This window comes from Jatropha curcas, chromosome 6 (genome assembly GCF_041381405.1).
Source record: "Jatropha curcas cultivar XTBG-Jc1 chromosome 6, XTBG_Jcur_1.0, whole genome shotgun sequence".
Classification (NCBI taxonomy): Eukaryota; Viridiplantae; Streptophyta; class Magnoliopsida; order Malpighiales; family Euphorbiaceae; genus Jatropha; species Jatropha curcas.
This window is the reverse complement of record NC_143156.1, coordinates 23,958,304-24,102,482: the sequence shown is the minus strand read 5'-3', so window position 1 is coordinate 24,102,482 and position 144,179 is coordinate 23,958,304. Positions and strand designations below refer to the sequence as shown.

The 144,179-nt window shown below is 30.8% G+C and overlaps 8 protein-coding genes, 2 non-coding genes and 2 pseudogenes across 13 annotated transcripts; 7 read left to right on the top strand and 5 right to left on the bottom strand.

Moving 5' to 3' along the window:
* The first annotated feature begins 1,040 nt into the window (after positions 1 to 1,040).
* LOC105635687 (uncharacterized) lies at positions 1,041 to 2,367 on the top strand. Its single transcript, XM_012218768.4, has 2 exons — positions 1,041 to 1,903; positions 2,019 to 2,367. The coding sequence occupies exons 1-2, from the start codon at positions 1,071 to 1,073 to the stop codon at positions 2,269 to 2,271; spliced, it is 1,086 nt and encodes a 361-aa protein (XP_012074158.1). The 5' UTR covers positions 1,041 to 1,070; the 3' UTR covers positions 2,272 to 2,367.
* Positions 2,368 to 26,443: 24,076 nt separating this feature from the next.
* On the bottom strand, positions 26,444 to 31,824 carry LOC105635258 (sporulation RMD1-like protein, putative (DUF155)). 2 transcript variants are annotated; one of them, XM_012218306.4, is made up of 8 exons: positions 31,393 to 31,824; positions 31,181 to 31,289; positions 30,046 to 30,205; positions 28,476 to 28,624; positions 28,236 to 28,387; positions 27,534 to 27,648; positions 27,315 to 27,433; positions 26,444 to 26,656 (listed from the first exon to the last, which is right to left on the bottom strand). In XM_012218306.4, the coding sequence occupies exons 1-8, from the start codon at positions 31,770 to 31,772 to the stop codon at positions 26,650 to 26,652; spliced, it is 1,191 nt and encodes a 396-aa protein (XP_012073696.1). In that variant the 5' UTR covers positions 31,773 to 31,824; the 3' UTR covers positions 26,444 to 26,649. The 2 variants fall into 2 exon arrangements, with proteins under 2 accessions (XP_012073696.1, XP_012073688.1); XM_012218298.4 differs by lacking the exon at positions 26,444 to 26,656 and having other exon boundaries at positions 27,144 to 27,433.
* A 10,981-nt stretch (positions 31,825 to 42,805) lies between these two features.
* On the bottom strand, positions 42,806 to 45,889 carry LOC105635241 (floral homeotic protein APETALA 2). 2 transcript variants are annotated; one of them, XM_012218280.4, is made up of 10 exons: positions 45,054 to 45,889; positions 44,894 to 44,919; positions 44,772 to 44,802; positions 44,594 to 44,681; positions 44,341 to 44,486; positions 44,175 to 44,219; positions 43,969 to 44,072; positions 43,743 to 43,861; positions 43,536 to 43,634; positions 42,806 to 43,326 (listed from the first exon to the last, which is right to left on the bottom strand). In XM_012218280.4, exons 1-10 carry the CDS (start codon positions 45,548 to 45,550, stop codon positions 43,228 to 43,230), a joined length of 1,254 nt encoding a protein of 417 aa, XP_012073670.1. In that variant the 5' UTR covers positions 45,551 to 45,889; the 3' UTR covers positions 42,806 to 43,227. The 2 variants fall into 2 exon arrangements, with proteins under 2 accessions (XP_012073670.1, XP_012073677.1); XM_012218287.4 differs by lacking the exon at positions 44,175 to 44,219.
* Positions 45,890 to 62,468: 16,579 nt separating this feature from the next.
* LOC105635232 (regulator of nonsense transcripts UPF2) lies at positions 62,469 to 75,368 on the bottom strand. Of its 2 annotated transcripts, XM_089722812.1 has the most exons (18): positions 75,226 to 75,368; positions 74,883 to 74,988; positions 74,482 to 74,569; positions 72,627 to 72,829; positions 71,525 to 71,869; positions 71,180 to 71,284; positions 70,871 to 70,998; positions 69,427 to 69,603; positions 69,230 to 69,311; positions 68,326 to 68,616; positions 68,008 to 68,205; positions 67,770 to 67,871; positions 67,063 to 67,314; positions 66,753 to 66,971; positions 65,846 to 66,016; positions 65,229 to 65,414; positions 63,850 to 64,320; positions 62,469 to 63,476 (listed from the first exon to the last, which is right to left on the bottom strand). In XM_089722812.1, exons 2-18 carry the CDS (start codon positions 74,943 to 74,945, stop codon positions 62,970 to 62,972), a joined length of 3,588 nt encoding a protein of 1,195 aa, XP_089578938.1. In that variant the 5' UTR covers positions 74,946 to 74,988; positions 75,226 to 75,368; the 3' UTR covers positions 62,469 to 62,969. The 2 variants fall into 2 exon arrangements, with proteins under 2 accessions (XP_089578938.1, XP_089578939.1); XM_089722813.1 differs by lacking the exon at positions 75,226 to 75,368 and having other exon boundaries at positions 74,883 to 75,174.
* An 8,962-nt stretch (positions 75,369 to 84,330) lies between these two features.
* LOC149495756 (uncharacterized) lies at positions 84,331 to 85,327 on the bottom strand (annotated as a pseudogene).
* Positions 85,328 to 85,356: 29 nt separating this feature from the next.
* On the bottom strand, positions 85,357 to 86,172 carry LOC149495755 (uncharacterized; annotated as a pseudogene).
* Positions 86,173 to 111,139: 24,967 nt separating this feature from the next.
* Positions 111,140 to 119,095, top strand: LOC105635679 (mitochondrial hydrolase YKR070W). Its single transcript, XM_020679900.3, has 12 exons — positions 111,140 to 111,304; positions 111,409 to 111,515; positions 112,088 to 112,123; positions 112,337 to 112,410; positions 112,513 to 112,553; positions 113,219 to 113,290; positions 113,396 to 113,600; positions 115,046 to 115,141; positions 115,584 to 115,651; positions 118,242 to 118,449; positions 118,603 to 118,686; positions 118,893 to 119,095. Exons 1-12 carry the CDS (start codon positions 111,171 to 111,173, stop codon positions 118,950 to 118,952), a joined length of 1,185 nt encoding a protein of 394 aa, XP_020535559.1. The 5' UTR covers positions 111,140 to 111,170; the 3' UTR covers positions 118,953 to 119,095.
* Positions 116,400 to 116,474, top strand: LOC119370690 (small nucleolar RNA R160). The gene has a single exon (XR_005178255.1). It is a non-coding gene; the product is annotated as a small nucleolar RNA R160 (small nucleolar RNA).
* Positions 116,552 to 116,638, top strand: LOC119370691 (small nucleolar RNA R160). The gene has a single exon (XR_005178256.1). It is a non-coding gene; the product is annotated as a small nucleolar RNA R160 (small nucleolar RNA).
* A 1,859-nt stretch (positions 119,096 to 120,954) lies between the features above and the next one.
* Positions 120,955 to 124,731, top strand: LOC105635222 (peptidase M1 family protein). The gene is made up of 4 exons (XM_012218257.4): positions 120,955 to 122,119; positions 122,620 to 122,853; positions 122,940 to 123,266; positions 124,284 to 124,731. Exons 1-4 carry the CDS (start codon positions 121,121 to 121,123, stop codon positions 124,578 to 124,580), a joined length of 1,857 nt encoding a protein of 618 aa, XP_012073647.1. The 5' UTR covers positions 120,955 to 121,120; the 3' UTR covers positions 124,581 to 124,731.
* Positions 124,732 to 125,279: 548 nt separating this feature from the next.
* On the top strand, positions 125,280 to 130,683 carry LOC105635212 (protein TONNEAU 1a). The gene is made up of 8 exons (XM_012218247.4): positions 125,280 to 125,527; positions 126,083 to 126,215; positions 126,692 to 126,780; positions 126,878 to 127,000; positions 129,092 to 129,219; positions 129,337 to 129,359; positions 129,430 to 129,580; positions 130,392 to 130,683. The coding sequence occupies exons 1-8, from the start codon at positions 125,441 to 125,443 to the stop codon at positions 130,441 to 130,443; spliced, it is 786 nt and encodes a 261-aa protein (XP_012073637.1). The 5' UTR covers positions 125,280 to 125,440; the 3' UTR covers positions 130,444 to 130,683.
* A 2,817-nt stretch (positions 130,684 to 133,500) lies between these two features.
* On the top strand, positions 133,501 to 136,572 carry LOC105635205 (P-loop containing nucleoside triphosphate hydrolases superfamily protein). The gene is made up of 4 exons (XM_012218235.4): positions 133,501 to 133,963; positions 134,139 to 134,279; positions 134,843 to 135,115; positions 136,158 to 136,572. The coding sequence occupies exons 1-4, from the start codon at positions 133,655 to 133,657 to the stop codon at positions 136,299 to 136,301; spliced, it is 867 nt and encodes a 288-aa protein (XP_012073625.2). The 5' UTR covers positions 133,501 to 133,654; the 3' UTR covers positions 136,302 to 136,572.
* The last annotated feature ends 7,607 nt before the right edge of the window (positions 136,573 to 144,179 follow it).

Sequence of the window (144,179 nt, the reverse complement as noted above, 5' to 3'; positions counted from 1 at the left end):
CTAAATTTCAAAGACAATCAATAATTTTTCCTAACAATGGAGATGTAATAATAATTTCAACCAAAACTCCGTGACTAAATAATTAATTACTCTATTATTTTTAAAAAAAAATCCATGGTTTTATTTTTTATAATAATTTTGCTTCGAAAATAATTAATTAGTTATTTAATTCTTTTTGAGAAAATAATAATTTTTAATTCAGTGATAAGACAATATAATTTCACGTTACTTTTTCAGGATTTGTGATTGTGGATTTAACTTTGGAGAGATTGTTTACTAAATTCACGTGTATCTTTTTACTTGAGTTCCTCCTTAAAAGTACTGTTGAGTAAATTTATTATAGTTAAACAATTAAATAAATAAATAAATATTTACCTCATAATAAATAAAGACATAGACTTGTGTAGACCTGATTCACATAAATATAATTTTTAAAGATATTTACCTCATAATATGAATCCAAATCAAATTAAAGAAAATATGATTTTTTTTTTTATTGAAATGCGAGTATTTTTGACTATATATTAAGAAGAAAATGATAATTTTTTTTAAAAAATTCTTATTTCCATTGGTTGTCCTTAGGTGAGGCCATAGACCGGTCTATGCAAATATATTTCATAAAATAAATATGGAAACTAGCTATTTTTTTGGTGTATTTTAAATATTTAAAGGAAATATAGATGATGAACGTTCAGTTTTTTCACTTCTTCTGTTGTAAATTTTATAGATATTAAAAAAAAAAAATTTCTACAATTAGAAATTGAAAAAAGAAAGTAGCAACCTAACACCAAGATGCATACATGGAACCAATTATTCACCTCCAACCGCAACCAGCAAAGAACATTTAACTCTAAAACCCTAATAAAGAAAGTAAAACACAGACATTCCTTCTCTGCAAAACGCACAGAATAAAAAATGGCACCTCTTCGAAAATACACAACTTTTCCTTACCAAAAGTCACCTTTCAAATTGCATCATTCCGCCTATAAAGAAAGAAAAAAAACCATTACTTTTCTCAACAAATCCCTCTTTATTTTCAGGAAAACCAATTTAACGTTAATACACCTATCATGGCATCATCTTTTTCTCTTTCAGCTTCTCCTTCATCTTCTTCCTCTAATCCTATTCTGAGCCCTATAGTATCTCAAGAAGATTTCAAAACCTTTCACAATATAGACCGTATTATTTACACCAGGCTTGTTTATTATCTTGATTTCGACCCTATAAAGTCCATGCAAATCATGGCTTTATTTATGTGGCTAGAAAGGGCTAGCCATGCTAGATATTTTGTGTACCAAATTTTGTATCTTCCAGATACCGTAATCAATTCCTTGGCTAATGAAGCTATTCTTTGCTTAAATTGCCTTGGAAACGATCAGTTTATGCTTTCTTCAAATAAATCTATATGTGATAACATTCCTCTATTCCATTCCTTTACTAAAACTAAACTTACTCTTACTTTTTTCCATGAAAATAGACTTGTCATCCTTCCTGCTGTTTCGAAAATTGTTAACCAAGTTTGCGAAAGGGCTTTCCAGGATATTTTTGTACAAGCAGAGAAGTTGAAGTCAGTAGTTGTTAGTACTTTTAGTGACGGAAAAAAGAAAGTTTTTGATTCTTATGGTGGAAATTTGATTTACGGCCCTTATAATCATCAATTGGGTAATTTAGGTTTTAGTAACAATTATCGTTCGCAGGGGAATTATGATAATATTGAGATTCAGAATCAAAAACAGATTTTGAACGATGAAATTGCAGATTTACTGAGCCATATACATATTTCTAGTACTAATGATGAAGAGAAGGATAATAGTAGTGTACCAGCTGATGAGAGGACTATTTTCTTGACATTTTCTAAAGGGTATCCGATTTCTGAAGCTGAACTGGGAGATTTCTTCATGAGGCAATAATAATAATAATATCCTTCTACACCTTTTTAATTATTTATTTCTCTAATATATATACTTTTGTTTAATTTGTTTATGCTAACATTATTTGTGTGGTTATGATGATGACAGAAAATATGGAGATTGTATCGAAGCAATTCATATGCAAGAAGTACTGGGAGAGGATCAGCCACTATATGCACGACTTGTCGTTTATTCACCTACGATCATTCACGTTGTTCTCGAGGGCAAGAACAAAGCAAAGTTCTCCATTAATGGAAAACATGTTTGGGCTCGAAAATATGTTCGAAAAAACCCTAGATCGTCATTGTCGCCACCGCAGCCAGCTTCTCCTACATCCCCACCACAAAGCATGAACTGTTAAACAATAATTAATTGAAGTTGTGTGTGTTTGTTTTTTATTATTTTGCCCCTTTTTATTAATGAAATAAATCTATTGTATGGGAACGAAATGCTTTTATGTGGGTATATTGGATGTTCAAATAAAATTTTCAACTTTTTGTGAGCTATAATATGGAGCCTCATGATCATCTATTCAATATATATGTACTAATTTGGAAATATCATTATGTGTAACAAAAGTTTCATCAATACTAGCTAACTTTTACCCTCCAAAATTACTTAAAAGTCCCACCAAATAAGAAAGACACTTAAAACTCATGGTGAGCGATCAAAATGATTGAAATTTAAAGCTAGTGTTGAGTTATTAATTATTAACTAAGTTGCATAAGTACGAACACCGCATACTGACACGACACATGAACACGAGATATGGTATCTTTTAATATAGTGGGACAAGACACCAACATGCTTATCTTTGTTACAACATTATCTTTGTTATTTATACTAATTTATAATAGTGTTTAGAAGTTGAGAGAGTGGACCATGAAACATTATCCCTCTAATTTAACGAACAATTAGTAAGGTAACTGACAACTAACATCGACTAGAATAACTATAAAGCTCTCGAATAAGGCTAAAAACCGAGAAACCAGTAATGGACCAATTAAGAATGAATGAAGAACAAATTTCAAATTAAATAGGGATAGAGATAATTCTCAAAGAATTATTGTCATAAGGGAAAGCCACTTCAAATGCAAGAGGTTTGTGCATGTTCAAAAGAATTGTAGATTTAGGTTGATTTGTTTGAAAAAAAAAAGGTTGAAATGTGGATTGTTAGTGAGAAATGCTCTATGAAAAAAAAAGAGTATTGGAGAGGAGTGAGCTCCATGGAGAGGAGTACGCTCCATGAAGAAATCAGAATATTGGAGAGAAGTGCTCAATCAAAGATAGTTAAAGAGTTTAAATTTGAAAATGATGTTAACCTTATTTCTAATCAAATTCAAATTTCAAATACTAATATTGTAGCCTTATGAAAAGGATCTTATATTAGCTAAATGGATGAGAAAAACAAAGTAGAAGCTCTATGTTATTCCCTTTCCATCAAGCGTCAACTTAACTTAGGATAGAAGGATGGGTAGCATATTTTCAGATGGATAAAAATAGATAGCAAGCTCAAATGGCTTGATAAACTTCCTACCTTGCAACCTCTCTAATCTAGTTTCGCAAAACTCGAATAAATAATAAATAAGGAGTTAGAGCTAGTTTCACAAAACTCGAATAAATATAATAAGGACTTAGCATAAGGATGGATAAGAAGTATACTTCTCTTTTAAGTTTGATTTTATGAGTTTTCTTTAAATCACTCTTTTATCAGATAATAGTTTTATAACGTTTATTAGTCTTCATCTGTTCAACAACACCTAACTAATTGGAACCTTGAAAGTTCTTATGAAATACTAATAGTAGTCAGAGAGGGGGAAATGAACGTAACTTTTAAATCCTAATAAATGATAAGTTTCTCTCCGCGAGTTATATCATTCACTCAGATGATTAGATCGGGTAAGGAGAGAACGTAAACATGAGGAAAATCATATTTCTTTATAATGGCTTTAAGATTTGACTTTGAAAATGTTAGAGAATTAAAAATTTTCTTAATTAAGTTTCATTTATGTTTCAAGACTAAATGCATGCAATAGATTAGTTTTAGTTTTATGGTTCTAAAAGATAAATGTATATCAATGAGTGTAGGGATGGGAAGTTCAACACTCTTCTCCTTTAAGTGAAGTCAGATACTCGCCGGAGGTACTTTACCTCTAAGCTGGTCAATTCAGTGTGAGCAGATTTAGCCCAAGCTTAATAAGCTAGGAATACTTCATGGTTAGAACCAACAATAAAAAGTTTTACCACTTAGTGAGTCAACTCGATGCAAGCAGAATTCAGTCTGAACCTATAGGACTCAGGATACTTGTGATTAGTAGAAAAACAAAAGATAAATGCATACATTGGATTTATGATAGATTCATTTACTTTTTATGATAAGAGTTATAATATTTTGGCATAAATAGCCTTCACTTAATGCATAATAAAGAAGACAAAATGTTAATTTCAAAGCTTATCCTGAACTTCTCATTTCTATTTTTTCTTTTTTTTTTTTTTTGTTTTTTAATTTTCTTAGGTTTTTTATGTGACATCCTACCGAGTCGAGTCTTAGCATAGAGTTGAGTAGTCGAGTTGAGTCGAGTTGAACCAAACCCGGTTGGGGTAGAATGGGTTTATAAGTGGAGTTACTTGAGTGAGAGAAAAAGATCAAAGCATATGGGTGAGGATTTATTTGCATTAAAAGATCAAGCTTGGGTATTAAGTTGTAGCCTGTTTACAATTGAGATACCATTTAGAACTTTTACACACAAAGTCATGGATATTTAGAGCCTACCCGTGCATACCCATTTCACTTTCCCATTTTTCATCTTTATCTTCATCTTCTTCATTTTCTTCCTTTCCTCTTCCACCTTCCTTTCAATTTTAATAGTAGTTAAGCCTTAACTTCAATTTTTCTTCTATCCAAGTAAGTAAATCTTCTCGAAGTTCATAATTGAATCATTTGGTGCTATTATTTTAGAATTCATAAGAATTCTTATTTATAGGTGAAGTGAGTTCAAAGATTGTAGAAAAAAAAAAGTTAAAGAGGAGCTCAAGCTTTTGGAGTAAAGGTTTGATATCTCTTGTTATTTTCCATTTTTTTTGTATGAGATTTGTGTGGTGTGTTGCTAATGAGACAATATTGCTTCATGTTGAGTGGGAGGACTGGTAATGGTGAGAAACAGGGGAGAACAGGGGAGGTATTGAATAAATGAAGTAAATATTGAGTTTATGTTGAAACAGGTTTTGCTGGAAATTTACCAGTAACTTCATCTTGATTTTGACCTCATTTAATGATGGAATTAGGAAGTGTCATAGAAGAGTTATTTGTTCCTATATGTGTTAGCTTTACATGGGTTTTTGAATCATCCAAATCGGAGTTGTATATTGAGAGATATGACCAAAAGAGTACAGACTGTGCAGGCTGGAAAACGCGAAGCGCGCGCGAATCGCATGACGAGCTCGCGTTGCCTTCTCGCACTCGCGACTTTCAAATGCGCGCTCGCGACTTTCACCTAAAACTCTCTGACTCTTATTTGGCACATCTCGCGCTCGCGACTTTCAAGTGCGCGCTCGCTACTTGTGCTCGCAAACTCTCTGACTCTCATTTGGCACATCTCGCGCTCGCGACTTTCAAGTGCGCGCTCGCGTACTTGGCCCTTGGCCTATAAGCGCTCGCGACCTTCATCGCGCGCTCGTGAATTTGTCCTGGGAACTCACTGTCTCTCATTTGGCACTTCTCGCGCTCGCGACTTTTAAGTACGCGCTCGCGACTTGTGCCCGATAACTCACTGTCTCTCATCTGGTGCTTTACGCGCTCGCGACCTTGCAAGGCGCGCTCGCGACTTTTGTTTTCATGCACTTTTGGACTTCTTTTTCAATGCAATTGTATTCCTTTGCTTCACTTATATGCCTCCAATCATTTTAACACCAAAATACAACATTAGAACATGTATCAAAACAACATGCAAGCATGCAAATGATGTGAAATCAAATATACATTATGAATTATGAAGTTATGAACTATTAATATGATGTTGTGTTATATTATTGACATACCAACTTTATGCTCCATTGAGGTTAGGTAGAAACCATGTAGATAAGGCTATGTCGCGACATAGGATAGCAGATCTGCACCTCATACAGTTTGATACTCCGGCTACAGGCCGTTGAGTGGATATGATTATATATGGGCCATAGCAGCCAAGCATACAGTATTCATCCAGTTTCATACAGTTTTTCTTATCACTTCGGTTTCACTATAACCTTATGGAGCCATACAGATATCTTGACATAACATTTCATGAATTATACAGTATTATAAACAGTACAAAAGATAATCAAGGTATCATGAAAGTATCATGCTATATGTGCTTAATTGTTTCTTTATCTGTTGAGATATCCACTGAGCTTTATTTGCTCAGCGAGTTACCTGTTTAACTCGCAGGTTTTGAGATTGGACCGTAGAGAGTCAGCTTACAACTGCTGCAGTTCATCTGTAGAAGACTCAGTCTTCAGGGTAGCTACTCATTTGGATGTGTATTTTTGTCTACCCTTTTTATGGCATGTACAGGGCACACAGTTGGGCCCATTTCATTTTGTAAACTAGTATCATGTCTTGTAAATATTAAATACATTAGTTATGTCAACAACATCAGCATGATATTATATTCAATATACATTATGATTTAAGCATGTCAGGCCATACAGTCAACCAGTTTGTAGCATCTCGGTCCGGTTCATTCGGGTTTACGGGTGGACCGGGAAGGGATGTTACAAATTTTGGTATCAGAGCCCTAGGTTTAGTTTCCTCGGGCTTGCATGCATAAGTCAGTATAGTGTACATGCCATGTCTACCCTGATGAACTAAGCAGTTGTTGTTCTTTTAGGAGGATGTCACAAGAAGGTGAGAGCGAGTCACACGCCACCAGAGCAATGGAGGGTGAGGCTCCAGTAGCACCAGGTCAAGAGGCATTGTTAAAGCAACTTGCAGATACTTTTAGACAGATTGCAGGGGTGATACCTCAAGCACCAATAGTAGTAGAAAGAGAAAGAAAGCCCCCACTAGAGAAGCTTCGGAAATATGGGGCGAAAGAATTCAGTGCTAACAAGGATGATAATCCAGAAAGAGCTGAGTATTGGTTAGATGGGACATCGAGAGTTCTGGAACAATTACAGTGTACACCAGAGGACAAGTTGGTTTGTGCCACATCATTGCTCATAGATGAGGCATATACCTGGTGGACTACTGTTCAACAGCAGGTATCAGCAGAGCAGCGTACATGGCCATTTTTCTTGGATGAATTCAAGAAAAAGTTCATCACAGAGGCTTACCTAGATGCGAGAAGGAAAGAATTCTTATACCTGAGACAGAACAGAATGTCAGTTTCAGAATACGAAAGAGAATTCACCAGACTCAGCAGGTATGGTAAAGGGATAGTGGCTACAGAGGCCGAAAGGTGTAAAAAGTTTCAAGAAGGCCTGAACGATGAGATTCAAATGGGAGTGGTAGCTTCCAGATTCAGAGAGTTCTCAGCTTTGGTAGAGGCAGCTCAGGAGATAGAGCGAATTCAGGCCAGTCAGCGTACCAGACGCCAGCGGTCTCAGCAGAGGAGAGACCAGACTCAGAGTGCACCCAGTGCATATCAGTCAGAAAGCAAGAGGTTCAGAGGTGCTAGTAGTTCAGCTAGTTCTAGACCTCCCTTTAGCCAAGGCACAGCTAGGGGTGCTAACATGCCAGCGGTATCAGTTGTGGCTAGTTCTGCTGGAAGTAGTCGAGGTTCAGGCAGAGGAACTGGTAGAGGCACCAGTAGAGGTGCAGAGTCAGCCGGTTATACTTTTCCACCTTGTGAGCATTGTGGTAGACGGCATGGTGGAGATTGTTGGTTGATGACTGGTAAATGTTGGATATGCGGAGCATCAGACCATCAGAAGAAGGATTGTCCGAAGAGGGCAAAAGTTCCTACACAGTTTATAGCAGGCAGAGGTAGAGGTGAGAGCTCTGGAGGGCAGAGACAGCAGTCAGAGACTGTGGACAGACCTGATACAAGAGGTCCAGCCAGGGTCTATGCTATGCGAACCAGGGAAGATGAGGAAGCTCCAGATGTAATAGTTGGTGAGTTTTCCTTATGTGATCATACAGTTTATGTTTTAATTGATCCTGGCTCATCTCATTCATACATTAGTGTACCTAAACCTTGGGTTAAAGGGTTAGAAGTTGCATATGTGAGTCAGGGTATGGTAGTTACTAATCCATTAGGAGATGTAGTAAAAACTCATACAGTGGTCGAAGGATGTCCAATTGTTATTCATGGAAAAGAGTTTCCAGGAGATCTAATGGAGTTGCCATTTAGAGAATTTGATGTTATTCTGGGTATGGATTGGCTATCCAGACATCAGGCTATAGTTGATGGTGCAAAGAAAAGGGTGACATTATATACAATAGCAGGGGAAGAGATTACAGTAGTCGGGAAGCGGCGAGAGTTTCTAGGTAATGTGATATCAGCCATGGCAGCAAAGAGATTAATTCAGAAGGGTTGTGAAGCATACTTGGTATGTGCATTACAAGCAGAGAAAGAACAGTCCAAAGTGCAAGATATACCAACAGTGTGTGATTATCCAGATGTATTTCCAGAAGAGTTACCAGGGTTACCACCAAGGAGGGAAGTGGAGTTTACCATAGATGTCTATCCTGGAGCAGCACCAGTATCAATTGCACCTTACAGAATGGCACCAGCAGAGCTAAAAGAGTTAAAGATTCAGCTACAGGAGTTATTGGATAAAGGCTTTATCAGACCCAGTGTATCACCTTGGGGAGCACCGGTATTATTTGTAAAGAAGAAAGATGGATCATTCAGATTGTGCATTGACTACAGACAACTGAACAAACTGACAATCAAGAATAAGTATCCATTGCCTCGAATCGATGATTTGTTTGATCAGCTAAAAGGTGCAGGTATGTTCTCTAAGATCGACCTTAGGTCGGGATACCATCAATTGCGGATAAAGGAAGAAGATATCGCTAAGACTGCATTCAGGACCCGATATGGTCACTATGAATTTTTAGTCATGCCATTCGGTCTCACAAATGCACCAGCGGTTTTCATGGATCTCATGAACCGCGTGTTTCATTCATATCTGGATCAGTTTGTGGTGGTGTTTATAGATGACATTTTGGTCTACTCCAAAGATAAGGTCGAACATGATAAACATTTGCGGATTGTACTTCAGACACTGAAGGATAAACAGCTGTATGCCATGTAACGTCCCATGAAAATCTATTGAATCGAGTCGTTGCTTAGAGTCGATTCGGGCTGATCCAAAATTCGGTTCGAGCCATTGGAGTCTAGAGTGGGCTAGAATGGGATGTAACTGAAAGAAAGAAAAGAAGTGGACCTATTTGAAGGAAACAAAAAGATCAAAGTATAAGGATTAGGACTTGCTTGCACTAAAGTATAAAGTTGAGGTATTGAGTTGTACCATTTTGACACTTGAGGTACCATTTGGTAATTTTCACACAAAATCATGATATTTTTGGAGATGTACCCGAGACTTCCATTCACTTTACCATTTTTCATCTTTATCTTCTTCATCTCCTTCATCTACTTCCTTTCTCCATCAATTTTCATGGGATTCAAGCATTATATTCAACATCTAGTCTAACCAAGTAAGTAAACCTTCTTGAATTTCACACTTGACTCATTTGGTGATATTTTTGTTAGATGATTCATAAGAATTCTTATTCATAGATGAAGTAAGCTCAAAGGGAAAAGGAGGCTAAGACGAAGATTTCAAGCTTGTTAAGTGAAGGTGTGCTATCTCTTTTAGTTTAATTCATTTCCTTACATGATAATTTGTGTGATGTGTTGAAAATGAGATGATATGTTGCTTAATAATGAGTAAGAAGACTGAAAATGGTGAAAAAGCATGAGATGAAATGAATAAATGAAGTAGATATTGAGTTTTTGTTGAAACAAGTTTTACTGGAAAAGTTACCAGTAACTTCACCTTGATTTTTACCCCATTTAACGATGGAATTAGGAAGTTTCATAGAAGAGTTATTTGTTCCTCTATGTGTTAGCTTTACATGGGTTTTTGAATCACCCAAATCGGAGTTGTAAATTGAGAGATATGACCAAAATAGTACAGACTGCGCAGGCTGGAAAACACGATGCGCGCTCGCGAATTTCATTTGCGCGCTTGCGAATTGTGTCTGGAAACTCTCTGACTCTCATTTGCACTTCTCGCGCTCGCGACTTTGCATGACGCGCTCACGAATTGTGTTCTGATGCTCTTTTGGACTTCATTTTCAATGCAATTGTATTCCTTTGCTCAACTTGTATGCCTCCAATCATTTTAAAACAAAAAGACAACATTAGAACATGCATCAAAACAACATGCAAGCATGCAAATGATGTGAAATGAGGTAAACACAACTTGTAATTGTATTCTATGCAATTGTGAAATGATGTGAAATGGTGTGTGAAGTTATGAATTCTATGCAATTGTATTCCTTTTCTCAACTTGTATGTCTTCAACCATTTTAAAGCAAAAAGACAACATGAACACATGTATAAACACAAAATGCAAGCATGCAAATGGTGTGAAACTAACATGACACAAGTTGCCCGCTTGGCGAGGCTATCAGCATACAGGTAAGCAGTAAATTTTATGAAATGATGAAGCAGTTAATTTTATGACACAAGCAAGTGAAAATAACATGACACAAGCATGCAAATTATGACACAGTTACTATGCATTTGTTTTATCTATTGACATACCAACATTATGCTCCATTGAGGTTAGGTAGAAACCATGTAGATAAGGCTATGTCGCGACATAGAATAGCAGATCTGCGCCCCATACAGTTTGGTACTCCGGCTACAGGCCGTTGAGTGGATATGATTATATAGGCCATAGCAGCCAAGCATACAGTTTCATCCAGTTTCATACAGTTTTTCTTATCACTTCGGTTTCACTATAACCTTATGGAGCCATACAGATATCTTGACATAACATTGCATGAATCATACAGTATACTAAACAACAAGAAAGATCATCAAGGTAAAATGAAAGTATCATGATATGTGTGCTTACATGCCATATGTGAGTACATGTTTATTTCTACATATGTATTTGCTTATATGTTTCTTTCTTCGTTGCGATATTCACTGAATTTTAATAAAAGTTGCAGAATTCATACAGCATAAAGAACATCAGGTAAGATCATGAAAGTATAATGCTATATATGCTTACAAGTTTCTTTATTTCATTCTTAAGGAGCCATACAGGTATGAGATGTTATTAATCATAACTTATATGATGTGACCAAAAGTGCATAAGTCATACAGCATAATGAACAGCAAGTAAGACAATGAAAATACACTGTTATGTATTCTTACATGTTAATTGATTTCATTCATATAGCATAACGAACAGCAGGTAAGATCATGATAGTATCATGATATATGTGATTAAAGGAGTTATGAGATCATTAGAATTCAATTATTTATGTTATGACTTAGAAGTTTATTCTTCACTATAAAGATACATTTATATTGAAATTTAATGATTCTAAGAGTATCAATGATTTTATGAAATGTATATTTTAAGTAAGTTGTCATCACACTTTGTTAAGAATGTGAATTATGAGCACCACTGAGTTTTATACTCAGCGCGTCGATTTCTATCACGCGTAGGTTGAAGATCGTGGTTGCTACTTGAAGACTTGAGGAGTACTATCAAAGCAAAAGTGCTTAATTTGGTCATAGTAGATTGAGAGTTGTATAATGGCATGTATTAAGATTTATGGCATGTATAATTATTACATTTGTTAGAGCTTATGTGATTGGAAATATAATGGAAGCATGTAATTATTGTGGTGTAAGTATTTGGAGGAAATGATTGAATATGAAATATGTTACTATAGTTGGTATGATTAGGTCATGAAGACTTGATATAGATCATGAATGCACTTAATTGCTGGATATTAAATGCTATTGAGGATTTATACAGTTATGACTATATATATATAAAGTGTTGTTGTGTTATGATGATTAGTTGGAGATATTGGAAGTTTGGAGTTTAATTGGGAGTGTTTTATATTCATAGTTAGCATACAGGATGATATCAGCATGACAGGATATAAGTTCAACCAGATTGTAGCGTCTCGGCTCGGTTCATTCGGGTTAACGGGTGGACCGGGAAGGGATGTTACATGCCAAGCTCAGTAAGTGTGAGTTTTGGCTGGAAGAAGTTTCTTTCTTAGGACATGTGGTGTCATCGGAGGGTATCAGAGTGGATCCTCATAAGATTGAAGTTATTGTTGATTGGAGACCACCCAGAAACGTCACAGAAGTTCGAAGTTTTCTGGGTTTAGCCGGCTATTACAGAAGGTTCGTAAAGGGATTCTCCATCATTGCATCATCTTTAACAAGATTATTGAAGAAAGCAGTTGTATTCCAATGGGATGATAGATGTCAGCAGAGTTTTGACACTTTGAAGAAAAAGTTGACTGAAGCACCAGTGTTGACTTAGCCAGTGTCAGGTAAAGACTTTGAGATTTACAGTGATGCCTCTCATACTGGGTTAGGATGTGTACTCATGCAAGACAGGAAAGTGGTAGCTTATGTCTCCAGACAGTTGAAGCCACATGAATTGAATTATCCAACCCATGATTTAGAATTGGCAGCCATTGTTCTAGCATTCAAAGTATGGCGGCATTATCTGTACGGTGAAAAGTGTTACGTTTACACAGATCATCAGAGTTTAAAGTATTTACCGACACAGAAAGATTTGAATTCAAGACAACGGAAGTGGATGCAGCTTTTGGCTAATTATGATTATGTCATTAATTACCATCCGGGCAAAGCTAATGTGGTAGCTGATGCCCTTAGCCGGAAATCATTGTTTGCTTTGAGAGCAATGAGAATTAGCATGGAGTTGCAACAGCAGGGAGTTATTCTAGCACAGATGCAAGTACAGCCATCTTGGGTTCAGGAAGTTGCAGAGGCACAGAAGAAAGATGCACAAACAGCACTATGGGTAAAACAAGTACAGGAAGATCATGGTGGGAAATTCAGATTGGATAACAGTGGAGTCTTATTCTATGAAGACAGAGTTGTTGTACCACAGATAGGGGAACTTAGACAAAAGATTCTGCATGAAGCTCATAACAGTCCATATACAATGCATCCAGGTAGTACCAAGATGTATCAAGATTTGAAGAAAGGTTATTGGTGGCCGGGCATGAAGAAAGATATCAGAAATGTTGTAACAAGATGTTTAACATGTCAACAAGTAAAAGCAGAACATCAACTGCCAGCTGGGTTACTTCATCCAATAACAGTGCCAACATGGAAGTGGATCAGATCACGATGGATTTTGTTACTGGATTACCTCAGACGCAGCGGAAGCATGATGCAGTATGGGTGATCGTGGACAGATTAACTAAGTTCGCACACTTTCTACCAGTTCGGATGGACTATTCTCTGGACAAGTTAGCAGACATTTATGTTAGCGAAATAGTTCGACTACATGGAGTTCCATCATCCATTATCTCTGATCGTGATCCAAGGTTTACATCGAAGTTTTGGGGTAAACTGCAAGAAGCATTAGGGACGAGATTGCATTTCAGCACTGCATTTCATCCTCAAATAGATGGCCAATCAGAGAGAGTCATTCAAATTCTAGAAGACATGATGAGATCATGTGTTATAGAATTTGAAGGCAGTTGGGACAGATATGTACCTCTCATGGAGTTTGCCTACAACAACAGCTACCAATCAAGCATTAAGATGGCACCATATGAAGCATTGTATGGTAGACCATGTAGGACACCTGTGTGTTGGACAGAACTGAGTGAGAAGAAGATTTTGGGTCCAGATTTGGTTAGAGAAACGGAAGAGAAAGTGGAAATCATCAGAAAACGGCTGAAAGAAGCAAGTGATCGACAGAAGTCTTATGCTGATTTAAAGAGAAAGGATATTGAGTACTCGGTGGGTGATAAGGTATTTCTGAAAGTTTCACCATGGAAAAAGATCCTAAGGTTTAGACGAAAGGGTAAGCTTAGCCCTAGGTTCATTGGTCCATACGAGATTGTTGAACGCGTAGGACCATTAGCCTATCGCCTAGCGTTACCTTCAACCTTAGATCGAATTCATAATGTCTTTCACGTATCCATGTTAAGGAGATACAGATCAGACCCATCACACGTGTTATCAGCAGAAGAGATTGAAATTCAGCCGGATCTCACTTATGAAGAAGAACCAGTACAGATCTTAGCCAGAGAAACTAAAGAATTACGGAACAAGAAGATAGCATTGGTAAAAGTTCTTTGGAGGAATCATAAGACAGAAGAAGCAACTTGGGAATCTGAAGACACCATGCGACAACAGTATCCACATTTGTTCACAACAGGTAAACTTCGGGACGAAGTTTTTATTTAGGAGGGGAGAATTGTGACATCCTACCGAGTCGAGTCTTAGCATAGAGTTGAGTAGTCGAGTTGAGTCGAGTTGAACCAAACCCGGTTGAGGTAGAATGGGTTTATAAGTGGAGTTACTTGAGTGAGAGAAAAAGATCAAAGCATATGGGTGAGGATTTATTTGCATTAAAAGATCAAGCTTGGGTATTAAGTTGTAGCATGTTTACAATTGAGGTACCATTTAGAACTTTTACACACAAAGTCATGGATATTTAGAGCCTACCCGTGCATACCCATTTCACTTTCCCATTTTTCATCTTTATCTTCATCTTCTTCATTTTCTTCCTTTCCTCTTCCACCTTCCTTTCAATTTTAATAGTAGTTAAGCCTTAACTTCAATTTTTCTTCTATCCAAGTAAGTAAATCTTCTCGAAGTTCATAATTGAATCATTTGGTGCTATTATTTTAGAATTCATAAGAATTCTTATTTATAGGTGAAGTGAGTTCAAAGATTGTAGAAAAAAAAAGTTAAAGAGGAGCTCAAGCTTTTGGAGTAAAGGTTTGATATCTCTTGTTATTTTCCATTTTCTTTGTATGAGATTTGTGTGGTGTGTTGCTAATGAGACAATATTGCTTCATGTTGAGTGGGAGGACTGGTAATGGTGAGAAACAGGGGAGAACAGGGGAGGTATTGAATAAATGAAGTAAATATTGAGTTTATGTTGAAACAGGTTTTGCTGGAAATTTTACCAGTAACTTCATCTTGATTTTGACCTCATTTAATGATGGAATTAGGAAGTATCATAGAAGAGTTATTTGTTCCTCTATGTGTTAGCTTTACATGGGTTTTTGAATCATCCAAATCGGAGTTGTATATTGAGAGATATGACCAAAAGAGTACAGACTGTGCAGGCTGGAAAACGCGAAGCGCGCGCGAATCGCATGACGAGCTCGCGTTGCCTTCTCGCGCTCGCGACTTTCAAATGCGCGCTCCCGACTTTCACCTGAAACTCTCTGACTCTTATTTGGCACATCTCGCACTCGCGACTTTCAAGTGCGCGCTCGCGACTTGTGCTCGCAAACTCTCTGACTCTCATTTGGCACATCTCGCGCTCGCGACTTTCAAGTGCGCGCTCGCGTACTTGGCCCTTGGCCTGTAAGCGCTGGCGACCTTCATCGCGCACTCGTGAATTTGGCCTGGGAACTCACTGTCTCTCATTTGGCACTTCTCGCGCTCACGACTTTCAAGTACGCGCTCGCGACTTGTGCCTAATAACTCACTGTCTCTCATCTGGTGCTTTACGCGCTCGCGACCTTGCAAGGCGCTCGCGACTTTTGTTTTCATGCACTTTTGGACTTCTTTTTCAATGCAATTGTATTCCTTTGCTTCACTTATATGCCTCCAATCATTTTAACACCAAAATACAACATTAGAACATGTATCAAAACAACATGCAAGCATGCAAATGATGTGAAATCAAATATACATTATGAATTATGAAGTTATGAACTATTAATATGATGTTGTGTTATATTATTGACATACCAACTTTATGCTCCATTGAGGTTAGGTAGAAACCATGTAGATAAGGCTATGTCGCGACATAGGATAGCAGATCTGCACCTCATACAGTTTGATACTCCGGCTACAGGCCGTTGAGTGGATATGATTATATATGGGCCATAGCAGCCAAGCATACAGTATTCATCCAGTTTCATACAGTTTTTCTTATCACTTCGGTTTCACTATAACCTTATGGAGCCATACAGATATCTTAACATAACATTTCATGAATTATACAGTATTATAAACAGTACAAAAGATAATCAAGGTATCATGAAAGTATCATGCTATATGTGCTTAATTGTTTCTTTATCTGTTGAGATATCCACTGAGCTTTATTTGCTCAGCGAGTTACCTGTTTAACTCGCAGGTTTTGAGATTGGACCGTAGAGAGTCAGCTTACAACTGCTGCAGTTCATCTGTAGAAGACTCAGTCTTCAGGGTAGCTACTCATTTGGATGTGTATTTTTGTCTACCCTTTTTATGGCATGTACAGGGCACACAGTTGGGCCCATTTCATTTTGTAAACTAGTATCATGTCTTGTAAATATTAAATACATTAGTTATGTCAACAACATCAGCATGATATTATATTCAATATACATTATGATTTAAGCATGTCAGGCCATACAGTCAACCAGTTTGTAGCGTCTCGGTCCGGTTTATTCGGGTTTACGGGTGGACCGGGAAGGGATGTTACATTTTATCTATTTTTTTGGGTTGATTCTTCTTTCTAAAAGTAAGAATATTCAACAAGAAGATTTAGAAAGTTGGTTTCGAGGGTTCATTGATTAGTACACCTCTGGTGCTGGTAAGGTCGGGACCGTGGTCGTCCGTCTCCAGTTTGCCGGCCGATAAGATCTCTGAGATTGACCAGACAGCTGGGTTGGTTTGGCTATTCCTTTCTATTGAAAAGGAGTCAGCTGTCTGCGCGAGTCACCGTCTTCTAGGCTCCGCTGGACGACACAACATTTCCGCTTCAATATTTCCCTTCCTAAACTCAATAGATGGAACCTCAATAATAATCTCACCTTCAGAGTCCTCATCTATTACCTTAGAGGATTAACTTGCGTAGCCTTAGTCTATGGGCTCACTCATGGAGCAGACCAATGAAAATAACTTTTTATTCAAACGAGGGTATTCTAATCGTTTACTTGGAAAAAATGATAAATCGAGAATAATTTTTTAAAAAATTTTATATCTATTGGTTTGGTCCATGGGTGGGTGCATAGACCGGGTCTAGACAAGTATAATCATTACCTTATATGTGTGTCCATCCCTTACCAATGCATAAAAAACTTTGTATATGTGTGTATGAAAATGCTTCTTGGATCAAATCAATCCATATTTATTACGTATCTATAGGTTTCCCAAAAAAAAAAAAAAAAAAAAAAAAAAAAAAAAAAAACTAAGCTTAATACCACTCATTATTTTGAAGGCATATTTTTCCCCAATTGATTTTATTTATTTTTCTCCCTCGAATTGCCTTTATTGATTTTCATTTTTTAGCAAATTATAATTTCATTTTTCATCTCTTTCTTCTTACATAGATGGCATGTGTTGGGTTGGCCTCATTATTTTCTTGAATGGATGACATATATTTTGTTAGTCTCCTTTTACACTTATCATATATAAGTGATACGTATTTAGCTCTTTTTACACTTTCCTTATGTGGAAGACACGTATTTGGTTACCCTCTCACATTTGCTTTATATGGCTGAAACATATTTAGCCCCATTATATGTTTTCCTTACAGAGATAACATATCTAGTTGGTATCACATTTTCTTTATGTGGATGTGTTAACAACCAAAAAAGAGCCAAAGCGTAATTTGGTAGAATTTTAGACCTTAGGTGTAACAGCCCAGCCCATGGTAGATATTGTCCGCTTTGGGTGCCAAACCTGGCCTGAACCCTCACGGTTTTGTTTTTGGGCCAGGGAAAACCTCCGCTCTGCCAGCCCAAAACGCATCTACCATGTTCAAGGTTGCCACCCTTTATGTATAGGACTTCCACCTTGTGCGTAGCCGATGTGGGATTCGCCTAAGGTGTTGTGCCCCAAACCTGGGATGTCACATACACCCCCCCTTAAGGACTCAGCGTCCTCGCTGAGGTTTACCCCACCACCGGCCAGAGGGACAAGGCTTGGCTCTGATACCAAATTGTAACAGCCCAGCCCATGGTAGATATTGTCCACTTTGGGTGCCAAACCTGGCCTGAACCCTCACGGTTTTGTTTTTGGGCCAGGGAAAACCTCCGCTCTGCCAGCCCAAAACGCGTCTACCATGTTCAAGGTTGCCACCCTTTATGTATAGGACTTCCACCTTGTGCGTAGCCGATGTGGGATTCGCCTAAGGTGTTGTGCCCCAAACCTGGAATGTCACATTAGGTCCATATATTAGATATTTTATAATATTTTAGAAAATTTCCATTATTTTTCTTGGCTTGTAAGCCAAGTTTGTTTTATGTTGTAGGTAATTTAAGTTTTGCCTATAAATGTACTTTTTGTATTCTTTGTAAGCCACAATCAAATCCATTCAAACCGAATCGCTTTTTGCGTTCAAGTCACCTTTAACCTCCTTTTCTTTTCCTAATCTCATAATTTCTTTAATTTCTCTTCTGTCCCTTTCACTTAATTCTTTTTCCCTCCTAAACTCTCAGATTGACAATCTAACAACCTATATGTCTAACCTATTTGGATTGACGGTCTAGCAACGTATATGTCTACTTGGTTCATTAAACCCTAATCCTACTATTTAAGAAGTTGTTTATAAGGATTCAGGCCATCATTTAAAAGTGATCATTTTTTTCCTAAAAAATTTGGAATGCCCAATAGGACTCGTATTTCAGTAAAGATCATTGTAGCAAGATTAGTGTCAACATACCAATTGAATTATGAGGTGCTATTTAAGTTAGCTTTTCAACCACTAATGGAAAAGCATTTAGTAGCTCAACTGGACCTGCAAAATGATCTTATTAAAGTACGAGAAAATATTGGCTGAATAGAGATTATAATGGAGAAGTGAGCAACTCATAGTGGCCCGAGTGGAATTGACTGAAATTTTATCACTCCCACCTATTTTGTGAGTAGCCGACCTAATTGGTCAATCAACTTAAGAGGCAAGATAACCTCCTTTTGGATGAAGATGATAGCAGCCATTTTAGGCAACCAATGCCTAAGCGGTCGATCAATAGCCAACTCAGAACGATATCCTCTCAACTCAAGAGGATAATAGCCGTTTTAGGTTAGTCTATGCCTACAAGGTGGAAAAGTAGCCAACACATGAAGATATCCCCTCCATTTAAGAGGATAGTAGTCGTTTTAGGTCAGTTAGTGTTTATGCGATTGATAAGGGGGCCAACTATGAAGATATCCTCTTAAGTAAAGATGATAACAGTCGTTTTAGATCAATTAGTATCTACGAGGTCGAAAAGTGGTCAGCCCATAAAAATATCCTCTTAACTCAAAAAGGATAGCTGCCATTCTAAGCTAACCAATGCCTACATAGGAGATCAAGAGCCAATTCATGAAGGTGATGGTTCTTTCTAACTCAAAAGGAGATTGGCCATTCTTGGCCAATTAGCTCGTCAATCCATAAAGATGGTAACATTCCTCCAACACAAAAGGACACTAACATTTGGATTAACAATCTATCGATCCAAATTTATACTTGAGGGTAAGATCATGGGAGCCCTCCAAAGTCAAAGACTAGCCTTTGGAGTAGTGAACAATCGATTCAAATTTATACATAGGGTTAAGATCATGGAAGACCTCCAAAGTCAAAAGAATGATCATGAGAAACTGATAGTTCTAGGAAGTGATCCAATATTAAAATCTGGGCAAATTGAATATGGAAGCCAAATTTGAGCGGGGGAATGAGATATTTTCCTTAACTTTTTTCCTTCAATTGTTTTGTTCTTTCATACCAAAAAGAGCCTCAAGATAAATTATTCTCAATAAATTTTAGGGTATTTGGACAATTAAATCACAATATCATGGTTCAAATATTAAATAACGTCCAAATAAAGTTCCAACAATAAAGTCTTAAGTGGCAGAAATCAATTTATTTAATTCCTTATTGCTTATTGACAGAGGATCATCTTTGTATTCTCATTTGCCTTCCTTTGATTTACAATTACATATTGAGAGAGAAACTTATTTGGTTTCTTAATTTTGAAAAGTTGCTGAATGCATATATGAAATTTATTAGTTCTTGAAGAGATTCATAATGATTTTGATGGGTGAAGGTTTGAAGAGTAGGAAGAGTTCTTGTTTTTACAATGGAATTGCGTGATTATCTCAATTATCCACAATGTAATCAACTTGCTTATATATATAATTGTTCTAATTTATACAATTTTTCTTTTCCTTGGGGTTAATTAAGCTTTTCCATATTAATGATATGAGAAATAATATAATAAATGCTAATATGAGTAACTAATATAAGTAATGGTAAGCCAGCCAATTAAATGTGATCCGATTAGTCTTTTCACGTTTTGTAAAAAATGTGGTAATTAGAGGTTTCGAGTTCAAGTTCTCTCCAACATAAAAGTCATTACCAATTTGTGCATGTATTTCTAAAGAGAGGACTATCAACTATGGGCTCACATATAATTTTTCCTATCCATTGGATATCTCAGAAAAAAAAAAAAAAAAAAAAAAAAAAAAAAAAAAAAAAAAACCCTTTCACTAAGGAATCACTTGCTCAAAATGATAAAATGCATATCAATTCACTAAATACATCTAACCCCAAAAAGGTTAGTTTATTGTTTATGTTAATTTTTTTTAGTGGATTAGGATTGAAAATTTCAACTTCAGATTTCTCAATTTCGATTTCGATATTACTGAATTACAACTTACCATTATGCTAGACAGAGTATACTTTTGGTATTGAAAATTTAAAGCCATTGATGTACACAACAAATAGCAATTTTCAATAATCATTTTACCTATGTTTTTTCAATATTTCAATTTTACTGGTAATATCATTCATTTTATGTTTTTCGTAACCTATTGAACTAATAATTTTATGAATCTGATATATAATTGATATATGTATATCTTAATGGAGAAAGAAAGAAATTTAAATAATAATAATCTATTTATTAACCCTAATAAATATTAGGATTACTTATTTTTGAATTATTTTAATAAGAATGTCCTTGTAAGTAGCTTCTAACTCAATAAGATTTACTATTTTCTTCTTTAAAAAAAAAAAAAAAAAAAAACTAACCGTCAACTATTATCTATAATTTATCTATAATCTATCTATAATATATAATCTATACTATATATAAATGTGGGAATAAAGGAGGAATAATAGAACTTTTGATACCTAAAATAACCTCAAGTTATGATCAATTAGAAAATTATATTTTATTAATTTATTAGATATAATTTATTAAATTATTTTTTTAAATAAATACATATAGATATTTAAGCATTTCAAAATTTTAAGTTTTATCTTTTCAAATTTATTTTTCAATAAATATATGTTATAATGAGACATTTGAAAATTTTTACATTTATTTTTAAATATTTAATTCTATCTTTATTAATTTAAAATATTTATTTAGGAGAGAGATAAAAAAAAGAAAAAAGTACATTTTTATAATATTCTATTTTTCTTTATTTTTGTGTTATTTGATTGTATATATTTTTAAAAAATAAATTTTTAAGTGGAATAAACATAATTAAGCCTTTCAAAGTTTTTAAATTTTTACTTTTTAATTGTAAAAACGTATATAATATTCTATTATTATATCTATGTATCTATATATATTAAAATGTATTTATTAAGTGATATTATAGAATTGTACATATACAATTATAATTAATTTTGGATAAATGACATTGTAAATTAAAATGAAGTGCATGTATATACACAGTGCTGTTTTATTAATTAATCATTATATTCACATTAATTTCATGTGAAATTTTATTTTAACATTATAAAAATTTAAATAATATAAGACAAAAACTATAATTGATATTTAATATTAAAAAACAAAAATGAGTGTAAATAATAAGTAAAAGTGAGCAATGACGTAAAAAATTAAACGAACACAAATAACAAGTATAGTCAATGTACAACGCACGTCATTATAAGAGTAGTATATATAAAAGTAAGAGTGGATGAGGGAATATTGGAATTGCCAAAAATGTTCCTACTGAGTTTATGAATTGACTAAAATATCATTAATAATTTTAATTTTATTAGTTGAAAATAAAAGAAAATTAATTATGATTGGTCATATTAATTTCTTGTTTAAAATCTAAAATCTATTGGATAAGATAAGAAATTATAATATATACTACATAAGGTATATATTAATGGATTTTAATTTTATTAGATAAAAAAATAAAGATAATTTCATTTTGATTGATTATATTATTTTCCTATTTAAATCTAAATTCTATTTGATAATTAAGAAAGTATATTATATATAGAAATAAGTTATATATTAAATATTATAATATATAATATTTTCAAGAATTTTAATTTTATTAGTAAAAAAATAAAGGTGATTTAATTTTTATTAGTTATATTATATTATATAATGTATTAAATATGGTTAGAATATAATATGTTTAATTATTATTTTTAATAAATATTTAATTTAATTGATTATAATTATTTCATACATGTAACTTATTTCGCAAAGAATATATGTAATTTATTATTATTTATAGGAATATATTATAAGATTTATATTTAATAGAAAATAGAAAATAAAAGTCACTAGAAATATATATAAGTTTCAATATATATATATATATTTATAATATAATATATTATATTAGCAAACCAATACGTTGAAAGAATTTTTTTTCTCAAAAAAGGAAATCATAAAATTAATTATATTTTGAAAAATTTTAGTAAATAGTAAAAAAAATCAAATGATAAACAATATTCTAAAATAATAATTATTATATTAATTAGGCAGATTACTATATTAAAAACCAGACCGGACTGGTCGTTCTACCGGTTTAATTGGGAACCGGATAGTGGTCTAGTCCGGATTATGTAAAAAAACAGAGAGCTTTAAAACCAGCATAAACTAATAAAAATTGGATGAAAATTGGTGAATCGGACTGGTTAAAAATTAGTTCGATTCAAATTCTAAATTTTTCTCAAATTGTGGGCCTTTTTAAACTTTGGACCTCTTTAAAATTAGACCTATTGATTTTTTTAGTTTTTGGATCTCTTTATTTCTAAATATAAAGTCCCAACTTTAAAGCCGAATCTAAAAAATTATGTTATATTTTGTTGATTTTTTTGGTATTAAATTTAGTCACATTTTTTAAAAAAAATTATTTACCAATTTTTTAATTCTTTTTATAAAAGACAAATTTGAGTATTGTATTTGATATTAAAGTTTTTTTTTATCGTATACGTTCAGTTTTATTTAATAAATATATTTAAAAAGATAATATATAAAAATCCGGTTGAATCGTATTGTATTATCCAGTTTCAGTAACCTTTGCCTTCATCGATTCACTAACCGGTCCAGTTCTCAAAATACTGCTATTTAGTCTCTCGATTTTGGTCAGTATATTACTCGGTCCTTGCTATTTTTAAAATACATTATTATATTTCTAACTTGTATTCATGTCCAATTCTTAGGTTATTCCGTCAATTTTTTTAACTTTTTGTTATTAATTTGTATTGAAAAGATAAAAATACCCCTTATTTAAACTGAAAGTATCAAACCCAAGTAATTTAGAAAAAACGAGGATCAAGTAATGTATTTGATCAAAATCAAGGGATTAAATAATAATTCTCTCTATTAATTATTATAATAAATAATATTGATTTTTTTAAAAATTATGGATTTATGAATATTTTTGTGCAAATCGAGTAGAAAATAACATGAATAAAAAAGAAAATCAAACAGTAGAAAATATTTTATTTAATCATCAATTGTTTTTATAATTTTATTTATATTTTATTAATTATTATGTTCAATTATTTTTTTACTGGAAATTAAAATAATGATAAGTTTTATTTAATAAATATATTTAAAAAGATAATATATAAAAATCCGATTGAATCGTATTGTATCCTCTAGTTTCAGTAACTCTAATCTTCACCGATTCACTAACCAGTTCGGTTCTCAGAACATTGCTATTTAGTCTCTCGATTTTGGTCAGTATACTACTCGGTCCTTGCTTTTTTTAAAATAATTGATTATATTTCTAACTTGTATTCATGCCCAATTCTTAGGTTATTCCGTCAATTTTTCTAACTTTTTGTTATTAATTTGTATTGAAAAGACAAAAATACCCCTTATTTAAACTAAAAGTATCAAACCTATGTAATTTAAAAAAAGCCAGGATCAAGTAATGTATTTGATCAAAATCGAGGGATTAAATAATAATTCTCTCTATTAATTATTATATTATAATAGATAATATTGATTTTTTAAAAAAATTATGGATTTATGAACATTTTTGTAATCTTGTAGAAAACAACATGAATAAAAGAGAAAATCAAACAATAGAAAATACTTTATTTAATTATCAATTGTTTTTCTAATTTTATTTATATTTTATTAATTATTATGTTCAATTATTTTTTACTGGAAATTAAAATAATGATAAGTCTTGATGCTGGTACATTAAAAAAAAAATTGTAACTAAATAACATGCATTTACGATGAGACGAGGAACAACTTGCCTAGACCGCTGTCCATGACTCGACTTATAGATCAAACCAATAAAATTAAGGATTCTTATTAAAAATGAAGGTATTTCTGATGATACACTTGGAAAATAAAAAATAAAGTCGGAATACTTTTTTAAAAGTATTTAATTTCATTTATTTGGATTATAAGTGAGGTTATGGATTCCGTCTAGATAAATTTTTTTCTGACAAGGAGTAACAAGGTCCAACGGGCAGTTCTTAAAATTCATCAAAATATGCCAAATCAAATATTACTGGGCTTCTCAGGCCCTAACAGCCACCTGTTTCATCATATACTGGGCTCATCAGGCTTAGATTATCATATTATAGCATATAAATAATGTTTTGAGGCCCTGAAGCCTACATTATCATCAGTTTGTTTTGTTCCGTATTGGAGGAGGCTCATCCCTCCTCTATCACACAACAATTCTAACTAAATAGCAAAAATAAGGAAAATAGATATTGAAGAAGAACCAAACAAATAGATTAGGTTATTAGATTAGGTTAAATTGTTGATTTATATATAAATTTAGGAAAAGCTCAAATAAATAAAAATTTAATCAGATCGAGTTCGAGTGAATTATGTACCTTCCAAATTCGAGTTCAAAACGGATTATATATTCTCCACTATCAATCTAAATTCACGGTAGGTATAATATTTAATATCCATCCCACCCCATTTATTATACAAATCGCGTAAAATTTGTTTCAATAGAATTGAAGCGTAGTAGGTACCATCGGGCCTAGCTAAAGTGTCAACGCTAATGATCATTTTTTTTCTTTTTCTAATTCTTTTATTCGTTCTTTTGTTTGGCATACCATATACAAGTTTTTTTTGTAAATGAATTCTATATTATCCCATGAAATTTATTTTTTACCAAACAGAGTCTAACATAGATTACAGTCAAAGCGCCAAAGTTTGTTGGGTGGTAATAAAGAATCAGAGAACTAAAGTGGAGCTGCTAAAAATAATTAACCCAAATATCTTTCCATTTACGATTCTATATTTAACATTTTTTTGTTTATTCCATAATTATTTATTTAAAATGAGAAAATTGACATTTTCTATTTGGTATTTAATAAATTCAACTAGATATATTCAATGTTTTCAAAACCGGATATATTATATCCAACTAGTCATATATCCGCATGTTGCACAAAAAAATATCATGAATTCATTATTATATTATTAATCTTCATGTAATTATTTATATGTATTAATTAAATTCTAGTGCGATTAGAAATCTATAATTCATTTAACATTAGAGTCTTTGGATGAGTAAATGTTTAGAATACTATTTTTGTGTCAATCTAAATATCAAAGAGAATATGTATGTCGGTGATTGGAAAAAAAAAAAAAAAACCCTGAAATTTAAATAGTATTAAGATTATTATTCAATAACATTATGAATTGCATCATTAGAGGAAGTAGCTCAAAAGTTTTATTAGTTAAAAAGAATTTAATTGTGTTAATAATTTTATTATTTATTGAAAAAAACTGAAAAACATACCATTAACATTATTAAAAATATTAATTTTATTTCTATTAATGTTCAAACTAAGAATAAAGAAAAAATAGAAAAAAATAGTGCATCAGCACTGTAAAGTTCTAATTTTGTGCCTCATCAACTTTTAAGTTTGTCTTTTTATACGTTCATAGATAGATAGATATTTTCAAAACCAGATTGGACCAACTGATTGAACTAAATTACAAGCCAGTAGTTGGTCCGGTTTGCTTTACCAACTGATTGGAGCTTTTATGTATTGGTCGGCCTTGGAAGGGCATATATGGACTTTTGGGTTTTAGGATCAGAATCTTGTATGAAATTTTTTTCATTTTTAAATTTTTTTTATAAAAAATGATAATAAAATTAAATAAATAAAATTAAAAATATAATAAATAAAATCACAAAATGAAAATTATTTAAAAAAAAGCATAAAAATTATTTAAAATAAAGAAATAAAAAATTTGATTGAATCAAGTTCACCGGTTCAACCGCAAGTCAGTCATCAAGCCGGTCGGTCTCCCATTTGGTTTTAAAACATTGACTAATTCTATGGATCCCTTCACAAATTGCAGATATTCTCATAACCTGCATCAAAGATAAACTAACGGCTCAATATATAAATTTATTCATATACTTCTACCAAAAATACTTTTATGATACTCTCAACTTTTATTTTGACCCATTAAATATTTTAATTTATAAAATTTAACTTTTTAAATACTTTATTTGAATCATTGAACACCTCAACTTATAAAATTTTATTGATTAAATACTTATTGAAGTTAAAAAAGGCAAAAATTATTGTTTCAAAAATTATATTAACAATATACCAATCAATATTTTGCATATAAAAGTTAAAAATCTTAGAAATATTTTTTTTAATGTAAAAATGTGTAAGATTATGACAAAAAATGAAGTTCAAGATATCACAACGTCAATCTTAAAGTTCATAGTGACAGGTTTTTTTTTTCAAAGTTCAGAGTTTAAATGATGTATTTGGCCATAAACTAATTTTCAAATATCAAGTGGATCTTGCTTCAGAAATGCATATTCACCATTGAAAAGAAACAGGGAAACAAAAATTTGACAAAGCTCTATATTATAACTTGGCACATGTATACACAAATTCAGCTATTTGAAGAAGATATACAAATTTATCAGGTGCCAGCTACAATCATAATCCCTTCGTGTATATTGCTGGAAAAATTGAAATTAAAAAAATTTGAAGAATTTAAATCCTGACCTCTGAGTAATGTCAAATATAGAGATAATGATTTCAACACTTATCAAGACAATAATGAGCCATTCCAAGAAGTCAGATTTCCTATTTTGCAGAATTTCCTGAAGAAAACGAATATTGTGCTGCAAAGAAAACATGAGGTGTCACTAAAACATGATACTTTCTCCGTCACTGCTGATGGTAACAATGAAATAAAAAGACTTGCAATCACTGCAGAATTACCTCTACAAACTTCAACTTAAAATCGAGACTTGCAAATCTTTGAGTTAATTCAAATTCATCTCTTAGATATTCCCATATTTGGGCATATTTTGCATCTTTCCAGGCAATATCTGACCTGTTAAAACCAACAAAACTTTCAGAATTTGATTATACCCACAGCAAATGACATGACAAATGCGATATTGCAATGGTAAAATATAGAATTCACGGTCAAATCTAGCTTTAACTGTTTGTAGTTTTCCCTAGGTGCTCAAAGAGGTCACACTCTATTTAGGTGATTACACAGATCAACCAGATACTTGTCTAAGGCCAAAAGGAGGAAAGAGAAACCATTACTACAGCACTTCATCACAGAAAGACTAATGGCTGAAGCTTTCCCATGTTGTTTTTTCTTTATCCTATTTTACGCCTCACTGAATTTTAGCCGGAATGGGCCCCAGCCCCTCAGTTTCCCAGTTGATTTCAAAGCATTTGGAATCTACCTTATGATGCATTTGGTTTCCAGGAATAAGTAATTGTAGGAAATATAAAATAATAAAAAAAAAAAAAGCTAAATCATTATCAATTTAACCGAGCTTTAATTCCAAAACAGATGAAATTTGCTTCTAATTCATTTCCGCTTGTAGAGCAATCTTCTTTATAGACTGGCAAAAATAGAATTTACAAGTAGCTATCATTTCAGTATTACACCAAAAAATTTACCTCTCAAACAGTCCAAGCTTAAGGATCACATCAGCAAGGTTAGAATTAGCTTTCCCTACTATTTGAAATAGTTTTTTGCTATCCATAGAAAATGTTCCAGTTTTTTCCATTCCACGATTTATATCGGTAAATTCTGCAACCATCCCATCAACCTAACAGGATAAATGAAAACAAGGTGGCAAAGATAGTTAAGCAAGAATGCTGCACCAATTTAGAAACTTAGGAGATGACATTACATACCTGACGCCCATAGTAATCAAGAGCAATACTTTGACCAAGGACACTACCAATTGTACGGATTCCATCAATATTCAAGAACTGCAGCATTATGTAATCTAGGCCACCTTGCATCCATGTGTTCAATGTTGGCTTCTCCCGCACCTCATATTCTTGCAATTGCATAACAGGAAATCAAGCTCACATGTTAATAGAAAAGCGGCATCATGGTTAATTTTCAGTTATTCAGGGAAAGTAAAAAATGAATGATAATCAAGCATAAAGCAACAACAATAGCAATAGAATCATAAAAATAATAATTGCATTAATCAAAAGCAGAAAGAACAAAAGCTCTCCATTATAGTAAGTAGATAGGAAAAATGATCATGAATCTCTATAAAACCAAAATTTCAATGAAACAGTATTGCAGAATATGCAACTGAATCACATAGCAACCAGCCAGCAGGCAACTCAAGTTAATTATTAAATGCTAGCATCAAACAAAAAGAACAACCATATAGGAGACTACAGAACGCATGAACACCTTGATGGATATAGCACAGTCATAACTAGCACCATTATAATTTTTTGAAGGTGGTAAGGGCGAAAATTAATGAGGAAATAAAGTGATAGGCATTGAAGAACTCAGTGGCCTATAGGAAGAAAGTAAGTGCCTAAAAATTCTTCGAAATAAGATCACCATCTAAATAGCCCATAAGCACACAATTGACAGGTTGAACCAATTGAATATTAAAATATATCCAAAAAGGGCCATTTGAGATAAGTTACAATAATAATATCTTTCTAGCTAAACTAAGAGGAAAAAGATTCACTAGTCCTCATTATCAATCCCCTACCTATAAACCTAGATGAGCAACAGCATGTCTAGCTTAAAACACGAACTAGAGAGAAAATTTCAGGACAGCAAATTTCTCAAATTTATAGAAAGACTTTTCTTCATTTCTCGTTCTAGTAATCTTAGCATGCATTGTGTCTAATGCATAGAGTTAAAAAGTATGATACAGAGGTTTTAAGTATATTCATGTACCATGCTGCCAGCCATGCCATTGAATATGGAAAACCACTACTTGGTTTTGCAGACAGATTATTTAGGTCCAGTTGTTTTCCCATTTAAAATCACCAATCTATAGGTACTATCCAACTTAGCCTCAAAACCGATCTTGTAGCAGTCAGCTATATGGATTCTTTCCTCCACTCTACTTCATTCAGGGGCTACATTTCAAAAGATATAAAAAAAACAGTGGCCACATCAGTCCTAGCAATTGATAATTATGGAATATCTGAATCATCCAAAAGTGTTGGGCCAACATGCAGCCTACCATGTACATTTTTAAGCTATTCTGGATTACTCAATTTTGTAACATCGATTAACCCTTTCTTTTGTAGAGAATACAAAAAAAAAATTTTAGACATATTCATTTAATCATGATAAATATTGTTCTGTCATGTCCATCTCATTTTGTGTTACATCATTTCACCCACCAAGAATAGGATTCTCCATTGCATTTTTATAAATGTCCAGTAAAGAAATATGACAATTACTCATTAGAGAATAAAATAAATAGGATCTCACCATCCTTTCTCATTTCAGGAAGCAATCCTGATGCATGGTTTCTTACAATATTCAGATAATCATCAACCTCATGTTCACGGACATTAAACAAGACAATAGAGCCATATTGAAACACTACCATGTAACAGCATTTACTTCCGCTTATGAAAGCCCCCAAACCCTGAAGCAAGGAATTCAAGAAATGTTGTCTTCAGTAATACATACATGCTTGAATCATTCATATGAACATTTAGGGAAAGAAAAAAAATTCTCATACTGTAATTAAGAAATCAGCAAAGAATAGTATATTTGCATAAAGTATTCTACAGCTAGAACGCACAATACGGAGAAAAGGGAGTAGGACCCACTTAAGCTTGCCAACAATTTCTAAATTAATACCAATCTCAAGACCAAAACCATAAACATGGTGGAAGAATTGATCAGCCACTCTACAAAAATTACTGTAAGTCAATGTTTTAAAAAAAAAAAATTCAAACGTAAGTAGAATAGTAAATTGAACACTAGATATTCGTACAAAACCATCAAAAACCCAACCCAATCAAGTTGCCCAATAAAAGTTTATTGTGTTCATGAGGCCAGAGTTCTATGCTTACAGACCTATTCCCAACCTCAAAGCAGTGAAATAGTCAGGTCATAGCAGGTATCAGACATTCAAAGAATAAACTATGCATTGCCATGGCAAATGAGAGACAAAACAGGACCAAAGATGAGATAATATATGAAATGTGAGGGAAAAAGTGGCATTTGTCAAAATATTTTATGAACTAGAAATTTGCAAAGTCTTGTAACTTTTATCCAATAAATATTGAAGAGCATCCGACCAATATTTGACACATATCTAAGGAACATAAAGTTCTGAAGTTTTGAAGATTGGATATATTTTAGATGACAGTGCACTAAGCATCAAGTATCATAGCATGATAACCACAACTCCCTTCCAGAAGCATCGTGCTATATCCCATAAGTTTGCCAAGATTTAATTCTCACTATTTATATTTTCCAGCAGTCTTAAACAATAAAACCAACACTACAATTCATTAGACATAAAAATCTTAACAACAAAAGAGAGTCCCAGAATTGCAAATCAAATTTACAAGATTTCTATTAACAAACATATGTGCAGAGAGGAACTTACAGTGGATTCAGATAGATTCCCAAACTTGAGTACAACGTAGTTAGTCATACGAGACGTTGGTGGAATAAAATTGGGTTTGTTCTGTTCCACTAAGCTCTTCAAATCCACACTACATCAAAATTCAGATATATTTCAAACAAATGGAAACACATAAAATAAAAACTCCAAAATTGCAATTCAAATAATAATACTAATAATTTAAAGAAGCAAACCTAGTGGAGAAGAAATAAGCTCGAACAGGAATCGACGGCTTGGCGTCCTCATCGACGGCTCGGTTTCCACCATCGCCAACTTCAGTGGACGACACTGGCTCGTTCCACTCCGCCGTGGTATTCGGCTGCGGCGCTGAGGAGTAAATTGAAGAGACACACCTCACAATACCTAAAGTAGGACTGCCGCTGCCGTTGACGCCGCCGAAATGCGGGCGTCCACTAAAACTGAGAGTTGGAGAAAGCGAAGCAGAAATTGAGCTAACAATTAGGGCTTTTGGGAGAGAGAAATGGCGCGAGAATGGCTTGAGAAGAGGGCTAAAGCCATGAGGTTTTGATTTGGAAAGAAGGATTGTACGGACCGGTAAGCTTGTGCGCCACATTTCCTATTTGTGGGTTTTGGTTCTGTTAGAGTGGTAGAAGAAAGAAGTACTGTTTCAATTTTTGTGCTTGGGGTTTAAATAGGGTTTTTTTTATTGTTATTAAGGTAAATTAATTTCATAAATGTAATTTCCTTTTACCATATTTGCTAAATGGCATATATTATGTCTGATATAATTTTTGCACATATACGTAAATTACACCATTAGTATAACATATGTTTTTTTTCGTAGTGTTTGGTAACATACTATTTGAGTTAATTTTTGGAGGTTAAGGTAGTTTTTTTTTTTTAAATTGAATATTGTAACATCTAATTTTTAACGTTTTACAAAAAGCTATTCAAGTATTAAAACAGCTAATAACTACAAAAACAACTAATTTTATCGAACATAACCCTAACAGTTAAATTTTTTTTTTTAAAGGCATTATAGTATTTTCATTCATATTGGGCTTGGCACAAATTTTGCCAAAATTGTTTCCATTTCCTAATTAAGAATTGCTTTTAAGAAGTAAAATTAGAGAATTTTTTATTTTTTTAAAATTTAGGGCGCGTTTGATTTAATTTAACTGATATTCAAATATAAAATGATAATTAAAAATATAATTATTTTTATTTATCATTGTGTATCAATATATATATTGTTTTTATTGTTTAAGATAAATATGTTATTTTCATTTTAATGTATTATAGAAGTAAATAATATTAATAATTTTTTATAATAATATTTAATAAATATTTATTATTTTTAAATAATTATAAAAATATTAAATAAAATTATTAATTTCAAAAATAAATAATTTTAGCACTACTTATTTTAACAATGTTAAAATAAATATAATTAAATATAAATATATACCAATTATTTAAAAAAACTGAAAAATGCAAGTGATTGGAAAAAGTTTCAAAACATTGTTGTGGAATCAACAACTCGTTAAAATCCTTATTTAACACGTCTTACTTAACTATTAGGAGTAAATTAGCTATCAACTAAAACTAACAGTCTCTTAATAATATTCACTAATAAAATTAACAAACAAAAAATAAAGCTATTAAGGATTATATGTTTTTGATCCTTAGTTGAACATAAATTTATTACTTTCAAAAGTTTTAAATATAAAATTATAAATGTTTCATTATATCTTTTTTAATTTTGTTCCTAAAAACTTTGAGGAAAAAGTACAATAAAACATCGCATTGTGCATGCTTTTTCACTTTGTAGTTTATTGTTTATTTGTTTTTTTTCTTGACAAAAACATAAATTTATGCTTTATGTTGTGAAAAATTAAGGTTTAGCACCAAACATTGTTAGTCTATGTCAATGTAATATTAGATTAACAATGTTATGTGATAATTAAAAGTTTGACATGTTAGTGTTAATGAATCAACAACATTAAATTACCAAACATTTAATTGGTAATGAAAGGAAATATAATATTGTTCTTATTAAAAAATCATAAATATTAAAGTGAAAAGTGAAAAGTGAAAATTTAATTCCTTCTTAGTTAGAAGTGTGATAGTATTACTTTGTCTTGACAATATATTGATGATAATATCTAATGTTTATGATAATGTTAAATGTTGGTTATGATAGAACCAAGTATGGTTTGGTTAGTTTTTTCTTGTTTATAAAAGATGTGGAGGTTTCGAGTTCGAGTTCTCTCCATTATAAAAGTTATCATCAAATTAGTAAATGGTTTAACTTTATTCAATCAGATCAGAAGGATATTTAATGGATAAAATATAACAAAATTTGGTTTTATTCAATTAGATTATAAGGAATTTGTCCTCGGAGAGTATCCCTTATTGTGTAGTGTGTAATCTACCTATTCTATCGATGCATTAAACCTCTTATGTATTGCAAAATATTTATTATGGCCTTAATCAATACTTTTATTTATGAGAGTTTTATACACAAAGTTTTTTACCTTAGTAGACCATATTGGTGTTTTTTTTTTTCTTTTTTTTTTTTTACCTTAGGAGTATTATTTATTCATTGAATTTTGTATGAATTTATCTCATGACATGTCTTATTTTCTAGAATCGCAGTCCATTTTATTTAACAGATATTTGCATCCTAAATTTCTTTCACCCCCTTTACAGAACTTTTTTTCATGGTAATTTTTTTTTCAATTATTTAAAATTATAAACACGTTAGAGTTTTATCAAGTTCAGACTCAGTTTATTAATTGAACATTCGAATTCAAACATATTTGAATATAATTTATTAAATTTATCGAACAAACTTCTTTTAAATTAAATTTCAAGTAACTTATAAGCGACAGTGCAATCTACATCAATTTCACTAAATTGCATAATTTTTATCATTGTGCATATCTGTCTCTACTTATATTTTTTTTAAAAAAATATAATTATATGTTTATACTCATAAATTTATATCTTGGTTGAATTGATGGAAAAGAAAATTTCTACTTTGAATCTAGATTCTTGAACAACTATTACCGTAATTAAAAATTTCGTTTCTTTTGATTGTTTTGGCATTTATTTAGATCATTTAATGTAAGTATTTAGATAATTTAAATATTAGTTTTGATGACTAAATCCAATTTAAAACTTGAAACAAAAACAAAAATTCAAATATATCTGGGCTATGGCCCATGGCCTATGTCCAAAATCGATATATTTGGGCTGTTGTATGTATATATATACATATATTGGTTAATCACTTATTTGAATTGGATCAGTGTTACAGAGTCAAATATTTTTCCCAGATTGCAGGATCTCCTTCATTTTGTATCCATCGGCAATCGGTTGTAAAGGCACCTACTAGAAGATACTGCATTTAAGATTTTCCAAATATAATATCAAAACTTTGGAATATTCCGCGCAATTGAAATAGATATGTGTAATAAAATAGACATTATCAAAAATTGATGTTTATTTAGTAATATATATATATATATATATATATTGGGGTTGTGATCAAATTAATAAAAAATAATTTTTTGTTCAAGTGAGGGCATTCATTATCATTCATTGGAAAAATATTGATAAGACAATAATAATTTTTTAAAACAACATTTTTTTTTACCCTGAGACATGTTTGGTAAAATTAACTATTGTGGCATTTATTAGTTGTTTTAATAACGTTTAACCGTTGAAGTAGCTAGTAGTTGTTTTGGATAGTTTTTCATAAAAAGCTAAAATCTAAATATTATAGGAGTTAATATTTTATAAAACGCTATCTTAACTTCTAAAAACAAACTCAAATGCCATGGTACTCAACATTATAAAAAATAGGGTTTAAATACTTTAATTTATAAAATTACATTCATTTATTAAATATTTTAATTTATAAATTTATTTTATTGAATATTTGAATTTACAAAACTAGATTACCCTGCAACAGCGCAAAAAACTTGACAGTGATTTTTCGCAAGTGTACAAAATCGCTACAAGTAATAAAAAATGAATAGAGCATCGCTCTCACAAAGATTGTATACCAAGTACTAAAATTATGTTAACTTACTATTATTTAAACAACAATCTGAGGAAATTTTTTTAAGAAATTAACTTCAACAAATAAAAGAGAATAAAAAGAAATTAAGCAAGACAATTTTTGATAATAAGAAATCAAGGATTAAAAGCTATTAGGGATTTTGACTTTATCTAATTCTATCCAATTTATTTGATTAGTTTGATAATCAATTTTAATTGTTCAACTAGGAGAAATAATCTAAAATCACTAACAACCTCTCTCGATGTATTCTTAGCTATTTTAACCCGATCTAATTACCTATCTTCCAACAGTGCAATCAAACATGAATTAAATAATTAAGTTTTATAGTTTATTTTGTGAATTCATAACCTAATGTCATTAACTTGTGAAAACCCCCATGATTCAAACCATATAGCTTCCGCATCAAGTTATTATTCTCATGTAATTTATTACCTTTTTCATACCAAAAAACCTTCTCTCAATAGTGATTAATGAAATAAACCAATCCGGGGGAGAAATTTTGCCTGGAAGCATTAAGTTCAATAATAAATTATACTTTGAACAAAGAAAAGCAAATATAATATTATAAATTGGAAAAGAAATTAAGCTACATCAAATTCCTAATACGAGAATTTAGTTCGATATAGTAATTAAATAAAACTCAATTAAACTTGAAAATAATTCCATAATCAATGTGAATAATGAAAAGTAAAAATAAGATTAAGAGTTTTGAGATAAAAACTAGTCAACAAATAACGTGGACGGCTTCCTTAAATCTTGACACAAATCTTGATAACTTAAAGTCTTGGAGAGAGAAAAACAATAGAACAAAAGATGGTGGAACCAGCGATCCCCTACAATGAATGAGTTCTCTTTTTTTATAGACTTCCTGGGAAAAACTCCGACTTCGTTTAGGAAATAAAACCTTTATTGAGTAGGAAATCTCTTAGAGATAGAAGACTCTCTAGGCTTTTAATTTTTTTCTCAATTAGGACTCTCCCGTGCGTCTAAATAGGATTTAAACTTGATTAGCACGTTAGAAAAGTATCTCATGTGGGCCCATGCAAGTGGAGAAGACTAGGCAGACGTTATCGGCTCAAAACAGAACTTGATTTTCGGCACGGGTGTGCCATTTGGCATGGGATGGGCGTGCTGGAATCTGAATCCTAAGGTTATCGCAACACGGACCGTGCTTAGGTGAGTACGCTCTGAGATAAATTTGTGGCAGAGGCGTGCTGGTATAAAATTTTAACAATTGTAGTTATTAGTGTGGAAAAGTATAAAATTTTAAAATTTATAATTTTAAGCACACAGTCCATCTTTTTCAAAAGTAATAACAATACTAAATTCAAATAACAAAATAAAACTGAGAGAATTTATATATTAAAAAAAAAAAAAGTGATTTGTGCTTAGATGTCCAACACTATAACCCCGAGAGGAACTTGAAGACAAAACCATCAACACATAAAATTATTAATGCCCCAATAAAAAAATCACCAATAATTATCTATTACATCATAAATTCATAACAAATTGTTTTTTTTTCAAAACTAAATTCATAACTAATTATTGATAAAAGAAAGAAACTTACTGAAACTTAATTAAAATAACACAGCATTTGTATTATTTTTGTTACTAAATCCATAATTATGTGAATATTTGTATATTAATTTTTTTTCATATAAATGTATGATGATAAAAAAATAAAATAAGTCAAAAATTAACTACATTCTTGACATGTTTTTATATTACTTTGTCAATTTTTATCTAGGGTTTTTGGATGGTAACAAAAAAAAGTAATTAAATCATCAAAATCATGATAGAAATATTTCTTAATTTTTACTAAATTATCCTTATCTCATCTAATTACTTCAATATCGACAAATTTTCTTCTATTAATTTGTCATTAAAAATAAGAGCGAGAAAGAGGAAGGCGATAGTACGGTGTTATGAAATTGTAAATAATAAATATTTTGTTTATAGAGTGAAAGAAAAATTGAAAAAAAATTAATACTCATTAATTTAGTCGAAGGAAACAAATAATTTTTAGATAATAACTTTTGAAAAGCAACGATAAAAATAGATGAAGTAAATTATTTATTTTTTTTTATTCGTTCATCAATAGTATTTTTAGTATAGAACATAATTCAAGATAGCTACCAAACAATAATTAATGATTTTATATTTTCATAATACATATTAATGTTTTTTTTTTCTTTTTCATAATCTCATTATTTGTAAATATAATATAAGTTGACTTATTATGTTATAAATGCAATTAACTCCAAGTAAAGCAAGTTGGGGTTAAGCAACCAAAAACCAACAAACAAGTAGATGAAAGAATTTCAAAATTTGAGGCCTCAATTCAAACTTCAAAAATATGAACTCTACTTGCTGTCATGGAAGATGTAAGTGTTTAATTCTACGAAGTACATGGTGGGTCATAGTGTTGTATTTGATATTTTTTTTAAATAAAAAAAAAAGGACTACTAGGTATATTTAGTTTTCGTTCCGATCGGATCGGGACACCGATTATATATTGACATCCCAATTTAAGACATCCTCATAGAGCGCACCGATCCTCGAGCACTGATGGAAGACCTTGCCTCCTTTCTACAAGACCACGGCGTTGAGTCCTCAATTCATGATAGCAAGATCAAATAGTGTTGTATTTAATGAATCATTAAATGTTTATTAAATAATCATAATTAAAGCTATATTTTACTAATGCATAACTTTTTTTTTTTCAACATTGGGATGTGTCTTAATCTAAATAGTTATGTATTAATTTGCTATTGCAGATTTAGATTAAGGCATCAACTAGTAGGAAGTTTCTTTTTTCAAAACACAATAATTCATTAGTAATATCAAAGTCTCAATCATTGAAAATAAGGATAGATGAATAAAGAACTTATGATTATAATTATTAGATTATGAACTTTTAATAAATGAAGATAAAAAGCTTATTGCTTCTTATGACAAACATAGATGCTGTTAGATATTCCTAATTGAATATGATTTTGACAGAAAATATATATTTTTAGAGTAATTACTTGTTCTCTATTGAACTACTTCTTTAGATTTTTTTTTTTAGTTGGATTTTTCTTTAAGAACTAGCTGCATATGAAGTATACATACCAACGGTCATTGTGCGTCGATAGAGGAACAAACGGTACTATTAAACCTCGTTGATAAAAGATTTACATCTGTAAAATCAAGATCTAAATTCAATAAAATAAAATGGAAGGTCATACTTTTTTTATTTTTTAAGTCTAGAGAGAAAACAAAAATTTCAGCAAAAATTAAAGAAAAAATTGGATTCATTATAGAAAAATAAATATGAGTTTATTGAAAATGACTGAGAAAAAGAAAGTAGAAATTTTCATTAATTAACAATGGCAATCACAAAGTAAATTTAGGGTTAGGAAGTAAGAGAGAAAAAAGTAGGTGAATTTTATTATAAAAAGTTACTTATATGTAATATTTTGTTATACAAAGAAGATGTATTTTACTATAATATATGCACACTCACCTCAACACTATTAAATACTATTAAAAATATCTTTAATGCTAACGTGGATCCTTTTATTTAATTGACACATCAGAAAAATAAAAAAAAAATTTTAAAAATATTCTTCAATGCTAATGTTTTTTTGGTATGTCAAAAAAAATAAATAGATATTATTTACTACACCTTCTATTTCTAGAAGTTTATTAGACAATATGAAAATTAATTGCAATAGACCGTATATTAAATTGTGGACCCATAGAAAAAAGAAGAAAAAGGATGTAAGAGGATATGAAAGTAGTGCATTTGAAAAAGATTTTTAAAATTCAACGTCTATAAATAGACATTTAGCCATAACACTATTCACACATTTTATTCCATATGACACATAAGTCACGATCCACATTAGTATTAGAGATACTCTAAGTCTACCATAAATAAGCAATATGGCCATAATATTTCAAAATTTTAGTATTTTTGATTTTATTTTTTCATCAATCAAATGTTTTAACTGATTTTTTTTTTTTTTAGGATTAAGTGCAGTTGGCTGGAAATTTGTTTTTGGACATCAAAGTAAACTAGTTTACTTAATCTTTTCACTTCATTTATTTATTTAGATTACAGGTGAGAAAAATTTGAAAAAAAAAAATCGAACCAAACCAAATTATATTTGATTTTGATTCAATTATTTTGTTTTCAGTTCTCAATCTTTTATAATTTCGGTTTTCAGTCTTTAAATCAATTATTACAAAACACTATTTTCTGAGTAAAATCAAATCGATGTGTATCAAATAGAAGTGACCTGTTTAATTTGATTTCCGAACTTATTTTCGGTTTGAAGGAAAAACTTTCGGTTTTTACAGATTTCGGTTTTTATAGTTCAGTTCGGTTCAAAACCGAACCGCCTATTTGCACACTTCTCATTTAGATTGTCACCTGCTCTCTTTATTATATTCTCTCATTTTTGTTAATTTTATTTTCAAAAAGGTATTATAAAGAATTTTTTAGACATTGAAAGAAATAAAAAAAAAAGAGAACAAAATCGATGTTTATATTCAGATGTTAATTATTGGATTAAGATGACATACATTTCAAAAAGTATAATTTACGTGTGTTTGCTATGTAAATCAACTTGCCGTAAAGTAAATTGCTTTCAAATTATATAAAACAATAATATTTATAATATAAATTTAAAATGTATTTAGATAATATGATAAATTAATAACTTCATTGCATTTAACTAGGTAAGCTCAACTTTCTTAACCTTCTCTAGAGAAATTACTTATTGAAAGTTGAACGACGACCTATTTTTTTGGGAGTTGAATTGATAATCCAAACGAAATAAACTGAATCTATCCATTTTCGAGAAGTTTTACTTTGCTAATCTACTTACCTCTCACCACATAAGTAGTGTTATAATTGTTGTAAGAACTTTCTATAATTAAAGAGAGACATTTGAGAAGATGGGTTCGAATTCAAGAATTGAATTCTTGTTTTGTGGGATTAAGAAGTACAATTATTAAACCCGGTCCGATTTGGCAAATTAATTTGGAAACCGGTGAATCAAGTTCAAAATTGCGCCAGTTTTACTTTTAAATAATTTAAAAAAGAGAATCAATTGATCTATGGTTGAACCGGTCGACCTACACAGATCCAATTGACTTGATCAATTTTTTAATACTTTTTTATATTATAATTATTTTAAACTATAATTATTTAATTAATATATATTATTAATTTTTCATGACCCATTGATAAAATCAATAATTCATTCATTCGGTTATTTAACTGTCCAAACTGGTTTTGATAACATTGGTAAGAAGTCATGAAGTGGAAACCCTTTCCCTTTTAATTATGTCTCGTTCTTTTTCCTTTTTTACAGCTTTGAAGAGAGACAGTATTAGGTGAAAAAATTAATCATAATACATAGAAATGATACTCTCTTTGTTCCAAAATATTAGTCGTTTAAAATTTTTGCAATTAATTCTCCTAAATTGTAATAAAATCAAAAGTAATTTGACCAAATTATTATTTATCTCAAAACTAAGAGTTACTTGTAGAGGTAGTTATTGTGTTTAATGTAAATAAGAGTAACGTTGGAAAAATATTATTCATTACTTCTTAAAATACTCAAAAATATTTATATTTTAAAATAAAATAATCACCCAAAAATAACTTATGTTTCGGGACAGAGTGAGTAGTTAATTTGAGTGAAGCAAGACTGTCATTCTACGATAGAAAAGAAATTTTCAAACTTGGACTAAGGTAAAATCAATATTTTATCGTAATCTAATGTTAAAATTAGTAAAAATACTGATAATTACTTGACCAAGTACAAATATAAGGCCAGTAAATTAATTTTTGAAAATAGAAGTGCTAAATAGTATAATTCATTATAATAAAGTGACTACATAGTAATATATATATATATATATAATTAATGAAACTAAAAAGATTGGGAATGACAATTTTATCCGATTTGATGGGTACCTAATATGATCTGACCTGATTTTAGTTGGTTCGGATTGTGAATAAATAGATTTGGGACAGAATTCAAATAATATTTTTATCATCCATGTCAAGTTCAGATTAGATTTGGGTTAAAAAATTCGGGACACACTATCCATTACTCGTTTAATGAACATTCTAAAAATATTTAGAATAATCATTTTTTTTTACTGCAAATGAGGGATAAAATGAAAGAAACTAAACTGCTTGTCTAAACCAAAAGGCTTAAACTATAAATATACCCTCAATTATGCGTTTTATTGTGAAATCACCTTAAAATGACATTTGTATCTCGAGCACCTCCATTTATAAACTTAAATATATTAACACCCCATTTTAAAAATCAAACCATAAAAAGGATTAAAGTGACATTTAACGTAGGATCCACTACTTTACTTTGAGTTAACTTAACCCAAGGAAGCTAAAACTCACTGTTTTACTCCTTTTCCCTTGGCTCAAAACAAACGATTCATCTTCTACAATTGTATATCTAATTGTATAATTGTGTAATTATACATATACACCTTTTTATTATAATTAATGCTATAATTATATTTATAATTACATCATATATTTTATTAAGTCAAATAATAATTTATAATTTCCTTAATTACTTTTATTTTGGAAAATAAAAAATAAAAATATTTTTAATGTTAGACGGGTATTTAAACGGTTTTTAGGTATTTAAACGAATTATTTAATCGTGTTGGGAACAAAATTAGGTATTAAAAATAAATTTTTAAACTAGTTTAAAATGAATTTAAATATCTAATTTATAATCATGTTTGAATTCAAGTAGTGTATTGTAAACAGTTACCCTATCTATTGCCATTCATAGAAAAGATTTGTTGCTCTCCTCATGACTTGATTAAACAAATCGGTGAAAGCTCCTATAATTGCGAGAACTCAAATCAAATCCCCTAACTTCGCATGTTATCTTGTTAGCTTGTGATGATAATTAACTATCGGAGGAGTGTATGAAAATGGTTTTAGACTCAATATGAAACCTAGATTAAGACTTGTCTAACATGTCCCCATCAGGGTGGAAGCAGGCTATTTTAAGAGGGACTGTGGCCCCAAATAAAAAGAAAAATCAATTTGCAATATAAGAATTTTTTAATATATATAAATATATATATATATTAATTTTACCTCATCATTAAGTAAAATTATTTTTTGACCTCTTTAATTATTTGGGTTGGGTCACCTACTGAATTTATATAATCAAACTAATCCATAAATAAGGATTTTTTAAAAAATGTTATTTTATTATAAATAAAAAATACACTCGTTACAACTAAAAGATTAATTTGATACATCAACCTATACACCGAATGCATGTAAGTCTTTTCGACGAAGCATATATGGCCTCAAGTGATCCCAGAGTGAATAACAAAAGAATTATTGATTGCTCCACCATATAAATTGCAGATCATGAAGCAGAAAATGTCCAAGTGACGATATCACATCACTCAATTCATTCTGAATTGATAAAATTAGTGATTGAAAGAAGCAATGTCTTGTCTTCATCTTATATATATATCTACAAACACACAAATCCTTAACCAAAAGAATCAAAGGTTAGATCTTATCTCTCCCTTGCTGGAAACCATAAATGACTACAATGGCAGTTATGAACAGAAGTCTTATAAATATGATACTCTAAACAGAAAAGGGCCCTACACATTATAATTGTTCTTTTTCACTATTTCTCCTTCTCAACTAACATTCTAATTAAAGAGCAACTGACAGTAGCATATTTTTGCTGATTAAGGTGCTAATTTTCTTTTTTACAATGAGTACGTAGTACATTTTTTGTTTCTAAATTAATATGGCTGCGATTCGATTGGAACTCTTCGAAAATTAATTTACAATTCCCAGTAATAGTAATAATTATTAAAACTGTCGGCCCCGAATGGAAAGGTTATTGAAGAGGCATTTTGTTGTCGATGAAGCGAATCATGATGATGCTGCAGATGAAATTCAAGCAACATTGTTGTTATTCTTGTTGTTTTCATTATTGTTTTGCCATTGCCAAATCGAGGTTTTCGCCTCCACGATGCTCTTCTCTGTTACCCTTTCCTATCATCATAAGATATTCAGAAATATTTTTCCATTTTTGTAAATGAAATTAATTCTAATCTCTGTCTTTTGAGGATTGTAAATGAACTTTTTTGGAAAAACCAACTCAACTTTTGTCCAAAAGCTGCTGTCAGCGATAGAAATTCTAAATTGCAAAAACCTAATTAATATGTTTATATCAATATAGTTGAAATAGCCCTAATGCTTACCTGATTGCTTGGTAATAAACTAGACAGCGTTGGGAGAAACTTTGATGGCATTGATAAACTTGCAGAACCTTTAGGTGTACAAGAAGCAGTACTTCGACCCTTTAAAAGCACAGAAAATGCGATTATTTTGCATACAAAATGAATGAGCTCTGACACCATATTAAAAATTTAAACTTATTCTCGAAATCCAAGTTTTTTAGACAATACCTTTAGTCTATCTTTGTTAGGTAATTTGTGATCAGTGCAAAGAAAATTGCAGTCTCTCACATTGTTATTATTTGTTGGTGCAGAAGTTCCAAGACTTAAATCAAGATTGTGGCCATTCCCTGCATTATAAGTACTAATCAAATATAGAAAAATATAATTAAAAAAAAAAAAAAAGAGGATTTCCTGAATTAAAACAAGAAAATCATAATAATTCCATAATTATTACCTTCAGAACTTAAATCAAAAATAGGTTCTCCATCATAAACACTAGGCTCAAAATTGGTTACTGCTTCTCTTCCATTACATTTGATAGCTGCCATATCATAAGCCCTGAATTTATGCACAATGAAAATGAAATTTACACATTAGAATAAATCACAAAAAAATTATAAACATAAAAAAATAAAGATTATTAACTAATAATTCAAGGACCTTGCAGCTTCTGCTTCGCTGTCGAATAATCCGAGATAATTATACCTGGTAATTTATTTTTGGAATAAAATATCCATTTTAGACATATTTTTTTTTGTCAAGAATAAGATTCATCCTAAAATCTTTTTTTTTTTTTTTAATTTAAAAAAATAGTAAATGTCATTACTTTTTTCCATGGAATTGCCCCATTCTTGCTTCCCATCTACCACATTTGTGACGAGTTACACCTCTGTATCTGGAGCTGCCTCTGGCGAACCCTGTGCTTTGGCGACGAAGAATATGAATAAATTCTTCTTTGCTCAGGTTTTTCATCTGCATTTCAATGAATTAAAATTTGCCGTTAATATATGTATATGATATAATTGAATGGAAAAAATTATTAAAATTATCAAAATTTCATTTATTGAACAGATTGTTACCTGCTTAATATCTTCTTCATAGTCACTTAAATTAAAATTGATATCTGCATCAACTCCTCGGAACTTAATTGCAGCTCGATCATATGCTCTGAATTTATAAGATTTAAATTTAGTAAAATATACATATAATTAAAGCAAGAAGAAAAATTAAAAAAAGGGAAACAATCAAAATTCTTACCTTGCTGCAGAAAAAGCAGTGTCAAATCCACCTGTTGAAACAAAAAAAAAATTAATTAAAAATCACAATAAGCAAAAAATTAAAATCTTGCAGAAATTTAAATTTAATCATTCTTTAATTACCTAAATATACTTGCTTTCCACAATCCCTGCACACACACAAAAAGAAAAGAAAAGAAAAGAAAAGAAAGATAATTTAATCATATGTAAACCCTAAAAATCATTATAAACATGCATAAAAAAAGAAAAATTAATAAATATATCCCATTAGCAAAATACTAACCAAATATGAGACTCCCATCTTCCAGTTCTTCTGTAAAATGTAACTCCTCTATACTGAGAGCTTCTAGACCTTGGTCCTCTTCTGCTCTTTCTCATTTGCTGCTGTTTTTGCTGCACAATTCTCAGCTCTGCTTCTCCACTGGGCTCCATCTGCGACAATTTAAGCCACTGAGGCCTTACCATTGACAATCCAGGCTGCAAATCTAATTCCAACCCACTTTTCTCTGGAAAAAGCTGATGCGTAGTGAAATCAATTAGATTTTTATTATCATCTACTTTTTCCTTTTTCAAGATATCGAAAATGAATGCAGTGTAATTATTGGAAGAGTTCTCATCTTCTGGTACTGTGTTAATAATAATGGAGGAAGAGTTTGTAGAATCTTCCTCCATTTGAACAGTCTTATTGCTTGTCTCTGTTACTTCCATATTCTTGTTGTTCTTGCTAATATCACAAGAAGATGAGTCAGTAGAGATGATATCAAGATTGAGATCCAACATGGTATATTGAATTATCTTCTTGGTTTTAGTATATTTGACCTTTAAAAGCAAAACTAATAAGAAAAAGGAAAACCAATTTGTATACTGAAATCTTGTTCAAGAAAAAGAAATTCAAAGACAGTTTCTTGAGAGTAACGGATGGGATCAAGAAGTAGAGAGAGAGTGGGTTTCTTTTTAGGTGTAAGCAAGAAACCTTAGCTAAAGTACATTTGGGAGAGAAAAAAAGAAAGAGAAGAGGCTTATTTGAAGATGGTGAAAACGGCCGTTTGTCAGATTATATGAACAAATGGAGAGAGAGAGAGAGAGAGAGAGAGAGAGAGAGTTAAAGAAAGAAAGAAAGAAAAAGACCATGGTAATTTGTAAGAGAGAAGCAACGGGTTTAAAGGAGCAGAAAGGAGAGAAAGAAGATGATGACGTGTTAACTATTAAGTTTTGCGTTCTTACATTTGCCCATATGTTTTAGATGGTTAATTTAATTTTCATTTTTCACACTTGAGTCTTCAATTTTTTTCACACGTGTACAGATTTCCCTTTTTCTACTCGGCTAAGCTTAATGTTTACGAGTAGTATGGTTTCATGAACCGTCATAAATCCCCTAAATTATTCAAATTGATCCAAACTGAACTAAAATCGTAATTTTAAAAAAATTAGTGATTTTAATTTAGTTTGAAACTGTAAAAACTGAAAAGTTAGTTCGGGTTATAGTTTTGAGGTGAAAAATCCAAACCTTAAATTGAATATATATAATATAAGTCCATTTAAATTAGTAAATATATTTTTTGTTTTTGAAATCATTCAGCATTCAAAGTCCACTAATTTGATTAATTTAGATTCGCACCGAATAGGTCTACGGAAGAAACTCCCTATTAAATTTTAAAGGTACTCCGTACCCAGAACTCGAATAAATAAATTTATTCTTTTCTTAATAAGTCTTATATTATATTAAATAAGCTAATTTTTTATTTTCAAAATTTATATTAAAAAGCAATAGGTACTTTTTTTATTCATAAAGGAGTTATTAATGTGATATTATTTTTCTTTTGAATAAATTTATTTTTTAATTAATTTTTTAATTATTTATTATTATACTTTCAAACTACTATTAAATTACTAAATTGAATTAAACCAAATTAATTTGGATTTAAATATTTTATTAATTTGAATATAGTTTGATTTAGTTTTTTTGTAAGCCCTCATTATTAGTTTAGTTTGAACACATCAAACTACACCAAGCCATAAACACTCCTTGTAATGTGAAAGGTTAAACATAATTTTATGGCATTATTTTTTGGACCGACACTAATTAAGTTGAAACTAAACTAATTAAAAAATAAATTAATCTTAATATTTGGACGTATTAAATTGATATCATGCTCGTATTTGATTTTTGAAATTAAACAATAAAAATATATTTGTAATTTATAAATTTTAGACTTTTGATTTGTATGATATATTTTTAATCAGGATATAATATAAATATATATGATTTTTGAGGGGCTCATTTTGAAGTTCATTTTAAATAATATTTATTGTTATAATTTTGCTACTTTTCTTGAAAACTTTTATTATCATTATTTTGCTTTTCTAAAAAGGTAATTTTCCCGATGGAAATTGAATTCCGGTAACTAAACCCTAATTTTAATTTTGGTTGGTTGTATTGTGATGCCTAACAAATTTACTTTTATAACCTATCGGGTTGAGACTCAATTGGCAACACATACTGGACATGTGAAAAAAACTTTCGGGTTCTATCCTCACTAAACACACTTACAAAGAGGATAAAGAGTTTTAATTATAACTAAACCCCGAACCGGATTAAGCGATCTCTGCTGATAGGGTCCTTATACCGGTGTTTTAAAAAAATTATTTTTATAGATAAAAATCTTTAAAAGAATGATGTATGTATTATAGGATTTGATTATGAAGCCACAGACTGGATGATTTTGATGTACTGAATGTGTAGTTGAGAAAATCATTAATATAAAAAGCAATCATTGAATTGTGGCCATCTTATGATATTATACAACTGTCCAAAAGGAGCTAATAAAACTAAAAAAATATTTTCTTTTTCTTTTTCTTTTTTTTTTTTCTAATTTTTCCATTTTTATAGTTATAAAATATAGTGGACGGTTCATACTTCTTTTGGAAAATATAGTTATAAAATATGTACAAACTACTTTGATTCCAACAATGAAAGAATTTGAATATAATATTTTGAGATTGAAATTCATTTTTATTTACCAAGGTTGAAATTGAAATGAATTCCATATAATACATCCTCATAGTGACAAAAATTCTAATTAGTGGGACATTTTTATAATACTTCCAAAAATGAATAATTTATTTTTCAATTAATATTCGCGTATCCAATTTCTTTCTTTTTTTACTTACATATTTATGAATTTATATATATTAAATTTAAGTCTTCTTTTCTGATAAATTTTAAGAGTAAACTGCCTCATATTAATTTAGTGCTTTCAGAAATTATATTAATATTTTTTCCGCTATATTTTTAATTTGTATCAAATTTTATTTTTTTTATTTTTGAATATTGGAGGAGGAGATTCGAATTTGAATATATTGCTAAGTAATATATGCACTTAGTACTAATATTTAAGAAGTATATTCGAGATTTTTGTGATGAAATTGTCAAATATCATTTGAACAAGAAATCTCATATACGGCAATCACATGAATCATGAATTTTGCTGGCTGCATTATTATAATGGTCGGTTCAACAATATAATATTATTAGAAAAAGATGTCCACTCTCACGTAAAATTTCAATTTATAATTAATTACTTAACTATTTTTTTATTATTTAAAAAATATATGTTATATTTTGTAAAATTCCTTTAGTTGTTTTACTTTATTATTAAGTAAAAATATTTGCTTTAATTACCTTAATCTGACCGTCTATCTCTCTTTTCTTTTTTCTTTTTTTTTTTCGAATTAAAGAAAATTTGCCATTACATAATACAAAATTTATAAAGAAATAAATAAAGGCAATTAATATATTTTAATTTTACTATGAGTCAATTGTTTTAATTATTAATCTGTTTTATTTATTGAAGTCTCAACGGCTCAAAAGAATACGTAGACTACAGAATAAAGATAATTTTCATTTTATTTATTAACTTGGTAAAGATTATTCTGGTTAAAAGGTTAACAATCCGAGATCTTTCACTCACACGTAAAGAGAGATCCGATATACTTTATATTTAAATGTTAGGTAAAGCTGAGGTAACTAAAATAAATAAATAAATAAATGAAAACCAATGCTAGTGCCACATTAGATTCAGATGTTATACGTGGCAGAGAATGATAGGCCTCCCAAAAAGGAAATAGATAATCCTAGGTCGATGCCTTGATCTAAAGGGAACCAAAAATAGCGGACAAGGTTCATCATTACCATATATGGAACTATATTATGGTATCACTCCTAACCCCTACTTTACCTTAGGGTGTGGTTGGAAATGAGGAATCCATACTATAAGGAAAAATTTATGTTAAAAAAAAACCCTTAATATCTGATTTATAGTTAAATTAATATCTAAATACTTTTATTTTCCAAACCTAATTATAAGATTTTTAAATTTATTAACGCTTCGGTCATTTCGTTTAAAATAGAGGCACCAAATATTTCTATATTTAATAAATTTTTTATATTTATAATATTTTATCTGAAAACCACTTTCAATTTCAATATAAATACTCTAATGAATGTTGTGTTCGATAACAACTTTTTAAGTAGCTTTTAACGTTTTATCGCTCAAAATACTAAATTCTAATTAAAAAGTTGTTCGGTAACATAGCGTTTGAATTAAATTTTAGAAATTATGATAACGTTTTAGTATTTCATAAAAAGCTATTAAAACAGCTAACAGCTATCAAAATAGTTAATTTTACCAAACCGAGTAGAAATCTTTTGTATCAGAGTATCTCTATATCTAATGAGTATTACATGTTTGATTATAAATTCTATTTGAACCAAATAAAAAAAAAAACATTCAATATTTTTCCTGCATGATCACCATACTACTGAATTCGTATCATAGCTACTAGATTTGGGCATTTTCCGAGTTCAATACATCTAGTGGTCCCAAATATTTTATATTTAAGGAAAGGTCAGTTGATCTAACGATTGAGGCTGCAGTATCTGCCAAGCTTATGGGGTCCATGAAAGATCAGAACGTGAGTATAACGCCAACCTGTGTCACGTGAATTTAGTAACCTACGCCAACAATAATGGATAAAATTTGTTTTATTTTTTAAATAATTTATGCTTTTAACTTAAGTTTTTTGCCTTTTTGGGACAGTAAAAGGAGGTGTGAAAAAGACAGCAGAAAACTACTAGGGAAAGATTTGTCCTTTCCTTGAAAAAACTTATTGATCCACTCTCCTTTCCTGTCTAAGGAATCCGATCCACACACGTTATTACATATAAATACATAAATAATGCTCTTCTTCATTAATTTTGACTGTTTCAAATTATTTGTATTTTTCTTATTTTAACTAAACTTATGAACCGTTTCGTTTAGCTAATAGTTATTAGTCGATAATAATTGCTGTTAAAATGTAAAATGATTATTATATGTATTTGTTATCTTTTATTTTAATGTGTCATAAACATAAATTTTTGAAAAAACAATGTTTCATAGATAATTGTTATTTTAAATAATTGTAAACAAAATGATCACAAAAAATAATTAGTTTGAAAAAAAATTATATCAATAATTATTTGTACAAGGTTAATAAAGTTTAAATAAAATATAAATATAAACCCATTGTTAGTTAATAGGAAAAAACTTCAAAATGGAATTGATTTTTATAAATATAGGATCTGTTTGACAAAATTAGCTATTTTGATAGTTGTTAGTTGTTTTAATAATGTTTAATTATTAGCTGTTGAGTAGCTTTTTTGTAAAACGCAAAGGATCTGTTCGGTAAAATTAACCGTTTTGATAGTTGTTAGTTGTTTTAGTAGCGTTTAGCCGTTAGTTGGTTTAATAGCTTTTCATGAAACGCAAAAAGTTAAACATTATATGAGTTAACTTTTCACAAAATGCTATCGTAATCTCTAAAAATATTTCAAACGCTATGTTACCGAACAACTTTTTTAAGTAACATTTAGCATTTCGACCAATCAAAAAATTAAAAGCTATTTAAAAAGTTATTGCCGAACAAAACCTAAAAGCTAAACGTTACATGAATTAATTTTTTATAAAATACTACATTAACATCTAAAAGTTAGTTCAAACGCTATATTACCGAATACTATAAAAAATAACATTTAGTATTTTGACTAATCAAAATGCTAAAATTTATTTTAAAAAGTGTGGTCCAACACAGCCATAAACCGGTTAGCAGTTAATAAAGCTATGACTTTTATTAGTTATTAACTGCTTATTAAAATTCTTACCAAGTATATATAATCTAACTATTGCTACAAATCAACTATTAATAGTATAAAACAGATGAATTAAATGTATTTAAGATCAACAAATGGTTGGATCAATGAAAATAAACTATATATTTGAGAATATGCAATTTTGATATGAAGTATAAAATGAAAAGAATATCTAATCTTCTTACCATTCAACTTTCTTAGATATTACAACTAGTATTTAGGTGAATTTAATAAATTCAAGCTTCAAAAAGAAAAATGGACTATAAAATAATTATTGAAGCGAAAAAATATCAATGGAAAGTTGCTTGCATTGCCAGAATAAGCATAGTAGAAATTGAATGTACCTTTTAAAGAAACTTCCTAGTAAATATAACTTTTTAGGAAGAAAATCTTTAAATTTAGGTTATATTCAAACAAGGATCAAAATAACTAATGTTAGAGGAAAAAAAAAAAAAAACAAATGTCAGGTGGGTGTTCGAATTATAAATATTTATTGTTCTTCTCTAATATCAAAAGATTTTTTTTTCTCCCTAAAACAGAGGTCTCAAATTCAAACATGATATAAAGCATCTATAAAATTTGATAAAAAGTGCTTTTATCCATTTGTGGATTTATTCGGTGTGAATCTAAATTAAACGAACTATTAAACTTTAAATACCGGATATTTTAAAAAGAAAGAAAGAAAGAAAGAAAGAAAAGAAAGATTACTATATATAGCTATCTCTATCAATCAATTATTACTACTGGAATACCATGTTGATTATATTGACTTTCTCCATTCCCTAACAGGTACATGTTGTTAGGGTGTGAGCAAATAGATGGTAGGTTTTCTCTATTTGAAAGAAGAATCATGTGCTTGACAAGGTATTTACTTCAAGGAGGTGGCTCCTCTCTTATATGAAAAGGCAAGTGGTTTGTTATCCTTGGACCACAAAATTGCAGTTGCAGCCATAAATTTACATATAACCCCATATAAAAATAAATTATAGATTAATGGAAAATCAATTTTTTATTGTTTAAGTATATACCCTGAAAATAAAAGACTATTATTTTATGTTAAAAGTGACAAAACCTAGTCTTTAACTTTGCTTTTTATATTCCACCACTAAAGTTTTATCATTATTAAATATTACTTAATTGAATATTAATTTAATACATTCTTACTTCAATAGAATATTATTCTTGTGACTTGACAATTTCATATGTTGATGTTCACTTATTTAACAATTTTTGATATAGTTGTCAACTGATCATAAGTGATTTTGGTTATAATTTCCCTTTATTGTTATAATTATAAATTTAATGTGTAAATTAAAATCTTTGGATCATTTTGTTTAGTACAAAATGACATATAGGATGATGTTAATTATTCTATTATAATTTATTATAAAATAAAAAAACAAGGAGAAGATTGCGATTGACTATTTAAAAATTGATATGAATATCAGCTTATAGAAACAATTAATTGATTAGCAGTTTAAAAAATGAAATACTACAGTATTATATAAATAAAGTGCTCCTAAAAAATATTTATTTTGTTCATGAGGATCAACCATCGATTTCTTTTAGGATAGAAAATATTGAACTACTCGTCTCCACAGATGTTGGTGGCTAGAAAAATCTTATAATAATAAAAAAAAAAAAATTTTTTATCATAATATCCGATGATTGGCGGAGAAGATGGAATTTGCCACATGATTTTTTTAATATTATTTTTGAAGTGTATATTTATACACATAGCTAAGAACCCATTTTGGTAAATTCAGACTGATAAGCCAACTATCAAATGTGTGGAGAAGAAAAGATGCTTGAATGAACATTGAAGAATGAAAGAGAGAGAGAGAGAAACCTTAATGGAGACAGACGGAGTCTAGTCAGTTGTCAGATTTATAATAATAATAATAATAAAGTACCAACAAGTATTTAAATAAATATTTACTAATACTTATTTAAAAAAATATTTCGATTTTCTTCTCTGTTAAGTGGTGTATAAAGAATTCAATTTTTATAAATACAATAAATAAATACTTAATTTTAATGGATTAATCTATGCAAGTAAAATTTAATATTAGCTAGTGGGTTGAGATATTGTAGTTTTTACTAAAAAAAGGAAAAAAAAGACCAATAACATCAAATGAGATGTGATTCTGTCCACCAACAACAGAATCTGGGCCGTCCATTTTTGTCATGAAGCAGGCAGTTGAAGGAAGGACAATGGTTGATTGGGTAGAAAAAGACAAGAACTCACAAGATTCTTTCTTGTCTTGCTATATAAAAAAAATAAAATCTTTCCTCTTATAGTAATCCTTCTAAGTTCTAACAAGTTCCTTAAATAATTAAACATTTATTGTATTCCTAACAGCTATTGGGAATGGGACCATTCCTATGAGATTGGACTCACTGTACAAACATTGACTTTATTCATGTTTGTGTTTGGTTTGGTTTGGTGGTATAATATTCATATTCATATCCTTTGTTGGGTGGTATGAAAAATTAAAATTTATTGATGCCTTAATTATCATATTCATTGCTCAAAATGTTTATTATCTTACCCATTGACTTTATATAATAAAATTGATTAATTATTTTAAATTATATGGGAAATATATTATGTGTATGACTTATTTTAGTCGGATTAAATAAATTAATTTAACATTAAAAAAAAAGAAAATTCACTTATTTTGCTAATTGATTTTCAAATCATTGTTAATATATTTTGTAGAGAAGAAAGAAAAGTTGATTGAATTTGTCTGATCAATCACTTTGAAGGTTTATTTATTTTTTTAAATTTTATCATTCATTTTTTTTTATAATTTTATATAATTTTATTACAATAGTTTGTTTCGTATTTGGTCTTCAGAAGATGTGTCATATTTTTCTTAAATTCTTCATGTGATTTGAATTTGATTATACAATTTTAATATATTTATTTTAAAAATAAAAAAAGGTTAATTTGGGCAGCAGTTTTTACTAATTACTTAATTAGTAATTTTGTGTTTCTTGTTGGCAATTTCTTTTAGATTGATTATAAGGAGAAAATTTAAGGTTTGCAATTATTTGGAATAAATGAATTCTATAAAATTTATTTATTAATTCAAATTTTTGTATTTGGTATGCAATTCAATTTTTTAGATTTGAATATAATTAAACAAAATTCTATAAAAAATGCCAAATGAATTCTATAAAATTGAACAACTCAAAATTTTATGATAAAACTATTCATACTCTAGCCTTGTAAAATTATTACGTTAAGGATAAATAAATAAATTTTAAATTTTAAATTTATTCCGTACATCAAAAATCCATTTATAAATTAATTTTACATTTTGAATTCATTTATATCAAACAGAGCATTAAACGAAACAATCCAATAATAAAAATTTGAAATTTTTATCAAATCCAAGGACGCGTATTGCCTGAGACCAGAAAAGATAACATAAAGTTAAAAACGCTAGCCAAATAAAGATCTAGTCCAACACCTCAAAATAATAAGATCCAATATGTTAAATAAAATCAGTTTTATTAAAGAAAATTCATAAGAAACAAAATTTATAATAATATTTAGAATATATAGACTACATGGGTTTATTTAGAATAATATTTAGATATGAATCTCAAAATACTTTAAAATTTTTTAACACAAACTAACTAGGAAACGACAACTGTAAAATAAATTAATATAAGTAAAATAATCAAACAATAAAAATCCAACCATATATTTGTGACTGAATTACCCCTTGCGGATTTTAAGTTTTTGGTTCTCAACTTTTAAATAATTACATTTAGCTTCAATTTATTTGTTTTCGGCAGCTTCAATTGGTTAAGATCCTCGTATCACCGCTTACCCAATCGTTGCCCTCCACGTACACAAAGGACCTTTTCATAGGGGGATAGGGTGCAAACAGTAGGCCATCATCAGGCCTGCGGTATGGTGCTTGTATCTTTGTCGTGTAGTGCACTTTTGTCCATCCATTTTTAAGGCAGTGTTGTACATTTTTGGAAAAGACAAATAAGTGCTTGTTATAAGTAGGGTGTCCTTAGTCTTTGTTTGGATGGAGGGAAAATTTCTTAAATTATCGAAATTTTTTATTTGGTTTGGGATAAAATATTAAGCAAATTATAAAATAAATTTATTTTACACCCATTTTAATCTCATTTTCACTCTATTTTAGAAAGATAATGAATAGTAAACTTTTCCATCTCTATTTTACTTCCCCTCTTCCCAAACAAAGCATTAGTTCATATCATAGTTGGCTTTGAAGCTTTAATTAAATTAAATCTATTAATACAATTTATAAAAAAAAAATAATAATAAAATCGAATTAAATCATGAAAAGTGTTTAAATTGAAACAGTAATTTTGTTTTTAAAATTTTCAAAATCAAACTTCATTTATAAACAACCTTAGTTATAAAAATTATACACGAATGCATTAAGTCAAATTTATTGATTTAAGGCATAGATGAGTGACTGGAGGGAGGGGGATATAGACACAAATGTTTATGTCACTGCTTAGGTCATCAACTCATGATATCTTATTTAATGTTTATATAATAGTTGAGAACAAAAAAAAAAAAAAAAAAAAAAAGAAAGAAATACTACCTGATTAATTAAATAAATTTAATTAGTTTGATGATTATTAATTGAATTTATTAAGAAGCATGAAATTGTTTTGACATAGGACGGTGACAAAGAAGGAAGAATTTCCCAAATTAGAAAATTTTGGTATTTTTTTTATAAGAAAATAAAAAAAATTATTAGATAAAATAATTTTGTCATTATCTAGAAATTTCTAAAGAAAACATAGGAAAGTACAACTAATTTATGATAGCAACAACATCAGATGGGCTAACAAGAAAAACAATTTCCCTAAATTAAAAGGTATTGTCAAAAATTTCGACTATTGACCAATTCATATATAAGAAATTGGATTTTGACTTAAAAATCAGCAATTTGAAGAATACGAAACAAATGAAATTTGTTTGCCCACTCATTACATGCCCCTTTTTCTTTCTTGCTTGTCCAAAAATTCAATATTGTCCTTTTGACTATGTAAAGATCATTCTAAATACATACAAATTTGATTAATTAATTTCTTCTACCTTAATGATTGCTTAATAACACTTTTAAAATTGGTTTAAGCTTTTCATTAAATTATTTAAAATATTAGGTGGAATTAAAATAGTATTATATATTTGATACATGTTTTTATATCAATTTGAGACACTAATTTCTATAAATGTTTTTTTTTTTAATAAAAACTTATAGCTTAAACTTCAAAGAAGTTCTACAATAATCTTCAGACTTCAAAAAATTAATTATAAAAAATTGAGATTTAAAAATAATAAAAGGGTAAAAAAGGAAAAACATTGGCATAATAAAATATCAAAGTCCAAGGGAAAAAGGGGGTCCAATTATAAAATTTTAAATAAAAACAATAATAAATTAATAAACCCTTTGTAGTCTTAAGTGATGATAGGGTTCCCCATCCCTTCTTATCATTTTCTTCTTCTTTACCAGTCATCTTTCCTTTTGAGCTAAGGATGTCTTTAAAATAATCCATATCTAGTCATTTTAGAAACAGAAAATAAATAAAATAATCAATCTTAGTTTTTGAAAGTGGAAAAAATAATTAAAGATTTTATAATAATATAATAATATTAATATTATAATAATATATTAATAATAATTATGGTCTAACTAACGTTATTATTATATGTTAAATGGTGGAAGTTAGATAAGAAATTAACGTTTAAAACGTACTTGTCGGCAGGGGTACGAGGTTTAAAAGATAGTTCGGTGACGTGGCCTCTTCACCTCCTTTCGTACCAAAGTCTTCGTTTACGCTCCTCACTTTTTGATCACATTTCGGCTGTTATTTACCAAAATGCCTTTGCACGTGTCATTAATCTTCAGCCGTACACGTAATAGACACCGTTCCTTTAAGAACCGCCCAGGTGCAGGTTTGCATTCAGTCATTTACTGTTCGTTTTGTGGCAAATAGCACGTGCAAAATAAGCAAATCTGATTTTGAAATTCTGTATGTTAAAAAGTGATTTTGAGATTGATTTGATTGTCACATTTGAACAAAATTATAACACCAAAATCGCTAAAATTTTGATTAAGTTTACATTTACCGTACAATAATAATGTTTTTGATGATCCGTTCACGGTTTTTACATTCAACGAGAGAATGTCGATAATTTATAATCATATTGAAAAAGAAATAATTCATTTTTTAATCATATCCATGTAGAAATGATATTTTTAATTATGTCTAAAAAGAAACTTAGACCTTAGTTTAATGAAAGATTCCATTTGCTACAAAAAGGTTATTTAAGAAGATAAAATTAAATTTGTTGTTTCATTAATCATTTAAAAGAAAAATTATGGAAATAATTTATATATTAATATGTTTTTCATTTAAACTAGTGTTAGAACCAGCGCGATGCATAGAGCAATATTAAAAGATGAAATAATTTTTTATAAAGTCATTCAAAAATAGTGAAATTATATAATAAAATAATAAATTGTATCTCATTGAGATATACTTAAAAGTTATAATGCTAAGATATGTCAAGATATGTCTTTTTAAGTATTTTGTGAAGCATTTCATAAGATATACAATAGGAAAAACTATGCATGGTATTATCTCAAATTTTTAATAGTGATAATATTTTTGAGAATTTAACTAATTAAATTGAAATTAGAAATTAAGTATTTTTTTTATTTTATGTTTATGATTTATTATAAATGATTGTTTATTTATTTGAAAAATTAACGTATTACTTATTTAGTTTAGTGTGTTCTAAATGTGTGGATAACTTATTTTTAAAAATTATCGTATCATGTAAGTTCCGTGTCTCGTGTACCGTATCTGTGCAACCTAACTCTTCGTGTATGAGACTACTCCATACACTAAGCTAATCGATTAAAGTATTTTTTTATTACCAATAAAAAATGAAGTGTTTTTTTTTAAATTTATTTTTGTGTCTTTGAATAAGAAATTAAGTTTTTTTTTATTTATTTTATGTTTATAATTTATTACTATAAATGATTATTTATTTATTTAAAATATAAATGTATTACTTATTTAGTGTAGTGTGTCATAAGCATATGAACGTCCTACTTTTTAAGAATTGTCGTATCCGTAGGTTCCCTTATCTAGTGTCCAGTGTTCATACAACCTAGCTTCTGATATGTAACACTACTTTATACATCAAGCTAATTGATCAAAGTTTTTTTTATTACCTCAGTGGTAACCACCAGGATTCACCCATGACTATAATAATTTAATCTCATATGTAGTTCAAAAATATAAACTTTTATACATCTAATAATTTCTATAGCATTATAAATTTTTTAAAAAATTAATATTTTCACTCAATCTTTAAAATTAAAATAAAATAATGAAAAATATTTTTTTGTAAGAATGGCTATTTTCGCAAAACAAATGAACTTTAAATTCAAGTTTTTTATGTTTTTTTTTTTTCGTTTTGTTTTGTTTAAAAAGAATGGCAAATATAAAATTAGAACTATTAAACTGAAAAGTAACAATGGCGAAAAAAATTATAACGAAATTTGACTAAATATTTATATAATAATTTTAAAAGGTAAAAAAAAATCAAAATATTTATGAATTACGATTTAAACAAGTTCGCTATAAGTTTTCTTACAAGGTACTCCCTCTGTTCTCTTTATTTAGAGAAAACAGAAAAAACTTTTAGATTAAGAAAGTTAGTTAAATTAAGTTTTCTCCTTAAAATGCCCTTCATTTCATCATTAATTATGGAAACAATAGCTGACAAAAAAAGCAGTTCCAAGAAGTGTATTTGTTGCCTACTTGCATCATTTGGGTGTTATTTCCACCTTCTTTATTAGGTATATTTGACTTTATTAGAATGGGGACGTTTTACATAATACGTGCACAAAAACGAAAAAAATTTTGGAGCCAAATTAAAGGCCAAAATTTTGAACTTATTCATCGAAGGCCATAAATTTCTAAAATTTTCGGCGAAAATAAAGGAGGAAAAATTGAAATTTTGGCCCTAATTTATTTAAACTTGAATAATTTTTCAATTCAAATTCAAAATTAAAAGCAAAATTCGGTTTCTCCAAATTTAAATGAAATTCAGAAAGTAATGCCCAAGAGCAATACATTGCGGCTAAAATGAAATAGAATCTGAGTTTTAATTCGAAAACTCTTAACAAGTTTTAATTTGACAGTGGGTATTAAAATCCGAGTTTTAGTGTGAGTTTGACGGCACAAAAAAGTGCACAGTCTAGCAAAATATGTGACAACTTCACATTTTGAAAAGTGCATAACTAATAATAATAAAGTCACTTCGTGGCCTACAAATGAGTACAACCATTGTAAGAATTTGAAAAAGTGCACAACTAAGAAGGCCACAAAATGTTTTACAAAAATGAAAAACTAATAAATTAAAAGTTACAGAATTTCACAACCGTTACCTAACACAGAAAAACAAAAACCATTAAAAAAGTGTACAAGTACTAAAAATATGGCTACAAAATGGCTTATAAAAGTTCATAACTAATAATTAAAAGGACACAAAGTGACTTACAGAAGTTCACAACTGACTAACATAGAGAAACAAAAACCATTGAAAAAGTACACAAGTACTAAAAACAAAATGCCACTAAATGGCTTGCAGGGGTGTACATTCATTTATAAGGATTTGAAAAAGTGCACAAGTACTAAAAACAAAAGGCCACTAAATGGCTTACAACAGTGTACAATCATTTATAAGGATTTGAAAAAGTGCGCAAGTACTAAAAATAAAAGGTCACTAAGTGACTTACAAAAAAACAAAAGATAATCAGAAACTATACAACTACTACCAATAAAAGTATACATTAACCTATTTAATAGTAGCAAGTGTGTCCTCCATAATTTTTTCTATTGGGTCATCTATCTCATCACTTGCAAAAAGATCTTGAGAGTCAATAAACTTTCCTCTTGTCTATGGTTCTTGTGTAGGAAGTTCAGTCTCATTTGAGTCTACGAGTGCTTGATGATCAATATCTTTGGATACATCTTTACTTTTTTGGCCATTTTTTTCTCCAGTAAGTGTTTCGAAAATCTCAAAATACTGACCCGTTCCTTGGTGAAATGCCTCAAATCAGCAACAGAAGACTGCAGCTTTTCAAGTTCTGCATTATTTTTCTGTGTTTGCTCACTGTTTTTATTTATCTTTTCCACCAATGTGGCCAAAAGAGTAGTAGTTGCATCTAATTTTTTCAGAATCTCAACATTATTGTTTGCAACTGAAGGCACTCTTCTAGCACTTCTTGGAAGAGTAGTTAGTTCCTTTTAATGTACGATTTTCATCTTTGGATCCCCACTCCAAGCATAATATATATCCGTTCCTGACGTCAATAGTTGTGGCAAAGTTTACAATGAAAAAAGTGGCTATTTATCAAATATATAAATAAGGACTAACTTTGTATTTATGTGGCCAAATTTATAAAAATAACCATTGTTATTATAAAATGAAATGAAAAAAGTGAGTTGATAACTTGTTTTTAAAATCATATATGCATTAAATGCTGAGAATATTTGTGCTTACCACTTTTCTTGATTGTTGAACTTCAATTCTAGTCTTTTTAACTTGGCTTGCATCCCAAAGTTACTATTTAGAGTAACTTTCTCTATATAAAAAATACAACTTAAAAGAAAATTTTTTCTAAATAAAGAAAATAGAGGGAGTATATATCAATTTAGTATGTCTATCTTGAAAACTAATTATTTTATAGTATAAAATCAATTATTTACTTTATTAATAAAATAATACAAACTTTTTTTGAGATGATAATGGAAGATTGGAGAATAGAAATTATTCTTCTATATAATGAACAATCAACAGGTGATGCAAGCTTTTCCTTTTTAGGAATTTTTTATAATATATATAAGCATCCATAATTTACAATAATGTTTTTTTTTCTTTTTCTTTCCCTTTTAGAGTAAATAATAAATAAAAAAGGATGTGAACATTAGCAATGGTGTGGAACACATGAAAAAGGTCACTTTCAAAATGGGTCTCTTCAAGTCTTAATATTCTGACTTTATGCCCAAATTGGAAATGTTTTATAGCTCCTATATGTAGGGTTTATGGCACACATTTCTTAATTCTTATCCCAAAATCTCCAATCACCTTCTCCAATCTTATTATTCTGCTTATGTTTAATATCAACACAATTTCTAAATTCTAACTAAAACACACACAAAAAAAAAAAAAAAAAAAAAAAAGAAAAGAAAAGAAAACAAACAAACAAACCTTGTTGCTTGTTTTTTCACTTTTTTAAGAGAAATTTTTGTTCCAATTAAGAAATGACAGCTGGCAACTGTTTTAGTAGCGTTTATTATTCTTACATAAAACAGTTCCTAGTTTATTATTCTTACATAAAACAGTTTCTACTTACGCTTTCCTAATAACCCTTGTATGACACCCTTGAATCTATCTATTAAACTTGTGATATACTAAAATCTCATGTTAATTGAAGAAATATTACCTTAAGTGTCTCATTCTCTCTCGACACAAGATTTTCTTCTCCTGTGCAATGAAATATTCCCATTATTTTTTTAGTAAGTATATAGTAGAATTTAAGAAGCCATTCCAAGAACAGAATTCTTGAAAGTCAAGCAAATTTTTTTTTTTTTTTTTTTTTATAATTATATAATCAGTGTCTAAATTTTAGTGATTCTTACTATTTTAATGTAGTGATTTATTTTTATTTGTCTAAATGAATTTTCCAATTAGATGAATTTAACCTAAATTTTTTGCTTTAAAATTAAATCTGAGAATTTTACACAATAAATATTATAATATTCAAACATCCACTCATCTTTATCCGTATTATTTTAGTTTTTTTTTTTAAATCACAAATTCCTTGATTTTTTCTCTCTTGTAAAACAAAATAAAGACAAATTAAAATAAAAAGAAAAGGTCACAATATAGAAGAATGAATAGAATGAAAAAATAAATTTATTATAATACTCCAGTAAAAAATTTTAGGTCAAACACCTAATTGTCACAAATTTATCACCTCAGAAACTCGACTAATAAAAAATAAAATTGAAATATTAATATAGAATTTAAACCTCATTAGCAATTTAGGGCCCGTGCTTAACCTAATTATTAATTCTCAGCTTTCCAAAAACTGAACAATAAAATTCTTATTTTAAGACCACAAATCCATGATCGAAAGCATAATCTAATTTATGTAATTTCTAAGTAATTTTCTAATTTACATAATTAATTTTATAAACATAGAATGGATTTTATTTTGAATTTATTTTATAGGCAATTAGAACAAATATTTTATGAATATAAGAATCAACGGATTCTATGGAATCATTAAAGACAAAATTCTTCGAATCCAGTCAACAATTTCAAAGTCTGTCATACTATGAGCATAGTATACCGGCGGTCCGTCTAGTGGATCAGGAAATCTATCTTTCAACAAACAAATCAAAACAGTTCAACAGTTGCTCTCCAAGGAAATCAACCTCTTACTAGTAAATTCAATACATAATATGCCATTTCTGACAGGTTTGTGTAACCATATAATTAGGCAGTCTACACATATATGAACCACATAAACTCGATTTACAACGAAAGAAAGAAACTGATACACCCATAACGATATGTAAGGCGAAATTACAAACACTCCATGGGTTGTATGATTATGTATTATGCATAAATACAATTTTCCTCTAACAACAAAAAATTCTGATAAATTAACAGTAAACCTTGTGTTAGAAAACCTACCTTGTGCATAACTATATTGGCATATACAATACGATTTGCGGTTAAATGTGCATCCCTTCACCAAAAACTTCAGTGGATAATGCAGCAATTCAATATTTGAGGGAGAACTGGGTTGCTATAAACAGCTGAGTTGAAATTTTCATTTCACTGGTGGTCAGATATTCATTTTCGTGTGGGAAGTGCCGGCATGTCATCATTCAGACTTTTCCTGCTGCTACTCACCTTCTTCTGCCATGATAAACACTGCTACCTGAATGATGTTGATACTGGTGCCGATGGCGTGATCCAGCACCTCTACCACTGCTTCCTTCCCACATACTGCTACGGCCACCAACTCTGTTGCTACTGCTAGGCATCCAATTCAATGTCTGGGTTCCCAATCCATTGTTCTCTTCCTCTTCTCTATCATTATACTCCAAGACAAGCCTCTTAATATCTTGTTTCTCTTCAAACTCAGCTGCTTCTTTCTGTTTTGTGCTCTGCACAAGGGAGCAATCCCTAGGAATGTACATCTGTTTTGTCTGTTGCTTGTTCCCACGCTTCACGAGTACTTTCACCTGAACCTCCTTGTTTCCTCCTTTCTTGTCATCCAATGCCTCATCACCACTTTCCCCTCCAACTCCCCGTCCATGATCTTTGGAGGACCCCTCAAACACACTCATAGGTATCACCATATTTAGCGTTGGCCGACCGCGAAGCTCTTGCCGGCGTTGCTCCATGCTCTCCTGCTCTCACAATTCAAATAATGGATGTGACATCAATTAAAATGATTCAGCTATTATAGAAATACAATTAAAACATCATGGTAACTTTAGTTATGATTTAGGAAATCAAAAATTCCTCACCTCCAAATTTCAAATAACAACCACAGAAAAATAAGATGTAGATGGCCCTTTCAGAATGTCGACTTAACCAAGTCATTTTTGAATATTTAACGAACTAAAATAAATAAATAAAAAAAAACACCTAGCAGTGTACTCAAAATGCCAAAATAGCATCTTCCAAAAATTTGTTGGCATTAAATTATGAAAAGTAAATTCCAATATCACAAGGCAGTTGGCAAGGTACTAGCAATAATCCACAAAATCTGAATCCTACCTGCATTACTGCCCGTAGCTCCTGCTCAAAATTTGCTGCTTCAACTGGGTCTACCTCAGCCACTTTTTGTCTGACATGGACTTCATCATCCTCATCCGAAACAGGTCCAACCCCGTCATCATCATCCTCTTCCTCTGAGTCACAACCATCGTCATGATTCTCTTCATCCAACTCCTCTTCATCATGTCCCTCCTGGTCAATGGTGCCACTGCCTGAATCTGAGTAACTATCACCAATGTCCTCATGAATTCCACCATTTTCATCATTACCGTTCACAATGTTTTTTCCATTGGCAGAAATAGCATTGGAGGTTTTCCTACTAGATGGTTTCTCAGTGTCACAGTGCTTCTCAATACTGGCCTTGTCAGTATAACCAGTTCGTTCATTCTCTTCAAGTTCTATAAGAGCAGCATTAACTTCATCAATGGACGAGTATCGAGACATGCTAGGGCGTAAATCAGCAAATAAGTCCTGCAAATACTTTAATAGATGAGCCACAATCATGTAATAAAATTGTCAGATTAATTCTCAAGAAAAGAACAAAAGTTAAGATACTTGTCCAATAATAAACAAATAAAAAGTTTCCTCTTTCCAGATCGCAACCTTCCTTGCGAGTTGACTAATGAAATTTCTTAAATATCTGTGAAGAAGACACTTGGAGCAATCAATGAGCGACACAATGAGGTTAATTTTTATGTTTCAGAGATTGTTGTCAATGTCTTTTCCAAGTTCAACCTCAATCAACAACTAATCCTGCCTTCTACTGTGCAAGAAAGCTGCAAGTCTTTTAGTCCCTTCACATCCTTCTATTTTCTTTTTTGGGTTAGAGCAGCAGTATCACCAGGAAATACTGTCACTCCAACAGTTTAAATTAGAATTACAAGGAACAAACTTTGTGCATACAAATGCCAAATGTAGACTACTAATGGCTTGAATATATAGAATACAATTAGTTCTACGCCTGATAGAAAACTGGTTCCATAGTATCATGCTTCCCAAAGAAAGAGCACTCTAATAATATATGAGGGTTCCCTAGTTCTCATTCTGCGAGAAGATATTACATTATTCATGTTTATCATGAAAACAAAAACCTATAGTTATCCGCCAAGATTATAACTAAGTAAAGCAAGCTTATATCAAGTCACATTGCTGATCCCCATAAGCACTCCGCATAAAAGATGCTACTTGCTTATTCCTAAACTATCTCCATCATGACAATCTCTGCCCCACACCTAATAGCATAATTTGGAAAACTACATATCAAGATTGATGGATTAGACAATTTAATCTCAGATTCTGAAGCAAAAGGTTTTCCTTTAGACAATATCTTCTGCAGTTGAAAAAAATAAGAATGGTTATAAAGGAATTTCATGGTTTACCTGTAAGTCAAATTCAATGTCAAGTGGTAGTGCACCTTTGCTGAGAATATACCTCTGAAAATGTATTAAAAATCTATCAAGTTTCCTCTTTGAAGAACCTCGGTCAAAGTAGTGTCCACAGGTCTCAAGTAGAGTGATAACCATTCTGATGCGAAAACAATCTTCTGGCGGATCCAATACATCTCTCTAATAGTATGTAAGGTCAAAAGTCAAATTGCAAGGAAATAACATCCGAAAAGTAGGTCATAAATTTGACCCAATAATTGCATGCATGGAGACAAAACACAGAATCATTATCATCTAGAAGAGAGACTACAAATTGCAAAAACAAGTAATCGCATGCTTTATACTCCCAAATAATTGATTACTTACACAACAATTTCAAAGTAGAATGTTCAGATTTAAGAAACATGATGTTCTTGATAATGAGAAGAAATCCAGACATGTGTTGACTAATTTTATCTACACCTGATTCCGAAGTCCAAACATATGCTGGTTTAAGGATCACACACAACAAAGGATTCCTAAGTATGCCTTTCATTAAACATGAACCTATGCAAAATCAGCTGGGCGATCACAGATGTTAATGAAGACATAGATATGAAGTAAAACCATACCTCTGGGGTGTCATGTCCAAAAACAAGGATCAAATAAAGCGTGTCAAAAATCACAGATGAATCCACAAGCTCATAGTTGTATAGCTCTCCTAAGTATCGCATATGGGCAATCCGCCTCTGCTGCATCCCATAGTCATTTAATTCTAGCCCAACCCTAATCTCCTCCAAAACCTGAAATCCAAAGATGAATTGCTATAATTCCAACAAGGACACTGCTGATGCACATGAATGAAGATTAGCTCATTAGTGTGTGTGTGTGTGTTGTCCATATAGACACAATAAAATAAGCTAGTAAATGTGTTTATGACAGTGCAACAAGAAGAATGGTTATTGAACTCGTCAAAAGTATTAGGGGTAGATAACTTTGATCTAATAAGAAAGGATTTGAAAGTAAATTAAGGCATAAAAGGACAAATAATGATTACAGTTCTGATAATCCTGCTCCAAATGAGTGGACGCATATGTATAGCGATTGAACCAGAAAAAGAAGAATGAGACCAACGGACAAAATGCAGACATAACTAGACTACTATTATAGAAGTAGGCTTTCATTTTCCCAAATGATATTAAGCACACATAATCAATTCCGGATCTAATCAAGAGTCAATTTTTTCTACAGTTCTCCTGGCTGTTCAAGCAATCTGGACAAAATGCACTCAGGAACAATAGCTTCAACACTAAGGATGTGGAAGCATCATTGATCCAGCTTTCCGCAACAATCAGTAACGAGTAAGGACCACATACATCCAACCACAGCCTCCTAAAAGGCTAAAACTAACATTATCAACAACAATCGGAACTAGAAACATGAAATGTATCACAAAATAATGGGAAAAGCATGCCATATCTGCATCCAGGCAAAAATACCAACTGAAGCAAAGAGATAACCAAAAGGAAAATAACAAACCTCATCAACAACAGCAACTGCAAATTCATCATGATAGCGACTCAAACCAGAAGTAAGTGAAGCGATTAAGTTTATTTGACCATATTTTCCCTTGTGAACTTTCATAAAACACTTTAAAAGGTATGCATCACAGTCATTCCATGGTAATTTACGAAGTTGCCTCAGCACATACTCGATGGAAGACTTATCTAGATCTGAGAAGAGCAATTTTCTAATATACTGCATCAAAAATCAATTCAAAAGGTTGGCTAAACATTCTTATGTAAAATCAGTCGGACAAAAAATATTGAGAAACTAAAATTATTTATACCTGGTATAATGGAGGACGGACTTTAGACACTCGTGCAGATCTTTCAGGTGGTTTGCACAGATAATATGCATTTTCTACAAGGGTGCTATGCCGGGGATCCAAATTTTTGACATTTTTCAAGCGCATCAATATCTCTAGCATGTTAGCCATCCGTACAGCAGTTTCAGGAGACCGATACAGAAAACGGCCACATGTCTCAAGAAGATTGCAAGCTACATCAATGTTATGATGCGTGAAATCATCTAAACAAGCCTGTCAGGAAAAAGCATCAATCCATATGTAAATCAAATAACATGTCGAAATCTCCGTGAAATTTACCTTAGATCCAGACAGAGATGGATTTCATCTTCTAATGCAAATGATCAAACACCAATAGTAAGGTTACACAAATAAGAAAAATTGGATAGCACATTATACCAAATGATCAGGATGCCCAAATAAAAGATAGCACTTTCAAAGAATAAGACAGACAAAAGAGGATGCATATATATATATATATATATATATATATATATATATATATATAAATTATAAAAGAGAAAGGAAGAAAGGAAACAGAGAGTAGAACAACATGATGATCATTGCTAGTCTCACATAGTTACAAAGTCTTAATTGAGTTCAATACTTAAAGATTGAAATTTTTAAGTATTTCATAAAAAAACTAAAATAAATAAAAATATAAAAATCAATAAGCTCCTGGCACATACCTTCAAACAACTGAAAATAAGGCCAGGCGGTGCAATTCTAAATTTGCAAAGTTCTCCCAAAAATCTGATATTCCTGATCTTTGTTTCAATGTTCATTTGATCCTGCAGAAAATTACAATCCAAGATTAAAATCACAATGTTCTAAAAAATGCAAATGAATACATAAGGAAAACAGACAGACAAAATATGAATTAAAGCCACTCCTCCGTTCAAATGAAAAGTACCATGCAAAACAGACCTTCTTATTTATCAAGAAATTGAACTCCTCCTCTAACATCTGTACAAGCATGGAAGAGATATCCTTCATGCAAGTTGATAATGTGGCAACCATTCGTGAGTAGTATGGTAGCAGTTCTAGAGATGTCCTGGGTACATTAAACAATGCCCTCACAAGCTTTTTCCGGTTGGACTTTGAATTTAAATAACAAAACTCAACCTGCCAAAAAAGTGACAATACCACAAAAATAAGATATTCATTAAAGAGGTGCTCAATTTTTTTGTTTAAAGAAAAGGTTATATAAAACATCAAGTCTTGTGAAGGCAGCAGTATGATTACAGTTAATTGATCAATGAGATCACGACTAACACAACCAGGGAGCCTCTGCAGTAAAGCATCCAAGTTTGTCCCTTCAAGACCTTTGAGTTTCTCCTTGTCACTGTCTCCTTTTTTCTCTGCATCCTTTTCTTTACCTTTCTCTTTTTCTGGATCTTTAGCTTTTTCCTTGTCCTTTTCTTCCTTATCCTTCACTTTCTCAATGCTTTTTCCCTCCTGCAGAGTACCAGAATCTACAGATAGCTCTGCAGTATCTTGAGTAGATTGGCCTTGATCGGATTCAGGTGCTACCTCCTTCAAACAAATCAATTAAGAAAAAATAAATAAATAACTAACCTTCTTTTGAACAAGTATGCATAAGCAATCTCATGGAGAACAGCCCAACAAATAATACAATAGAAGAAACAAATCAAAATGATCAAATTTAAAATGCTGTTTTGCCGAATTTTTTTGTATATGGCTGAAAGATAGAGCCAGATGGAAGGAGATGGTAAATTCTTATGCTAAAAATTAATCTCTACCAAAAACTTCAGTTTGTTGGAATTGTATTTTTCTGACCTTTTTTAAGTTTTACAAAAAAAAAAAAAAATTGATTGCTTTTGGTAAACCATGGTTCTACTGAAAAAGTGACAAAATCAAGCCTTTTCCAAACCATGTTTTTCTAAACTCTCAAAAGCAATCTAACTGAATAATACATGGAGCCACAATGATCATACAGAAAAAGTGGAGGAAAACAGAAGCAATAGACTGATGACGACTCAGGATACTGCTTGACATCTTTCCACTGAAATCATACAAGAAATTTGGCAATGTTTGTTCCATCATTTTTTTTTTCTTTTTGCCACTGTAGTTATCCTAAAAATAACCTAAGCCGGTTACATAACTTAAAAGAGTTTTGAATCCTTACATTTGGTTGCTCTTGAGCCTTTGCAGATTGTTCATTCGCTTTGGGCTCTGCTTCTCCCAACAATACTGCTGGAACAAATGCTCTAAAAAGAACATACAGCATGAATTACTTAAATTTTTAAGCTAAATTAACTATTCATCAAACTGACACTTTAATTAAGAGTGCGCACACAGATAGATTATCCAATCCCACCAAACCTGAGATCTGGTAAGCATTCATAAAATGCTCTAGTATCTTCATCATCCCATAAAGCTTCAAGAATAGAAGAATCTTTCCCAGCAGCAGGTGAGGAAACATCCTCACCAGTAGTAACCCTGGTTGTGTGGCCATCTTCTGGCATCACTGGAGGTTGCATGTCAAGTGCTTCAGCCAAACTGCACATGAACAGTCTATTTATTAATGATAAAAGACATGAAGCAGAAATAATACAAGATCAGAAAGTGATACTAATTTCAAGCTTTTTAGTCAGTAAAAAGCACAGGAATGCAAGCACAGGTTGACATGATGCAAGTACTGGTGTAGCAAACATGCAACTAAAACATAAAAAAGTCACAGTTGCTAAGAATGCAGCTAACCTGCCTTTGAGCCTCTCAGTCTGTACATGTTATAATTCAAGTCTATAGAACACCAACAATCCAACATCCATGCAATTGTGAAAACCTCACATCCTCAGATATTTTCAACTTAAAAAGCACTTGAAAGTATCTTTATCCTTTGTTGATGGATCAGGAAAGCATTGGCCCATGGAAACAAAGATTTCGGCCAACAACAAAAGCAAATGTAGAATTTACATCATATGGTATAACTTGTATTCACGGAAGCGGCCCCCACCCCACCTAATCAAAATTTTTTTAAAAATTTACCCCATAAAAATAATGAAAATTTTTAAATTTACTCTCTAAAATAGTAAATTTTTTATTTTTTTTGCCCTTTAACTCTTAAATTTTTTTTTAGCCACCCTTAGCTTTGATTTCTCACTCTGTCACTACCCTTGGTCCTGCTCTACTAAGCAACTGAGCTTATAATAATATTTGGAAAGCCTATGCTATGGCAACCAGACCAGGGGATTTTTTCGTCTGAATTCACCTCAAACTTTTTTCATATTAGTGTCAGCAATTCAGCAATCTTCAAGACTTCTGTTTATAATTCTATTACATCCTAAAGCAATAAGAGATATTCTTTCCACACATTTATAGACTGGCTTGTCGCTTTCATTCGTTCAGCAGACATAACCTCTATCTAAAATCATTGTTCCTGATACTAATGCCAGTTATGAGACAATGACATAAAAATTTTCATCATGTAATTGGTGGAAAGGTGAGTTGTCTACAGAGTGAGATACTAAATTAAGGGAAGCGGGGGACCATGGAGGTGGAGAAGGGGTGAATTTATTCGTAGGAACGGACAAAAAGTAACTCCTATTGTATGCTTTGATTTTTTGAAACATGAATCTCACTTCTGGAATGGACTCTCCACTTATCTAGCCATATATTTAATTATCATAGGGAATCAACAAAAATTAACTCCTTTGTTACGCATCGATTTTTTAAAGCACGGATCTAACTGTAGGAATGGAATCCACTTATCTAGCCACTATCAGCATAGATATAAGAATAAAATGAAATCAATAAGAAAACTTACGATGACACATTGCGATACAAGTGGTCATAGGATTTCCGAAGTTTCTCATAAGATGAAACATTTTCCTCACTGAGTTCTCCTTTAGCGTTCAAAATCTTTGCATTTTCATGCTCCATTTGGCGAAGAGACTGTTAAAAAAATAAAAAAACCTGACGATCACAGACATTACAAACAAGAAGAAGTAACAAAGACTATAAATAATAGGCACCGAAAGAAATAAAATTCTACATAAAACCAGAGTCTATCAGGATCAAGAGGAAATATACAAAATGACTCTAAAGTCAGCCAAAAAGGCAGAAAAACTCTTACAGCATGCTCAGACTGAAGTAGTTCAGATACACAATCAAAATATGTAGTAAAGGCCTTTCTGAATATTTTCTTTTGATCTGCTGTGATGTTAAGGCCCTTGAAAAACTGTAACAAAATGTCAGAAAATAAACTATAGATTAGGACAAGAATGGCAAGGTAAGGTGATTTTGAATACAATTAAATTCCTATAGAATGAAATTACTAAACTGGAGTGTGTTAGAAATACCACCAAAATAACAAAGGAGAGAACAAGAATAACGTCTAAAGAAATTCCACCACTAATATAATATGAATAGCAATATGACATAAAATAATTAAAAATGAAAGACCGGCAGAAATATATACCTCCTCATGAATTTCTTGTCCAGAGAGAGAAAGTCCTAGGAAAACTCTCCCTTGACGAGCAAAACTGGCAAGAAGAGTAAGATTTGTTTGAGTAGCATCCCGGTCCTTCAAGTGTTCCACACTAGTAAGATCCTTGATAATATTGATGAAAATACTGCTGTCTTCTATAACTCCAACAAAGTAAAGTTCTAACAACAGTTTCAAGGTGCTCCGCTTCTTCATAGCTTTTGAGTTCCTATCCACATCCAAGTCTTCACCTGCCTTTCCAGGAAAAAAGACCTTCAAGAGCCCTTGTACAAGGCTTGGTGAGAAGTCCTTGTACCTTTGATGGAGCAAAGAGCATATCTTCACAAGACAGACATGTCAGATCATATAATAGAGCAGGCAAAGTTGGAAAAGGCTATTATGCTTCGACTGCAATAATACAGAAGTGCACCTTCCAGTACATAAGTTAGAACTTGCACAGCTTATGATGCAAAACAAATAAGCAAAAAATTACTGAAGAAAACGTGAATGTTGATTACTTTCTAATAAGAACTTCACAAAGTACAACTCAAAATTAATGCATGCTAAACCAATAAAACACACAATAACAATCAAAAAAAAAAAAAAAAAAAAAAAAAAAAAAAAAAAAATCCATCATGCTCACACAATCAACTATCCAGACACAGAGAAAGCTTGCAAGCAAAAACCCATAGATGTTAAGAATGGATGAAGTTCAGATTAACAAATAAAAAATTAGAACATTGAACCAACAAAGTGCACTTTGGACAGTGATAGATCACCAATGCACTATTAAAATATTGGCACAAAAGACAGTAAAAAGATAGATAATTTAACAGACGCTTCTACAAGAACAGCAATAAACATTAGATATTTTTGCCGCAGATGACTTCATGGTCTTGAGTATGCAGTCACCTAAATAACATTCTGACAAGTATTTGGATAAATAAAGTCAGAAGGGAAGCAAGGATTACAGACTGTTTTAACTAGTTACGTTCATACAGGCCCTACATAATGCGATTGAGACATGAAGGAAGTTCAACACATGACAGTAACAGGTAGCATCTATAGAAAATGTCAGTTTAGAACCATAAGCTACCTGCACTGCAGCCTGTATGTCAGAAGATCGAAGCTTTGCATCACAAATAGCTGTCACAGCTTCACTGACAAATTTACTAAGGTTGACGTTTCGCAATTCATCCATTAGCCCTTCCCTCTGCTCTTCATTTATTTGCTTTAATTTTTTAATAACTGCTGTATTCCGTTTAATGCTTGAGTCCAAAGTCCTGAGGAATCCTGAATCTGGTGGTAGCAATAACTTGATTAGTATTTGTGGAGCATTAACCATGTCAAAAGAAAAAAACTTACTCTGCTAAGAAGTGTATATCTACATCAATTTATTAAAATATAGCAAAGTACAATATATTGGAATGACTAGATAGTAGGAGTCAATTTCAAGAGAACTACAGACACTCTCAATCATGCATGGACTCCAATACAAATTAAGGAAATCAAGTTTTGTTGAAAACAGGCCTAAAGTTACTTGATTGAAAGGTTTTAACATTTAATTCCCAATTCTCAGAAACCCACAATCCACTCAGTCAAAATTAAAATCCACGTAGATATGTTTGTTTCTAGACCCAAATTTAAATTGTGGTGGACAGACTTGTTTTATGCAAAAACAATAGAAACCATTAAATCCAAAATGCAATCATTAAAAAAGATAAGAATAAAAATATTAAGATTTATTTTGAAATTCTATAAGGTCCCTATAAATCAGAACAACATTTTATATTGAAAAAAAAAAAGTCTTGTTGTGTTATCGTTGCTGGTCAAAATTCCTAATTTTTTTAAACAAAAAAGAGAGACACAATATGGATCTGTCAAAACAAGACAAGATGAACCAATTTAGTTCACTCTAAATCCACTAACATGTACTTTAAGAAAGGTTGTTGCAAAAGACAGATTTGGTTAATGTGATAATGCTGGAGTTCATAGGATTGATATCGAGTATTAGAGGATGAACTGAGGCTAGATATAAAAAAGTTTTAGTGCTCAAATTTATGGACAATGATGAATATCAGAAATGATGTGCGAAGGGAAGAGAGAGAGAGAGAGAGAGAGATAGAGATCAAACTAGTTACTTATGTTTCAAAAAGCACATCAAAATGCTTCCCCATTCCAGTATAATTGACGCTAATTTCTACAAATCACTAGAAGACGTTAAATTTGATTTTTAAGTACCACAAAAACGTAAGGGAAAATTGAATAAGGACAAACTTAAAAATTAAAAATGCATATCATATATAAAAAATCCAAAAATCAAGTTTCTCTTCTAATGGCTCATCAAAGACAACTCGGTGACTTTTTAATTAATGAAAGGAATCACAATGTGATAACAGCATCCCATGCATGTGGTACAATTTTTAAATTATCAACTCATCTCTACCAGCTCGAACAGGTTCATCCTCTACTACTCCAACATATTGAAGGAGATGCTGAAGTCTTTCATTTAATATTATAAAATAACAAAAATCAAATGCTCAGCCTAATAGAGAGTAGTTAAGGCAAAAATATATCCAAGTTTCAATCCACAATACTAAGTCCCTACAGATTTTAAGTCTCAAAAAAATGGTGCTAAGTGGTTTCCTAAAATAAATCTATACAGAATTTTGAAATGTAGGAAATTTTTATGGTTGCATTAAAGATAAGAAAATGATATACACTTACGAAACAGCATAACAAATGGACCACCAAATAAAACCCTATCACTTGAAAATTTTAATTAACAGCCAATATTTAAAGCAATAAGAAGTATTATAAGCTCAATTTCATCAAACATAAATTAACTAAGTTAACAAATTCAATACAACTAGTCATAAATTATAAATCTCATCCATATCAGCAATTAATCAACTACTAATTTATCATCAGAAACCTAAAATATTACTGACCAGGCCTTTCAGGATTCAGATTGCTCTGACGAAGAGCAGCTTTCACTTCAATTGATTTCTTAATTTCCTCAAGTCGAGCAACAGCTTCCTGAAAAAGAAAAACAACAATCATCTTCTCAAAAGAACTTCAACAAAGACACTCTTCACCCAGAATAATAATAATAATAATAAATAAATAAATAAATAAATAAAGAGCAAACAGCAAATTTTCTCACACAAACACATATACACTCCTCTACCAAATCTAGAAAAATAACCCCTCTTATTAACATCACCCTCAGTTTCAGAAAGCGAGTCTAATCAATCCCCACAGTTACTAAACATGTAAATTAACAACATAAAAAAAATAAAAAAATTACAATTTAGAACAAAAATTTTAAATTAAAACAGAAAAAACTCACCCCATCATCTTGCTTGGCCTGTTGTTCACCTCCAACACGGCACTCATCCTCGTGGCTATCCATGTCTAGTGATCAATTAATTGTATTCGCAAAAAGAAACTTATTTCTGTATCAAAATCCGCTTGGTTAACAGTATCAAGTATTAAAGCACTTCAATTTGAACGAGAAAATCCTTAAAAAAGATACTGATTTGCAGAACAATCGAAAAGCACTAAATACGAAGAAAAAACCTACATTATCCTACTCGATCCTCTCATCAACATGCATCACGTGCATATATAAAGAGAGAGTGTGACATGTAAGCATGAATATTTATGTAAAGATGCATAGGATTATGGCCTACCTGATCGGAGATTGAACCGTGAAGTTACCGGCGAAGTAAAGAATTCACTCTAGAGAGAGAGAGAGAGAGAGAGAGAGGGGGGGGGGGAGGGGGCCGGTTCCTGAAGCCCAGGAGTCGTTGGGTCAGAGAAATGAACCCTCGAATTTGAGAACCGACTTGGTTAACCCGATGGTTCAGGCTTCAGATTTCCTATCACGGGTCAACCCGTTTTGACGGGATAGAGAGGAATTGTGAGGGGGAGGAAAAAACAACTGGGCCTCCCTAATTAAAGTTCGGGCTCCTTTCCTAGTAAACCTAGCCCATAATCTGTTAAATTATGCCTAACCATTTTTTTTTTTTGTTGAAAGAACCAAAAATAATTAATACAACGGTATTTGAGGAACTCAAGCTTAATGCAATTTCCAATATATATATTTACATATTATTACTTACTAAATTAAATGTGGAGATGAAAAAAAAAAGGAAAATTTGTTTTTTCATTATATAATATTTGAGAGTACTTGGCTTAAAATATATGATTTTAAAATTCAATCCAACCCAATTGAATCAATAATTAATTCAACTAAATTTGAATAGGTTTTAATGAATTTAAATGGGTTGATCATAACTGATATATTTACTAAAAAATTATTAGTAAAAAGAAATTTTATTTTGAAAATATTTGTTGTGAATACGGAATCTACCAAACACATAACATGGTGAATATCAAAATATTAACCACTAGCATATTCAAGTTGTTGTGCTAAATTGCTTAAACAAATTAGTTTAATGTTTTATGAAAGTCACGTTTTTTCTTCAATTGCCAGGACATTCTTTATTCAGTATTGTCAATATAAATTGTAATTATAATTTATCCGTGAATTTATTTTAATAAATTTTATAAAATTTCAGTCCATGTTAATTCGTATATATAATTTTTAATAAAACTTACTAATTTTAAATTTTTATAATAATACGAAAATAATTATTTTGTCCCTGAGAATTTGCTGAAATTAATTAAATCATTATCACATCTTTGCATATTGGGTATCTAGTCTTTGGGGTTTCGTTCTATCACGACCTTCGAAACGACCTCAAACTAGGGTATAATCACTCAAACTCATGCTTTTCAATTAAGTTCAGTCCATTCGGCACTTTTAAAGCCTATTCCACGAATGACATATTAAAACTCTACCGTTCTAATCAACGGTAAAACTTCGTGTTCTCGAAACCTCATTCAAACGAGGTATGAATGCATACTTAGGATTTCAGCCTACGTGACAAGTCTCGGACCAATTAAAGTGGTCAGGATTTAGAGGAATGTGTGGAACGATCTAGAATCTTCAATCAATCAGGCTAGAGTCGAGCTTCCCTATGAATTATAGTTTCTATTTAAATTTATTCTTCAATGCTTTGTTCATATTGCCATGCATCAATAATCTGATATTCATGCAAAATAAATATTTTGATTAAATTGATTAAAGTCCAAACCATTGATTCACATGTATAAAATTAAAAATCTAGTCCCCGAACCAAATGATTAGAGGCTAGTTCATTTATCTTTGTGGCAAATTAAAATTGGAGTAATTCACAAGGTCTCACCTTATATTTTCTCTAAAAACAAAAACAAAATAAGGTGGCGATTCAAATTACATCCAAATGTGTTTTAAGAGCCAAATAAAAGAACCATAAGAGTTCTTCCGATCCGTGAGAAATCAACCAATGAGCCTTTCTGGATCGACCCATCCTTCAAGCGTTCCCATAGTGCTTAGAAGGGGCCTTACAGCTGGCGACTCTATTGGGGACGTGACATTTGTTGAAAACTAAAAAATGTCAAAAGTGGACTACCGATTAGGTTTTGAATCTCTAGTTTGGAAATTAATTAAATTAATCACCTTGCATTCATCAAATGCATCATTTAGGGATCTTTTTCTATCATTATACTTAAGCTACCGATCCTTTCGATAGAGTAAAGTGTTTAGCGTACCACAATCTCTGCATTTGATATGATATGGTCAAATGGCAAAGTATATACTAACTTTGGCGATTAGGACCTTGAAACTGAACATATAAAAAACATGTAGCGACCCTAGAACTTGACTTTAGGTTGTATGCACCAAAATTAAACCATGAAACCATTTTTCAGCATGACATCTATGCATCCACGCGTTACACATCATGAACTAAGGAAACCCGAACCCATGATTAAACCCAAACACCAAACCCATGGTCCAGCTCCAACTTGAACCCATGGTCCAACCTCAAATTAAGCCCATGGTCAACCAAACCTGTAACACCCACCGGCTAATCCCGAAGAACCAGACGGCGGATGCCACAATCGCCAAAAATAGTAAATAAAATATTAAATATGCATAGTAATTTTTCCGGACTAAAATAATACCAAGTCCCGGACCGATGGTACTATTCACAGACCGGTAAATCACTATTACCGACACTAAAAGAAAATCAGTCTGTTACAAAACCTATGGACCAACTTAAACAAACCCATGGTCCAAACCAAACCAAACTAAACCCATGGTCAACCTAAAACCATGGTCAAACTTAAACACCAAACCATGGTCAAGCCTAAACCCATGGTCAACTCTAAAACCTGTGGTCAAACTTAGATGCAAACCCTATCCGAGGAAACTTGTTTGATTTATAACATAACCTAAACACCATCCAAATCCTCAAATCTGACATGAGCACACCAAAAGTCTCAAATTTGACTTGAGAACACCAAAAGCCTCAAATCTGAGCTGAGCACACTCAAAGCCTCTGTGACATCCCGACCTGGCAAAGCGATCCTAAGAGGGCGGGTAGAGTAAAGCTCCTGGCTAACTGCCAGGATGGCAAGCTAGCAATGGATAGTGAAATGCAGGACACAAGAATAAATCGGATCATATATCGAAAAGGAAAAACTAATCATCAGAGGCGCCTTTCAGTGAAATGACTTGGAGAGTTGGAGGAACTCCAGGGTAACCTAGGATGGGTGACCTCCTAAGAAGTTTCCCATTCTACTTGTAGGACAAAACTGGCGGCTCTTGCTAATCCAATATGGGATGGATGGTTGAAGTCGGGCGTGACAATTGGCATCAGAGCCAGACCCCCTCTAATAGATGTATGGTTCGAGGACGAACCACGCAGAAGCTAGTGGGCCTGTAACATCCCAACCCGGCAAAAGGATCCTAGGAGGGCGGGTAGAGCAAAGCTCCTAGCTAGCTTATAGGATGATAGACTAGATATGGATAATGTAATGTGAGGCACATGAATGAATCGGATCATATATCGAAAAAAGGAAAACTAATCATCAGAGACGCCTTTTGGTGGAATAGCTTAAAAAGTTGGAAGAACTCCAGGGTTAAGCATGCTTGCTTAATTAAAAATCTAAGATGATTAACCTCCTAAGAAGTTTCCCATTTCACCTACAAGACAAAATCGTGCGAGTCTTGCTAATCAAATATGGGATAGAAGTGGCTTGATCAAAAGTGGACAATTCCTCTAGTGATTGGAGTCGAGCATGACAGCCTCATATTTGACCTAAGCACACTCAAAGCCTCAAACCTGACCCCAGCACAGTCAACGTGTGAAACCTGACCCAAACACACCAAAAGCTTCAGATTTGACCTGAGTACACTCAAAGCCTCAAATCTGACCCGAACACACCAAAAGCCTCATATTTGACCTCGGTACCTCAAAAAGCCTCAAACTTGACATGAGCATACCAAATGCCTCAAACCTGTCATGAGCACACCAATTATCAAAAGTCTCAAATCTGACCCAAGCATATTAAAAGCCTTAAATCTGACCTAAACACCCTATAGTTTTGAAAAGAGAGTATTTTATTTCTCTATATTATGTTATCTCTATACAATCTCTACTCTACTCTATATATAAACAAAAAATCGTTCCCATATAGGAAGAAATCTAAATAGGAAATAAACCTAAACTAGGAAAGACAATATTTACTCTAATTACAAATATTTCAATACTCCCCCTCAAGTTGGTGCATAGATATTACACATGCCCAATTTGCAAACTAAAGAATGAAACAACTTACTATTCAAACCCTTTGTAACATGCCTTTGTACTTGCTATTCAAACCCTTTGTAAAGAATGAAACCCTTGCTATACAATGAAATCTTATAACATGTCTTGTACTGTAATATCTAATTGAAAAGAAAATGATGTTTTTGTTTCTCCCTTTAATAAAAAAATTATATAATTTTATTATTAATTAATTATATAAAATCACTACAAATTTGCATTTACCATACTGCAAAATATTTTATAATTTGGCGATGCTATAACATTAATCTAATAAATCAAGACTTACTATGCATAGCCATAATATAAAATATGGTCTTGATCTCCACATCAATTATTTTCGTCGAATGAGGTTAGACTGAAATTTAATCAATAACATGTAATATTTTGAACCATGTCTTTGCACAAAATCTAAAAATAAATTGCTTAAATTGCTTAAAGTTCTAAACTCCACATGGGAATCAATATGTAAAGTTATAAACAACAATATTGGTAGTCGAATGTACTTTATCAAGTTTAAAGAAGATATAAATGAGATTAAACTCAAAAATTATAAATCATATATAAAAAATATTTGAAAAAACATTAAAATTTTAAAGGTCTAATTATCTTTATATCTATTTAAAAAAATATATCCAACTAAATCATAGAAAAATTAAATAAAATTCCATAAATTTCAAAAATAAAAGAATAAAATATTGAATAAAAATAGAGCTCTTGAATTTTCTCTTTATTTCATTTTTTCAATATAGGAAAGGTTAAAATAAAAATGATAGCAAATTCAAATATTTATAGTCTATTTTTTCAAAAATATTTCATTAGACTAAAAAAAGAAAAACTTTTTTTTTTATATTAGTCAAATACTATAATTTCATACTTTCATTGCTCTTGTTAAATTTAAAAAATTTAAAAAAATTAATAATATGTAAATTATTCAAATAAGTATACACCATCCTCTTCAAAAAAAATCAAAGAGAAATAATATATTTTAATGTTATTGTAATTAACTAATATACTCTAATAATAAGTGTTTAATCATATTTTAAAAAATTCAGAACATAATAAATCAATAGAATTTAAGTTCCATTTTCAACACTTGAATTAAAGTTTTTGATTTACCTCCTAAAAAGCAATATAACATGAGAACATAAGATTAACAACATAAAAAAACTATTAATTATAAAAAATCATTGAACAATAATATTACAAGATTAAATAGAGAATATATATATATATATACATGCACATATTTTCTCGAATTAAAATGCATTAAAAATCTAACTAAAATGATATTCAAAAGTATAAATGGAATCTATTTTTTTCGATTAAAGGTATTGTTAACATACAATAATAAAATATTTAAAATAATAATACTAGACTCTTAAATAAACTATAACTAATAGATAATACAGGATTCGTAATCCTTATTCTAATACGATTATGTTGGATCCAGTATATATACCCCAAATTTACTCCAAAGAGGGGCAAATTTACAATTTACTACACCTCAATTTCTGATAGCTTAACAATTGGTGCGGTGAGCATGGAACACACCTTCACACCACAAAAATCCCGATCCTTTTCACTCTTGAAACCTATGAGTAAAAATACAGGCGATCGTCCTACCATGGAAGGTAAAGGCGATGGCCGTGACAAAGCAATTATGCAAACCATATTGTTTCCTCCACCAACAACTGATCCTCAGGTGGTGGTAGCCTTAGCGCAAGCCTACTCTCAATTGACCACTGTGCTAAAACGCTTCTTGGAGATCTCACCTCCTACTGGCGAACTGACACCGCCAGATAGACCATTAAACCCTCACCAACGAGAGCACAGTATACCTCTGCCACCACCTAAGTCACAAAGTCGTCCAATATCTAAACGATTCCAGGAATCGAAGTCGGAGGCAAACCCTAGCGTAACTGCCCTTTGCAGTCAAGAATTGAGCCACACTTAGCTAGTCTTGGATAGTGCTAATCTTCATAACATTGTTAAAGAGCTGGTTAGAGAATGTCAAGAGACAGGAGAAGCAGGGGATAACGGTCTCTGGCAGGACTCTCCATTGTCAGCCAATATTTTAGGGGTAACCTTTCCTCCAAAATTCAAAATTCTGACCTTCCAACCATATGACGAATCTACAGATCCTCGAAGTCACCTAACGACCTTCCAAACTATGATGTATCTCCAAACCAACTCGAACAAAAACCTCATGTGCAAAGTTTTTCTAATCACACTAGAAGGGGTAGCACAAAAGTGGTACCTGACACTTAAAATAGAGTCCATTCAATCATTCTCACAGCTAGCCATGGCGTTTCGGGCTCGGTTTATAACAAGTGTACTATCTAGGAAAATATCATCCGACCTAGTTGACTTGAAAAGGGAAAAGGGAGAGACTCTGAGGTAGTATGTCTTTAAGTTCCAAAGGATGGCGATGCAGGTGGAAAATTTGAATGATGAGGTAGTTATTAATGCTATGGCCAAGAACTGCAAATAGAACAAGTTATTTGAAAGTCTGAGTCTAGATCCACCTTTGACTTTTACCGAACTCATGGCACGAGCCCATAAACACACAAAACTAGATGAAGCCCATGAAGCTTAGCACCGTAGATCGCATAAGAAGAGAACCTCAAGCATAGAAGACACCCTTCTTTAGTGAGTAGATGCTCGCTTAGGAAGAGATCACCCCTAGCATAAAAGACGCTCGCCTATCATAGAAGACGCTTGCCTAAGACGTAAAGTAACTTTATATTTAAATAATAAAGGGACCTTAGGTTTTTTCACTTAATGCATCATGCCTTATTAAGGTAAGAAAGACATGATACATGAAGCTTTTCCTAAAAGATCTTACTTAGAAACTTTTCAGCATTCTTTTTAGTTCTCCAGTTCGGACCTAAGTGGTCCTTTAACTAAGTCCATCAGTTCGGACATACATGGTTCTCCAACTTGGACCTAAGCGGTCCTTTAACTAAGTCCATATCTCGAACATAACTAGTTCACCCAAATGACCTGAGCGGTCCTTCTCACTAAGTCCATAGTTCGGACACATATAGTTCGCCTAGATGACCTAAGCGGTCCTGTTCACTAAGTTCATGGCTTGGACATACCTAGTTCGCCCAGATGACCTAAACGATCCTATTCACTAAGTCCAAAGTTCGGACACACATAGTTCGCCTAGATGACCTAAGCGGTCATGTTCACTAAGTCCATAGCTCGGACATACCTAGTTCGCCCAGATGACTTAAGCGGTCATATTCACTAAGTCCATGGCTTGAACATACCTAGTTCGCCCAGATGACCTAAGCGGTCTTATTCATTAAGTCCATAGTTCGGACACACATCGTTCGCCCAGATGACCTAAGCGGTCCTATTCACTAAGTCCATGGCTCAGACATACCTAGCTCGCCCAGATGACCTAAGTGGTCCTATTCACTAAATCCATAGCTCGGACATACTTAGTTCGCCAAAGTGACCTAAGTGGTCCTATTGATTAAGTCCATAGCTCGAACATACATAGTTCGCCTAAATATCTTAAGTTGTCCTCAAGTTCGACTCGGACTTAAGTAGTCCTCTAGTTCGGCCTGGACTTAAGCAGTCCTCCAGTTTGGCTCAGACTTAAGCGGTCTTCCAGTGCAGCTGAACTTAAAGAGTCCTTAAGTTAAAACGCTCCTCTTAGCCTATAAAATTTCAAGTTAAAGTAACTTAAACAGGTTCACACTTAGGGATGATAAGGAGAGCTTTGCTTTGACAATTTACATATACCACTTCGGCCCCATTGGAAAATACTTTATCAGAAACGCTTAGAAATTAAAATTACGCCAACATTCAAAATCATACAAAAAGGATAAATAAAAGAGTTTTTGATTAAATAAACTGAAAGGAAATGACTCTTGAGGTTCTCCTTAGGCAAATGAACCATCACCCCGTTTCTCCCAAACAAAACCACTGCTGAACTGACAAGAACAGACAAGGAACTCCATGCTCAAAAAGTAACGATAATAATTAGTAATCACAGTATAAAAAATAAAGTATACACATATAATATAACACATGACAACATCTTTTGGACATAAATGACCAAATAACTAAAGGGAGACTACTGTTAACATACAATAATAAAATATATTAAAATAATAATACTAGACTCCTAAATAAACTCTAACTAATAGATGATACATGATTCGTAATCTTTATTCTAATACGATTATCTTGGATCCAATATATATACCCCAAATTTACTCTAAAGAAGGGCGAATTCATAATTTACTACACCTTAATTTCTGAGAGCTTAATAAGTATTAAAAAGGATCTTCAAAAGAATAAATAGAATTATTTTTTCCGATTAAAATGCATAAAAATTAATTAAGGCTACTTTAGAAAATCTCATAATTCCCTCCTCTATTACCACATGTATATAGATCATAGATTATAAATTTATTTTATTATCAATTAAGTCAAAGAGAGCAAAATAATGTATATAATAAATACATGAAGTACGTAATATGTATTTAGCTCTAACATTTAATTTAAATCCTAAATTGAATAAAATTGAAAACATATATAGTAAATAAAAGAATTTTTAATTTTCATGTATAGTCTTATTATATAATATTATAATTAAAAATAAAATATATTTATTAATATATATTTAACGTTAATTATCTATTAAGTATAATATTTAAATTAAAATTTAATTGGTGTGTAGTTAATGTTAATTATCTATTAAGCATAATATTTAAAATAAAATTTAATTGATTATTTTGGAACATTTTAAATTTCATTAAGGACATTATCGGGAATTTCATTATTCCACCCCTCATTGCCACTTTTATATATAGTATAGATAGATGTTAACAAAAAAAAATATTATTAAAAAGTTCAATAGTTTAATTGATGTTTTTATTTCTTTATTGTATATTAGTTAATATTAAATCTTAAACATCATATGTGTACTCAGTGACGTAGCCAGGAAATTTAGTGGAACGGTCCAACTAAAATTATATTTCACAAAAGTTACATACATAAAATAAATGTAAGCAACAAGAAATGCTCACAATTAAAAAATAATCAGTTATAATTAAATTACAATAATCCTCACCTATTTTTCATTGATTAAAATCTATTCATAACAACTTCATTTTCAACACTTGCAAATACATATCTTTCAATGTAAGTCACCAAACAATCATTCAGTAGTTCATCGCCCATTCTATTACGAAATGATTTTTTTAATGATTTCATTACAAAAAAAGCTCTTTCTACTGTGGCTATAACAATCGGTAAAATCAACAACAATTTGACTAACAAATACACCAAAGAAAAAACAATATGCTCTTTTGTAGCAACCATTTCTTTGCAAGACATCCAATTCTACTCACTTGTATGAGATTCAAGATAAAGTTTTCAAAATGAGATTCATGTTCAATTAAAGTAACATGAGGAAATTCAGATGGATAAAACTTTGCAAGTTCAATCAATTTGCTTGTATCAAATGTAGAAAATGAGTCTTTAGGATCAAGACATGTCATACTTACAAGTAAATTTGTATTAACTTCATCAAATCGATTATTAAGTTCTTGAAACTGTATATCAATCACAGAATAATATAGCTCAACACGATAATGATGAAAATTTATCATTTCTTCACTTCTATGCGTTGATCTCCCTCTATTTAGATAAACATCCTCCATATTTATTACACTTATATCATATTTACCATAAAACTCCAAGACCTCAAGTAATAAAGATTCTCAACCATCATCTCTAATTACTTACAAATGATATTTTGATACTTTAACCAAATGTATATCATTCGTATATCATGATCCCTCTTTTGTAAAACTTGAGATAACTCATTTGTGATTTCCAAAATCTTTCTCATAAGATGCAACACAAAGACAAATTCAAATCGATTCAAAATATCTATCAAATCAGTTGCTTCAGCCCTTTGTGGATCATCACTCTCATTTTCTCCAATGTCCTCAAGAACATCAATGCTAGAAGAAAATAAATGCATCAAAATAATTATCGTACCATAATGAGAACCCCATCGAGTATCTCTCGGTCTCTTCAATGCCATTTCTTGATTTAAAGCTTGTCCAGTTCTTCTTACTCATTGGCAATTCCTTCAATTACTTTCTCCATTTGCTTTTCTCAAAGCATATTCCTATGTTTACAAGAACCTCTAATAACATTGCACAAACGAGTAATATTATTGAAAAAAGAACATACACTTGAATGCCTTTTTGGCAACAACAACAAGTGTGAGTTGGTGTTGATGGGCAAAACAATGGACGTGATAAGCACTAGAATTTTCCTGAAAAATCAAACTTTTAAGGCCATGAAATTCACCTCGCATATTACTAGCTCCATCGTAGCCTTGACCTCTCAAACTAGATATACTCAAGTCATAAGTAGATAAAAAGACTTAATACATTTTTTAAGTGATGTTGCACTTGTATCACGTATATGCACAAGACTAATGAATCGTTCGATAACACATCTAAATTTATTAATATATCATAACTCCCATTTACTCTTTAACTGATATATCTCAACATTCATCAATTAAAATAGAAAATAAATCATCGCTCATATCTAAAATTATAGCCTTGTCGTCTCAAATACAGTTACATTAATGATATCTTTTTAAATATCAGATGATATAAGTTTGAGATTCTCAAGAGCATTATTTAACACAACATTATTAATTTTTTCATTAGTTGAAGCCAAGACTTTCAATAACTTAGTGAAATTTTCTTGATTTGATGAATTTTCAGACTCATTATTTCTTCAAAAAGCCAATCCTTGCATCAAGAGATAGCGAAGACATACTATAGATGCATTTAACCTATAACGATACTCAATCTTTGACTGTTCTGATTGTTTTGAAAAAGACACTTCAATATGTTGAGCTTGGTCCATTAAATCTTGACAAGCTAATCGATATTTATTTTGATCACTAGTATGGTTTCCTACATGTTCTCTTAATCTTTCTTTCTTAAGCCAAGTAGTAAAACCTTCTAGCATCATGACCTCTTTCATTACGTCCAAATGAAAAAAAGATAATAATATAAACAATATTCAACATCTTTTTCAATACTATATTCTAACCAATTATTGAATTCATCAAACCAAGACACAATAAATCTTTATTTTTGATCTCCATCTATCTTATGACGAAATTTATGATGGCGTGGTTAACATGGACCTTTTAGTAAGTAAGCTCTACGTACCTGATCCCTAACATCGTATCCCTGGATCACAAGGAATGTTTTCTATATCAAACTCGTGATCTTTAACAATTACTTACTTAGGTGGTGCTAGTTGAACATATTGATTACTCATGATGATGAAGATTCTACAACGATGGATTTTTTTTAAAAGTAATGTTTCATAACTACACAAATAAAAATATTATCATTAGATATAATTAAAAATACAAAAGACTATATTGCAAAATTAATTAATTTATTAAATATTTGCAATTAGAAAATGTAACTGATTTTTTTGATTTGTTAAAAAAAATACATAATTCTTTAAGCTTTAAAAAATAAAAATTAATATTTGTAGGTTTTAGTTAGTAATAAAAGTAAATGTAGTTAAAAAATAATATATAACTTTATAGCATTTTATGAGTTTAAATTATAAATATGGATTGAAAAATTGTATCAATGAAACAATTGTATTGATTTGATTTTCTACACTCTACTGTATTATTATCTGAATATATATTCAAGTTGACACCAAGATAATTTTATTTATATATACCATTTTATTTTTTATTAGCAATGATGAAGTTTTTAATTTTATTTATATATAATGCACTTAAAATTAACAAGAAAAAAGAAATCATTTTCAACTAATAAATAATTTCAAAGCCATAATTTTATACCTCTAACAAATAAATTAACAAGGAAAAAAAAATCATCTCCAACTCATAAATAATTTTAAAGCCATAATTTTATACCTCCGACAAATAAATTAACAAGAAAAAAGAAGAGAGACATCATTTTGCAATCTCAACAATTAAATAACAAAAATATAAAAAAATGAAAGTTTAGAATAGAAGCTTACCCGAGAAGTTTTGCTTCTTGTAATTGAAAAAGTGAAATTGTGGTGTGGGAAAGGGAAGAAAAAGTTGTTTTAATTGGTAAAGAAAAATGTCTTTTATACCTAAAAGTAAAAAATTACCATATTATTTATTAAAAAAATTTCAGGGTGCCATAGGGCCCTATGTGGCTCCGCCTGGACCGCCTCTGTGCATAGTAAAGAATTATCAATTAAAGTAATGAGGCAATACATAAATAAATAAATAAAAATATAGATTTTTATAATTAAAATTTATATAAAAATATTGAATAAAAAATATTTCAAGAATTTTTCTTTTACTGTATATCCTTTATTAAAATTTTAAATAGTCAAATACTTTTTTGAGATTTTAAATACATTTAATTATAAAATGTTTGATAATAATAATCATTCAATTAAAATATAAACAAAAATAAAATTCTAGATGTTATTTCCTTTCATCTTTCTATTTTTTTTCTTTTTTTTAGAAAATTTTAATATTTTTTATTTTATTTTTCTACAATTTGATTGAATCTTGAATATATTTTTAAAATTTATTTATAATTGTTTTAATTGATATATAGATTATTATGAGTTTAAAAATTTTAAATTATTTTATTTTATTTCATTAATTAATACTTTTAAGTTTATTACATTTAGATAATGTAAGAAACTAGGGACTAGTAAGATAATAATTCTAAGATATTGTTTCAAACTAATATGTAGGTGAACACTTAACATGTGGGAATTTCAATTAATTGAGCGAAAAACTTTTTCATACATTATTATATACTCTCCTTGTTATAAAATATAAGACGTTTAAAGTTTTTGTATGAAAATTAAGTAAACAAGCAATTCTCTTAAATTATAATAAAATTAAGAGTAACTTGATCAAATTACCTTTATCTCAAAACTAAAGGTAACTTGTGAAGATAACTTATTTTTTTAAACTGAACTGTTGTGGAGATAATTATTGTATCTAATATAAATAAAAACAATTTGAAAAAAAAACATCATTCATTACTCCTTAAAATACTGAAAACGATTTATATTTTAGATAAAAAAATCACTAAAAAACAACTTATATTTTGAGACAAATGAAGTATATCTTTATACCATTGTATTGGTTAACTGAACATGTGAGTTTAATTTTTTAAATAGTTTTTGAATATCTCGCCTACAATCCAATGAGTTCTGTATATTTCCAACGCACTTAAAGAGATAAGGAAAAAATGGAACTTCTGTCCAAATTTGTCAAGCAATTTGTATCTCATATTCTAATTATACAAATTTGTCAACCGTAACATGATTAAATGATAATTGACTGAGCTTTTGAAGTATCTAATTATTAATGGTATGAAAAATGAACCTCGTATATCATAGTTATTAAACTCAACCGACCTGGCAAGTTAATTCAAAAAGTCGTTAAATCACCTCACAATCATGTACATTTTGCTTTAAACAATTTAAAGAGATATCTGAATTGAACTGGTTTTCTCGTGGTTAAATTCATTGACCCCACACTCAATTGACTCAGATTGATTTTTTAAATATTTTATATTATATTATAATTATTTTAAATTATAATTTTATAATTAATATATTATTAATATTTTTATGATCCATATTTATTGATCCACTTGTTAAACTAATAATTCATATATTCAGTTCTTTAATCAGATCAATATTCGGGTTAGATTTAATAATATTATCCTATATAGTAATCCCAAGACATAATCAATGACTTCCACCATCTTCTATACCCTTTTTTTCATCATTCAAAACATCAAACAATGTAAAGTTGTTTAGACTAATGGAATTTGAATGATGATATGTATATATTTTATTAATTTGTCAGATTCCTTCGTTTGTTGAGAAAAAATAGGTTGATAAATTTTATCATGACTCAAACTCCATCATTTTATAGAAAACAGAAATCTCACATCCGACGTGAGGTTTTCTCAATTCCATCTTTTTATTTATAATATAATTTAAATCATTTATTTATTTTTGGCACAAAAAAAGGGGCTGTGCCCAAACAAAAAAGTAACTAATGTGGGCTGCATAGCAATCAGATTAAATTCGAGACCTCTCACTTTCTACATCTGCTACAAGGAAGATAGATCAGACCACACCTAATTAATAATTTCAATACCCTTTGTAAATATAAAAGTATTTCGTATATCAACTCTCTCCAAAATTTATAAATATGAAATGCTTTATACATTAAGTTATCCCTGTATATGATTTAGATTTTTATCCTAAAGTAAAATTGCAAGAATTCTATCCAGTTTGGGCTAGATAATTAAGAGAATGAATTTTTTTATCCTAAATTGGCTTGTGGATTGGAGGATATTAATCCAATTGAAAATGGCCAAATTCATAGATTTGCCCCTAAAGTTTTTTACACGATTTGGGTTGTGACATCTTCAAGTTTGCGAAATATCTATTATGACCTTACATATTCACATTTCAGTACATGGTCATAATAAAATTTAGCAAAGTTATTTCATTTTGGCGATGTACATAATTATTACTTAAATATAAAAGTGTAAGGTTATAATAGATTCACTGCAAATTTAGAGATGCAACAAGATAAATTGCATAAATTTTAGGCAAATTTATGCATTATGTCAATCCAAAATTAACAGTTTAAGATCATGATTATTGATATAATTGAAAACAAAGAAGATAAGCTCATCAAGTTGATGGGTGCTTTTCTTTTTGGTCTTCTGGTTGGTATTATCTTTTCCTATATTCAAATTTGACTCTATAGTCAAAGGAATAGTAGGTTTCTTATTTTCCATATTCAAACTTAGAGCCTTTTGGTGATTGGTTGCACTTCAGAGTGACTGAGCTTGGGTTTGGATGATCCCTGTTAAACATGAACTCCATCTTCTAGAAACTTTGAATTTTGAATTTTTTGGTGATTCATCCCATAAACCTTCTATGAGATGGCATCTTCTGTGACTGGGAATGATGACTCATCGCACTGTCCTTTTTATTTTTGGCATTCTTTTACAATTTTTCTTGAATCACTTATAAATATATTGCCTGTAGTTGCCTGAACCACATGCGAATGTCTAAATTATCTTTCATATAAAAAAAATTATACTTTCAAACTTTAAAATGATCAAAAAATAATTAATTTTTTTTATTCAGGTTGGTCTTCTATTTAATTTGAGATTATCATTCCTTGTCTTTTAATTTTGGCCTTTAATATGTTATTATACAAGCATATGGTAAAATAGGACTAAAAAAATAATTTTCTTTTTCAAATTTGTAATGATATACTTCTATTTCAATTTCACTTAATAAAATGATATGACTCATTAAACAAAAGGTTAATTAAAAAGCGTAAAGAGTCGATCCATCTGGTTTGTCTTCTCAATTATGTGAGAAGTGAGATATCTCGAGTTCGAATCTTTTCCATCACAAGTGTTTTTCACCAATTTGGTAAGTTTAAAGGAGCGCTATTCCATATTATATAATGGGTAGATTTATTTCGGTCTATCAACCAATGAATCAAAAAAGGTTAAGGATGTATTCTTGAGTGAGATTAAATTTTTCCTTTCTTTGAATTCAAGAACATATGATATTGAGTTAAATATTTTAAGGTAGATTACATATTTAAAGGTCTAATATTTAAATAAAGTAAGCTGAACAGACCTTGTAGATTTCTAGAAAACAAATTAACTCCAAAGAGATACCTTGTGCTCACCATTGAGGCTTTTAGAAATATTACAAAATCCACATAATACCCACTCTATTTGTCTGGTGTGTGTGACACTTAAAATCCTAAAACATAAATTGAAGAAAAAAACAGCTGTCTGATGTCTGGCTTTGCTGAAAAACCCACATTTTCCACTTTCTCTAGTTGAACTGAAGCTTCTTTTCACACTATGTGAATCCTTCTGACCCAACGAGATTATTCCTTCCCTGTTCAATATATTATATTTATATATTATATTATATTATAGCTACCCCACATCACCAATTCCTGGATCACCCACTAAATCTTTCTCTTTCATCTTCCTTTTTATAGGCTTGGAACTGTCTAATTCTCTTTATTTTTTCTATCAAACTAAAATTTAATACACATCTCCTCCGTTTCTTGCTCTGCTTAAAAACAGAGTTTCCCTGTTTCTTTAACTTTTGAATAGTTCACTTCAAGAAAATGGAAGATCAATTCAAGGAACCTCCAAAAAGGCCAGAAGTTAGAATTCCACCACGAAGAGGCCAAATTAAAGCCAAGATTTTTAAAGAATTGGGGAAGAAAGTAAAGAATGCAGTGTTAGGATTTGGAATTGGAAAGAAGAGAGATGGTGACAATGGAAGCTCAGCTCCTACAAGTACTTACACTTCAGATTCTTGACTCTAATAATGATAGAGTCTGCTATTAATTCATCCCTCTTCTTTTTCTTTTCTTTTGATATCTTTATTCACATAAATAATATTATCTAGCCTCTGTAAGCTATATAGTTTCAGATCATATGATTTTTAACACTGACGCATATTAGATTGAAGATGGTACTTTGTTTAGTAAAGACAGTGTTGAAAGAAAATATAGATTATAATTACTGGGGTTGAATATTGTAAATTCTAAGTTCCTTTCATATTTTTATAAGAAAAAAAAAAACATTTAACATTTTTTTTTTTTTTTGAATTTTCATTCATGTTTTAGCATATGTTCATGTTTTTGGAGCCAGGTTGCATGTTCTGTTGTAGAATCTGAACAGTGAAATGATTTATATTAATACTATTTCTTAATTTATTTTTGCAGCTATATATGTCTTAAAGCTGACAAGTATTTTATTTTTCAATTGTCATTGTTATTATTATTTGAAGAAAATTGTGTTCCTTGTTTTGTTGTCTTCTTCTGCTAAGTCGCCAATTAGCTGGCAGAAAAGTAAAGGCAACGTAGAACAGAACATTTCCTTGAGTAAGGACATGAGAAAGATGGATATTATAATATTAGATGGGATTATTTTTCTTTAAAAAGAAAATAATAGATGTGAGTCAAACTTTTGAAGTGGGTTTTATATGATTGATGTATAAGAATAATATTTATAAAACATTGAACAAGGATTCCTTTTATAATACAATTTCTTTATTTATAGAATCAAAAGAACAATATTTGTTTATTTCTCTAGTTTTGCATGCCAATTTTGTGGATTAGTGATGATTTTGTTTGGATGATAACAGAGGCAAAAACTGCAATATATACTGTTTGAAATTAAGAACAGAATGAACTCATTAAAGAATATAGAATTTGTCGGTTATTAGTTATTAGTTATTATATTGTATATATATTAAACCTCGATATGCACATGTTCTTTGACCAAACATATTCACTTGTCTAGTGGATATAATACGATTTTTTGTTTTTCAGTTGAGATTAGTATTGACGTCTGTAGTTGATGTTGAATGTGTCCAAAAATGGGTGAACCAAAATCTATTTTAAAATAAAAGTTTTAAGACATTTATTTATTCTTCTTACTCTTTGGTTTGTAAATTGATGTTTAACATTCCCAGTAAGCATTGAATTGTGGACTTTTCTAGTGGTAGGGCATTAGCTTTTGAAATTTGTAATTACCTTTCTCTTAAGTCATAGGCAAAAAATTTGAGCAGGCATTAATTTATATGGAAAAAATTACTTAGATTGCGTATATGACTTTATTTATGGACCAAATCAATGAAATTGATGATTTTTATCGAAATGATGGTATTTTTAACCATATACCTGAAAAAAAAAAAAAGAGAAAGTCGGAATACTTATTAGAAAATCTTTAGTTTTATTTATTTGGTCTATAAGTGATGTCGTGAATCCAGTCTAGACAAGTCTTTTCCTTAATGTGAAATTGTAGTACAAGATAATGATAAATATCAATGGCTAATTATAGGGTTTTTTACTAAAGAAATAATATATATTTTTGTCTTTTTTCATTTTTTTTAAAAACGTAAAGAATGGAAAAATTTTAAATTCGAGTTTACTGGTTAGAAAAAGAATTCACTATTTTAGTACAAGTTATTAAAAATGAAAGCACAGCTCCTGCTTGCTACTACCTATTATGACTCTCTACTAAATATGCATAGGAGTCTTATAACTGTCAAAGACCTTCTTGCTACTAATGGATAGGTCAAGCTAATAATATTTATAGAGAAGCTAATTTCAGCGAAGATTAATTTTTCAACTAGACTTTTGGTTTTACGATGGATTATTACTTTCTGTAGATTTCAATCGTTCTTGGAAATTTTTTCTCTTAGTTTGGATTATAATATTAGTGATGCTTCTTTCAATCCCTCTTGAATTGTTTTGTTTTCTCTTTTAAGCTTTAGCTCCCCTTTTATATAGAAAAAAAAAAAAAAAAAGGTTATCTCCTACTATATAGTTGATGATAATATTTATATTCAAATAACATTTAGGATTTTATTTATCTATATAAGTTACCTCCTACTATCTAAATCATCATTTTATAAAAATGCCTAACCTGTTCCTTTTCATTTTCTTTATAACAAATCCATATATTTTTTTATTTATTGGGAAGTATAATGAATCGAAATAACATTGCGGACTATACAATAAGAGTAGTCCTCCCTTAATTCACTAAATTTATGAAAACATTTATAGTCGAAAGGGTTCGAATTCAAAACCTCATACTCCTCGTATAAATAAGAAGACCAACTATACCACACTTAACGGACACAAATCTACATATAAGTATGCTTGGAATATACTAAATTGATTTTTCTTTATATATATATACACACACGACTGTTGTTTAATTAGGTAATTCTAACCATTTCTTGACTAATGAGAAAATTCTATAAAAACTCTCAGTGGGGAAAGAAAATTGATCCAACATTCCAAATCTTACACCTAATTGATATTTTTGTTTAGTAAAACATAACCCAACACTCTATCTTTAGTCTATTCACCGGTACTATAAAGGCCCCACTCAGTTTTAATATTTCATCTCATCTCATCTCGTTTCATTTTCTTGAGTGACTTTCAAAGTCTCATGTTTCTTTCACCTTTTCTTTTTTCAGACAACAGAAGGATCCAACTTTTCTTGACAAGAATGGAGAGCAAACCCACCAAGGTAGAGAAGACAGGAAGATCTAGCCTTCCACCAAGGAGGGGGCAAATCAAAGTTAAGATACGTGATGAGTTGTTGGAGGCTGTGAAAAGTTTATCAATTGGAGGAAGAACAACCGAGGAAGATGGAGGCTATGGTGGAAAGCAAGCCAATGATCACAGCTCTGTTACTAGATCTGTAGAAGCAAAATCTTGAATAAAGCTGTGGATATTATTGCTGTAGGGGAGAGCATTATTTAGTAGCTTGTGAGAACTCACTTGTAATGTTGTGTTACTACATATATACCTATATCTACTTCTCAGTTCTATAATCTATGTAATGTCAATTATATTTAAAAAGCAAAATCCTCTACTTCTTTCTCTTAATCTAAACTTCTCTCTCTCTCTCTCACTCTCTCTCTCTCTCTCTCTCTCTTTTTGTTTTTTTTTTTTTTTTTTTTTGGTACTAAAATGAGGAATCAAAACTACATAGTGCGCCTGCAATAGGCAACACCTCTTAAATCATGGTCGAGCTAATTACATAAAGCAGGAGGACATAAATCCAAAACATGGATTCTAGCTTGTGTAAGAGAGGCATTAGTAGCCAACCAGTCACAGTTTACTTCTCGAAAGACACGGGAAATTTGGCAAACCCACTCTCCTTCAAACAATCGATTAATACCTGCCACCAAGGCTTGGCACCTCCCCTTCTTTTCTAAACTTGTCTCTTTAATGCTCTCTCTCTCTCTCTCTCTCTCTCTCTATACACACACACACACACACACACATATATATATATATGTATATATATAGATTGTACAAGTGGTTAATGTTTTCTATGTCTGGTTTGGTTCATAATTAGTTCTTCACAGGCTCAAATTTGTTTTTTTAGTTAAAAAAAATAATAGTTTTGCATATTCATTAAGGAGCACATTCAAAGATTACTTGGAAGGTAATTTTGTGAAAATATTTTTTGTATTTTCTAGTATTAGAAGAGTTCAATAAAATTGAACGGTGATTGATCAAAAGAAAAAGTTATGGTTGATTTTAAGGAAAATAATTTCTTCTTTTCAAAATAAAAAGTTATTTTTACAATACCACGATCAATAGTTGCTGGTTAATGGAGAGAGGATTTATATTCAGGGTTCAAACTCGAGACCAAACTCGAGACCTCTGATTAATGGAGAAGAGATTTTTGTTATTCCATCTCACCCATCGGGGATCAACCACTATTGGTTATTTTTTATCACTATGATTTAATCATAGACATACATATATATATTAACCAAATAAATAAATTATTTTTAAAAAATGCATTATTTTTTAAGAAAACAAACTCAGCCTTAAATTAATGTTTAATTTTATGCCAAATTTATTTAGTGGTCCTCAACATGCAGCTTAGAATATGTTCGGTAAAATTAATTATTTTGATAATTGTTAGCCGTCTTAGTAGCGTTTAGCTTTTAGCTGTTTTAGTGGTTTTCCGTAAAACGCTAAAAAGCTAAACATTACACTTAACCTCTAAAAGCCAGTTCAAAGATAATGTTATCAAACACTATAAAAAATAATATTTAAATCAAAACACTAAAACTATTTAAAAAGTTATTTTCAAACGCAATTTTAAAATGCCTTTAACATGCTCAAAATTTATTTTCTTAACATGCTTAAAATATTTATATTGAAGTACAAACTGCAATTTTTCTTCAGGACAATGTCGTTGCATAATGTTGGACCAATGCAATGAATCTGAATCAATTTACTGCATAATGTTGGACCAATACAATGAATCTGAATCAATTTACGGTAAATGATTTATGTCACGGGCAAATTATACATCGAGTCATCATCAAGTAGCCTATCTCACTTTCATAATCTCTATCCAGTCCTATTTCCTTTTGGACACATATTTAAATGTGTAGCTAAGAAAGAAGATTTTAGATTTGGTTTTAATTTGTTAAATCTTCTACAAGGATACACACAAGACTCCCATCTTGTCTTTTTCTATTTCCTTTTCAACTCTCGAGATGACTCATCAAAAGGAGGAAGGAACTATTAGGACTTTATCTATATATTGTTAGACTAGTCTATAGCAACAACTGGCAACTGCTTTTCAAGTCTTGCAGGGCTCCAAGTTGGTGAAAGAAAAAGACGATAATAATGATTTAAGAAATTGTAATTGAGAATAATATTATTGAAATTAATAAGAGAATTATTATATACTTTTAAAGTTTATGGAGCTTATAGAGCGAGGGATGGGCACTAGTCCGACTGGTTAATACTCAATTATATTCCGCGACAGTTTTTTTTAGTAGTTTTTAGCGTTTTGATTAGTTAAAACGTTAAATACTATTTTTTATAGTGTTTGTAACATAACATTTGAAATTACTTTTAAAAGTTATGCTAGCGTTTTATAAAAAGTTAATCCTTATAAAATTTTTAACGTTTCATGAAAAGTTACTAGCTGTTTTAAATAGAGTATATAAGAATTATAATTTTCAATTTTTTTAAAAAAAAAAATTCTGATTAAAACAAAAGGGAAAAAGAAAAAACTCAAGGTACCAAATAATTTCTCTTTGGCTTAAGTTACCTGAAACCAATACCATATTGAACAAATCTAGTTGCTCTTTTGGAAAGATATTAGTGATCCAATCAAGAAAGAATCAAATTCAAAGAAGGAAGTGAACCTATGCTTTACCTAATCTCCTTTTATTATATTTGCTTAGTGGCTAGAGATAATGTGTCCTCATAACATAAAGTCCATACATCATTCTATGGTGGGTTCCCACTATGATGTGTAGTTTCAAGTAGAATTTGGTTTAATGTCCATATATTTTGGATTATGAATTATTGAAAAGCTTGACTTCAAAATAACTATATTCAAATGGGTTTGTGGGTCCATTGGCATCCATTTGGTGAGCTATTTTCCCTTGTGAAAATTAATATTTATGTGAATGGAATTTCATGGCAAATTTTCAAACATTTGATTCTGGTCACTTTAAAGACAGCCTATCAAAATCTTTATAGACTTCAGAATCTTACATCATTTGGCTTATGTCATCTGACATCTGCTTCAACTGCATCTGCATGGAATATAGTGAGCCTTACATTTTTTTTTTTTTTGTTTGCCAAGGAAAAATTAGAATATAGTCTTGGAATTAAATAATATAATTACTAATTTATCATCTAATCTTTTATTAGGCCTGCTAGATATTAAATAAAAACTTATTTCATTTTCAAAAAATAAAAAATAAAAACTCATTTCCCTTTTTTTTTTTTTGGATAAGTCACTTTCTTGTCACACCATTTTGACTAGGGATTTTTAGATGGTGAATTTGAGATACTTGCATGTGCTCTCATTACCACAACTCTTTCTTTTTCCTTTTTTTTTTTTTTTTAAGGAAAAATGCATTTTTCATTAACTTGAATTATAAAGAAAATAAAAAGACATTGTGGGATCGACTTCCACACTTAGAAACGAGCATAATTATAGGTAGCTCTTGTAAGAGTATAAATGTCTAAATTCGCTTGCCTCTTTACCCACCTAACCGCAATATTAATCCTACTAAAAAAATGTCCTTACAATCTCTTTTTTATTTTTATAATTTTTTTTTCTTTTATTTTACTTGCAGATAATGCTTTGCGAATCTTCAAATATATGCGTAAACTCTTTACTATTTCAAGATTTATTTAGTGGAATACAATATTTTAAACTAGATTTGGATTTTGTTTAATTTAAGAGTAAGACAATACTTTAGAATAACTTTTATATATTGTATTAAGTTTACTTCTATTAATCGATGAAAATTAGACTATTAACGAAATTAACGAAAAAATTTTTGTATATGGTTTACCCTTGTGAATATGGGGAGAAATCATGCTTATTTTCACTTGTAGCCCTGAATTATATCACATATTTCTTAATTCTCGATATATTTCAATTTATTACTTAAAAATACCTGAATTACTATTTGAATAACATAAAAGTCTATTTATCAAATGAGTCATCTTACAAATTAAGGCAAATTTAAATTTATAATCTAAAAAATGACTACAATTGAACTAACTAAATAAATTTTAATTAATGAATACGGTCATATTCTATAATTATGATTCTAATATATATGTCTTTTTCATTCTTTCAAAAATCGATTTTAATATCAAATTTATTATTATGTTATTAATATTAGTAACCATTTTAAAAACATGGATTGACATTCAAATGGGTTTGTTAATGACAAAAGGGAATCAATTGCAATTTCAATTTTTTGACTAGACCAAGTACTTAGATGCCAGCTAAAGTATCATGATGTTGGAAGGTCCCTCCACTACAAACCATCTCCAATTTTTATTCTTGGACATGAATTATTTAATAATACAAAAATGGTCAATCTTTTGAACCTTGCCTTCAAGCTTAAGTTCTGCTTTCAATTTTACTTTCCCTTTTACTGTCTCCAAAAATAATTATTAATATAATATTTTCTACGTTTGTTTAATAGCTCGCTGAATTGATAATGAAAATAGACAAGTAATGATTTAAAATTCTTACCAAATCAGATTCTTATAGACTTTTTTTATACGCAAACCAAAAAATGCATTATAAATTATAAAAGGGTAATAAGAAATTTTAAAAACGAACATGGTTATAAGAAATTTTAACTCTAATGTATCAGCGAATCGCCTGTCTCCGACCTGATAGCAATACCTGATAGCAATATTAAATCTAGACATTAAAATTATTTTATAATCTTTAATAATAATATCAAATCACACACTAACTTGGAAAAAAAAGGATTATTATAAACTTTAAAACACGCACTCAGTGGGAAAAAATAGATTCTTACCAAGTGGTGTTTTATGGTAACAAGAGTCAAATCATCAAATAAATCAATTGAAGGGTAAGTAATTAGTGAAGTAGACATGATACCAACCTGCGCATGCTAAAGATTATTAACTTTTTGAACCATTTTTAGGATTTTTCTAAGGCAAAAAGCTCGTCTTGGATGGGTTTTTCCTCTTATATATTAATATATATATATATTCCACAGCGAGAGGAATCTTCTTAGAATAGTGAAAGGATAAGCTTATGACCACATCAATCAATTAGAAAGGAATCAGTGTGGATCCCATAGCCAATCTGGGAGACTCTGAAGTTTGGACTTTGAAAAAATAGAATTGATTTATACTTTTTTAAACTCCTTACAGCATCTAAATTAAATAAGATGTCTTAAATATTTCAAATTAAAATTGTATTTTTTTATTTTTTATAAATGGTTTATTATTAAGTTTTTTATATAAAAATATAAAAATATATTGATCTATATCTCATATTTATATATAGTTTCTAATTAATGAAACTCTAGTTTGAATTTTTTTAGGAAAAAAAAAGTCACTGACAATAGAAGGAAAATTTTCAGTAAATTATTTGGTAGGTGGGTTTGAAATTGAGCAATTAAATTAGAGTTTGGGTTAATTATTATTTGCACTGAGGTTTTATTTAAGGGCAGTGCTAAACGCCTCGTTATGATCCGGATCATAACCACTTTTTTGAAAAAAAATCACTTTAGAGTTTAGTTAAAATACAATTTTATCCTTTAAGTTGTTTCGCATTTAATGTTACCAAAAAAGAACATTTTCACAGCAGAGAAAAGCACACACATGCCAATTTCACACTACAAATAGTCACACTCATTCATGCATATTAAAACTCTTTTTCTCTCTCTCTAAGAAATGTTTGGGGTCAAAATTGATGAAACAAAAATTTAATTATTAATTTATTAGCAAAAGATTAACCATGGGCTTTAGATGTAGTCATAAGCTTTAGACATAGTCATGAGCTGCAAATTAAATTAAATGATTAATTTATTAACATGGGCTTTAGATGTGAATGAAGACTTAGTTTACACTTAATTATTTTAATCAAATTTGATTTAAATTAATTTCAATTAATATTATTTTAATTTAATGAAATTTCAAGTGTAATTTAATCAAATATGATGTAATTTAGTTCTAATTTTAATATAATTTAGCGTGTGCATATATATACTTAATTAATTTCAATTAGGGTGTTACAATTTAATAAAATATCAAATGTCACTTAGTGAAATTGGATTTAATTTATATTCAGTTAGGATATCTTAATTTAATAAAATATCAAATGTAACTTAATCAAGTTTAGTTTCAAGTGTAACTTAATTAATTATTACTTAATTTAATTTTAAATTTGGAAATCTTAATTTAATTTAATTTTAAATTCTATTAAATTTAATAAAATTTCAAATATGATTTAATTTAATTGAAATTATAGTATTTTAAATTAAATTAATTTAATTTCAAATGTGATCAAATATAACTTTTTTTAATTTCAAACGGGTGCATTAATTTAGTTTAACTTTAAGTGTGAACAAGTGTGACTTAATTTAGTCACATTCAATTGTCTAAATATAATTTGAAACAAATGGCAACTTAATTCAATTCAATTAGCGTGTCTTCATTTAGTTTAATTTCAAGTCTGACCAGGTGTGAATTAATTTAATTTCAATTGGGGTGTCCCAGTTGATAAAATTCTAAGTATGACTCAATCAAGTAATTTAATTTAGTCCATATTCGAGTTGATTTTATTTCAAGTGTCATTTACTTTAATTTCAATAAATATATCTCATTTTAATAAATTTTCATATGTAACTTAATTTAATTCTAATTGAGGTGTCTTAGTCGAATTTTAATTTTGTTTCAAATGTGACCAAATGTAACTTAATCAATTATTACTTAATTTAATTTTAATTTGAGTGTGTTAATTTAATTTAATTTCAAATGTGACCAAATGCGGATGAATCAAGTGTGACTTAATTTAATTTCGATTTGAGTATCATAAATTAATTTAATTCATAATGCCACTAAATGTGACTTGATCTAGGGATTCAATTAGATGTCTTGATTTAATTTATTCTCAAGTATGACTAGTTGTAATTTAATTTAATTAGGGTATTGAAATGACCAGAAAAATCCTTTTTGAAAATTTTTCATTTAAAAATATAATCATAAAATCTAACCAATGAAATCAACGGAAAAAAAAATTATTATTACTAAATCGGACTCATAAACCACTTGAATTTTTTGAAAACCACACGAAAAAACCTGAGAACCAAACAAATCGAGCCAAAACATTGAATTAGACCAAACCGGTTCGAATCGAATCGGAATGGTCTAGAAGCCCCAGATTTTTTTCTTCCTTTCCTTTTTCTTTTCTTCTCCTTCTTCTTCTGGGGGAGCGACAGCCTCCTCTCCCCCAATGCACTGCGTTTCCAGCCACCACACGATGAGCACGAGGTGGTGGGCGACTCACCTTGTGTCACTGGCTGAGTTTCCAGCCTTCTCTCACGTAAGCGGAGCCCCAATGGCGTGAATCAGGCTTGTTTTCACCGACAGCCCCTGCCCTTCGATTTTTCGGCAAAATCTCGTTGTTTCCGTCGACTTCACGTGCTGGAGATAGTCTTAATCGACTCCTCTTATCCACACGAACATTTCCCCTCCGATAAATCGAACATCTGATGAAAAATGGTGAAACCACCATTAATGGCAGCACCAAGCTACTGTCGGGGCCATTCCAACTAGATGGAGGACCGACCTTGCACAACTGACACCAAAAACGGATTCCTTGATGAAAATTGAGTGGGATGGTGTGAAAAATGGTCAATTCTGGGCGATTTTAACTTTTTCGGCCACCGTGTGCGGCGGTGGCGGCGGTCGGGAGACTGGTCAGCGACACTCTAGCGAGGCACAAAAAGGCAAAATCTTCCTCTCCTCTCGTGGACTGGGGATTTGTCGTTCGATTTTCAATCGGTATACTCTAAGACTCAATTCGCAATTTTTCATATAAATTCCGAATTAACTAATTAATGAATTTAATTGAGTATTTAATTAAATTAAATTGAATATTGCTAAATACATTTCATGAATATTAGTTATAATTAGAAGATTTTATGTTGAAATGAGAATTCTTAGCTAATGTTTATGTTGGTTAACCTAGGAATTTTTTAAAATATTGTTAGGGGAAATTAAAATCTAAGGCTTAGACGAGTAAGCATAATGTAGAAACTACCAATGACACGTTTGTGTGAATGCATGTGTTGTGCAATAACTATTATTCATTAATAAACTCACATGTCTTCTGTTTAATCTTTCAGGAAGTAGATTCTTCTAAACCCAGTTAAAGCTCTGTCTCTTTCCTCGTAGAGCTAGAAAATAAATTTTTAGAGTTAGCAATTATTTAAATTATGTAGCTATATGTACAAGAATCTATCTGTTTGTGAACTCCGCAATTGTAGAATTTATATACTTTTAGTCGTGTATTAATATAGATGAAATAATTCTGAGGGCCCATATTATAAATGTGATGTATTGTAAATTGGATTCGATCTGTGAAATGTTTAAGATGTTAAATTTGGGCCGAGGTATAAAATAATTATGAGATTTATTTTGCATGGTGATATGGACTGAATGTTTGAAATTTATATTGAAAAAGTGAAATTTTAGTGATTCAGACTTACTACGGGCCTCGGGGCCTTAAACTTACCTGGGCCCTAGTGCTGTTCCGGCCCATGGAAACGGGTCGTGATAGGTATCCCAATTGAATAAATTTCCAAGCTTGACTAAATCAAGTGATTCAATTTAGTTTCAATTAGGGTAATTCAACTTAAATTAATTTTATTTCAAATATGAATTAATTTAATCTCATTTAAGATATTTCAATTTAATAAATTTTAAAGTGTGTCTTAATTTAATTTTTAAATAAGGTATCTTAGTTTAATTAATTTAATTTTAAATGTGACTAAATATATCTTAATTTAATTCCAATTAAGGTGTCCTAATTTAATTTAATTTTAAGTGTTTCAAGTGTAACTTAATTTCATTTTCTAAACAGAACTTGAAACTAAGTATAACTTAATGAATTCTTACTTAATTCAATTCTACTTTGGGTATCTTAACTAATTTCATTTCAAATGTAAGTTAACATGATATGATCAAAGTTGACTTAATTAAATTTAAATTGCAGTGTCTTAATTTAATTCAATCCCAAATCCGACTAGGTATGATTTACTTTAATTTCAATTAGGGTGTCACAATTCATTAAAATTCCAAGTGTAACTTAATCAAGTGACTTAATTTAGTTCCAATTAGAATGTTTTAATTTCAATTATCTAAATTTAAGTATGACCTAATTTAATTTCAATTAGAATATCTCATTGAATAAAATTTTTAAGTATAATTTAATAAGATGCGATTTATTTCAGTTTAAATTAGATTATTTTAGTTTAATTAATTTAATTTCAAGTGCGATCAAGCGTGATTAGATAAGCTACAATTACAATCATGATATTTTAATTTAGTTTTAAATGTACCTAACTATAACTTAATCAATTAAAATTTAGCTTAATTTTAATTAAAGTATCTTAATTTAAATCGTTTTTTTATTTCAAATGTCATCAAATGTGATTTAAAGTCTAATATTCATTGTTCTAAATCGTCCTTGTAAATATGAAGATAATACATATTTTTATTTAGCATAGAATTACCAATAACTATATTTTTTACTCTTGTCAAGGACTAATTTTTCTCTCTTCCCGTAGACACTATATAGTCCAAGTATATATGGAATGAAACTATGATTTTCACAGACAATTAATGATAATATTTGCATGTTTGACATTTTTCTTATTGCATTTAATGTCATCTAGTCTTAAACATTTTACACCGATACTTTAATATGATTCTCAATAGTATATGAGTAAATATATAGATTTTAAATTTAATTTTTAATTTTCAACATATAATATTTAATAAAGATAATATTGACATTGGATATTTTAAAACTATTCACGTTTCGGTCAAAACCACTAATGATCCCAATCATTATGAGGCAAAAATTATTTTCCGTTTATTTAAAACACTAATGTACTGTTGTTTTTTTTTCATAAATTTATGCAGTAACTATTTACTAAGGATTAAAAAATTTAACTGCTTAGAAGAAAAACTTAACTAACCAAACTATTTTCTTTTTTCAGATTAATCTTTAAACTTAAGATATTTTTTTGTCAATTTAGCTTAAAAATTTAATTGGAGTTAACCAATATTTTGAAAACCATATTTGGCCGGCCAATCAGATAAGTTACCTCGTGAAGCGATAACTAATTAAGTTTGATTTAACTCTAAAAATCAAAAGGACAAAATCGGGTTAAACTGGTAGAACCCGGTTTTAAGAAATTGTTTTTTGACATATGGTTTTAATGACTAAATCATTAAAAAATTCTCAAACTTTACGGATAGTTTTAATTGTAGTTTAAATTCAATTTTCTTCTCTGAGTACCTTGAATTTTAATTTTAATTAAAATAGCACATTAATTTCGAATTGTACTCAATTTAATAAATAAAATATTATTTTTGTGGCACCCAATTTAACCGTTTTTCCAAATTAGACTACTTCTCATCACTACTACTTATAAATAAATAAATATTTATATTTATTTATATCAATATTAAAATAAAAATAATCTATTCATCTTAAAAATAAAATACTTGTATTTATTGATATAATATTGCAATAAGTAATAATTCACTAAAAGTACAATGACGTCATGGTGAATAAAATTTATTTTTATAAGAGATTTAACATGAGTATAAACAGAATTATATGTTTAAAAATTTCAAAATAAAAATCTAAACTAATATTAATTTCAAAATAAAAATTAACCTAATATTTTATGTTTATAACTAAATAAAATTAATTATTTTACTTGGCAATTTATAAATTTAAATTCCTAAAATATATTAGTTAGGGTGTTAAACAGTGAATTTTTAATTTTTTTTTTGAATAAAAATGATACTTAAATATTATTAATGTCAAAGAATAAAACATCCTGAAAAACTTGGAGGGTAGTACTCCACTCCGAAAAATCAGGCATAGAGACAGCATCCCATGCTATGGTATGGGCACACTGATTCGGTAATTTCTTCATAAAAACTAAGGAAGATGAAGAGAACCCATTGATTAGAGTCTTACAATCATGAAGCAAAACATTAAAATAAGAAGATTTGTCAAAAGAGAGTATAGGTCCAACAAAAATAATATTTTAGTTAATCTGACCATAAAGGAGAGTATAGGTCCAATGAAAATAATGTTTTATATATTAAATTAGATATAATTTGAAATTAGAGTGCTAGAAGTTCATAGTACTTAAAAAAGAAAGTTGGATTTAAGATACAATTAAAATTACCAGCAAAGTTTGGGGTAATTTTAATGATTCAGCAAGTTTTAAGAAATTATTTTTTTTTATTGGGAGATCAATGGGCCAAAAAAATATTGTGAGCTACACAACAAATGATAGCATTCCCCTTCATTCACCAAATTGGTGAAAACTCTCGTAGTTAAGAGATATCAAACGTGAAACCCCTTACTCTCTATATAAGTGAAAAGATCAATCAAACAATTTTTTTTTCTTCCTTTCTCACGGTAAGGTCACAAATTTATAGTTTGTTTTGTTTGGTGTAAAATTGGAATGAGTGTAAAATAACAAGTAAAAATTTACATGCTTTTGCAAAATACCTTATTGAGGATGAAGGTAAAATTGTGAAATAACGCAACTAGGTGCAAAATAAATTAAAATAAATTTAGTTTACTCCCTCTCTCTTGATTTTCATCCAATCCATACAAATAATCTAAAATAAGGAGATAAAGTGAATGGTATCATTTTAGAACCTCATTTTACATCCTCCCATATTTTACAGGCTTAATATATGATAATATCTCAAACTTTAAGAGTTTTTGCAATTTCACCTTATTTTGACATTTCTATCGATTTCACTCGAATTTCCACCTTTTATAGATTGAAATGAAGGATGAAACTCCAAATAAATAGTATTTTTATAAATTTTTCGACATCATGTATAAAAACAAAAAAAAAATATTAGTGAGAAGACAATCAAACCACACATGATTGGCTTAAAATTAATTTTATAAATTATATCCAATCATTAATAAACTAATTTTTTTAGTTGGCCATCATTAAAGGTATTTTAGAACATTTTAAATTTCATGAGATGTGATATAGGAAATCCCATTATTCCCCTCTCATTCTATTTTTATGTATAGTACTACTCTTTTTTAAGACGTGCACGTTGATAATGCTCGTTATATTTTCATTTTTTATACTCGTTTCATTTTTTATCTATATAATATTAGAGCATAAGTTTTTGTTTATATTAAAATAAATACAATTGGTTAATTTGTATTAAACTTTACTGTATAAGCTACTTACAATGTTATTTCCTATGTACTTTATTTTATTTTTATATAATTTGTTTTCTATTTCTTATGTACTTGTAATGCTAGTCTTTTTTATGATGTGTCTTGCACGTTGATTATGCTCGTTATATATTTATACTATTTTAATTTGTTTTATCTATATAATATTAAAGCATAAATTTTGTTTAAATTAAAATAAATACAATTGCTTAATTTGTATTGGACTTTATCGTACAACAATTTATAACGCTGCTTTTTATGTAATTAATTTTATTTTATTTATAATGAAGTAGTTTCAAAATAAAATTCAACCCAATCTCTAGACCTAATCCTTCAGTTCCTAATTTAAAAATGCATATTCTTAAAATCTTAATAAGTGCCCCAAAAAAAAAAAAAATCAAGTCATAACTTAATCTCCAACCTTCTGTCCTCAACCCCAAACCTTAATAATGGTAATTACTTTGGCTATAGTGACCGTATTACTTACCCAACCTATTAGATAAAGGAATATGTGCACATACACACAAATTCTTGAAACCCCATAAAGTGATCTAAAATAGAAATATGTAGTTATAGTTTTTTTTAGTTTTATAAACACCATTTTCTTTCAAGTCAAATAGATTTAAAATATAATAGAAAACATATTAAGAAAATTAAAAATATTTAATCATCAAGAGGCTATCTATTTATTGCAATGAAGATATAAATCTCTTGCTAAATTAAAGTGATAGTAGTTACAAATTAATTCAGTAATGAAAAAGAAAATAAAAAATAAAAAATAAAAAATTATTATTAAGAATAGAACTCTTTTCGAAACTCAATATATAATAAGAAACAAATTATATTAAAAAAATTACCAATTTGAATTTTAAAAATAACCCTTTCTTTAACTGGAAATGCTGTAATTTAATAAAATTTGATGTTGATAGACCAAAAAAAAAAAAAAAAAAAACAGACTATAGCATTCAATAAATGAAAATTACAAAGCAAATAATGCTATGATCTAATTTTGTTTCTCTATTTTTCTAAGTTGCAAATTTAAAATAAATAAATAAATAAGTTAATTAATTAATAAAAAGATTATATAAAAGATACGTTCTATTCTCGCCAAATAAACCATCAATTTTCCCTACAACTACACAGAAAAAGAAGAGTATATTTTTTTCTTTTTTATTATTTATATGTATTTATTTAAAAAATAATTTTTAGAAGTTATATCCGATCAAATAATAAAATGTAATTTTTCTTTTTTTTTTGTCCTAACCACAGGTCTCTCGAGTCCACTGGGCTAAAACTAAATTCTGTTCACCGGATCAGTCCAAGAAGAGATAAAGTGCTCACAGCGAGTATTTATTTCATCAATGAGGATCGAACCCTCGACTCACTTAAGAGAGAAGAGTACCGAACTACTCATCCAAATACTCTTTGGTATAAAATGTAATTTTCGAATTTACTACGACTAAGGCTATTCTAGGATATCAGAAATCTCATTATTCCCCCTATATTCCCATATTTATATATAGTACTAGTATTTTGTATGACGTGCGTTGCACGTTGACTATACTCATTATATACTCATTTTTTATTTATATAATATTAAATAATAAGTTTTGTTTAGATTAAAATAAATATAAGTAGTTAATTTATATTATACTTTGTTATACAAACTACTTGCAATGCTATTCATTATGTACTTAATTTTATTTTTATATAATAAAGTGATCTTAGAATAAAGTTCAGCTCAATCATTAGACTTAATTCTTTAGTCTATAATTTATAAATGTAAATTTTTAAAACCCTAATAGGTGCTCAAAAAGAAAATTAAGTCATTATTCAATCTCCAACCCCCTGCCCTTAACCTTAAATCAAAATCTATATACAATTATAATGAAGAATAATAATAAATTATTTTTCCTGCTAGGTTAAAAGAAAATAAATGAGAAAATGATCTGAATTGATAATGAAAATCACATTGACTACAGTGACAATTTTACTTACCCAATGTATCAGAAAAAGGAACATACGCACATGCATACAAATTCTTGAAACCCAAAAAGTTATCCAAATAGAAATATATAGTTCTAATTTTTTTTTTTTTTTTTTACAGTTTCTTAAACACTATTTTCTTTTAAGTCAAACAGATTCAAGATATAAGAGAAAAAATTAAAAATGCTTAATCATCAATAGACCATCTATTTATCGCAAGGGAGATTTATATCTCTTACTAAATTAAAATGATAGTAGTTACAAAATATTCAGTAACGAAAAAGAAAATAAAAAATTACTATTAAGAATAAAACTATTTCAAAACTCATCTAATAGAAAAGACATTTCAATATATATAAATATATAAATATATCAATAAAATATTATTTTTTAAATTAAAAATTTTTAACAGTTTATCATTCCATGTTTAATTAGCTAAATTATATTTAAAATTTTATTTTTAAAAAATATCCAATCAAATATGACAAACATAAAGAACAAAAATATTAATAAAAATAATATACTTTTTTCTTCTTTTTTCTATCTCTCTCCTAAATAAAATATTATATATATTCTATTTGAAAATTTATTTTTAAAAAATATATCCAATCATATCATACAATGGTACATTCATAGGGGTTTCCTCGATCTATTCTTCCATGAATTACTGAAAACAAAAAGAAATTCATCTCAAGATCTAATAAATCAAATAATTCAAAAAAACTGCTCAATTTATTAGTTTAACGAATTTTTGACTCTCGAATATCCAACCGCGAAAATTGAACTGTTAATGAAAAGAGAGAATAGGACAAAAATAATTAGGGAGTCGAACGAGCCTTTTTTGGGGATAGAGGGACTTGAACCCTCACAATTTTTAAAGTCGACGGGGCACTGTCTCAGAAAGAGGCTCGGTGAAATAGACATATCTGTGAAGATGCGGACTACCTGCACTGGACAGAAAGACCCTATGAAGCTTCACTGTTCCCTGGGATTGGCTTTGGGCCTTTCCTGCACAACTTAGGTGGAAGGCGAAGAAGGCCCCCTTTCCGGGGGAGTCTGAGCCATCAGTGAGATACTACTCTAGAAGAGCTAGAAAACAAAGTATATTTTCTTTCTTTTTTTTAATCTATATCCTAAAAAAATTAAATATTTAATAAATAAAATATAAAAAATTTTCAAATGTCTCGTTATCGTTTATATTCATTAAAAATAAATTTATTAAATATAAAACTTAAAATTTTGAAATGTTTAATTATATATGTATAAGTACTTTTTTTAAAAACTATTTTTTTTTATTTATTAGGAGGTTTGATGAGCCGAAATAATATTGTGAGCTACACAATAATCATATTGGTAACTCACCTAACAAAAATAACATTTCAATGTATATAAATATATAAACAAATCAATAAAATATTATTTTTTAAATTAAAATTTTCAATTGTTTACCGTCACATATTTAATTATGTAAATTCTATTTGAAAATTTACTTTTTAAAAAATATATCCAATGAAATCTTACAAACATAAAGAATAAAAAATATTAATAAAAGTGATATACTTTGTTTCTTCTTTTTTTATCTCTCTCATAAAATAAATTATTATATATACTCTATTGAAAAATTTATTCTTTTTCAAACAAATCCAATCATATCATATAAACATAGAGAAAAAAATTTTATATATTTTCTAAAAGAACTAAATATTTAATAAATAAAATATAAAAAAAATTTCAAATATCTCATTATTATATATATTCATTAAAAAATAAATTTAGTAAAGATAAAACTTAAAATTTTGAAATGCTTAATTATTTATATGTATTTATTTAAAAAATATATATATTTTTACTCATTAGGAGGTCTGATCAGCCGAAATAACATTGTGGGCTATATAATAATTAAATTGGTAAATACTTGTGGTCGAGAGAACTCGAACTCGAAATTAGGAGGTCTAATGAGTCGAAATAACACTGTGGGCTACATAATAATTAAATTGATGAATACTTATGGTCGAGAAAACTCGAACTCGAAACCTCTCCCTCTTCACATAAGTGAGAAGACAATCAGACTACAAATGATTGAATTAAAAAATAATTTATAAATTATATCCAATTAATTAATAAATTATAATTTTTTAATTGATTATCATTAAGAGTATTTTAGAATATTTTAAATTTTCTTAAAGGTGATATAGAAAATTCTATTATTTGCCTCTGTTTTTATATTTATATATGGTATAGATAGATAGATAGATATGAATTTCAAACCGAAACCGAAAAAATCTAAAAAATGGAATTAGATAATTTCTGTTGGATTTTTCAGTTCTAAAACGAACTTTGCTTACACCAGTTTACGCCCATTTATAGTGCAATTGGCTCGTTAGGCTTAAAACGACTAATGATTAAACGACGAAGCGTTTAAATACGACAACATACAAGCTCTTTCTATTTCTCAAGCTATACCACAAGCAAGGAAACATAGAGATAGAGATGAGATTTGAGAAAAGATTGGTGTTTATTGGTGTTTCTGATATCAAGAACAGAGCGCCATTTATAATTCAATCTCAATTTTCACGTTCTTTTTGCCAGCTTCAAACAAAGCAGAAGCACCACCAAAACAATGGGTTCGTTTGATTTGATTCCTTCCAATTCAGTTTTTTTTCCCCTTCATTTTAAATTTCTTTTGCAATTGAGAGGAGATTGGAATTGGAATTTTCGGTTGTTTCAGTTCTTCTTCTTTCGGAATTGCGTTCGACATTGATGGTGTTATTATTCGTGGTCGTGCCCCCATTGCTGGCTCTTCTCAAGCTTTGAGGAGATTGTACGGAGATGCTGGTATTTTATATTCTTCCCTCCTTTGTCTCTTTAAAACTCACAGAATGCTATGATTGTGCAGATTTTATAGGAAATTAGAAGTGTAATATGCAATTCTGTGATTTTAGATTGTACTTTGATTTCAAATTTGAAGGTAAACTATAAAAGAAGCAAAACTGAATTGAATAATTGAAATAGGTATACGCGGTGCATTGTAGTGATGCTTGTAAAAGGGGGAAATAAGTAGCAATGGAGTGTTTATTATATGAACAAAAGTGATTCACTGATTTGCCAAGTGAACTAAACGAAAGTTAAATTTGCTGTTTAATGTCATAGACAAAAGGATGCATTAAACTAAACTTTTGAAAGTATTTGTGTATTTTGGTTTCTTCTGTAAAAATGTTTTGGAACCTATTGATTAGGATTAAAACTGAGTTCAGGTGATTGAAGTGAAATAGGTAGTGCAAAATAATGATGCTTAGGTGGTCTTAGGAAGGAAAGGAACTTCTTCTTGGTTTATGGGATCAATTTCTTTGTTCGTTTTCCTCAATTCGTGTTTTTTATTTTTCTTAATGATTAGTGCATCTTTACAGGGTCTCTGAAGGTTCCTTTTTTGTTCTTGACAAATGGTAAGTTGCAGGCTTGTATACATTCCATTCTTCTAATTAGGATTTTATGTATGCAAACATATTTAAATGTTTTCAAGAATATGTAATTTAATATTTTATACATGCTAGGTTTTATAACATTATATGTTTCATAATGCTTTTTACTTTTGAAGCCAAGATATACAACTAAGCAATTAAATGATGAAGTAATGTCATATAATTCTATTTGATTAGGAGGTGGAATTCCGGAATCTAGACGAGCCATTGAGTTAAGTGAACTTCTGGGCTTAAAGATTTTACCTTCTCAGGTATTGCTTAAAATAATTGTATACTTTACCCCGTTAACCTTGCCTTTGGCACTGATGGACTAATAGAGTCTTTGGCATAGCTGTTCATTTTTCCTGATACAGGTTTTACAGGGTCACTCACCTTTTAAAAGTCTGTTGAAAAGGTATATCTCTGTCAATTTTGTTTGTGTATTCTCTATCTACATGTCTTTAGCTTCAGAATACCATTTCCTTTCTTAACATACTTGGTTTTAGTCATTTTTTTTCCTTGTGCATGATATATTCATTCTATTCTTAAATACCATATCCCAACCATAATATTTCACAAAGACATGTTGATATATTAACCACTCCTCATCACAGAGGAAAAAAAAAAGGGTAAAATAAGTTATGCATTCAGCAGACAGCAGCACTAGAGATGAAATAGGAATATTTAAGGTCATTTTGTATTACAAATAGACCAGCTTGAGTTTATAGGATTCTCAAATTCGAAGTGAACTCAGTAGTGTTTATCAGTGGTCAAATTATGATGAATTTCCAGTGGAAAAGGAAAAGGTCCTATCAAATCCTAATATTTTTCAGTAGCGTTCATTACTATATTCCTTACTTGATGAACATCCAGAAGTTAGTCTTGGATACATTTCATAGAGTTTTTTGAAGATCTTTTTATGGAAAAACTATTCTTTTGGTTTTGTGATTTACATTAAATATTTCACCAAGGAAATTAATTTGTTATCCAGATTTACTGTTTATAAATATAACAACTTTTTGTGTTTGAATTGTTTATCTGCCAATATCTTATGTTATCGTGATCTGACTTTCCCTACAGATATGAGAATCAACTCATTGTTGCCACCGGAAAAGGGGAACCTGCTCTAGTAATGCTCGAGTATGGTTTCAAGTAAGTTCTTTTGATATGTACTGGTCATATGATTACCTGTATTTTAGACCATTATTTTGGATTTTGCAACATTTCCATTAAGACTCATTTATTTTTTCTTGGCAGAAAGGTTCTCTCTTTAGATGAGTATGCCTCTCTGTTTGAGAATATTGATCCTGTATCTCAATACAAGAAATGGACCACTAAGCAGGAATTGTGTAGCACTATGAGTACGTCTCTGAATATAACATCAAGATACAATGTTTCTTCTGAAACAGTTAAGGCTGTATTTGTCGTCAGTGATCCTGTAGATTGGGGAAGGGACATTCAGGTATTTCTCCTTTCTTTATGTAGTAATGTATGAACCAGCTTGTGGATCTTTGGATTTCATATAGTGGCTGCTGTGGAATATGGTGATCTAAAACAACTGTGTTGTCTAGTGTAATTTTCTCACTATTTTACCATTGATTATTAAGATGATATTCGTACATAGAGGATTAGATAGTAGTGTTAAATTAAGTTCTTTTTTTAAAATGTAGGCCTCTTGAATTAGATGTTAATTTTTGCCTCCCTGGAAACAAGTAAAATTCATTTATATAACTTACAGAGAAGACTCTTTTCAGTATTAGTATTATTGAGACGAATATTATAAATTGCATGATGAGTAGACTTCTGTAACCGTAACCATAAACTGTGGAAATGAAAACAAGGAGCGTATACAAACTGAGCCAACCCAAGTCTTTGCCTGTTCAACCTAAGGTTTCCCACTATGGAGTCCTGCTTGAACTCTACTCAATCTTGAAGGAGCTCAAAGAGGCGAGCTTGACAGTGACTCTGTTGGAAAACCAAGCTTGAGCCATTGAAAGCTCAGGTCGTGTTCAAGCCAAACCAAACTCAAACTAAAGCTTTTACTCCTTTCTACTGTACTTAATACCACAAATAAAAGACAACATTGACTGGCACACTATTAAAAGGTTTCTTCCGTAGACACACAAAAGTGAAAGGAGGCTATTCCTTTTTTTTTTTTTTTTTGTGTAAACCACCGGTATCTGGACCCTATTACCAGGGACCGTCGAATCCGGCTCGGGGCTTAGTCACAGTTAAGGCTCTTCACCCCTCCCTGCAGGTGTGTTTAGTGGAGATCAAACCCGAGAACTCTTTCCAAATGCCTAGTTTGCATTGCCAACTGAACCACAACCTATAGGTGAGGCTATTCCTGTTTTTATATTGGAGCTCTCCTTGTTTTTCTCAAAGTGGAATGGAAAATCCATCAGATCTTTTCCTTCTGTTTTTACTTTATAGTAATCATGTAATGTTAATCTAAGGCTAATATCTTTTGATCTAACAATTCATCTTGTATGTGTGAATTTGCAATCACAAAGATCCAATCACATCTCTTTGGCCCCATTTATAGTTTTAATAAGGCAATCATAACAAACTATAAGTATGTATTTGTAATATTACATAATTTGACATAATATTTAGCCCGATGAATGCCTTCCTCATTCATACTTCTCTATTGTGTTTGTGTATGTGTTTATTATGAATAGGGTATAGGTTATTGAGTGAGGAAAACATTTGGATATGTTTTGTAATACTGCTGTAACCATAGAGTAACTTTTGATGACAAAAAAACTTGTAGAAGTGACTATTTATTCTGATTGGAGGGTTATCTGTTAAACTTCTTATAGGTTGTTGCTTTCCTTTTATCTCAATGCTTTGTATTTTACAAGTACGTCTCCCTCCAGTTATGGTCCGACTAATGAATCAGTTTAGGTTATCTGTGATGTTTTAAGATCCGGAGGCCTTCCAGGAAAGGACAGCAGGCATCAACCTCCTTTATATTTTGCTGCTGATGATCTTGAATATCAGGTTGGTACTCCCTTATTTTGTATAGGCCTTGGTCATCTCTGATATTGCAGTAATTTGATCAAAAAGAAAAAAAAAAAAAAGAGTTCATGGATTGATCAATGGATAAATTTTTTCATTGAAACATTCATATTAATTAGTTTGAAGTGAATAAGAGCTTACAAGCAAGACATTTTGTGCGTTGTGCCTAATTATCATCTGACCAGCAGGCTTAAAAGTTGTATATAAATAAAATCATGAGCCTTTCATGCATGCTTTCTATTTTCGGTCTCAATCATTTTTCAATATTTTTAATTCTTAAGTATGACTTATGATTTATTTTGGATCTGAACTGGAGCAGCCTCGTGGGTGATTCATAAAAAGTTATATCCTATTCCTTTCTTTTATTACTTTTGGTTTTGGAGGAAAAATTAACAACTGATGATCGGCTTATTACTCTGTACAGGCTGCATTTTCTTCTCAGCGCCTTGGAATGGGTGCTTTCAGAATTGCTTTGGAGAGTATCTTCAACAGGTGAGGTTAGTGTCTCATTTAATTTAGCATATAAATTTGTTTAAATTCCTTCCTCCCTCGTCCACTAATTTAGTGGTTTGATAGACCACATCTGGTGTTGCATGTCTAAACAAACTCAAAGGACAATTGCCTTTGCTCCAAAAGGGCCCTTTTGAATTATATGTCTATTTCATTTCTTTTTAATCATTTCAGGTTTGTCAAATCACTTCCCCCAGCTGAATAATTTGGGTTGGGCCCATAGTTTAAGGTTTAGCTTGTTTGTTGAATTTATATTTGATCTAGGTTTGCTTGAAGTATGTCATTTCATGCTGGCTTAAAAAAAATTTCTTCATCATGCCTTCTCTTTCCTCCTGCCTCCTTTTATCTCACCACCACTACAACCACCCCCTCTAACAAATACAACTATGACAAATAAAATGCTGCAATCATGAAGATCAATCGAAGCTGGTGAGATCAAACAAAGAGTAAACTACAAAGAGAGAAAGCTGGTGATAAATAAATATTTGTTTGATTGCAAAAAGCACCATCTAGCCCCTTGATTCTTCGCGTTAGAGAATTTCAAGGAATCAAACGAGAAAAGGGTATTAAAAGGTGCAATATTTACAAAACTATGGAGGCAAATATCTCTCTATGCGGTTTATTAGAGCTTTATAATCTTGTGCGGAGAGTCAATTTTGCCTTACAAGAATATATATTTCCTTTTTCAGTGTCGGTTTTGGGTCTTTTTGTGATCAATTGTTGAAAGCAAAGTAAAATGATGAGTTTGTTTAGATCTGAATTTAAATGTGGAATTTCTTTTGGTCTTCAAAGTTCTCTGATTGCTTTGCTTAGTCGCTGGGTTTGATTGTATCTGAATTTTTATTATAAAGTTTATAGTCTATGGTATTTTAGTTTAATCCTTGAAAAATGATGAGATTGTAAGGACTGAAGTCTGAATTTATTTTGGAATCCCCATAACTTGATAGCCTTCAAAGTTCTCTGGTTCCTTTGTTGTATATCTCACTGTTGCTTACAAAGAAATGGATTGACGTTCTCTAAATCTAAGTTATCATCTTTTTGCAAAATGGTTTTCAATGTTATCTTCTTGTAAAAGTTTTGTTTCCTATCAGGCCAGTTTTTCTGGCCTAATTTTGAATTTACTTATTATGCAAATTCATCAAATGATGTGTGGCAATAGCAGACTGATTATGACAAATACAACACCATAGTTGTGAAGGTCGATCAAAGCTGGTGAGATCTAACGAAGAGTAAACTACAAAGTGAGAACAAGGGGGTGGTGTTGGTGGCAATGGCAGTTATTATGGTAATGGTGGTGTGGGCGGAGGAGGAGGAGGAGGAGGTATGATGAAGAAAAAATTTTTAAGCCAGACAAACTGGCTGTTTTCCCCCTTTAAAAAATGCTGTTGAAGCTAGTACTTTTCTTTTAATTTGTTGTTTTTAGTGGAATCCTAAATCAATGTTTACTAACATGCCTGGGGCCTACTTTTTCAAGAGCTAACAACAACATTGGTGATTCTTGGATGGATAGTGGATGGAGGGTACAATTTAAAAAAAAAAAAAAATTGTTAAGTCCATAATCAATTTATAAAATTAAAAGAATTGGCCAAAATTGTAAAAATGGCCAGATTACTGCTAACTTTTCTGGAAAAAAAAAATGATAATTCTCTAAATGTGAAATTGTCTAAGTTAAAGAAATATAAGTATGTTAATCTTATTGTAGAAAATATGGGTAGCAAAAAACACGGTGTTAGTCAAAATGCCATTAAGCTAGTAGCCAGTGGTCATTCCTATCTCTAGGTATAGGGGATCGAGGATTCGAACTTTAATAACCCCAACCCCACCCCCCAACAACCCCCCCCCCCCCCACCCTTTTCGGCTTTAATATCTAATGGGTAAACAAAGAAGGGTGTTGTTGAAGGTTGTGCTTTCATATTCTTTCCCTAGTATTATTTCCTTTCTTCATTGAATAACTGAGAATATTTTGATTAGTCAACCTTCATACTTATCTATCCATTTCTGTACAGTACTCTTTTGCACGATTCTGCATAAATAATAGCTTCCCTTACGTTCACTTAAGTTTATGTTGGATGTTTTAATTTTGCACATTAGTTTTTGTGATTATGCAGTGACTATTTGAAGTGTATAACAATGGGTTGATATGCTTCGTTGTTATAACTCTGGGCTGTGGCTGTAGGTTCTGGAACATTGTTGTTAGCCAATAAATTAGTGAATCAATTACTTAGGTTTGTTGGTTTATTGCAAAAGAATCTTTCACAGTTTGCTTTCCTTGAACCCTGAGCACTTCTAATTCCCAGGTTTTTTCTTCGTTTCATTTTAGCACCTTATGATTGGGCAGCTATGATTTAAAGTATACCACCTAGTTACCTTCTCTCATGTTCTGGTATTTTAAGACGAAGGAAAAAAAAAAAAAAAAAAAAACTAAAATGAAAGGAAGAAACTTCAGTTCTATATGTTCTTTGAACTTGTGCCATAACACGTGATATATTAGAGCTGAATTACCAACGAAACTGCTGAAAAATTAGTAAAAACTTTTTGCACTGGGATGTTTTATGCTTGGCACTGACTGCAGAATTCACCATAATGATTTGGAGTATATATGTTTTGGGAAACCTAATCCATCTGTATTCAAGAATGCCGAAGCTGTAGTGTCCCAGCTTCAACTGTCTTGTAATACTGAAGCTCCTCTCAGAGAATGTGTGGCCCCTGGATCACCTCCTTTCAGGACTCTTTATATGATTGGTGACAATCCTTCAGTTGACATCAAAGGTGCCCGGCAGGTTTGTCCTGCATACTTGGAGTTAGAGATTTTGACTGATTGAGCCCATATGCTTTGCAGATTGTTACAACCATATATATAGGCAGTCGGTAATCTTGGATTTTCCCATGTAAATAAATTGAAATATATCGTTTTATTTTAATTTTCATTTCAGGCAGGAAATCCATGGTTTTCTATCTTGACAAGGTCAGGTGTTTTCCGAGGGCAACATAACCATGAAGAGTTTCCTGCAGATCTGGCAAGTTAAAGCATGAATTAACTTTTTAAATATTGATTTGAATTTAATATCTGTAAATGCACAAGAAGCCACTCGTGTGCAAAAATATGTACGCAATATTTCAAAATTATCAGCAAGGGGTGGGGACAACAAATCTGCAGTGTTCTTTTTTTTTTTTTTTTTGGTTCCATTTCATTTGATAATACATTTTTCTTTGGAATATGCAGGTGGTTGATACTGTTGAAGAGGCAGTGGATTATATTCTGCAAAGGGAGTGCATTTCTTAGTCCTTTTGCCTCTAATTTGCTCAAATAATTTACTTCAAATATTTTCATATGTTTCATGTTTAGAACATTTATTTGGCACAAATAAAGTTTAAACAAAATGAAAAATGAAAAGTGGAGGCATATTTTGAGACTTGATTTCAAAATAGCATTGTTCATGATGAAATATATGATTTGTGATTATCACAGTACTAGTTCATTGAGGCCATCCAGTCCAGGTAGCACTTTTCCATTTTACACAACATTATTTTTTTTTTTTTATGCAATGGCATTTATGCTAGAAGAATTTGTGGCTACCATGTTCATGCAATTTTGCTTGTGAACTTGGTGGATAATAGCCTTTTTAGCCCCTAATCTTTGTCATTCTTTCCTAATTACCAGTTTCATTTTTCCTGCTGATAATGAACTTTGTTCCCCTGGAAGGAAAATCACATTTCCAATTTTATTTTCTCATATAATTACTTTTTGATTCAACCTCGTTATCTTGTTGCATTACTCTAATTGATTGGGCTGGATGTACTCATACTTTTACCAATTGGTGTACTAATTACTAACTTTTTTTATTTAGGGAAAATCTTAATTTTACAGTAGTTACTAACAATTTTTTTTTCCAAATTAATATTTTTATGTGAATCATTTTATTTATAATTATTTAAAAATAATAAATATTTATTTAGTATATATTATTATAAATTATAATTAATATTTTTATTTATATGGCACATTAAAATAGAAAATAATATGTTTATCTTAAAAAATAAAAAAATTATACAATATATTGATAATATAAAGACATTAAGATTATTCATAAGTTAAATCAAATGCACTATCAAAATACCCTCCGAACAAGATGAATCTCGTTCCTGAAGGATATGGATGCTTCAACATCATGCAACTACCAGCAATAGATAATGGAGGAATTTCTTAACAGTCATTAGTGTTTTTTCACAATAAGAAATAATCGTATATATTACTAAATTTATAAATAAAGTAACCTATTCATGTCCCTAAAAAAGCTATATAAAGTATCACTTAGGACCCGTTTGATTTAATGGTTTGTACCAGCTAACAACTGATAGAGGTTGTTGTTTGATTTTATGGTTTGTACCAGTTAACAGCTGATAGATGTTGTTGATAGCTCATGGCTAATAGCAGTTAGTTAATTACTGATCATGTGTTGGTAATTTGGTAAAATATTGATAGTAGTTGTTGTTAAAATATATTTTACTATTAATGGCATAATCGTTTATATATATATATATATATTATTTTATTAGTAAAATAATAATTAAAAATTTTAAAATAATATTTTAAAGAAATTATTTTTAAATAACTACAAATAAAATGATCATAAAAAAATATCAATTTGAAAAAAAAAATTATTAGCAATTACTTTTATGAGGTTTAATGAAGTAAAAAATAATATAAATACGAATCAGCTGCCAACTGATATGAAAAAATAGTCAAAATGTAGCTTATGAAAAAAACAGTTGATTGAAACTTCTATCGGCTAACAGTTGATTGGAACTTTTATCAGCTATCCGCAGTTGCATGAAACAGTTAACCCAAATGTTTCTTAATGTATTTTTAATTTTCTAATGTTCTAATTAATTAATTATATTTAATACAATTTTAATTCAGTAAATAAATAATAATAAATTCAGTTATTATATTTATAACAATTAGTTATTGTATTCAATTAATAGGGGAAAATATTTTAATTTAATTATATACAACAATTAATTAAAATTATTACTCAATGAGAAGGGATAAAAAAATAAAAGTTCATTTATTAATAATAATTAGTTTTCATTTATTAATAATAATTAGTTGCTCATAATACTTAATTAAAAATAATAGATTTTTTTGTATCTTTATAATCTTATGCGGCGCAACCTAACATCTTTAAAAAACTGAATTAGTTCGGTTCGATTTGAATCAAACCAATCAGATACCCACTATTCAAGTTCAAAGGAATTCAGAACAGTAATACATTGCTTTTTCACAAATTAGTTAGCTTTGCTTCTACAACTGAATCTATTCTCCCTCCATATTTAAAAAATACATAAAAGCCAAAAGCCAAATCAAATTAGATCATCTTTTCCTTTTCTCACGCTCAAATTCTTCAATCACAAATCATTCCCTTTCGCTCCATAACCAGAACCCTAACAATGGCTCCAGTTGATCCTCACTCGTTCACCGATTCCACTCACCCACTCACTACCCACATCTCCCTTTCTCTCTACTTCGACTTTGCTTCCTCCACCATCTACTCCACTGCTCTTCTCTCTCTTTCCGCCGCTCACACTGGCCCTATCTCTATCGACACCCGCTCTCTCACCATCTACAAAGTTCTTGACCCCCAAACCCTAATCCCTCTGCCTTTTACTCTCTCTCCGCCGGATCCAATCAAGGGTAGCCTTCTCACTGTCTCTCTCCATAATCATGCTTCAGTTTTAATCTTCTTCTGCACCTCTCCAGATTCCTCTGCTCTCCAGTGGCTGTCTCCGCCCCAAACTTTTGGAAAAATCCATCCTTTTGTTTTTACTCAATGTCAAGCCATTCACGCCCGTTCTGTTTTCCCTTGCCAGGACACACCTGCTGCTCGCATTTGTTATTCTGCCAGATTAAACATTCCTCGCCAGCTTTATGCTGTTATGTCGGCCAGACATTCCGACCGCAGACAGCCTGTTCCTGCGGATTTGAATGAGAAGGTAATAGCAGATGTTGGGTTTGATTTGATGTCGTTGTGGTGTGCTGAAGGGAGAATAGTGGAGGAATTCGTTATGGAGCAGCCAATTCCGCCGTATTTGTTTGCCTTCGCGGTTGGGGAATTGGGTTTCAGAGAGGTGGGTCCCAGGACTAAGGTTTATTCGGAGGCGGTCGCTGAAGTGTTGGATGCGGCGGCGAGGGAGTTCGCAGAGACTGAAGAGATGATAAGGCAGGGAGAAAAGTTGTTCGGACCGTACGAGTGGGAGAGGTTTGATTTGTTAGTGTTGCCCCCTAGTTTTCCTTATGGGGGAATGGAAAATCCCAGAATGGTGTTTTTGACGCCAACAGTGATTAAAGGGGACGCAAGTGGCGCCCAGGTAGTAGCACATGAATTGGCTCATAGTTGGACTGGGAACCTGATTACTAACAAGAATAATGACCATTTTTGGTTGAATGAGGTATGTGACTGATGAAAATGAGGAAAAATTGAAGATGTATGATTGGGCCGCATAATTGGCCTGTTGTGAGTACAAAATTCAGTTTATATATTTGCATGATTGAGTTGGCTAATTGTTTATATTGGTGAAATAATTAAGTCCTATATATTATATGATTTTTTTTTTTTCTAATTGGCTAAAGTTATTTATGAAATGTTGCATTTTGATGTTCAATCTAGTTCAACTGCATTTTATATTAATAATTTAGACCCTGACTTGTCACCACTGCATTTGAGTGTTTAAGAAGAGCATTTATTGACAGTTTAGTGGAAGTATAAGCAGAAAGTTCTGTATTAAAGCACACCTTTTATATTTCTCTTGTTCTATAATGTATTGTGGGAAAAGGGCGATCGAATTTTTAATAGTGTTTGATTATGAAGTGATTTCTTTTGTTTTTGCTATGTGAAAGTCTCAAAGCATATTTGTTTTGTTATGAACTTTTTTATTATCCATGGTTCTAGGGTTTTACAACATATGCAGAAAGAAGAATTGTTGAGGTCGTGCAAGGAGAAGATAGAGCTGTACTGAATATTGGAATTGGCTGGAGGGGTCTAAATGAGGGAATGGAGAGATTTAAGGACAAGCTGGAGTTCACCAAGCTCAAAACCAATCAGGAAGGAGTGGATCCAGATGACTTATACTCAGAAATACCGTATGAGAAGGGCTTCCAGTTTCTATGGCGCATAGAACGCCAGGTATGTTGAGTTCCTTGTTAAACTCAGGGATCTACAATGAAGAATATTCTCACTCACTGGTTGTGTTTAAACTCTGGGATTCTTAGATTGGAAGACCTGCATTCGATGAGTTCCTCAGGAAATATATTGCTACTTTCAAGTTCAAATCAATTGATACAGATATGTTTCTCGATTTCTTGAAAGCAAATGTCCCAGGAATAGAGAAGGATATTGATCTTCAATTATGGACCGAGGGTACTGGCATCCCTCCAGATGCATATGAGCCAGTTTCCAATTTATATACAAAGATTTTATCACTTGCGAATGAGTTTAAGCTTGGCAGGATGCCTAGGGAGGATGAAGTTGCTGATTGGCAAGGGCAAGAATGGGAACTCTACTTAGAAAACCTGCCCAAATCTGTTGAAGCTTCTCAGGTAGTAATAATTGTCTTTATGATTTCACTCCCTGGTTTGTGTAAAAGGTGACTTTGTTGGATTATGATTTGAACTTATATTATCTAATTGCTTGGTCTTCTATATCTCTGTGTATTCCCTCCTTGGAACTATTTCTGGTATAACATAAACATTCTACCTGTTTTGCTTTGTCTGTCTGGATAGAGAGTAAGCGTGTAAGCTCATTCATTGAATTCTAAATGATGTGGGATAAGAAATTAAAGCTCTTTCTTTGCTGCCAACTGCTTGTCTTTACTATCTAGGATGGTTGTTTTTCAACTATAGATTAATTTTGCTCTCATCAAGTAACTTGTAAAGGATGTTTTTCACTACTTGTAGATGATAGGTTGTTGAGACACTGTTGAAGTTGTTGAATAACTTGTAAACGAGTTGTATATTATTATCTTGGTTAAAGTTGAATTTGGCCAACTCTGATGGAACCTTTGTTTGTGCAGTAAACTAATATAGATAACTAAATTGCAATTTTTGCGTTATTTTTGTCAAAATTTTACTTTACTTTATTAGCCTTTTCGAATAGTGTTTGCCTTACTCAGTACTTGGGTATTTCTTCTTTACCCAGATTACCCGTGTCAAAAAGGATAGGATACTTGTGCAAGCGTATAAAATCCTTGGCATTTCAGAAAGGTGGAAATATCTATTTATTTCTGATAATAGCGAGTTTGATGACCTTGTAGATGCACCTGTATTGAATACTCGTGCTAAGCCCAATTAACATAGTTTTAACTAAGGCTAGTCATCTTTTCTACTATAAGGGTTCGTGCCAAAATGACGATATCTTGTCCATACTGTTTAACACATTATAAAGCTCTAGTCTTATTCCACCGTGGCTCTTTGTTTTTGTTAAACTGATATATGCACAAAGTTTCTCTTGTTGTGCTAAAAGTTGAAAGGATTTCTCCCATGCCGAAAATGAGTTGGCTGTTGATGGTGGAAGTGAGATTCCAATTCTAATTGCTAAACATCCACTTCATGATGCAGATGTTAGCTTTGGACGCACGCTACAGGCTGTCAGAATCAAAGGATTATGAGGTGAAAGTAGCATTTCTCCAACTGGCCATTTCATCTAGTTGCAGAGATTACTATAATGTGGTGGAGAAAACTTTGAAGGAAGTTGGGAGGATGAAATACCTTCGACCACTCTACACTTCTCTAGTTCAAGGCACCGGAAAAGACGAAGAAAAGATTTTGGCTAAAAGAGTGTTTTCGGAGGCTCGCGAATGCTATCACCCTATTGCTCAAGGTGTTGTTGAGTCCATCTTTGCCAAGCACATGTAGATGGAGGATAGTATACAATAATACAGTGTCTGAACCTAATTTACAGACCTTTGGTCTTTGAGAACTAGGACGACGCTGGTGACCTCTGATCTGTTAATTATACTGGACAGAAAGACTAAGTATTAATATAATTATAATTATAACTTACTGACATCGTAATTAGTTTTCGAAAATAAAGATCCTTGCATGTTCATTTGATTTTAATTTAGGGATCGATTTATATTTATTGATTTTAATAAAAATAAAATAGTGAAATCTCAGTGAAATTTTTATTTCTTCAAAGTAGTAAAATTAAGTCAGGATAGAATTTATTGATTTCATGGATTATAATGTATTTTTGCTAAATAAAATAAAAAATTTGACGAATTTATAAAATGGTTAAATATCATTACTAAAATTCCATTAATATAATTAGAAAGATAGTATATCATAAGAAATTTGAGTTGAAATTCATGCAATCTCTAGGAAAAAAATATTAAGAAAATTAAAATTGATTTTTGTTATTTTCAGAAAAAATTTTAATTTAAGAAGAAAATTACACTCTCACTCACAAGTGGGAGGGAACCACCATCGAAAAGCTCCGATCATGACAATGGACGGTCCAGATCCAGTTTCCAATTCTCAACTGGACCCCACATTTAAACAAAAAAGAAAAAGAAAAAAAAAAAGGTTACTCCAAAATAATTATTATACCCCTCTCTCTCCCCTTCCTCAGGCAGACACTTCTCTGTTTCGTATCTCTCTCTGTCTCATCCCAAAATATCAAATTTGCCTTTTTTTTCAAAAACAAAATCAGGCAGAGAGAGATATATAGCGAGAGAGAGAGTGTGTGTGAGCAGAGAAGAAAAAGAAACTCTAAAATGGACGATTACACCAGAGAAATGATGGACCTGAAGACTCTCGTCACTCGAACCCTAGAAAAGAAGGGCGTTCTTGCCAAGATCCGGGTAATTTTCCTTTAAAATTCAAATCAATACTCCATTTTACTCTCTTAATCTCTGTTTGCTCGACGAGAAACGGATATTGATTAATAGAAAGTGAAAAATGAGATTAGGCCTTCAGGAGGTCTAATTTACTTCCCATAAGCCAATTGATTGATGAAAGATAAGCTAGAGGTTCTTTTGTTTCCATTTAATCGATACAGGCTTTTCTTTTTACTCAGATCTTGTGCCATGACAGAAGTATCTGATATTTCTTTTTTCTTATTTTTGTACCCGTTTAGTTGGTATTGTAGATCTTATTTTGCTGTATCTGCAATCAGTATTATCTTTAGTTAATTTAGTTCATTCCATTTTTTAAAGAATTTTATATGATGTTTATTTGGTGCTTAGGTTTTTGTTTGGAGATTGTTTTAGAAGGAAATTTAATGTGTCCCTAAACTATCTACTTGGTTGAAAATCGAATATTGCTTCTGGTTTTTATTGTCAGTTTAATTTTATGTTTCCGATCATCTGTTTTTTTTGCCTGTCTTTTTCATTTACTCTTATATGTTTTGGCCCCAGGCTGAACTTCGGGCAAGTGTTTTTGAGGCAATCGAAGAGGAGGATAGGGTAATCGAAAAAGAAGAAGCAGTACCTCCTGCATTGTTGGGAAGCTGCAACGACCGCGCAAAACAACTTCATGCTTCCCCTTCAGGTTTGCTCCTTGAATTGTAGCCTTTAATGTCTTTGTTTCATGAGTTTGCAAGTGCTGAGACTTTTGTTTTTTCTACGATGGGAGTTGTTTATTTAATGTTTCCTCTTGATGGTATTAGTATTGCCACGCTCTTTTCGGTGAGTATGTAAGGACTGAACTTTGTAAAGAAAGTTGCTTTGTGTACTTCGGATGATGAAAAAGAATGAAGTAAACAAATTTTTTATGGCATAATAAATACGTTTTAAAGGTTCATGGTTGCTTTTAGAAGCTAAACTTTGAAAGGTGGCCTTTTAGATTATGTTGATGCTGATGTTTGTACGGCTTTAAGTTGTCCTTAGAAACTATATTGCTTGTATCATTTAAAGGTTAAGAATTTATGTTCTAATTTAAACGTTTGTGTGCTTTCTTTTCTGTTATAACAAGAAATTCAGTCATTTTATCATGCCTTCTATTTTGAATTTTCTTTCCAAATGCAGGGAGGTTACTAACTTCTCTGATATGTGAATATTTGGACTGGGCGCAGCTAAATCATACGCTTAAAGTTTATCTGCCAGAGTGCAATTTGGTAATCAAGTAACCTTTTCAAAGTTTATTGCAAGAAATATTAACAGCATGTAACTTTACTTTTATGTGAGAGCTAAACTAATGTTCTTATTTTGCAGCAAAAGGATTTTTGGAAAGCTGAGTTGAAAGAATTTAGTAGCAAAAATGGATACGATCTTAACAGAAATGGGGACAGTGGTCCATTACTTTTGGATGTTCTTGAAGGATTCTTGAAGTTTGAGGTTTGTCCATAAATTCTTCTTTTTGAATTCAATGTTTTGACGCTGAATTTCTAGGGGGAAAGAGAAGTCTTCAATTATGTTATCCAGATAGCAGACCAAATATAAATGTGACATGATGCAGTCACTTTTGGTGTCTGGTTATTTTTGAATGATCTGTTTGAACTATTACTACTAATCTTCTTCACCATGTCTGAGTTTCTAGCAATCATCAGTGCATGAATGCTGACTGGCTGTGTAGCATCCTTCTAAGTTTTCTAAAAATGTTTTAGCAGGCACTTTGAGAAATTGAGGCCTTGTACTAAAATAACATTGATGGGTGATTTTTTTTTTTTTTTTTTTGGTGCTTATTTCTTATCAAATTGATGAGAAGATTGGCTTTCACTTTCCAGAAACTGAAGACTGAATTGATCTCCTAATTATATGTAGTGTAGCCTCAGTATTTTTGAGTGTATCTTAATCCTGGAGTTATTGATGCCTCTGTTAGAGAAGTTGTAATACAAAGTGCACGTTTAGTTTCTAGTGGAGTAATTTTATTTTTCCCCAACAACAATGAGGGAGATGGACTTCTTGCTTAAACCCCATATTTATTGTAAGGAGTCTTAGAATAGGTTTCCAAAAGATTATTATAGTAGATCAAGGAATACATGCCTCGTGCTTTCTCGCACATGATATTATGACTCTATAAGTTAGAATTTAACCGTTGATGGAAGTCTGTATTCATCTACATGTGCATTTTTGCATACATATATAGGTCCGCATTGGGTTGTCAAATATTGAGAAATTTTTGGAGGACAGTGTTTATGGATATGGGAGGACTAGTGATTATGCTTGATAATGCGTCTATGTTGGTTGAAGGAGGTAGAAGGTTTAAAGCCAAGAGATAGGATTGGGAAGACTGGCAAGAGAAGGATGAAACATCTAATTGGTAATATGAAGAGCAACAGGGTTTTGTATGTTAAGGAAGATAAAATTTAATATGCTTGGAGTATGGAATTAAATTAAGCTAAAAGCCTTCTCTAGTTATAAAACAAATGAGACATGGGGCTGAGGATTAGATCAAATTCCAAATTTTAATTCTTTTGAAGAATTTTTGATGTTTAATATGAAGAGGAACACTTTGAACTGTTGAATTCTCTAACCACAAGACACATTGCCAAAGAGAATGTGAACCGAAGAAAAGAAGAGATTGAAATTCACTACCAAGGGTTTAGGATCTAAATATGGGGAGTGATTTGAATTCATTACATCCTATTACGGTTATGCCTCCAGGAGACTTGTTTGGCATCATATGCTTTTTGTTTGGGAGCTTATCTACTGTAATTTTTGCACCTATAACATGGCTGGCCATTGGCTTGCTGACATGATAACATAAGATTTGTTTTGTAAATATCTGTGAGGTTATGCCTACAGTTTAGCTGGCTGATCATTAAACTTGCCCATACAGTGAACTTTTAAAATTGAGGATATAATGATACTTAGATAGCTATGTTGCTTGAAGTTCTCTGGAAATGCTTTGGTGTTTATTTGCAAAACAATGATCCAGTGTATGAACTTTGGAGGTTATGATTGAAGGAAAGAAGGCAATTGTATTAAGATGTGCCATGTTTGCGGTAGATTAGCCTGCACTGATTTAGCAAAATAAAAGAATTTCGAGGATCATTTCTTGAAGTTAGTTTGGTTCTCCTTTGTTTTACCTGCTGCGGGAAAAATTCAGGAATCACAGGGATTGTTGTTTGTTGTCGAAGTTAATATAGTTTAAAAAGCAACTTCTTTTTAGAATAGTTTTCTTTGGTCTGTTTTTACTACTTCTGCATCTTTAGGAGGAACCGTTTTCTTCCTGCTTGTAATTTCATCTCCTCTTATTGATTTTCTTCTTACCATAGTAGTTTGCGTTGCAAGTTTGTTGTGAACCTCTTATTTTTTCCCTCTTGGAATTTCTAAATCTAATTCAATTTAATGTTCATCTCTTTCTAATGGGTGCTTTTTCTTACGAGCTACTTTCCCTTGTTCATGATTTGCTTTCTTTATCAATTGTAATTTTTCTCAGGTTATTCCTAAATAAACTATTTTCTGTGGAATTTGTTGTGACAGAACTTGTCCCAAGGAAGGGGTATTGGAAGAAGAGTGCCGGAAGCTGAGTCCTTATCTAATTTAGACTCAAGGAATGTTCGAAGACCCTCTTCATCATCTGTTGCTGGTGGTTTACCTCCATTAGGAAGGTGCTGGTCCTGTCAATTTTCCCTTGCATTTCTTTTACTCTCTTGCTAGTTTTCTATCCATCCGTCTATTTATTAATTCATTAATGATTTCTTTTCTTCTTGTTATCTTTATGCCAGGCCCACTTCTTCTCAGACATCTGGTGAGTGATTAGCTTGTCATTTTATCTTCTCTAATTGTTGGTTCCTGAATCTGATGCCCTTGTGATCTAGATAGAAGAGCAGGATCGTCTATGTCTGGTTACAGGAAAGATGAATGCAATTGGAGATATGACAGTGATGAACTTCAAGAGGATGTGATTCGAACTTCACTGGAAAACCTTCAATTGGACAGGAAAGCTCGCAATCTAACTACATCTTGGCGGTAAGTTTTCTCATCTTCACTAAACAAAATGTTCCATAATGCAATAGGGGAATGGAAACAAAGGATTTATATAGTCCAATCCCATTTAGTTTGGGATTAAAGCTTAGTTTGGTAGGAGAACGCGGAGTTTGGATGTGATTGGATAATTAGGTCCTTGTGGAGTAAAGATGGAAAAGGCTGATCTGAATATAGGAAGTTTCCACATTGTGGACATGATAGTTTCCCTTATTCTTGCACACATTCAGAGAGGATCAACTTACCACTGGATAGAGTTGAAAATTTGAAAAATTCAGTTAGGTATTTTAAAGCCTAGTGTTCATCAACATTTTTTACATTTTTTTTGGTTCCTTAAGGTGTAGCTACTGTAGAACTTCTGTGATAGTTTCAATATCTTTTTAATTTTTCCGCCTTTGTTTTGTGAATATTTTCTGCCACATTTTACTTATGCCACCTCAATCTAGATTTTCTAGTTATATGAGGTATTTGTGTTCCATGCAAGAAAATATATGGTACGGAAAGCCTGCTTTTATACTGAAATTGGCTTTTATATGGGGGCTTGGCAAAGCATGAATCCTGTGGTCATACTTAGAAGTCTCCACCCTCTTTCCCTCCTGGTATGCTGTTTAGACAGTTTGAACATAATTGTATTGGTTTTGGTGGTGAACTATTCGCCGTGCAGAATGAGATCCATCATTTGCTTATTAATGATTTTGGAATTTGATTTTTGTATTCATGAAAAAATGAGATGCCCATAAGTAATTTTTTGTTGTGTACTTAGTATCCTAAGCCTGTGTGTTGGATTACGTTGCAGGCATGCTGGGGATGGAATCAGCGACGAGGATGGCAGGGTCGACCACATTTAGCTGAATGGCATCCTCTTCTACGCTTCATCGGTAGTTTAGTGTGTATTTTTAATTTTTACTCCGTCAAATGTTATGTTATCAGGAAAAGAGGGTAGTTATTTTATGTAGGTCTTTTTTTTTTTTTTTTTTTGATTTTTTTTCTTTTCTCCCTCTGAAATTTATTGTGAGGTGATTTAGTGTTTGTATGAGCTTCCTTCATATTTGCTCCGATGGTATCCATTTGATATTCTAAATGTCTAATTTTTGTGTTTTTTTTTATAGAGTTGAGAATGTAGTAATTGCATGATTTAATAATTGTTGAAGCTGAAGATCTCATTTTGAAATAGAATGTTAGAACATGCTATTAGACATTGCTCTACACTTCAATTTGTACCTTTGCGTTCCGCCATACTTTGTATTGAGAAAAAATTTAAAGACTGTTGAGAAAAGATTGATTATAATCTTTGAAATTGATCGCAATTTCATCATTGTAAAAGCGCCAGAAATGATAGGATTTTAATCCCTTATTAATAATGTAATTTATACTGTTTAACTTTATTTGAAAAATGTTTTTTAAATGATAAATGTGAAATTATATTGATTTCAAAATTCAATAGAGACCTTTTGATTTATATGGAATATGAGGTTGACGTGGTCATCATTAATAATAATATTAATAAAAACATTGCTTCTTAAGCTCATTTTATTATTTTTAAAACTTCATAATATACAAAATCAATCAAACTATATAATTATGTTTTGTACAGTATCGACCAACTATAATATATATATTTACAGTTTTTTATTTATTTTTTATTTAAACATTTTCCCAACTCTCTTTTTATACGAGAACATACGGATATAATAATTTTTAAAAAGTATGACAGCTACATGTATAGAATACACTACATTTAATAAGTAATATATTAATATTTTAAATAAATAAATAATCATTTATAATAAATTATAAATAAAAAATAAAAAAATTAATTTCTTATTTCAATGACAAAAAAAAATGCTTCATTTTTTATTGGTAATAAAAAAAAAACCTTGGTTAATTAGTCTAGTGTATTAAGTAGTCTCATATACCAGAGGCTAGGTTGCACGGACACGGGACATGATACAGGAACATGCGAAATATGGCATTTTTTAAAAAAAGTAAGACATCTACATGCTTAGAACACAGTACACTAAATAAGTAATTCATTAATATTTCAAATAAATAAACAACCATTTATAATAAAATCACGAAGATAAAATATATTCTTATTTCAATGATACAAAAACAAATTAAACAAAAACACCTTTTTTTTTTTTTTTTTTTTTTGTGTTGGTAATAAGAAAAAACCTTCGTTGATTAGCTTGGTGTATAGAGTAGTCTTATATAGTAAGAGTTAGGTAGCATGGACACGAGATACGGGAATATACGAGATACAACAATTTTTAAAAAGGGTAGAACATCCACACACTATGACATATTACACTAAATAAGTAATACATTAATATTTCAAATAAATAAACAATCATTTATAATAAATTATAAACATAAAATAAAAAATATTTAGTTTCTTATTTCAATGACACAAATAAATTTAAAAAAAAAAACACTTCATTTTTTTATTGATAATAAAAAGAAACGTTGGTTGATTAATTTAGTGTATGAAGTAGTCTTATATATAAAAAATTAGGTTGTATGGAGATGGTACACGAGATACGGGGAATGTACATGATACGATAATTTTTTAAAAAGTAAAATATCCACATGCTTAGAACACATGATACTAAATAAGTAGTACATTAATATTTCAAGTAAGTAAACAATCATTTATAATAAATCATAAATATAAAATAAAAAATACTTAATTTCTTATTTCAATATACTAATTAAAATTTCAAAATTATTATCAATATTGAAAAATATATCAATAGTGTGTATGATTTTTTGATGTATGTCATATCATGTATGACTTTTACTATTACATACCTTATGAAAGGTTTCGCATGATACTTAAGAATGTATATTTTAGTATTGCAAAATTTTTCAGCATGTGTCAATGAGATATAACGCATAATTTATTATATAATTTTACTCTTTTTAATGATGTTATAAAAAATTATTTTATCTTTTAATATTACTCCGCATCGAGCGTGTTCTAACACTAATTTATTTAAAAAATAATAAAATTTTCCAAGCTTATACTCTGAAATAATAATAATAATAATTCACAACAAGAGTGGAACAGTAACTGGGGTAATTTTTAGTTTTTTTTTTTCTCTTTTTTAAAATGTGTACTTAACCTTAAAATCAACATGCGAGTGCTGTTTAACATGCAATACTACATATTACATACACACGCCGACAGTGGATAGCATCTCTTAGTTGGACTTCAAATGTAACCAAAATCCACTCGGCAGCCGAACTCCCAACTTCTAACGTAACCTATTTATGTGTTTGTCTGATCTCATCCTAGTCTCTAATTACAGGTTAGACTTTGATGTTCTAATACATTCCTGGATTCACTAATTGGTCTTTTTTTTTTATTATTATTTTCAAAGAATTCCATGAATTAAAATTCAATATTTAATTTAATTCACTCAATAAATTCAAGATTCAATATAAATTTCTAAGGTATAACATTAAAACCCATGACAATTATCCATCTAATATCTTTTATATATATATATACAATTGGTTATTAATTTTTTTTCATGCTCTACTGTCAGGCTCATGAGAGGAAAGTACTTTTTCGCAATAAATTCAATTCTCTATGATCCTTAATTAAAGAATTTGAGTCTTTTTTACTCAAGCTAACTCTCATTAATACCGATTAATTATTTATTTATTGTCTCAAAAATAAATAATTAAATTATATTTTTATAAATTTTTTAAATACTTATTATGAAAAATAAATTATTAAAAAATTTAAATAATATTTCATATTTAAATTAAAAGTAATTATTTTATTTTTCATTCTATTTCAAGTAGTTTCAAGAAGTCAAACCGAAATTTAGTTAGTGAAAGAAGCAAGTACCGAAATCACCACATAACACCTCGTGGCTTCGTTTCAACGTCAACACTTTTTTATAACAATCATCACGTGTACTCCTCTTCCTCCTTCACTCCCAACGATTGAAGAAAGCCGCCTCCTTGCTCTTCCCTCTCCCCGATTCAAATCTCTCTCTCTCTCTCTCTCTCTCTCTCTCTCTCGCTCTCTGCACCTACTCTTCCTCCATGGCTCTTTCTTTAAGAGCAACCACAACCAAAACTACAGCCCTTTCGTCTTTTCTATGTCGTGCTTTCTCTTCTTCTTCGTTAAATTCCGAAACTGACCTTAGATCAGCTCCCTTTTTAACGCAAAATCCTTTGACTCTCCGTCGCGACACCACCGACAAAAGTATTCAGTGGGTTTTTCTTGGCTGCCCCGGCGTTGGTAAGGGTACTTACGCTTCTCGTCTTTCAAATCTTCTCGCCGTCCCTCACATCGCTACTGGAGATCTCGTCCGTGAGGAGCTCAATTCCTCCGGTCCTCTCGCCTCTCAGGTAGTTTTCTTTCTTTAGGTTTCTACTTTTTCCCCTTTTGATTTGAATTATAATTGGAATTTGTTGCACTGGCTTTCAATTGCTCGACTGCGTTTTATGTGATTAAAGCTCCAATTTTTACTTCTTCAATGCCTTAATTTTGTTGCTATCGTTGTCTTTGTGTTTCTTTTCGCAGCTTAAGGAAATTGTAAACCAAGGGAAATTAGTTTCGGATGAAATTATTATAAACTTACTGTCTAAGCGGCTGGAAGCTGGGGAAGCTAAGGGAGAAACTGGTTTTATTCTAGATGGTTTCCCTCGCACGGTTAGACAAGCAGTGAGTATTTCTGCCTTGGTGAGATGTGAGGGGTTTAATTGAACTGGAGGGTTTTTACAATCACTCGCAAAATTGTAGTTAGTCGTAAAAAGTTTAGCTTTTGACAAAAATTATAACTAGTTATAAAAAGTTAGTTGTTTAGTCTTTCATTGTGATCCTTCTATTACTATTTATGTTCTCTTGTAAATGTTTTTGCTTATTTTGTTGGGAGTTTCTAATGCAAAAGGTTCCATCTTTTTCCGTTTTGGACTATCGTTTACTTAATTATTTGTATGCAGTATGCCTTCATTAACTAACCTTAAATAAACCTTATTTTTCCTGAACTTCAATTCCAATCTATCCATGGGTTGGCAGTTTCTTAGTTTAGTAACAGTTGCTAGAAATGCTTACAAGTGTAACGGAAAGAAGTACCGATAATCCTGGAAAGAAGAAGAGTTACTCAAGTATCATCAGCTGTCAGCATTAGCCTATTAAAATATTTCATTTGTTATGTTTTGATTTTTCGTTTTCCCTCCCTATTGCTTTGTTTTCACCTCTTAAATGATGTCCTTGTCATGATCCAGGAAATATTGGAGGGAGTGACAGATATTGACTTGGTTGTTAACTTAAAGCTTAGGGAAGAAGCTCTACTTGCGAAATGTCTTGGAAGAAGGATTTGTAGTGAGTGTGGAGGAAATTACAACATTGCCTGCATTGACATCAAGGGCGATAATGGGAAGCCTGGAATGTACATGGCTCCACTTCTTCCTCCTCCTCATTGTGCAACAAAACTTATCCAACGGTCTGATGATACGGAAGAAGTTGTTAGGGCGCGACTCCGGATTTACAATGAAATGGTATTTTTGCTTTTCCTATTTAATATGTTTGGAGAATTAAAAACTTTATTACTACCAATTTTTATATATAACACAAAAATATAAGTGTCATAGGACATGTAAGTTTGTTGTTTTAAGGTTTAGCGTGTTAGACACTTGGAAGTAGATGCATCATGCAAAATTAATTTTGGGATAATGAAGGATAAACGATAACCAAAAGTATAGATGGAAGAACAGTAAATTTTACATTTTCAATTTATTTGTAGTGTAAGAGATGTTTTTGAAGGTTTAATATTAATTTAGAATATTTGGAAGTTTAATTTTGCATTTAGTGTAAGAGATGTTCTTGAAGGTTTATTGTTAATTTGGTCTAGTTTCTAAAATTTTCTGTTTGAAAGATTTTTAAAACTAAACATCCAACTCTTTTTTCTCACCTTTCTTGGAGTAATTTTCAGGAAAACAAGCTTTGCTTTCTTTTCCTCTAACTAAATACGTTGTTACTCGTTGGTATCATTTCTTTTTTTTTTTTTTTTTTTTTAATTTCTCCACCTCTAGAAAAATTTGGCATCATATGGTGGACTAAAGATAATATATCTATTACATGAATGAACCTGTGAAGGAAACTATTGATACAATCATTAGATTAGATCATTCCCTCACACTTGTTACTGCAATATGGTAGTAGTTTTGAATACCTATATCCACCAAAAGATATGGAACAGTTGACAACTTACAAATGTATAGGACACTGCCCGATTGCCATGCTAATATTTCATTCTCATTAATTCTTATGCACCTCATTTGTATTTGCACACAAGAGTGCTTTAAATTGTGAAGGGGCATCTCTATTCTATTCAAAGAACTCTCACACTTCTATTGACATGCAGCCTTAAACACTTAATAAAACCTCATGGCTGCTCATCTTTCAGGAGTTTGTTGTTTTTGTTTTTTTTAAACCTCCATGTCACTAATTTTCTCTTTATTCCTGGCTATCTAATAAGCGTGTTACCCTTTGCCCTCCTTTCAGTAACTCCTTGTAATATCTTTTTTTTTGTTACTGCAGAGTCAACCTGTTGAAGATTTCTACAGACATCGTGGGAAGTTGTTGGAGTTCGAACTTCCTGGAGGAATCCCAGAATCTTGGCCAAAGCTGCTTCAGGCTCTGAATCTTGAAGAGCATGAAATTAAACAGTCCGCAGCTGCTTGAGTTCCTATAGTTCTGTACCATACTTTGCAAGGTAAGTTAGGTCATTCTTTTCATGTGAGGGACATATTATTTAAATGAAGGGGAGCAAAGAGGTATGAACAATAAACAGAGTCTAAACATTTAGAAGATGTGATATTGTTTGGAGAGCAGGGAGGCACTCTGCATTGTTGGAGATTTTATATGGCTGACAGACTGTTTAGTCCAATGTTATTATATCATGATGAACTACAATTGCCATTCAATTTTACCATTAGTAGTATTATTTGGTTGACAGGTGGTTTAGTTCATGGTAACTATATTATGGCCAACTGTCATTGCCATTCATTTTTGCTGTATCTTTTGGTTATGAAATTTTGTTTCTGGGTTTTACGGAGTTGGAAGTTGCAACCAAGAAAGCAAATAAAGTGGGAAGTTAATCAGTTGCTAATTTGAAACTAAGCGCGCTCTTTAGTTTTCTTTGGATTTGCACAACCTTTCCTGCGAGGCAATATTATTTATTATGAGGTGCTATTCAACGTCCTAAATTTTCCTTTATGCATTAAATTGGGAATGTTTTTGACTCGATATTAATAATCTCATTCTTTGGTACTTTGCTTGAAGACCGTGGGCTAGAATAAGCATCTCCTTCTTGTTTTCGGGTTAACCATTTTTTTATTGTATTATTTTATCTTTTTGTGGGGGAGTATTGTGTGTGTGGGTCTAGTGTCCTCCTTTCAATGACAAATTTTAGTTGGAAAAGAAAAAATCATAACTCGTTATATCCTTTTTTCTTTTATTGATTGAATATATACACGTTCCAAGTTTCTGTATTTCATTTATAGGTTCAAAATCTTTTGGGAATTGTTGCTTAACATGTCAACTATGCGGAATGCTTGCATTATGTATGTTTACCTATCAGCTTCATGTTCTGAGATTGAGTAGCTCATTCTTTTTCTGCCATTATGTCATCAGCATGTATGTCAAAGATGAGCTCATATCTCATATTGGACTATCCTTTCTTGTTCAGTACTTTAAAAGGGAAGAAATTGGAAAAAAAAAAAAAAAAAAAAGAAGTTTTTAGTCATGTTAGTCTGAATTCTTATATCTGGATACTTTCTTTTTTATAAATCATTTACTCAAATTTGAAAGTGTAAAGCCAATTCATAAATGTTTTCACATTTTAATTATATGTGAGGGATGAGGCATGTGTTTGTGATGCAGATTTTTTGTTTTTATTTATGATGAAAAAATTTTAGTGTCACTGCAAAATCAAAATGGTGCGTTTCCAAATTTGGAGTTGCAAATTGCAATAAAGATTTGAGAAACTATTGAGTTTCATGGTAAGGAGTTGTTTGGTTTATTCCCTTCTTCCGTTAAGCATATTAGCTTAGTTGCTCGGAAATTGATGCTGTAGTAGCCTCCCCTGCTATGTTAATTTCACATGGAATTTGTATGTATTCACCTGTAGAGGCTGTTGAATAATCAGAATGTACATGCATGGAGTTAGCCAATTTCTATATCAAGGTAGAGAATACAATTCTGCAGAAATTTAATTTTTTTCATACAAATTAGTAGGTTTCTTCGAAAGGCAAGTAGTATGATTCCGCTTGCATCTGAACTGAACTGAACTGCTAAAAATGTTAAAGAAGACGAGTTTGGAGGCGACAGTTTCAATTAATTGGTGAATTTTAGTTTATTAATTTGAGGGTCTTTATCAAAAAGTTTAAAAACAAATGGATTTTGAGTGTACATATATATATATATATATATATGGGGTAAAATCTCTTGTTTTTTTTGGATGTTCAAAGACACTGAAGCATTTATCTTGTAGCATGGGGCCTTATCTACCCATGAAGGCCAATGCTTAAAAATAGCCCACTTGAAATAGAAAATGTAAAAAGAATATTAATTTTGGAAAATGAAATAGCACGAAATAGTTATTCAGTAAATGGATTTCATGCTATATGATGCAAAATAATAATTGCATTTGGTGGTGTAATCATTACTAGGTATTCGCAAATAGCGGTTTAAAGTAAATCTTAAAAATTCTATTTAAAACAGTTTTTTTGACTTAGTTAAAATATCAAAGTTAAGAAAAATAAAAAAATTTTAAATTTTAGCAACATTCAAATATTAAAAAAAATAAATATGAGAAATACAGTAAATAATAAGAAAAATAAATAGTAACTCTCATCTTTAATTTAATGGCTGACAAGCTGATTTTCACCTCACACACCAATGTTTATCCTATACAATTACAATTAATTTTTTAATAGATTAAACTGTGCTATGAGATACAAAAATTTACAAATTCACAATCAATAACAATTAATTTTCAATCACTGAAAAGATTTCTGTAAGGGGTAAAACACTTGAGAATGCCAGTCATTGAAGCGACTTCTGTGATAAGCCTTTTTGGAATTTGCCCTTTCTCCTCCTCGTCCACCTTCACTCCAGCTCTTCAATGGCGGACTCTGTCCTTCAGCCTCCTGCACAATTCTATGAAATCCCAGTGACCCATCTACTGGAATTCTAAAAATTCTAAAAGGATTCTTCCCTCTGATCTTCTTTCTGTCACTAATTTCTGTAGCAACTCGATCTGCAACTACAAATGAAATTCCAAACTTTCTCGGTTGAGAACGAATTTCGCACAATCTCAGGTGATTTGATTTTTCCATTTGAACTGAATGCAAAGAAATTGCAGACCATTAAATTTATTTATAACTGAAAGCAATTGAGAAGAGAAACCATGAACAGGAACAAAACTGATTTACAAATCAGCAGTCAGTTGCAAATGGTAATTTTAAGTTTAAACAATGGAAGACACAATATTATATAATATTCATATAGTAAGATCCGCAAGGCTTTCAGTATAAGCTTCCTTTAAATAACTTCCAATTCAACGAAAGTTGTAAACCAGGGGAAATTTAGATGGTTTAGTTGTTATTAATGAATGCCAATAGTTGCGTCCGCAAACATTTTTTTAAGAATTTTTCAGCATTTGCGTTTTGATTATAGTATTTAAAAATATAATATTTAAATTAGCTTTCGTCTATTAAGATATCGATTTATAAAAAGTTAATTTATATAATATTTTTATAAAAAAATTACTCAAACAATTAATAATTAAACGCTGCTAAAACAATTAATAACTATCATAAAAACAAATTTTGCCCATAAATCTAATAAAACAAAAAGCAAATATAGTCTTGCTGATTTTTGAAAGTACAAAATCTTAAGTTTGAATTCTTTTCATTATAAAACTATCATTAATTAGGTGAATGATTGAATGTTAATCAACAAAAACGCTACTATTGATATATAATTACATATTCTTTCAGTTGGATGAACTTCCTATATAAAAATAAAATAAAAAGCAAATGCTCCATCTGGTGACAAGATGGTGAAAAGGTTGCAGATTTGATCTTTAGGCAAAGTCGATTAGTAAAATTAATATATTAAATATTGCAAATGAATCTGTTTATACCTACAAGTGGATTCGGTTCTGATGTTTACATTTTTATTTATTTTTTTCATGTAAGTGTATAATACATTTGAAAGTACATACAGATTCAGATTCAGATTCAGTTATAATGTTTATTTTTTGTATTTTTTTTTTATTGATTTCGTATGGAGTGCATGGTCAAAGGCTTCCATTTTGTTTTTTAAGCTTCAGCTGTGGAGATTCGTTTCGACCAATTAAAAATATTTTACATTAAACTACAATTTCAGAAAATTTATAAATTCAATGGGGAAAACAATTGTTTTAAATAACGAGTGTAATTTTAATGATTAACATTTTTTTTTAAATTGAAAATTCATTAATAATAAATATAAGTTGACAATAAATTGAAAATTCATTAATAATAAATATAAGTTGAGAATGTCAAGGGCTAAGGCTTTATGGCCTGACGCCGGTGTGGTGCCTAGACTTCACTTATAATTTAGGCCAATCATGCATCTTCCGAAATCTTATCATATTATTTGATTATAAAGGCTTAGCTTGTCATGTACATAAATGTCTAGCACATGGAGTCTGAACTTAAGGCCTTTGGATATTTCGGATAGCGTAGAACTACCAATACCAAAATCTTCAAATAGAAAGACAAAAGAAAACTATTGTTCCTAATTTAATTTTTTCGAAAACTTATTATAATTTACATTTGCAGAAGAATTTAATGTACTAAACCAAACTTTAATAGAGTAAAATGCAGCAATATAAAGCTCCATTCATAAAAGAAATTTACCTAGAATTGAAGATTTGAAGTCTCCAACTATAAGCGACACTCCATTTTGTATTTTGATCCGTTGGAGAAATAAAAAATCTACATACTAACTCTTAAAGAATAAGGAACAACTCTATCAAATGAGAAAAATTAATAATTAAAACACACAAACCCACTAAAAGGATATCAAAAACACTCAAGATCTATCACTATACAAATGCAGGAGATTAAATTCAATTTTTGTTCCAAATTGATCACAGGTTTTGAAATTATTAAAAAACACTAAATAGAATTAAAAAAATAATGGAAAGGGATGAAAATGAACCACCGTCAATTAAAGAAGACAGTCGGTAGTGGTTCAAAAAATAAAATCTAAAAAAACACCAAAGAGAGAACAAAAGAGATGACTAGTTTCTATTAATGATTACCGTATGATTGAATGAGCTATTGCAATTCGCATTTCCCTTTAATTAGTAAGTGAAATTGGTTTTTGTATTTTTTGTAAATTGACTAAAAGTTGAATTTGAGTTTTTATTTCAATAAAAAAACTATTTTGGATTGTTTTTTATTGTATATTTAGCTCCAATTAAGTTTAAATTTCTAAATTCAAAGTTATATTTTCACATGACACATATTATATATTAAAATATTTATTTTCAAAAATAAATAAATCAAATAAAAGTAAGCAGTATCCTCTTTTTTTTTTCTTTTGCATGTTTAAAGCAACACTTCTATTGTAAGTACTCCCCATGTAATTAAGAACAAGTTTTTAATTGTAATATGAGTATTTTTAAGCGTTAACTAAAGAGAAAATGATAAAACTGTTATATTTTTTAAAAACCTTTATAAATTGACTTGATATATAAATAATTCTATATGATAACAAAAAATTATTTATATTCTTTGATTTTTGTTGATGAAAATTTCTTCAGACGAAGGGTCCCCCCATTGCACCTAGAGTTTGAATTCTTTATATAGGGGAAGCAGAAAAGGGATGATGGAGAGAATCTCTCCACTACTAATTGCCGTGATATCCTACTTTAGTCGAGGATTTTTAGGGATAATAATTAGTTTAAGATTTTTTAGATTATATATATATATATATATATATATATATATTATTTTAGATATTTAAATATATTTTATTATAAGATATTATTAAAAATATTATTTTATTAGCAAGAGTCCCCCAACAGTTTTGGTCATATATATATATATATATATATATATATATATATATATATCAAATTTTGGACATAAATGACCAAATTTGGACACAAATATATATATTTATGGGGAAATGCAAAAGGTGGGCCTATGTTTTCTAGGTTAAGTGTAAATACTAAGAAAAAAGGGCCTTGCTTTGATGAGGCGACTTTTCGGTTGGTCGGTGCCTTTTGGTTTACTCGCCCTTGGCCTATAAAAATGCTCAAGATCCCTTTCACTTTTCATTTCTAAGATTTTCTCGCCTCCAGAGCATCTCTCTCTAAAAGTTTTCTCTCATTAGGATTTCTCTTCGCCTTCGTTTCTGGTAAGTAACATTCAATCTCATCTCTTTTAACCATCTTTTAATTCTTCCACTATGAGCTCGGCTAGCGAGGAGGTGCAAATATTAGTTGAGAATAGTGATAGTGTTTCTACTGACCAAGAGGATACAGAACTTCACGAGGATGGGCGATCTAATGATAAGGTTAGGAAAGCGAATATAAAAACGAAGGAAGTACCTTCGAGTATAGATGAGAGCGAGCTTCTTAATGTCTCCTACATGTATAACATACCTTCAGAGTATAACTTAGTTCATCCTTCTAAGTACATGCGAGCAGATGAAGCTTTAGACAGCGAGTCGCTCATGCTTTATGCTGAAGATTTTCGTTCAAGGGTGAGACTTCCCTTGAGCGAGTCACTAATATCTTTCTGCAATGAATATCACCTAACTATAAGCCAAATGCACCCAAACAGTTTGAGGATCATGTGCGAGCTTACCAAACTAGCTTGTCAAGATGGAACACAGCTTACAACTCGGGCCATTCATGCCCTATACATGCTGCAAGATCGGGGAAGGGAGGACTTTTACTTTTTGCAAGCTCGAACAAATTATAATGTTCTTCATAAACGAGGGATGATCTCTTCCTCAAAAAGGTGGAAGCATAAATTCTTTATCGTCAAGCATAAAGGAGGTTTTGGCATCCCAAATAAATGGTCTATCGAGCCCTCTAAATTCAAGCCAAGGGGCAAACTCTCTGAGGAAGAGCAGATATATATGTGTAGCTCTTATTAAGGGTCGCGACTCAAAGACCTTGAGTTTGAAGGAGGTTATTAAGCGGGCATACCATGTCTTCTCTCCTAGTGGCCCCTTGAGACTAAATGTGCCCTCTCCTGGTAATAGTCTTATTGTCTTATGATTGAACTTCATTATCCTATTTTAATTTCTACATTTTTTGTGTGTGCAGACATGGCTCCTTGAAAGTTGAAGTTCGAGAAGATAGCTGAACAAATGAAGAAAAAAGGGGGAGAGTTCTTCGCCAAAAGTAGTTTAGTCCAAGAAAAGACAGCCCGAACTTATCGTGTTAGAGCCGATTCCTGTAGGTGGAGATGAGGCTGTCATAGCTTCCATACATATGGAAGGGAAAAGGAATAAAAGACCTCGAGAGGATTCTTCAAGTGCAACTGCAGGCGAATATTATAAAAATCCCCAAGATCCAAGAAACTATTTTTTGACTAAGTATGGGTTGCATGCCTCACTTCAAGAGGATTTATCGAGCCATGAGATCACTCGATATTGTCTATTTTCCAAAGATCGGGAGTCTATTGACCATCTGGATGAGGAGAGCCTCCAGGATACAGTTAATCAAGCTCTTTTTCAAATGAGTTCACGCTTTTGACCTTACCTCACAAGCTCGGGTCAGGTAGTTCTTTACCGAGTTTTTCCTTTCTTTTGTAGGCTATCAATGCTATGACCGTGTCTTATCAGAGAGCTCGAACTCTGAAAGGTAAAATTGCTGAGATGGAGGTTGAGAAGGTGTAGTTGAATGATTGCACCCAGCTGGGAAAATGGACTCTTACTGAGTCTGATTGCAAACATCAGGTAGAAATAAGAGCTTTGAAACGTGAGCGTAGTGAGCTCGAAGCCAAGAATAAGGAGCAAGCGCTTCGAATTGGCGAGCTGGAGGCTCAAGTTAACTAGCTAGAAGCGAGCTTACAAGAGGAGGAGGTGGGAAATGAAGAGAGCCTTGCTTAAGTGTGTCTGAATCTTCAAAAATAAATTATTGCCAAACTGTCTGCTTGGGAACCTGATAAGGATTGGACATTTATTAACAGCATATACCCCGAAGACGAGAAGGAAGCTCCTACTATTACAGTGACTTGAGAGGAGGAGGTTTGTGAAGACTCATCTCCGTACGAGCCAGAGGATAACTTAGAGGAGACTCTAGATGCTCATGCAGGTCTCTCCTAAGAATTTCGGGAGATCACAGTTGCCAGAGATCCTCCGATTGCTTAGAATGAGATCGAACAAGCTTAGGAACTTTTTAGTGTATCCCTTTTTGTGTAGACATCTCTTTTAGTTTAGTAGGCTAACTTTGTAAAAAAGAAATGTGTTAAGTTATACTCCTTTTGGATGATTTTTAATGGAGACAATATTCATTTCAATTCCAATCAATTTTTCCTTGCTTTG

Excerpts from the sequence above, each read along its gene's own strand:
- LOC105635687 (XM_012218768.4), top strand. The coding sequence starts at position 1,071 with ATGGCATCATCTTTTTCTCTTTCAGCTTCTCCTTCATCTTCTTCCTCT. Across the intron at positions 1,904-2,018 it reads CTGGGAGATTTCTTCATGAG|AAAATATGGAGATTGTATCG; the intron begins GCAATAATAATA and ends TGATGATGACAG.
- LOC105635258 (XM_012218298.4), bottom strand. The coding sequence starts at position 31,772 with ATGTGGCGCACAAGCTTACCGGTCCGTACAATCCTTCTTTCCAAATCA. Across the intron at positions 30,206-31,180 it reads GGAATCTATCTGAATCCACT|GGTTTGGGGGCTTTCATAAG; the intron begins GTAAGTTCCTCT and ends TCCTTGCTTCAG. Across the intron at positions 27,434-27,533 it reads TTAAGTTGAAGTTTGTAGAG|CACAATATTCGTTTTCTTCA; the intron begins GTAATTCTGCAG and ends TTTTCTTTGCAG.
- LOC105635241 (XM_012218280.4), bottom strand. The coding sequence starts at position 45,550 with ATGTTGGATCTCAATCTTGATATCATCTCTACTGACTCATCTTCTTGT. Across the intron at positions 44,073-44,174 it reads AGCGAAGCAGAAGCTGCAAG|GGCTTATGATATGGCAGCTA; the intron begins GTCCTTGAATTA and ends GCATAAATTCAG. Across the intron at positions 43,862-43,968 it reads TTTTGATTTAAGTTCTGAAG|GGAATGGCCACAATCTTGAT; the intron begins GTAATAATTATG and ends CTTATAATGCAG.
- LOC105635232 (XM_089722812.1), bottom strand. The coding sequence starts at position 74,945 with ATGGATAGCCACGAGGATGAGTGCCGTGTTGGAGGTGAACAACAGGCC. Across the intron at positions 71,285-71,524 it reads GACAAGAAATTCATGAGGAG|TTTTTCAAGGGCCTTAACAT; the intron begins GTATATATTTCT and ends ATTTTGTTACAG. Across the intron at positions 68,206-68,325 it reads ATCTCATTGATCAATTAACT|GTTGAGTTTTGTTATTTAAA; the intron begins GTAATCATACTG and ends CTTTTTTGGCAG.
- LOC105635679 (XM_020679900.3), top strand. The coding sequence starts at position 111,171 with ATGAGATTTGAGAAAAGATTGGTGTTTATTGGTGTTTCTGATATCAAG. Across the intron at positions 111,516-112,087 it reads GAGATTGTACGGAGATGCTG|GGTCTCTGAAGGTTCCTTTT; the intron begins GTATTTTATATT and ends GCATCTTTACAG. Across the intron at positions 115,142-115,583 it reads CTGATGATCTTGAATATCAG|GCTGCATTTTCTTCTCAGCG; the intron begins GTTGGTACTCCC and ends TACTCTGTACAG.
- LOC105635222 (XM_012218257.4), top strand. The coding sequence starts at position 121,121 with ATGGCTCCAGTTGATCCTCACTCGTTCACCGATTCCACTCACCCACTC. Across the intron at positions 122,854-122,939 it reads TATGGCGCATAGAACGCCAG|ATTGGAAGACCTGCATTCGA; the intron begins GTATGTTGAGTT and ends TGGGATTCTTAG. Across the intron at positions 123,267-124,283 it reads AATCTGTTGAAGCTTCTCAG|ATGTTAGCTTTGGACGCACG; the intron begins GTAGTAATAATT and ends TTCATGATGCAG.
- LOC105635212 (XM_012218247.4), top strand. The coding sequence starts at position 125,441 with ATGGACGATTACACCAGAGAAATGATGGACCTGAAGACTCTCGTCACT. Across the intron at positions 127,001-129,091 it reads AAGGATTCTTGAAGTTTGAG|AACTTGTCCCAAGGAAGGGG; the intron begins GTTTGTCCATAA and ends TTGTTGTGACAG. Across the intron at positions 129,360-129,429 it reads CACTTCTTCTCAGACATCTG|ATAGAAGAGCAGGATCGTCT; the intron begins GTGAGTGATTAG and ends CTTGTGATCTAG.
- LOC105635205 (XM_012218235.4), top strand. The coding sequence starts at position 133,655 with ATGGCTCTTTCTTTAAGAGCAACCACAACCAAAACTACAGCCCTTTCG. Across the intron at positions 133,964-134,138 it reads CCGGTCCTCTCGCCTCTCAG|CTTAAGGAAATTGTAAACCA; the intron begins GTAGTTTTCTTT and ends TTCTTTTCGCAG. Across the intron at positions 134,280-134,842 it reads CTCGCACGGTTAGACAAGCA|GAAATATTGGAGGGAGTGAC; the intron begins GTGAGTATTTCT and ends GTCATGATCCAG.